General features: G+C 44.7%; 4 protein-coding genes across 13 annotated transcripts; 2 read left to right on the plus strand and 2 right to left on the minus strand.

Annotated features, from left to right (window-relative positions):
* Positions 1-30,987: 30,987 nt before the first annotated feature.
* Positions 30,988-53,321, minus strand: BUB1 (BUB1 mitotic checkpoint serine/threonine kinase). Its single transcript, XM_026086107.1, has 25 exons — positions 53,305-53,321; positions 53,096-53,155; positions 52,872-53,016; positions 51,421-51,617; positions 50,321-50,364; positions 49,303-49,409; positions 47,781-47,833; positions 47,491-47,681; positions 45,812-45,972; positions 45,131-45,465; positions 43,369-43,421; positions 41,511-41,648; positions 40,412-40,507; positions 39,337-39,427; positions 38,887-38,968; positions 38,028-38,208; positions 37,314-37,392; positions 35,568-35,764; positions 34,918-35,058; positions 34,189-34,304; positions 32,779-32,940; positions 32,412-32,569; positions 32,141-32,318; positions 31,784-31,890; positions 30,988-31,341 (listed from the first exon to the last, which is right to left on the minus strand). Exons 1-25 carry the CDS (start codon positions 53,319-53,321, stop codon positions 31,146-31,148), a joined length of 3,285 nt encoding a protein of 1,094 aa, XP_025941892.1. The 3' UTR covers positions 30,988-31,145.
* An 804-nt stretch (positions 53,322-54,125) lies between these two features.
* Positions 54,126-69,513, minus strand: LOC112975706 (two pore calcium channel protein 1-like). Of its 3 annotated transcripts, XM_026086119.1 has the most exons (20): positions 69,444-69,513; positions 69,186-69,268; positions 68,747-68,842; positions 67,275-67,389; positions 66,504-66,632; positions 66,130-66,246; positions 64,857-64,975; positions 64,578-64,679; positions 63,162-63,288; positions 62,043-62,244; positions 61,226-61,370; positions 58,922-59,107; positions 58,354-58,418; positions 57,991-58,078; positions 57,638-57,707; positions 56,826-57,045; positions 56,486-56,576; positions 56,022-56,135; positions 55,516-55,634; positions 54,126-54,681 (listed from the first exon to the last, which is right to left on the minus strand). In XM_026086119.1, exons 1-20 carry the CDS (start codon positions 69,468-69,470, stop codon positions 54,536-54,538), a joined length of 2,361 nt encoding a protein of 786 aa, XP_025941904.1. In that variant the 5' UTR covers positions 69,471-69,513; the 3' UTR covers positions 54,126-54,535. The 3 variants fall into 3 exon arrangements, with proteins under 3 accessions (XP_025941904.1, XP_025941906.1, XP_025941907.1); XM_026086121.1 differs by lacking the exon at positions 68,747-68,842; XM_026086122.1 differs by lacking the exons at positions 68,747-68,842; positions 69,186-69,268; positions 69,444-69,513 and adding an exon at positions 68,025-68,053.
* A 2,585-nt stretch (positions 69,514-72,098) lies between these two features.
* Positions 72,099-98,095, plus strand: NPHP1 (nephrocystin 1). Of its 8 annotated transcripts, none has more exons than XM_026086108.1 (20): positions 72,099-72,200; positions 72,275-72,339; positions 75,484-75,544; positions 75,985-76,121; positions 77,063-77,267; positions 77,597-77,698; positions 78,588-78,679; positions 79,123-79,165; positions 79,692-79,776; positions 80,522-80,616; positions 81,352-81,480; positions 83,681-83,755; positions 84,861-84,971; positions 87,460-87,542; positions 89,340-89,416; positions 90,510-90,609; positions 91,243-91,355; positions 93,715-93,788; positions 94,789-94,833; positions 97,658-98,095. In XM_026086108.1, exons 1-20 carry the CDS (start codon positions 72,132-72,134, stop codon positions 97,934-97,936), a joined length of 2,040 nt encoding a protein of 679 aa, XP_025941893.1. In that variant the 5' UTR covers positions 72,099-72,131; the 3' UTR covers positions 97,937-98,095. The 8 variants fall into 8 exon arrangements, 5 of the variants coding, with proteins under 5 accessions (XP_025941893.1, XP_025941894.1, XP_025941895.1 ...); XM_026086111.1 differs by lacking the exon at positions 72,099-72,200 and adding an exon at positions 74,457-74,635 and having other exon boundaries at positions 72,298-72,339; XR_003256696.1 differs by lacking the exon at positions 97,658-98,095 and having other exon boundaries at positions 91,243-91,425; positions 94,789-94,830.
* Positions 98,096-99,132: 1,037 nt separating this feature from the next.
* On the plus strand, positions 99,133-104,854 carry MALL (mal, T cell differentiation protein like). Its single transcript, XM_026086118.1, has 4 exons — positions 99,133-99,240; positions 103,199-103,366; positions 103,987-104,115; positions 104,632-104,854. Exons 1-4 carry the CDS (start codon positions 99,133-99,135, stop codon positions 104,692-104,694), a joined length of 468 nt encoding a protein of 155 aa, XP_025941903.1. The 3' UTR covers positions 104,695-104,854.
* The last annotated feature ends 10,335 nt before the right edge of the window (positions 104,855-115,189 follow it).

Genomic DNA, 115,189 nt, shown 5'->3' on the forward strand with positions numbered 1-115,189 from the left:
TCCGGCCGGCGGGCGGCCCCTGCAGTGCCCCGCGGCCCGGCCCCCTCCCGGCGCCAACAGGGGCCCGGAGGGTGTCGCCAGCCCCCCTGGCCTGTCCCTCCCCTGGGGACGCAGCCCCGGGGCAGGCTTCGTTCCCCGCGCTGTGCTGCGCTGCGCTGCGCTGCGCTGCGCTGCGCTGCGGCGGGGGAATCGCACCTTCCTCTGGCGGGACAGAGATGAATAACCCCAGAAATCAGTGTGGCTTTGCAGTGCTTAATTTGACCGTGAAACAACAAAAAAAAATCATTTACGATACGTTTTGCATGAACAATCACAATATTATTTTGTGGTGACTAACTCAAAACTGCACCTTTGGCAGCCGATAACTGGAGACCACAGTTTCCTCTGCAGCGCGGTCCGGCCCCTGCTTTTCGCAGCCGGGTAGAGGGAAGCAAGCTCAAATGAGCCCACTCAGAACTGGAGGAGATTGCCAAAGCTGGAGGATAAACTCCCGCACCTCCGCTCCGCGCCACATAGGATGGCTGGCACCGGCGCCCCGAGCACCGGCATGCCTTTCTCCCTTCCCCAAGGGCTGGGAGGCGTCATCCTGAAGCAGTCAGGACCTGGAGGTATCAACCTGCTGCCTAGGAACTAGGAAATACAGCTCAGCTCTTGGGTGAAATGATGAGCAAATTTCAGATCGTGCTTTTATTTCCTCTGCCCAACTCCCAGGCAGCTCTTAGTCTGATTTATTAACTTCAGAGAGCTGAGAGGAGGGGAGAAAAAGGAAGCCAAGGGTGATTTGGTGACTGAAGTCTGGCACTGGTGGAGGGGGGGTTGGAAAGGGGAGATTTGGAGAAACCACTGCCTGTGAACGTGGCTAAGGGCTCTGCCTTGTGCCGCCCCCAGAGATGGTCCCTGCAGCTGGACTGCCAGAGAAAGCCAGCCCGGAGCACGTTTCCTGGGGGAATATGGGAGGGAGGAAGTACCTGGGGAGAGCAGCACCCAGGGGAATCGGAGGCTGGAAGCCCCTGAATCCTTCAGAGGACCCAGCCTTGCATTGCTTCATCTCCGTCATGACTCAGCTGTGGCGTGTTTAATACTGAAACTGCGCTCTCAGGGAGGGTCAGCCGAAACACCGCCTCTCATTTCCAACATCCCCTATTCCTGCCTAATCCCCTGAAAAACCCTGGGCCCTCCCCGGGCTGGATTCTGCCTCCTCTCAGTGGGACACCCCCAAATCAGAAGGGTGCAAGTGTCAGGGTGCGTCTCCCTCAAGAGCGCCGATTGCGGGAGCTGGTCTGGGTCACTGCGAGGGCTGAGTACCAGTTTAATTTCTTGCTGCCATAAGGGCTTTTCTTCTGTGGTTTTGCTGCTGATGATTCATGGTGCAGGATGGAGGTGGAGGCTCAGAGCAAAGTCGCCCATCACCCCAGCAGAGACCGTGGGATCACTGGCGCCTTGCAGCACGGGTCCCGCTACGAGGCGAAAGGCACGTTCACATGTCAGTCCACATTCCCCGCACAGGCTTTTTGCACAAGCCGCATCATCTCTGGGACTTCCCTTGCCCTTCACACACCCCCTTCCTCAGAGAGGTTTTTCCTCGTGTATTTACCATGGCTCATAGAGTTGTTCTCCTCCTGCTCTGCTTAAGATGCTCTTAAGATGCTCAGGGCACAACAGGGGCAAGTCCTGCTTCTGTCTTTATACAGGACTCATGGCAGTGAAGGTCGCTGACTGTACCCACACAAACATCTTGTTCCTGTTGATGGACTATCTGCTCCTTCCATATTTTCCTCTCTGTTCTGCCTCTGTAAAGACCCAGTCTCATCCTTGCATCATGGAGAGTACAGAACCCCTGGTGAGACTCCCACTGATTGCCTCAGGAAATCCTTTATTTAATAAGTAAAGATATTAAGTACTTTGGAAATTAAATATATAGATTTGGAGACACTCATTTCCAACACAGCTATTCACTTAATTTTGCTCTTGATATATTGCTTTCCCCCACCCTCCCCCTCCCCCCCCCACTGAGCCTTCACTTTCCTCAGCCTCCTGTCCTTCAACGCACTGAACATCCCCGTGACACCAAGGGCGTTTTTTGCTTCAGTGGGGCATTGCCAGCATTCACCACTCTGCACTCAGCAGCCTGTAGGATCGAGCACCTGCGGATCAGAGCTGCTGTGTTGCCTTCAGACACAGCCATCACTGTGTGTAGGGACATGGAGCAATGACTCATCCCTACACTTCTTGGTTCTCATGAAGTCAGGAGTCACTTCTGGTGCTACAACTGAAAGGAGAAGAGGGGCGCTGAACAACAGCAGCGTGATGGCAAAGGGCTGGAGGTACACTGAGAAATTCCTGCACGCATGCCTATACTGCTTTGTTTTCCTGGCCCCCGGGAGAGCCGGGGATTTATGACACCAGCCCCCGAGGCCCCTACGAAACAGCCTCTGCTCAGTTTGCAGCTTTCTCGTAGGTCTCCTGGGATAGCAGGGCAAAGTCCCTGCAGAAAACCGCTAGGTCAGCAAGATCTGAGAGAGACATGGACATTGTCAGGTATTGTCGAGGAGATAACAAGAGGAGACAGGCTCTTTTACATGAGAACAGGGGAATCCGTGCTTCTTAACCAAAATGGGGACTGGAGGAGAAGGCATAAGCTACCAGGAATGTGTCCCCAAGGAGTTCCTTGGTTCACTCCACTGCACAAAGGCACGAGGTGACGTGGGCTTATTTCAGCACTATTAGGGATTCACTGATAAAGATCAATCAGGACAGACAGGAAAAGGATTAGGCACACACAGATGCTCGGCGGTGAGGTTTGCCTATAGCGGTTTGAAAGGAAGAGCTGCCATTGCAATCAATTACCAAGTCACACAGGTAGAAAGCAAGACAAGCCATCCTCTTCTTTAACCCCTGGACGGATGTCCCACAGAAACGAGGTCAGGTTGGTAATTAACGTGAACCGGTGTGAGAGGGTCCAGCCAGATCAGAACCGTGTTTGTTGGACAAACACATCCAAGGAGCCCAGCTGGGCTCCCTAGCGCAAGGACTCAGTAACAGCAGGGAGTTTGATGGGGTTAGCCGAGGAGACCGAAATTCCAGCATAGGGTTCACGTACTCATCCATCCAAGGAAGAATTCATCCTGAGATGATCACTGCTAAGCTGCATTCCCATGGAAATAAAGCCAAACACCTGGATGGATATGCTTCTCTTTGGGCAGCAAGCAATCAGAGTACTTATTTAAAAAGTAGAGTCACGTCACTGCGCCTTACAGCTTCTTTTCCACTTCCTCCAGCCTGACTGAACTAGCAACAGGTCTGCAAACAAACAGGAATGCAGAGAAAGACGCCCAATATTTAACAAGCCTAAAAATGGGGGACTCTTATCTCTGGCTAACAACTTGCTTTCAACACCTCGCCGTGAACTACTGTGCAAATGTTGACTCGTGCATGAAACCTGAGGACAGCACTGGCATATTCTCTACTTCTGGGTCCGCTTTTACATCCAACTCTTACATAAGTAAATAAACATCCTTATGAAAACACAGATGTTAAACACTTCTGTTAACTCCAGTAGTGGACAGTGGCTTGCTCGTGCGGTCTGCTTTGCCTTAACTTCAAAAGCTGGATAAGACTTGGGAATTTTATTGGGGAAATTAAAAAAACAAAAACAAACAGCCAACAAAATACAAAGGARCCCCTAGTAAAATGGTTCAGCTTCCGGAGGGTGAGTTTTGCTGCTTGATAGTCCCCACTAGGAACTGTCTGCAATGGCAGTTTTGAAAATAAATGCCAAAATAGCTCACACAGGGAAGCTCACACAGGCAATGGATTAGCAAAGTGTCTACATGCAGGCTTATCTGCCCAGCAGCACCAAGCAGGTGCAGGCAGCAGTGATGTCCAAAACAGTTTGAATTTGTCTCACCTTTAAGGAGAACCACCACTGGACACCTCCTTTAATGGTGATCAGCCTGGTGAAGGTGAATGGTGAAGAGCAGCTGCGCTTCGGCACCTGGTCTGACTCTGGACAACTTATAACCATTATTCATAACGCAAGCCGACGCCAGCCTTGTTTTCTGCAGCACCAGGCTTTGCGTGGACAGTCACGGGTGCCAGGAGATGTTTGGTGGGCAGAGGGGTGGCTTGTCCGCAGCCCCTTCGGGCTGGGTTCCCACATCCTATATGGGTGGGGGGGCACTGCTGGGGAAGTCTTTGCTCTCCGCTTCCAACTTGCAGCTGGGATGGGACAACTCGCTCTTGCAGCCTTTCCTCCCAACTTTAATTTAACCAAAAGGTTTTGAACCCTTACATTCTAGGTGGTTGCAGGTGGAGGACAAGGCTGGTGCGTGTCTATGGCTCCTGAACTCCTTGTCCTGGGAAGGATAAGCAAAGTGAAGTTTGCCTTCCTGCCCTCTCCCAGTGACTCTGCTCTTGCACTGGCTGCTTTGCTCTTCTCACCCACAACCTCCTTCACAGCTAGGTTTGCGAAGAGCCACGCGCCTCTCAAAGGATTTGCTCTCTGCCTTGCCAGACACTCGGGTGAAGCACCAAGGCGATCTTGAAAAACACCCCATTGTGCGGTGGGACATCTTGTCCCCCAGCTGCCACCGCGAGGGTGTGCCTTTATCTGCCGAGCACGGGGCTTGTGCCTTCCTGCAGCGCCTATCCCCAAGCCCAGCTGCGCTCCCTGCCAGGGCGGGTGCTGCTCGTGGCCCTGGAGAGGCTGTTCAGAGCCAGTGGAGGATGTACAGAGGGTAACGCCAGGGCTCGCAGCCCAGCACTGAAGGCGTCTGCCCTTGTGGACTGTGAGCCCATCTGTGAGCCCACATGTCCTGGACAGCAGGACAGCTTCTCCCTACAGCACAGGAGAAAAGCAGCATCCCACCACGCAGCACAGCCCAAGAGCAGGGAAGAACATCACAAGGACAAAACTTCTTCTCCAGCCAGTGACCGGGGAAAAGTTTCTGAAGTGTAGCCCATCCCATGAGCTGGTTTTCCAGCTAGCTCTGCTCTGCATGATGATGCTGAGATACTGCAAAGAGTGGGTATTTGGGATAATCATACAAGGTACTCCCACACTTCTAAGCCCACTTTGGCTACCTTGGAAGAAGACCAGGCTCCAGAGACACCTGGCTAAACCTTCCCCTTGTCTCAGGTCTACACTGATCAGTGGGGCAGGGAGCTGCTGTGGACATGGAGCCACTTTCTCTCCTGCTTCTTCCCCATCTTGACCTCCTGCCTTGGCTTCCAAATGGCATCTTGCCAATGTTGGTTCACCCCTCGGAGGCCTTGCACATGCATGTGAGCTATGTCCAACACAGCATGCACACAGGGTTCATTCTGCAGCTCCTTTCCTCCCCACTGCAATCCTCAGCCTCCTCGGCCTGCTCTTGGGGACCAGACCGTGAACTCAGGCTACCTGCTGCACAGCCCTGTGCTCCCCAGAAACACCTTGGAGCATTCTACCAAGGAGATGAAGGGGACACCCTGAATGTGCCTTCCTGCCCAAGCACTYGTCCTGACACCAGAGGCCCCCTTGGAGAGCAAAACCCATGTGCAATAAGGTCTAGGGAATACCTGGGACTTCAAGACCTCTCAGAGTTCAACCAGGGAAAAAAACAGGTGGCCTTGCTGGTCATTAGCTCCCAGCACGTGATGTTGGGTGCAGCACAGCAAAGGGCAGTCAGTGGTCTGGTCATGGTACACAGCTCCCACCCCCAGCATCACATGTCAGCGTGCAAGGAGCAGGGTCTGTGTCTAAAATAGGCTCTGGGGTGGCAGGAGGGCCGTTGCAGCTGTGTGAAAGAGCGGCACTAAGGTGGGCAAAGTTAGATAGAGCCTGATGCTAAGCTGTTCGCACAAAACCCACTGTCTAGATTTAGTTTTGACCTTTCTTTGCATGATTACTAATTCTTCCTAACCACCCTCCCCCAAAGCAGTAACAAGGTGGTGCAAAGAGGTTTTAAAAGACACAGTCAAGGATTTAGCCAGGAGACCTAAACCCCTTCGCTGAGCAGTGAGCTGTGCTCACAACGGTTGTCCCCCTGGCGTTGGACATGGGACACATTCAGAATGCAACCTGCAACTACAGATGTCCCACGTCATAGATGCAGCAAGCTTGGCTATACCTCGTCTGGCCAGCTAGTGTATTGGTAGGGTGTGGAAGATGTTAATGAGACATACTGCAGTATTTTCCAGCCCGATCTGAGGTCACTTCTGCCCTTGCTGCTGTTGGGATGGGTACGGATGCAGGTGTGCATCCCTCAGACTCTGCCTCTGGGCTACACAAGAGTTTCAATCAAATCGACTGAGATCTTTTGAGAATTAACTCAATCCCCTGCTAGTGCCTGACACCCACTTTCCTGTCGCGCTTGCGATCTCAAGACAGTGGTTGTGTTCATTAGCCCAAACCCCTCCTACACACAGAYGAGAAGACTGCGCCACAAAAACACACGGATGATAAATGGGCTCCCTGCTTTCAGAGGTAACCCTACCCTCGGAGCTATCTGCAAGTCCTGCAGGTTCTGCTTGGTTTGGAGCAAGTCTTGATTAATGCTGCTTGGTTTTCTGGCGCTGGCAGCTCTCTGCCACCAATGAGACAGTCTCAAAAGATCCAGGAGAGTGTTGTAATTTATCTAGACCGAGTCAGCTGCGGAGCTCAGGCCATAGATCATGGTAATAGGTTTGGAGAAAGACGAGAAGGCAGTCCCAGCTCCAGAGAGTTTACAATCAGGTTATGGAAGATTTCCCTTACAGGCGCTAGAAAAGTACTTTAATTAGAATGCAGCTTTGTCCACATTTCTCCTTCCCTGCTACACATCCCCTATTTGCAGGCCCTGTGTCCCTATCTCGTGTACAAAAGCTGTTGCTATTTGCACACCCTGTGTCGTGCATCTGTCCATGTCCTGTTCCTCTCTGGGATATTTCTGAATGAAATTGCTTATCTAACTCCGGCGCAAGCACATGCACCACTGCTGATATCACCAGACCTGAAGGCAGCTCTGTGTGTTGCTTGTTATCAAATAAATGAGAGACCAAGACTATTCAACGAGCTGATTTATTTTACCTGTTGCCTGGGGGTTCCCTGGCCACTCTCCCAACAACCACCGCAGTTTCAAAAGCTGTTTTCCCATCCCCGTTGCATCACTCCGAAGCAATCAGAAGCAAAAGAACATGGAGTATCTCCCTACGTGCCTTTTAGCAGTGCCTCCAGATAGTCACGTGAAATGAAAAATCATAAGGGAAAAAACAGAACTAAGTAACCAGCAGGAGAAGGAAAAAATGGGATGCGAACACTGTTCAAATCACAGTTCACACTGGCAATGCCGAGGAAGTGTGCCCACTTGCATGGTGTGACTACAGAAGGTCAAGGTTTTCCATCAGGTAAGGTCTCAGCTATCCAGGCACTCAAGCAGAGGCTTGGCCTGAGGACAATGTTTAAACCTGTAGCGTTCTGCCTACTGGTCAATGTTTTGTTCAACGGGGATGAACTTTAAAAAGGTTTTGACTTAATGCTGGTGTCTTTTTTGACTTTYGGTGTAATGCCCTTTCTGAGCAGGCTCTGACCAAAAAATGGGCGTTTCTGATACCAACATGAGTCTTTGAAGAACAACTCATTTCATGACAGGATGCTTTCATGCCTAATTCCTTACTTCCCTTCATCCCAGATATAGTCAGGCCCCCTCRTTCTCCAGGGCTGTTCAGCCACAGACATGCTGCAGAACTGCCCTGAGTCAGAGGAGTATTTTACACCCTCCAAGTCCTTCTTTTGCTGAAAAGGGATTGTAGGGAGAGCCTTGGTATTACATGTCCCATGCACAGCACCCATTGTGCTTTTAATGTTGGTTTCATTATTTTGTCYCTTGGTGTTTTCACATAACTTCTGGCTGATCCAAAAAGAACAGGTAACAGAGAAATGCAGTGCAGGTTTTAATGCAGTCCTATCAGATCGTAGTGGCTGGTCCTTGTTCTCTGTTTCCTGATAGCTCCTATTTATTCCAGCGCCCTGAGGAACACTTGTGTCTAGGGTGACCACAGACTTCCCCACAGGATTTTGTGTGCTGTTTGCCAGCACCTTCGAAGGTTCACCAAAAGATCTTAAAGATATTTAGGCAGAGTCCGGCAAACCTCAAGACATCTTGCCTTAGAACTGCGAGCCAGACTGCTGTCTGCAGAAAGGGCATACGTCAGGGCCATAAAGACTTGGAAACAGAGCTTTATCTGGGAGTAGCATAACTGTGTTTATGTGCCCATGTGCTACACTAATAGGGTTCAGTTCGGCTCCCATTGAAGTCCATGGGAGTTTTGCCATTGTCTTTGAGGGAGCAGACACAAGGCTATAATCAGTTGCCTCCAATAATCCTTTTCATTCACTACACATGGAAGTTATCAGGATACATGTGCACCCATGTCTGCAATAAGTGCTCATTTACTCTGACCTATGTAGCCTTCTCCATAAAAAGGCACACAACTCATAATCACGTCATAAAAGCTCGGGTTCACCCCGTACAGATCTGGGCCACACTTCTTCATGCTGATTCATACGGGCTGGCTTTGATCGGTCATGTGCAGCTCTTTTCCAATCTAAAGCCACTGCTTTATCCAGTGTTAGGAATATTAATGGCTTTCTTAAATCCCCAGATCTTTGAGTCCTGGGATCATGAAAATAGATGAATCCTAGCTACTGCAGTGGTGAAGAAAACTGTTCATGTTGACTAAAGGCTTGAGATTCAGAAAGTAAATGTGAAAAATTGTCCAAATTTTTCTTTAAACGGTTTTGGAGCCACTGTCATAGCTTACAGGTGGAGATGGAAGTAAAGTTCCCATTTGGTGGTACCATTACCTTTACATACTTAGGTGTCTCCAATGGGGCAATTCTTGTGTATAAAATGTAGCCTGTTTGTCCACAGATCCCATGAAATGCCTTTAAAAACAGAGCTGGAAAGTAGATTTCTGCCTCCTTTTTGGAACTTCCTGAAGTAGGTGCCTATGAAAAAGAAATGGCATGGCTCTGAAAGGAAAGAAACGCTTTCCCAATGCTTCCAGTTGGATCCAAAAGCCACCCAAAGTTTTGCATCCTCTAGAATTGACTTTTAAACTTCACAAATTAAACATGCAATTAGGCATTTTTAAATATTCAAGGCATTGTCAAAAAACAAGGAGGGGATTACTTAAAAATGAAAGAGGGTTGTTAAAAGGTATGGTTTTCAGCAGTCAGATGCTTTTTCTATTTTCTCCTTGTAGTTCATTTTGGTTTCTGTGTGGGTGGCTCATGTGAACAGAAAGGTTTTTGGGTAAATGTTTTGCAAGACAAGAACAGGCTGTCCTTTAACAAACTAAATTTAAGCCCGCATTTTAAGTGTACTTTTAGGGCTAAAATGTACCCACTTCTTAGAACTGCAAGAGAGCCCTGAGAGGGATACTCTGGGAGGTGTCGGCAAAGAGGGTCATGGTCCTGCGCAGCTGTGCGACAGCTCTGCCAGAGGTGGCCTGTCCTGGGAGCTCTTCCATGGCAAAGCAGTGTTTCATCTGCTCCTGGCTGCAGCTCTTCACCGTGCTCAGGGCCTGGGCATGGCAGGCAGGAGAAGCAGATACAGCTCTGCCAGCCGACGTGATTCCTACCTGATTCCTACCGAAAAGCTTTCCTGAGCTTAGAAAAATTCCTCTGCTTGTGTCCACTGTGCATCCGCTCTGCTCTGCAGAGCTGGACTCTTTGTCACCTGTCCTGAAGGGGCAGTGGAGAAGGCCAAACATCTCCTGTGCAATGGACCAGCACCCTGGCTGGCCACTGCTGGTGCCTGGGCAGCGTGTTGGCCAGGCAGGCTCCTTTTCCCCGGGGAACAATTTTGCTTCCTAGTGAGTGTTAAAAGCCATGACTGCAAGGCAATTCCAGCAGTTCATTCCCCGCATCTGCAGCGTATTGTAAAGAGCAATGATAATCGCCTGTTTAAACTTCTCTTTCTCTAATCGCATTCTTACCCTGTGAATCATAGCACTGGTTTCATGGAACAAATCTGTTTCGACTTTGTCCTCATTTCTATTGTTGTAAACTATTTCAGATATTAAGATATATTTACACTGAAGCCACATTTCAAAGGTCATCACATTTTAACCAGTTCGGCATGGCACTTGTCAATAAACATGACCAAAGAGAGGTTCCTGTGGCTCTCAGAGCATCAGACTACACTGCTAGTGCTGTGGATATGTTTGCTTAGTTCAGAGGGCAGTGTGGACTTATCATCCCCTGCTGTTGACTCATTCTGTGTCTCAAACATATGTCATATATTTATCACTGGGAGCGATGCCATTTTGAACTCAATATTTCCCTGCTTCTGTGTTCTGGGATCACATTGGTTCTTTCCAGCTACTTTATAGCACCAGGAATTTAGTTCGCTGGTTGTTGACTGTTATGCCAGGTCTGCCTCAATCGCTGCTTTCCAGATGTCCTGAAAATAGGGCCTACCTTGCTGGGTTTCACATGTATGACCCTGTGTAACTGGGTTAGATGTGTCTTGTTCAACAATGTTTGGCTTAGCAAGCAATGCAGTTCTTTCTCCACCTGTGACTAAGACACCTTCCAAGTTGCATCATCAGCAAACTTTAGTAGCAGGCATTTCCTATTTTCTGTAAGATCCCTGACAAAATATTCAAGATTTGGGGAAAACCCTCACCTGGAGAGGAGGCTATTTGTAACTTATGATTTGGAGGCCTCAAAATTGGTAGCCAGTTTTGATCCAATAAAGAAACACCGTCTGGATTCTCTGCCTGGCTCTTAGTTTAATCAGCAGGTATGTTGTACCCAAATGCTGCATGGGCCTCCACCAGAGACTTGGAGATTGAGCTCAACCGATCAGAATGGTTTTGCATAAGCTGTGCCCAAGCAGCCAGTCCAAGCCAGAGGATGACTCAGGTCATCAAAACAGAGCTGGAGTAATTTGGAAATTTAGCACAAAAGGGAAGTCACTTTACACTCAAGCAAAAGCCCTCTGTCACTCTTAAGTGAACACAAGAAGATCTGAAGCCCTGAGCCTTTGGGAACAATAGCATGGTGCCTGGCCTATTCCTAGGAGACAGAGAAAAGGGACCCAGTGCCACACACTGCAGGAGAACACAAAAAGCTCACATTAAAGCTACAGGAACTACAAACCCCTGCAGTGGTTTTCATGCTATTTTATCTGCGAGTTAGTTTCAGGAGGACATTATATGTCAAACCAAGTATGAGCCAGAGATGCAGATGTAAAACAGGGGGCTGGACAGGCAGCAAACGCTGCTCCTACATTAAAACAGAAAAGTCCCTGTGAGTATTTCAAAGACCTGAAAGCTGTGCAAGCACCACTGGCAAGTTGGTTGAGACAATGGTTAAAACTAGAGTAATAAAACACCTTCCAGATAATCATTTGCTGGGCACCTGCCAAGGTAGAGGCTATTGAGAAAGACCATGTCTCTTTCCTCCCACACTTCCTTGCAGAAGAGCTCTGCTGAGCGGCATCACCCATTTTGACTCCCAGACAGACCTGGACACCAGGGGCCTRTGGGGTACGGGCTCAGAGAACAACCAGTGGGGCAGAAAGCAAAGTGCAGGGTCAGGAGCATGAAGTATTTCACGCTGTAGCAGGAGAAATAAGCCAGTCCTGGATTTATAGCACTCTGAATGAACTGTATTGACTCCAGGAAGGAACATGGGGAGCAATGCGGACAGACCAAAGGAAATCTGTGCTCAGCCTGTGCTGCTTTCCATGCCTGGATGGGAGAAATATCACGGCTACTGCCCTCTGCCCTCAAGCAGTCACCCAGTGCAGGCCTGGGGGGATGCTGTGCAGTGCTGAGCACTCTTTCTGAAGGAGAAAGCTGTTGATGAAGAGGGGTTGAAAGACTGCAATTTCTTAACTGAGAGAGTAAATACAAGCGGGTGAAATAATGAACAGACTTGGCATGGTGATTTTGAAAAGACCCTGGACATTTATTTGGCTGTCAGTGTGCTTCCAGCTATCAGCCACACTCACAGCAAATATATTAATTCAAACCCTCCTGTTGCCACTGTGTTGGCTCTTTCTGGCTCAGTTCTCACGTGGACCTGACCTCCAGGAGAGCTGGAGAAGAGAGGAACCAATTTGCCTCATTGCCTGTTGGTGGAAAGCAACCCATCGTGTCATCCATTAAAGACGATTGGGGAGGGAGAGACGAGCCAGACACTCCAGGGACAGCCTTGCACTGCACATCATCCATCCCTTGAGTCCCTCCAGGATGCTGTGTCAGGGATGCCACATCACAGTCTCCTTCTTCACCTTGGGGGTCTGACCCATGGGGTCAGGCATGTGGCTCTGATGGAAGGAACCAGGACACATCCAAGGGCATGAGAGCAGGAGACACACACTAATAGCCAATTAGAAAATTTCTGTTTGGACATGGTGCTGCTTGTGTCACGTAAAATATGACGGGCTGCTCCGTAAGGAAGTTTCTTTCCTCCCAGCTGAAAATTACTGGGGAGGTTTGCAAGGCTTAGCAAAACCCAGTGGCAGGGTTAGCAGAGCTTCAAGAAAGGGATGTAAAGCTCAGGAAAGGAGGGACAGTAAATATTTCCACTCTCGCTCTCTCTCACACCCACACCCACAGCTACAAACACGGGAGGTGATGAGTGGCTAAAACCTGTGGTCAGCCTGAGTTCATGAGCCCTCTCTTGTACCCTGACCTGCTCTGTGTGTGTGTACAACCCTGTTCCAGGCAGACTGCACACACTGGCCCCAAACACCCCACGGCAACTTCCTCTTGCTGGGGAGGTTTTTGACTCCAGCCCCCAGCCCAAGTTTGGCCAGAATTCATTGCATGAAGTTCTTCACCCCCTTTCCTTGGTGCTTTTGGGTCTCCTATGATTGGTTTTCCACCCCTCACCTGCTCTGACCATCATTTCTGCACGGCATCTCCTAGCTCGGTTCACTGCCTTTTCCCTTTGTGTTGTTCTGGGATATAGCTAAGCTGTTTCTGTGGAGGCTTTAAAATTAGGGAGTGATTTGGAAGCAGGCAACCGGCACAAAGAAATCCTGCCTAACAGTTAGAGCTTCGAAACACCTGAGAACAAGGGCATTTCCAGGAGATGTCTGACCCACCACATGTGTGCTGTGGGAAAGGGATGAATAACAAGGCCACCCTCAAAGACTGCGGGCCGAAGAGCCAGACTGGACATCACAGCTAGAAAGAAAAGGCCCCACCGCATCCCACGAGCAGCAGTAGCATCTCCTGACCCACTGCGCAGCCCGCAGGGTGCTCCTGGCACCAGCCCTGTCTCCAGTCCACCTGATTGATTGGTCTCTGTGATTTGTCCCCTGCAGCCCGTTCTCCACCGTGGCCTTTGACTGTGAGCACCTGGAGAAGTGGAGCGATCAGCAAAGGGTTTCCCACCGCCTTTGGGGCAGGCCTGAGCTCAGCTGCTCCATCTACAGGAGGGCAGTTCCACCAAATGGTTACAGATTAACTGCTGCAGATCATTCATTTCAGCTACCTACACACTCTCATACCAGCCCTCCCTTTATGCTAACTCAACCCACAAAAAGCCCAACTATCTATACTCTGACTAACAAAAAACAAGTGTTTCCCTCCTTTAAAACCTCAAAGCTTTGGCTTCAGCTGTGTTATCTGTCACCAGATAAAACATTTGATAAATTTCAAAGAGACTGCCTATTCTCTACAGTGCATGCCTGCCATCATAATTTGGCATGATTTCTGCAGAGGTGACTGCGTGGGGCACCAGGAGCACCATGTTCAGCATCTGCAATGCTACAGCTGCCCCAGTGCTTCCTGGGCACTGTGCTTTGGTCCCAGGAGAGTAAGAGGAGCTAGCTTAGGAGATGAGGCAGTGGGCTGCCCTCTCTGCATGGAGCCTTCCACCTGGATCACTGGATTTCCAGAGGACACAGGAGAAGGAGAATGACAACATGATCTCCRTGCAGAGGCCTCCCTTGCCACAGGAGGCTGGGGGACACATTTTCATGGGTCTTTACTGCCCCAAAATGAAATCTTTCAGATGAGCATTGGAGGGTCCTACATCAGAATAGCTAGGTCTGGAGGTGCAAGTGCTTAGCTAATATTTAGAGCAGACCTTGGCCTGAAATGACTGCAACACTTGTTCTTCCCATGTTGCAGGGACATAACCAGTCACCACTCCAGCTCTGAAACAAAAAGCCATCCAAAAGCTGGGAAATCTTCAGCATGAAAGGAATAAACAAAAAAGGTACATTCCCATGCAGTGAGCTGGTCTAGACATTTCCAGCAACAGAAACATCACTGAAGCTTCCCAGCCTACTCTGGTTGCTTTCCTGCCTTGCTGGATGAACAAATGCTGAAGACTTTTCCCGTCCCTCACCAGGACAACATGGTATCTGCTTTTCTGGGGCCAGCTTAGCATCGCCCAGCTCTGTAGGCCACATTGAAGGCTGTCAAGAGGCTAAGCAGAGGAACTGGGAAGGGAGGAGGCCACCTGGCCAGCAAATATCAGACCCCTGGCAATAGTTTTTTTCCTGTAGTTACCCTTCATGGTCCCCTTAGAAGTAGCCAACAGACTGTCGCTGCTGCTGAAAACCACTACTCTACTGGACTGAACTGGGAGAAGCAAAGAAGGGATGCAAAGAAGATCCTACCAGGTTCGTGGGAGACTAAGGATTCTCTCACGGCCAGCGTGGACCCAACCTTTGCCACAAAGAGCTGKAAACCTGTAATACTAGAGGAAAAACAAACAAACCAACCCCCCCCCCCCCAAGCACTTTACAATCACCCACTTACCAAACTCAGTTTTAATTATACAACACTTAGGAATGGAAAAAAATGACTTCTGCTTCTCCAACCCATTGTGATAAATGTTATTTCACTCAAGACTCATAGATAAAATCAGTTTAAGCCACATGTCTTAAATACGAGACTTTATCTGAATCAGTTTTGGAACCTGACCTTTATTGTAGTGCAGCAACGCAGCAAGGCAGTTTATGCTAAATACAGTAATTTTTCAGCATTCAGAATGTACAAACAAATACAGAACTGTTCATGAATTAGCTGAAACACCTTAAAGATGTCACCAGAGCAAAAAAAAAAGGAGACCCTTATCTGAGAGGAGGTTATTTTTCTGAGGTGTTTAAAGACGAAATTGCTTTAGAAACTGAAGAAAGGCCTGAACCGTGTGTGTGTGTGTGTAGGGCTTCGCTTCCCCAGAGGGCTTGGATGAAGGCAGGTGTGCGTGCTGCTCCGCAGCCGTGGGGAGTAGGTCGTAGCAGGAAAAGCACAGAGTTAACATGCCTACCCACTGCATTTGGATGTTCTGGTTAAAAACATCCTCCACAGGAGCTCTCTGGTTAATACAGCCTTCACAGCTGAGCACAGATGTGGCTAACAGCACCCCGTGAAACACACACTAGGCTGCCGCCCTCCACCACAAGGCTCAGACACCTGCAGGTGACGTCACCAATATCGCCCGTGCACCAGGAGGTCATTAACATGCCGAACAGGTGCCACAAACCCCCGCGCTCTTCGAAAGCACACGGCACTGCCGCGCAACAACGCAGAGCACGCAGGCGATGGGATAACACGGGTCTGGCTTTCTCCAGCCGGGGGCTGCAGCAGCTTAGAGGCTCCGGAGAGAGGCTGATCTTCACTCGCTCGCGTCCCTCTGAGTAGACATGCACCTGCTGACAGATGGGACAGCTTCTCCTCTGCTCTGAGGGCAATAAACGTCATTTGTGCCCACAGTGAAGCTCTCGGAGCTGTGCACAGGCTCCTCGGTACGAGCCAGAACCAGACCTTCACCCGGACAGTGGGTAGGGGAGACAGCGGACGCAAACGTTTGGGTAGGATTGGGAAGGCAGGAAGGCAGGATTGGGTTCAGCCAAAATATGGGGCTTTTTTCAGTTTGTCTTTCACTTGAAATTCCCCCAGTTTTTTGAGACTGATTAAAATAAAGCCACAGAAGAGAGCAGTAAAATGCATTACATTGGCAGAGGAAAGAGCCCCACCTGCCCAGGAGGTTGGAGGAATGAGTGACACAAGTTCAAATCTTTCCTCTACCTTCGCTTAGGAGAGTGCCCGGGCCATGGATCTGTCCAGCCTGTCACAGTTGTCCCCTCTCTGGCCAAAAGGATAACTCAGCATCTATTAGGGTGATGAAGCACCATCTTCCCTATGCCTCAGACTAAGACATCCTCCCACAGACATGAGTGCAAATCCCCCGTCTAAAGGCAGGGACTGAATCTAGGTCTTCCACATCCTGGGTGAACAGCAAGCTACTGAATAAAAAAAAAAAAAAAATAGAGCCACTTACTCCTTCTCCATCAGCGTGGTGACCTCGTTGCTTGGTTTCTCTGTTATGAACAGGTGAAGGTTTTATATATATGTACGTGTGTGTGCATATATACATATTCGTTAAAAAAACATCTAACATATCTCTGTGTCAGATTTTGTTATTCTTTGCCTGTTTTCAGAGGAGACTGCCAGCTCCCACAGCCACTGATGGACAGTTTTGTAGCAGCAAGCTCTTCTGGAGTCAGGAGACACAGACCTTTTCTTTCAAACACAGACCTTCCCACCATCAGGTATCCCTCCAGCATGTCTAGAACAGACCATTGTAACTAATACCCTCCCTGGAGAGCACTAACACAGTCTTGCAAGGGTAGCACAGCCCTTCTTGGAGAACCTTGCTAGCATAAGAGCTGAACTTCAAGGACAGCCTGTATCTCTCTGGAGTGAGGTGGAGGCCCTGGTCCGGGACTAGCCCGCTGTGAACACAGTGTCTCTCCTGCTTCTTTGCTGACTAGACTGTGATCCCAGGTCACAGAGCACAGCCTGGGAGAGCAAAAGGATCCCTCAGATTCAGGCTATTGCTGAGAACTTTCCACTTATGACCCCTGTGGTCTTTGGAACAGGGTTAGCACATCACCTGGGTGGAGGAGGGCAGCAAGGGGTTTGCTGTTGCTTTGATTTACTGGTGGTTGAAGTTAATTTGTTACCTGTTTAATGAATATTTCACGCTGGGTGAAGTTATTTGTTGTCCCTAATAGGGCTGATTAACATAGCCTTCAGCAAAATTAATGTCTCACCTGTATGGGAATTCTGACTGCTGCAGGGTGCTCCTTGCTTCATTACTATGCATCTAATCAATTGGGTAAGGTGCCTGAAACTGTTAACAACTTTAAACTTTTTTTATTGCTTAAAAACTGCAGTTAAGAAATTTGGACCCCACTGGGCTGTGGCAAGGAGATTTTATTGGCAAGCATGTGCTTGGGCTGGGTAATTCATGATGGATCACTACCAGCAAATAGTAGAGAACATTAGAAAAACAAGTGCCAGACACTGGTTCCAGCACATCACCAAGGCACAGCACTATGGCAAAGAGTGAAAAGTGAGTAAACTTGGGTTTTATGAAGAAGAAAAAGCAAAGCCACCTACGCATCAGGAAATCTCTCCTCTCTGTGTAGGTGGTGGAGGCCCCAAGATGAGTTATCTCTAAAGGGCGACTCTGGGGATACCTAGAGATCTTCGTCAGCGTGGATTCAGCTCACGCAGAGGAGGAAATATCAACTTTGCCAGCTGGGGTTTTTGAGTTTTGTGTTTTTTGTTGTTGTTTTTTACAGCTTTTTTGGTAGTTCATTTTAAGATCAGTTAAAAAAAAMCCCCAAGATCTCCACCTCCCCAAATCATTTCTGTTGACCTGTTCCCACAGCTGTCATTTTACCAGACCCCTCTTGGGACAGGGCATGCTACAACAGGTGATTTTACACCCTTTATCCCCCCTGCTTCTTCATGAGTCGTACTCTAGCAACAGGACTGTGAAACTTCTGCAAATGAGACAGCCTGCTTTTGCTGTGAGCCCACCTGCCATCGCCCCCTCACGCTCAGCAGCGTTTGGGGCATGGTGGGTCAGGGTTAGCCTGTAGGGGGGCTCTGAAGGGCTACCCCATACTTTGCTGGCTAAAGCCACCTTTCACAGCATATCCAGCTGGAAGGCTGCTTTGTAATCTACCATGCTTACTGTTTGCGCCTGGTTTGTGAAAGGCAGAGGGTGCAAAGGCTCCTCCAGGGATCAGGCCTTTAACGGTCCATGTGTCACCGAGTAATCCACTCCTGCCTCCCATCCCCGCTCTACCGGTTGCGCCACGCTCCCTGAAGATCATCATCATGCCTGGGGGGTCTGCAGGGAGCACAGCTGCAGCAGCCTGGAGCTCAGCACAGCTGAACTGCAGAGCCTCGTGGGTGGGTTTTGCATCCTGCTTTGGGTTTGCGAGCTGGCCTGTTCCTGTTCGCCACGCCAGCATGCCCACACTGCTCCAGCGGCGTGGCGAGGCTGCAGAGCAGGCTCAGCTTGCAGTGCCTCGAGCACTGAGACAGGTCCTTAGCTGCTGGGCGTAGCTCAGCTTGTGAGTTTAGCTTCGGACAGGTCTGTTGGAGAGGCTGACCAGCAGAGCACCTGGCAGAGCACAAGGATTACATGCTTTTTCACTGCCCTTTTGTCTAGGGTTTTCTAATACATAAAACCCTGCTTCTTGCAGGTGCCTGTTAAGCCATGATCCATTGCAGGCCAACTCTTGGTTACCACAATATCAGTCTTTGTTTCTCCTACCATCTTTGCCATCCACATGCATTTTTCCCTGTCAAGAAAATGAAGAAAAGACAACAGGCTTTGAGGCTGGGAGCCCAAGAAAGTGCAGGGCCCACAGAGTCCAACAGACCTCTCTTGTTGGATGGTGGATCCAGCCACTTCTGCTTAACATGACACAAGATCTGCTGAACTCCCCTCTGGGGTACAATCATCTTACAGTTCCTATATCTGTGCCTTCATTTCCCAATGAAGAGATCTGACATCTAATGCAGGCAGTCAAATTTGTTAGCCCACACTTAGGTCTTGCTGCTTGCTAGAGCTTGAGCTCAGAACTGCTCAAGCAAAATAGCTGACTTCACCCACTCACAAGTGGGCAGAGGTCTCACCTATTCCTCCTTCAGACACATCTTCTGACAGGGACAAGCTTAGCTTTGAGCCATCCAGCTCTCTGTAAAGAGAGGTTTTTGCCTTGTGTGTGTAGTGTCCCATATTCAAAGTGGAAACAGTTCCCAGGATCCCAAATCGCAACTGTTTTGCTTGGCTTTCTCTGTCTCATCAGATTTCTGCAAATCCCCCCACTTCCTCTGACTCAGCTGCTATAATTACAAGCACTCCAGCTCTCCGTTTTCTGAGAAACAAAATGACTGCAGGTGATAGACTATGTTTTATTGGTGCCATCCTGTCATTTCAGCAGGGGAAAGTACAGCTTAAAAATCTGACTCTGCAGCTGTTGTTGGAAATAATGTTAAAACTTTAAAGCTGTTTCTCAGTGACCTTTTGAATGAAGGATACTGGGGACCAGCAGTCATAAATCTAAACCCATTCATGAACCTGGATAGAGAGCGTCCCTTCTGCTGTCATAGCCCTATCAGCTATTGCTGCCTCAAATGCTCTCCTCTACCAATACTTATCAGGGAGACATGACTACTGGCTTAGCCATAGTAATTTGTAGTAAAGCTATCTCAAGGAAGCAGGAATAAGAGCCCAGAATGATAAAAATCAAGGTGATTACAGACAGAAATCCCATATGCTGAGTCCTCACAGCTGTGCAGCTTCCTTAGGAATCCCTGCCTGCAGGACAGACAAGGCTGGAGTTTGTTTTTAGCTAACACATCACATACCTACACTGACCCAGRCTTTCCTAGATTTGTGCTCAGCTTTCATTCAAGTCATACATCTGAAAATGAGGAGAGTGAGCCTGTGTTTGCAGAGATACGGGAGGTTTGCCAAGCCCCTTCTGCAATTGCAAGGAAGGTTTAACAGTGAATTTTAGTTACCACCTATTGCCATATATAAAGATGTGAAACTATTACACCCACATGCTCAGGCAGAACCTCTTTCTCTACTTAAATGGTCTGACATTTGAGTTTTAGTGGCACTGGGTTACAGCTGTTGATCATAGGTGTACAGACTGCACCTGTACCCTCAGGGGAGTAGTGTGCAAATATTTGTGTACCTTAAAACATGGGGACCTTCACAGATCTTATAATCTCCTGAACTCTTCAGATTTGCATGGCATGACCTCTCAACATCTTTGCTTGCAACTTGCTAGTTTGAGCCTCAGTTTCCCAGCACAAATGACCACATCCTAGAATCTCCAAACCCCTCACCTCTCTCTCAAGGTATTTAAGTTAGTGCTGGTCTCCACCTTACCAAAATCTTATTTCTACTTTCTTAGCTTGAGCCCAGAAACCTTGGTTGTGTCCATAGCTACTTGACACCTTTGGTCCTGTTGGACCAGCTGAATTCTCTCAGCTCTTCCCCTTTGAGRTCTTTCCCATGTCCTGATAACCTCAGCATTTTCCTCAGTTGGTTTCTGTCCATGACCCTACCCCAGTAATGGTCATCTTTTCCCCAGGAACTATTGCAACATAGGAACGACTCTGCCTTTTTCCTCTATTTTCCACTTCCTTTTACAACATCTGGTTAAAAGCACCTCTTTTGTCTCTGTCTTGTTTCTCAGGAGACAGCACTCCACAAATGCCAGGCCAGTAGCACTGTTCCAGAACAACTCCTGAGTTTGCTGAACTTGATCAGTGTAACAGCTAACTCTGCCAGTGGCAGGAAGAAGGCAGCCTTCTCACTTTCTTCTTTCTCACAAGCATGCACAGCTTACAGTGCCAATGGAGAGAGCTGTTTCCATCTTTTTGAGTTGCCCTTGTTTCCCACAAGCTCTAACTCTGATGAGTTTTGAGCAATGCCTCCTGCACTCTGCTATTTTCTTTTTGCTCCTGGATTAGCATGGGGTCCAGGAATCACTCTGAGCCCAAGGAACACAAAAGAATTTCCCTGTATTTGCCTGATGTTTAAGCTCAGGCTGTTAAAACATGCATCTCCGCACCATCCCTCCCTTGACTTTCAGTGATTGGGAAGCAAAGCCATTTAAAAGGTGCACAACACATATTTGGGGACAAGTTCCTGAGGACAATATCATTTCAAGACCACAGTTACCTTTGCAAGTCACCTTTAGATGCTAAAACAAGTTGGAGTAAGCAAAAATTAAGGTGGAGTAAGCCAGCGTAGGTGGGTTTACTGTGGGACACTAGCAGCTCCACTGCCAGTTAATGAGATGACCCGCTATGCATAGGGTTAAACACACAGCATAAGACTTTGTCGCACTAAGGTCCTACTCTGTACTTTTCAGAATGTTATATGAAGTTGCATTATGAGCTGAGGAACTAAATATATTTGTATACACACACACACACACATATATATATATATGCTTGTGTGTATATAAAAACTTGAGCCTGGCAGAGATTTTTGCCTGGATGGGGAACAGCTGGCTTCAACTCAACTCATAAGAAAATTAAACTAAGGAGGAGAAAAAAACCATAGCATTTAATGTTTACTTTTCCACCAGCTACAAGTAGGCTTCTCCAGCTGATCTGCTTCATGGTGCAACTTGCTACAGCTGACTTGTTAACCAGCTGTTTCATATCAAATCTGAAAGCTTTCCACATGACACAGAAAGCCTAGACAACAGGCAAACCATACTACATTAAAGGGTAATCTGAGAGTAATTTGTCATAAAAACATCCAGAAGAGCACCAGCTGCAGTTAGATGCTTCCTACAGAATCGCAACACAGACTTCATGGTTCTTAAAGAAAACACCCTGCATGGCTGGTTACTGAATGACATGTAAAAAGCTCCCTGAAAGCGAGGAAGGAGTGGCATTACTTGACAGATGGATACACTGCTGCTCTGTTTACACGAGGCTTTGGAATCTGCTGGCTGGGTTTCCTGAAATGCCAGGCAGGCTGATAGTCAGCTATCGAGCCAAGACATATAGCACTACTTCCTATTGGAAGAAATTAATCTTGGGCAAGTTTGCTCTTAAACAGCAGACTCAGAGGGAGGACATCTTCTCAGAGGATAGAAAAGCTAACCATCACTACTGACAAGAAAGTAATACTCTAGTGAGACCCCTCACATGAATACCAGAGGAAAATATGAAGAGCTTGGCATTTCCTTTCCTCATCCATGGCTGGTTTCCCTCTGCAGACCCAACTTTATCAACCTGGAAAACATGACTTGCATGCTTCGAAAGGAGCAAAGTCACAGAGCAGCAGCCTAGAGACGGTCTTTACTTTTATCTTTGAAATCAGTAGCTGTTAAAGCTAGCATTCCTGACAGCTTAAAATCCTGAGACCTTCCAGGAGATGATTCACCAGGTTTCTTCAGTCTTTCAGATAAAGATGCACTGATTTGACAGAAAGCTTGGGAGAAGCAAGTGTTAGGATGAGGAAGAAACATTCTCAAGCTTTGTCTGCTTTAAATTTAGACAGAGATGAGACCAACTCAGCTATGCTTCATCTCTTGTTCTTTACAGAGGCAACAGGTAGAACCTTTCCTCCTCTATATCACCTCTCATGAGAGCAGCAAGGGAAAATTAGCAGCGCCGACAGGTGTGGTGCTGAGTTTCTGAAGAGAGACACTAAAATCACTGAAAAAATGTTCCATTTAAAAAGCAACAGCCCAAGAGGAGAAGAAGATAAACAAACAGTAAAGTACCAAGAATGACACATTTACTGTGGTCAACCCTCCCTTTTCTAGTGTAATTTGATTTATAAAAACAACATAACAAGCACTTCTCAGTATCTCCACATGCAAATCAGCTTACAATTTCAGCTTACTGTGGGGGTATTTTTCCTTCTGTGGTCCCCAGGCCAACACACTTTCTCAGAATAGCAAACCCTATGAAAAACAAACTATACATCCACGTTTGTGGTAAGTTTCAGCTCTTTAACCAAATATCGCATTTCTCAGCATCCAGGCTGTGTATCAAATAGCTTGTAAAGTATTCAGTTTACTTATCCAACTGCTAGACATTTTTTTAAGTTTAACAAGTTAAGTTAAGCAGAGGGTCTAACAAAATATACTTCTCAAACACAACAACAGGCAGAGATTTATGAAAATCTGTTGTTTGCCACCCTCTTGTGGATAGATGCACAATTAAAAGTAATGTCTATACCTTACCTGTTTTTTTCCACAGCTGATCTCAAAACCTTTTAGAAAGAACTTAGGAACTGAGTCACTGAGGCCATGGGACACATCCTAATGAACTGACCCTCAGTGGCATCAAGGGCCAGTGGGGTACAGGGTCAGGTGGATATATCACCACTCACAAGGTCTGTGCCCACGAGAACTGGGAGAGGTGGCAGAGAGGCCCTCAGCAAAGTAGTTGCTCCTATTTTAACACTTCCAAGTACAGCCAGCTGGAGATCTTCTGGAAAAGCTTTAGGTATCCAGTTTAAGACATCTCAGACAAAATGATCCTTTGCCTCTCCCTAGAAAGCCTTGTGTGGACAGTCAAACCCCATGGCTGGGACCTTGAAGCCTCCAACAGCCGCTCTCAGTCTTCTTGATGGTTTTGTCACTTCTGCAGCTATTTTCTGGGGAGCTTCTGTTTTTCTAGAAAGTGTTCTTAAAACATTGCTTCTGTTCCCATTCAAAACAAAACAAATCACAAAAACCACACACACAGGTGAGAAAGCTTCATTTCCAGGCAGCTCTGTGTCTTTGAGCTGTTGGGGCTGTCACAAGAAGATGAGTGAGGGCCCAAGCTGAGCCCTCGAGATAAGACACAGTCCACAAAGGACAAACCAGGACCCTTTCCCACCTGCAAATGCTGGAGTTCCTTCTTCCTGAGGGACTCCATCTTAGGCACTCTCCAGCAGCATCCGGCTTTCAATTCCTGGGTCACCAAGAGAAGCCTCCCAGTGCTAAAGAGACATAAGTCTGTGGCTTGTAGCTAACAGGCGAAGCCAAAATGCTACACACACCTGAACACTCAGAAACCATCCTGTGCAATTGCTGCTAAACTCTGGATAACTCAACTCTGAATTTCTGCACCCAGTCTTAGAGGACATTATTAGTGTTTTAAAAAAAGAAATGCAACTAAAAGTAGTTTGAGGTAGCTATATTTAAGCACTTGTGCTGTATGATTACCCCATTAAAAGGTAAATTCGGAGAAGAACCAGTAATGGGGAAATCACTTGCAAAAATGAAGAACAGCCCAAGAGAATCAAAGTCAAAATCTTTTGGAAATTAGGCACACTGAACAAAATCGTATCTGCAGTAAAGCTGATACCAGAAGCCTTTGATCAGCTGTGCCTGTATTTTGATAACATCCACAGCCAGTGTATCTCATTTTTTTTTACCTTGATTTTTTAACTGCTCCCTCTGCTTGTTGAGAGGGACACAGCTGTGGGATGCTGTGTAGAATATAGACAGATAACCAACTCTCAGCTCTTTCTTCACTTCCTTCCTGACAAAATTTTAGCCTTTCTTTTAGCTCTCGTCTCCCTTCTACAGTCTACCAGAACAGGGCACAGGCATGCAACAAAGCCGAAATGGTACTTTCCAGAGCAAACTGATGTATTAATTTTAATAAAAATTGAGTGTGTATTTCCTGTGCAACAATAGATGTGTGTGTATACATATACACATATATATGCATGTGCATGCATTTTTGTGTGTGTGCATGTACTTATCTTAATTTATAGTTTTCCTCAAGCTATTTTCATTTCCACCTGCAACAATAGTTACAGCCCTTTGATGTTGCTCCATTCATTCGATATGATGGTATGGTAGGTGTTTGGGTACTGCAAGATGATACCAACAGTTCAGACTTGACAAAGGGAAAGTTCAACCCACACTATTTTTTAGGGTTTGAGGCTGGGTAGTGATATTAATGTTCTTTTTACTACCACTTGTACATGTAGGATACAGAGCTGCTCCCATTTATCTGAAAGCTTTAAAATAGCTTCCTCCCTACTGATAAAACATCCTTTTTTTCTACTTTCTTTACAGGACTGACAGTCAGGACACCATATGAACATGATTATATAGCAATATCAGAATAACTGAGTCTCATTGCTCTGGTACTGTAGTAAACTCCACCTGAACTGACATTTCTGAGCCCCCCTGGGATACCCAAGTGGTCTGTTACAGACTGCAGTCTCAGAGGTGAGAATGAATATTGAGGCAACAAGACTTCGGGCAGAAAATGAGATCTCTATCCAAATTCTGCATAACAGGATTAGGTCCGCACATCGCTCATACGCAGCTTGAGTGAAAAGGAATTGGAGGCAACAAAATCATGCTAACAAAGTCTGAATGCCAGTAATTTCACATGCTGTGCACACGTGTGAGCACTAATTTCCCCAGAAGCTGGCATATAGTGCTATTGGTTCTTGTATTTCCCATACTTTATCATCCTTATGAATCACACCAGATACTGTAACTCCTGGTTACAGCTTCCCGTTTGAGCCATGCCCAGAAACAAGGCCCTAAGAGAAGCATCCCAGTGCCGGGGAGAGAAGGCCCAGGCGAGCCTCGCTTCTCAACAACAAGATGCACGTGATGCTACGAACAAGCCATCATTCACGGTTTGCAAGGCGTTAACACAAAGCGCTGCCAGCTGTCTGCATACAAGGCACAAAGCCCCGTCAGTATTCATTCCTCARGATCAATCAACAGCTACAAAAACTTGAACGAATGCAGTAATAAGCTGTGGTGCGCCTTTTAGGCAACCAGCCAAATCAGCACCTGCCCTAAGCAGATGTGGCTCCTCCGGGCTCACTCCCGCACACAGCCATTACCAGCCTGCGAGGGCTCTCCTTGCAAGCCGCCAGGTGGTGCAGTCAATGCACCTTTGCCACTGAGTGGGAATCCCGAGAGGAGAGGGAAGGCAGGTCGGGACACTTGGACAGGCAAGAATCCAGCTAGCCAGCACTCAAAAGCGATGACAGTTTCTAGGCCCTAGAAAAAAGTCGCAGAGACTAGTTTTAGGTGCAAACCTCCGCTTAGCAATTCTGTGCGTGCCCCAGCAAAGGATGCAGAGTAACAGAAAGGAAGGCTGCTCAGTGGGAAGGGGAGCTCGCTCTCTCCGGAGAGAGATGCTGCCCATCTGCACCATCACAAGCTTCAGCCCATTTCTGCCTTAGCAGTGCCTGTAGACCTTGCTCACCCCCATTCATTCCTGGTGTCCTTTTATGTTTTTAACTGCCAGAACGAATACATCGAACAACTCTTTCTTTAGAGAAATGGCAAGCAGACGAAACCTCCACCTAAGACGTTTGCATAACATGCACAAATGCAGACACATTGATTCAAAAATTTGATGTCACTGCTCACCCAAGAGAGATTACACTCTTCACTCCTTGGTTAAGAAGGAAAACCCAACCCAGATGTTTCTGTGGAACTGGTGGGTTCCAGTTGCCCAATAGATTTGAGGGGAATTTATGCAATTCAGGCCATGACTAAGTTGGTTTAACATTTAGCATTTGACAAAATACCTCTAAAGTCAAGCTGACCTCATGCAAATGCGAATAACTGATTTATGTGGCCCATAATGATTCTGTATGTTAGTGCATTAGCCTCTGTAATTAAGGAAAATGTAGAAATGATAAAAAAAAAAAAAGCACACTTTTAAAGGATGCTTCCCTAGAGTTTTCCAGGGTGATGCACCTAGATATCATAACACAATATTCTGCAACATTAAAGGAAAACCTCATGATGAATGGAAAACAACCATTCAGTAAGGGGGGACACCTGCCTCTTGGTTTTGCCCATGTCTCTGTAATAATTTTGGTGTGACTGGTCAGAAGTGAATTTAGCAAAAGTGGCAAGTGTGACTTAAGTTCTATCTAATCTAAATCTAATCTGCTAACCTCATTTCTTTCAACTTAAAAGTTCCTGAGAAAAAGAGTAGAGCAGAAGGGTTTTGAATGTATATGAGCCACAAACCTCAAAGATTTGCAGTAACAGCACTCTGAGCAGCATTGCTCATCCGCACTTCTGTCTTGTGAATGAGTTCAAACAGCATTCCCCTCGTATATTCATTAGTTACCTGCAGGTGGCTTTGGTGGCTTTTTTGGGCAAACAGGGACTACAAGACCGTTCTGTGTGACACTCCAGATAGCTGACTTGGTTTGATCTTTAGCAGAATCATTGATGCAGCTTAAGTTCTAGTTGAATGCAAACAGTCAGCCAGCGTATGTAGAGGTGGCAAGCGTATTTTGGTGTTTTAGCCACCTAATCAAACAAGGGAAGGGAACACTCGGAGACAGATCCTGGACTTTAACCACAGGGGGAGGTGTATACACATTAGTAGGTACTGTGAATGGGAAGGAACAAAGAAATCCCTACTGTTGCAATGATGAAAGTATTCACTGCTAATGCAATCCCTCCTGAAAATTAAAGATGGTACTCAGTTTTTTTTAGTCCAGATGAGTCACTATTCTCCTTTCTGCATTAGGGCTAGGAGAGGGAAGGAAAAATAAATAAATCCCCCAAACCCAACAAGACACACTACCATAAAACATCTTTCATCCAATAAGGGTGTTAATAAACCTCATAGGTCCTGGGGCAGAGCTTTCTACCAAGGGGTATATTCCAAATAAATAAATTTAAAATTTTAAAAGCAGGTGGAGAAGGTCGTAGAGATTAGTGACAACTCGTGTGGTCTCAAAATAACAAATCTAGCAGCCTCAGAAATCCATCTGAGGCAACCACAGATTGGGAGCTTCTTCCTTGTGTTAAAAATATTAATGCTATTCATACAAGGTCCTGGACAACCCCATGCAGAACAGTAGGGCAGGTAATTTGTATACATTCAGGAAAGATCTGTTACACATAAAGAACAGAGAAGGCTGTGATGATGAGCAGAATAAACTGCCCCCCCTTAGAGTATAAATAAGTCTGGAATGTAACGACTCTGGAAAGTATGCAATTTCTCCAGTCCCTGAGGCCATCTAGTTCTTCCCCCACAATATCCCAGCTCTTCTTTGCACTAGAAATAGTGCTTAGCTTTGATGATAGCATTTTCTGATAGCACACAGCATTTTCAGTGGAGGCCTAGCCCCTAAATATTAAGAAATCAAGCCCTGCACAGATCCTAGCAGCTTCCTTCTAGCCCCAAACTTCCACCCCTAGTTTCAGGGAATTCTTCTTGCAGGGCAAGGGTGGAGAAAGGTCCCCTTTGCTCTTCATACATACCACCAATGCTTAGCCTCCATCATCTTCTGCAGTGATGGTAGAGTACCAGTAAGGCAAGCACTGCTAGTGACAACAGTTTGCTGAAACACATCAGCCATGTTCTCCCAAGCTCTAGCRCTCTTAAGCTCGCTCTGCATTTAATATCTTTGTGGCTCTCCAAGCCCTGCAGGATTTGCCTCCTTTTTCTGCCCTAGGGGCAGGAGAGCTGCTTTCAGGGAATTAGATAGTCATAGTAGCCCACCCAGTAAAATCACAACTCTTTCTCCACTTTGACCTTTGGCAGATAAACTTTACTGTGTTTATCAGTAATGGTTTAACTGTTCTAGATTTTAACAGAGTGTTAGAGCAAAATCCAGTACATGAAAACCCTCCACATCAAATTATTTTGATACCACAAAAGCCAGGATTACAGTGGCTGAGTTACAAGTACCAAAGAGATCTTTTTGTGGTGAAAGAGCCAGACTGGCTGACTCCAGTACAACACAGACTCCAATATTAGCAGAAGTGCAGGCGTCAACCAGATACCTCTGATGTACATGGCAGGGTCAAGCTGTAGGAACTGAGGCATCAGCCCTATSCAAGTTCTCCTCTCTGATGCTCCTGCAATCCTTTGGAGTCTGCAACACTAGAGTTATAACAGTGGTGCTTTCCAGGTTGGAATTTGCATCATTTTTCACTGAAAAAAGCACTCATGTTAATCAGACATCTGCAACATCAACAAACTGAAGTGCAAGAATCCACTCAGAGCACGAATATAACAGCCTCCTATTCATCCTGTATAACTATTTTACTCACTATTAAGCTCTTCATATCACAGAATCCACCCTGTTTTATTCAACTGCTGCTTTAATGAAAGCTGAACAGTTTTACTTGAAGCACACCTTCCCAAAAGGCATCCAGCCTTGCTCTGAAACAAATAACTTGATCCATTATTGTACCTTGTTCCAATAGCTAGGTCATCCGAAATGTCTGGCTTTAGTTTCCAGGTACTGGTTTATATTGTGTCCTTCACTAGATTAGGGAACAAGCAACTGCCTAGCATTATAAATGCACAGCAAGATCATGGACAAGTCAAAAAAAAAAAAAAAAAAAAAAAAAAAAAAAAAAAAAAAAGAATATCAGCCACCTAAACAGACACATTTCAGAGTCCAGGCTGTCCAGACTACAAAGCAAGTCTTGTTGTGGGGGCAAGGAAGCGAAAAAAAGCACACGAGGCCTTGTCGGTCTACAGCACTTAAAATTGTTTGAGAATTGGAGAACTTTTCTTCTTTTCCAGCTTTAAGTTCATACCTGGATCTCTCATAGTAGTACTATCACTCATGCTGTTAAAATATCTACTCTCACTTGTTAAAATATCTACATCCTTATGCTTGACATCAATCCTTTCTGCCATGGAAATGAGCAAAAGCTAATGCTGAGTACCTGATTTGGCAAGACCCTGCTAAAATTTACTCACAGTCCTTTTTCTCCACCATACAAATCCTTCTCTCTGGTTTTGATCTAGATTCTTCATCACATGGTTTTGGGATAAGCAGAATGCCAAGCATGCTATATAATTCGGATTGCTCAGTAATGCCAACGTTTTTGCCCAGGCTTTCATACATAATATTGCCGGGGTTGGGGGAGGAGGAGTGCGGAAAAGAAAAAAAAACAAAACCCTATGCTGGCCTTAGAAGTGATCTGTGGTAAAGTTCCTTTTAAGAGAAAAAACAAACAAAGAACCAGTCATTAATTCCCTCACCAGAGTGTAACCGTATCCAGTTCTTAACTCCTCTCGTGCACTTTTCAACACGTGCAAGTTTTTTCTTTTTAATTACTGTGGCACAAGCAGCTTAAAGACGACAAATCATTTAGCTAGCTATAACCAAAAGAAGTGAATGAGCTTTGTACTACATGACTTTTTTTCCACCAAGTCATGCAGGTTAACAAAATGACATTGTAATCCAATAACGATTTTACTATTTGTTGAATGGACTAACTCGACTGCAATTATGCCAGTCTCTCCAAGAACAAGAAATGCTGACTCAGCCTTTTGGTAGTTCCCGGCATGCCAGGATAAATTCAATATAGTAACAGTTTTTCATCCAAATCTTCAACAGTCTAAGTTCTTCTTTAAATCAGCCTGCTGATTTAAAGTATGGAACATCCTCCATTACAGATGTAACTAGTAAGTCTGCCTGCTTCTTTCCTAATAAAAAATAGTTATTAAATATATCACTATTATTTTTACTGTTCTGTGTTTGAATTTCTCTTGGTCCTYACAGAAAACCCAACTTCCCTATGCCTATCAACCATAGTTTTTTTTCCTGATGAAGTCCAGAAAACTACCCGTTCACTTTCTCTTAGCCTGTATTACACACCATTTTACTTCCATTTGCTGTTTTATTTGCTCTCTTAAAACAGATTCTAGAGTCTTTCATGATAGTAGGATTTCAATTTGCTAGGAACTTTTGGAATCACATTCAAGTTTCCAATACTTGCTCCTCCCAGAGGGCTCTGTTCATTATTCTTCATCTTTGGAAAAATGTATCCTGAACACCTTATGTGTCAAAGAGCAGCCTGCTCTTCACTTGACTGGGTTACATTTATACCTATATGTTTGCTAGCGTCTATACAAGAAGCAAGTATTGTCAACATATTTGGTCTGAACTCAGTATTGATCTTGTTTTGAGCAGRAGGTTGGACTAGATGACTTCCGGAGGTCCCTTCAACCTGAATGCTTCTATGAATTTTTTTTAGATCACAGAGGAGGTTGAAAGCAGTTACTTTATATGTACAATACTTTTCACCTTTTTTTATTATTTCTAAGAATATGCAACAATTACAACTATAGAAAATCTCTGAAATGCCTCTGCCTCCCCCTAATTTCACTTGCCTGAAGCTGGGCAAGTTAAATTAACACTTTATCTAGTTTTCATAAAGTTGCATTACTTGTTTTTATGTAATTCTCTTCATGAAAGTATAGAAAGACTCAAGTTATTAGTCCTGAAGTTGACCCTAAGAACATTTATTTTTAAAACAAGTTATTACAAGAAAAGTTTCACATACACAAAATTCCACTTCTCAGCAGCACAGTGAACTAAATGCTTATTTTCGTGACCGTTTGTGTTCTATGAGCAACACAACAAGTCTGTTCCTAAGGAATTTTATTTCCTTTGCATATGACTTGCAAAATAAGTCCTTCAGCTTTTTGCGCAAAGCTCCCAAAGAAGGCAGGCTATGGCAGTTTGGTATGTTTAGAATGCTGTCAAAGAACTCTTTCCACAGTTCAGCATTGGCAACCCTGCAAAGCAACAAAAATAAATCAAAACCAAATAACTAAATTCAAATTGTTAAAACACTTTCCTCCATTTACCCGGTTACCTCCCAAGTTACAGATTGGAGGAACTGCAGACCACACACTAGAACAAAATGCAGTTTCTTCTGTGGCATGCTGCTTAGTGAGCCAGCCCAGTTTTTCCTCACTAGCTGTAGTTTCCTCCTTTCAGCCACCAGGAAAATGGGGAGGCCGTGCAATTCACCATATCCACTGCTGAAATGCTTGCTGTACTTATATCAGTGAAGTTTATGAAGCTGTTAACGTGAATTAAACCTACCGTTTTTAGAGCATCAAAAAGGCAAGTCAAGCAATACTAAAATCTATGACAGAAACTAACCTCAAACTTGAAATTAATGATGTATCTTTCTATTAAAGGGAAGTTTCTGAAGAGATTTTTGACACCAACCTTCTGAAGGCTCCCTCAGGCTTCCAGATACCATTTTCATTCTTCACTTTCATATAGGTACCAAAGAGCATGCAGTAGACAGTTGCTGCAATGCCGAAGTAGTCTGTCTAAACAAAGCATGCACAAGGTTCACATTAAAAATATGCACCCAGACCACTAAAAGTTACCTGAAAAAATCTTCGAGCTAAAAGGGCAAGCTCCACAAAAGGTTCAAGATCACATCTTTAGAGCAAAGAGCATCAAGAGCTGAATGTGCCACACTAGTGCAAAAGTCTAATATTTCTATACTCCATCTATTCATGTCAGACGCACGCTTTTCAAGCTCCAAATATTCAGACTGTCTATACAGTCACATACCTGGTAGTTCCACGGTTTCTGTGTCAGCATTTCAATACATTGAAATCCAGAGGTTTCACACCTTGCAGTAAATGCAGTTCCTTCGGGAAAGAGTTTCATGTCTATGCTCTGTCCCAAATCAATGAGTGTCAAGCCATGAGAGAGACCATCTATATCACATGTATCATTGTCCAGAAACCTGCAACCAAGACAACAAGCAGTGAACACATAAGTATTGAGATTGTGATACAATGATATGCTGGCAGCTCAGGTAGTAAAGGGAAGTACTTGCTTTTCTCCAAGGATGAAATTATCAGGTTTAATGTCACCATGAATGATCCTGCAGTTGTGGAGCTCTTCTACCATGCAAAGAATTTTTACAGCAAAATAGATTACAAGTGCTTGAGGCATCACTTTTTCAGGAAGCTTTCTGTAAATGTTTATGGCATTCTGTGAACAAAAGGGAGATAGGGAAGAACTGTCAGCTACACGGAAACAACTTAATATGGATTGCAGGTCCATGTTGCTAAGCACAAAATGCGTTCACAGTAAAGTTATATAAAGCTGGCTGTAGAAGAGACTTCTGAATATTGTAATATATAACAACAGTCTAAGAAGTAAGAACGCAGATATTCAGAGCAAAAGCTGAGCACACTTACCAGCAATGTTCCATAGTTGTAGAGTTCACCAATCAAAATGCTTCCATTTTGAAAGAAATGAGCAGAATAAAAGTGGATGTACAGATGGTGAATACTTGGATTAAGTCTTTCTACCAGTTGTGTTGCTATATAGAACTCCCAACGACTGGCAGGTTTTTGGACCTGTAACCAAAAGGTTGATTTACTAGGTAAATCTATTGGCATTAAAGCAGAAGATCATCTCAGTGTTTTAATGACAGACTCAAGTACCTAGGCACTTCTCCTTTTAATCTAGTAGAATACTTATGTCTACTGTAATCAACCTCAGAACAATACAGTGCACTCAGTGACCAATCCTCTTGAAACAAGATTTCAGCCAAGGGCCACAATTCCCTTGTAGCTTATACATTTCTTCCTGGTAAAGTGTCCATTTTTTTGCAACACTGATGTCTCAGCTGCCTGCTGGCAACATTATTTTGTTTAAGAGAGACCGTTTCTGACAATGAGTTCAAAACAGGAAAGCCTTTCTGATTCCTCGTATTTCCCCCCTGTTACATTAAATATCGAATGTTCAAAAGGAAACATCTTAAAACAACCAGCTTTACATGCTGGAAAACTCCCAGTTAAGGTGTTTTACTCAAACGATTTCTTTGTTGAAAGATTTAACTGTGACAGAAGAGATCCACAAAAAGATTCCAAAGGTAGGAAAAAAGACTTGATGTGGAGAGTGTGAGGGGGTCATTCAGTCATACAACCACATTTCAACCAAGCTATAGTAGCTGTACGATCTAGCATAACCCTCTTGAACTAAGCTGACTTCGCAATTACATACACTTTCCTTTCAGCACTGGTCCTGGTTTAAACACATCCTATCATCAGTTGCTCATTCCTGCACTGAGAAGCAGCCTGGAAGACAAGGCAGAGCAGAGGTGGGAGCTGCTCAGCCTAGAACTGGCAGGTGTGCTGCCATCAACAGGGCTGTCAAAGTGCAAAAAAGCCAGTGGAAAGGTAGCAGGCACTTATCTGCAAGAAGCACTGGCCCCTTCAGAGCAAGCTAATCATTTGAACAACTTCATTGTCAATCCACACAAATTTTCATTTGCTGTGGACTAAGAGCATGCATGCAAATAACTGCCTTCGTTCAGGTGAAAAAGAGCCTTGCTGTAATTCGTAGGATTTAGGATACTTACAACTACTTTTAAAGAGAAGATGAATAGGTAAGTTGAGTCTGGTGGTTAAATAACTTCCTAGGTAGAAAATGTATCGGATATCAAAGCACTCAAATGGAACAAGGCTTTGAGGACAGACCAAGATGCCTTACTTCATATTTATAAACAAGGAAACTCAGCAGAATCCATCCAAGGTGTCAGAAGGTGTCAGATTACATTAAGACTCCAGAATTTTTCGTTTTTCTGAATCAACACTACTTACCTTCAATATCACTTTCTGATTGTTTTTAGGATTACTTGCATCCAGGATGGAAGCCTGATAGACTTGAGCAAAAGCTCCTTCTCCAAGCAAGCAGTCCACATGGAATGAGTTGGAACCTTTCGTGGGGGGAAGAGATAAACGTCATGAAGTCCTGCTTGCAAACTTCACAGAAGATGTTACTGCTCAGCAAATTAAAGCAGTAACTTTTATGCTGGCCTTTCACTGCAGGTCTCCTTGCTAGCCATCCCCTTCCATAAAAGGGGGCCCATAACCATTCTTGAGATTAAGAGTTCTGTGAAACGTCATTTACTGAAAACCACAGTGTTTAGAGTCTGACTGCCCGGAAGTAATGAAATTCCAAAGTGAATTCCTTAAAAAGTAAACACTAACGTTTAAGTCATGMAAGTATGTTGCAACTACCATCATACAGATTTTGTTGAAACAGGACTGCTGCTGTTCTATACAAAGCTTGGGGCTGTGTCACATAACTATGAAAAAGTTTCTTTGTTCCCTTTTCAGAATAGCTAATCAAAAATTGTTATGCTTCAACCACAGAAGAGAAATAAAAACAGGTCTAACTTCAAAGCTGAAGCTAAGATAATCTGGAAGCTATTTCTTGAGCACACTGTGAATATATGCATAAGTAAACTGGATTAGAAAAGTACTTTAAAGGTCCCCGGAAGAACTGCAACAAATGCTTCAAAGTGAAATGTTTGAAGTAGCTCTTACCCAGTGGGAGTTCAGCCTTCAGTCTGATGGATGGAAGAACAGAATTCCATTCAAAATAGTTGGCATAGGTACCGAGTGGTTTAGGAAGCTTTGATAAGAATTTGCAAATCAATTCCTCATCCCAAGGGTTCTCAACAAGCACTTCATGGAAAGAAGAAAGATATTTAAGCTATAAGCAAAATGTCATTTAAAAGAGGTAACACAAGCTTATACTTGAACAAGTGTCACCGATGAAAGATCAAAGAGGGATAAGTTATGTAGGCATTGATTTTGATAATCAATTTTTTTTAAATAAGCAGGGAAGGTGTAGGTATAAATTTGTTCAAAATTTTTTTTAAATCAGAAGCTGAAAACATATTTCTCAAGTAAAGTCTTTGAGCCTGAACTAGCAAAGAATCCTTAGGTATTCCTGAATACTCCTGCACTTCAGAGTATCATTGGCATCATGTAATGCAGGTATTGCCCACACTTGTCCTTCCACATGAAATTACATCATTGTGCATAAACAGCTGTCTCCTTGCAGGAGCCAGAAGAGAGTTTGCTCACTCCAGCGACCACCTTTGTGTCGGATCAAACCACTGCTCCAAAAACATGACACTGCTTTCCAGTCTCTGATTTGGCAGAAGAAAACTGTAGCCAATGCTCTATACCTGAATTTCTAATGCTCCTGTCTGTCCTGTCCTGCCGAGTTCCAGACAGCTCTTCATGGGAAATTTTGTCTACCCCAGCAGACAAGGAATATTCAGTTCTATTAGTTGCAGTTTGCTCATGTAGTCTTTGAGAAACAGTTGTAGAGAAAGCATTTCCTTGAAGCTCTCCTTGTTCTGCAATGCATTCAAGAGCAGGGCTACACATTTAAAACAAAATATTGTTAATTGACAGTACTGCCATGGCATTTTTTGCATCTTTAGTAAGCCAAAAGTATGTTAAAACTCCCTGCTTGCAACCTTTGCCATAAAAGAAATCAAAATGAACATAGAGGACATTTCTTAAGAAAATAAGATTTGGTCATATCTTGCTACTCGTAGTCTAATAAATTTTCAGTTCATTGGCCAACAATTTTAGCCAAAATCGAACAGTTTCACACAATGATCCACTAAAACATTTTGGACAGTTAATATTAAATTAAAACTGACCACTGCTGCTTCATAATTTTCTAAGATATGAAGCACAATAAATTTAACATCAGAAAAGCTTTCATTAGGATTAAGGTACACCACACACGGGATACACTCTCCCCTTTTAGAACAATGCTCAAATCTATCAGCATTGTGAACCTGGAGAACACAACCCTACTGTACATTCTTCACAATATCAAACTTTTTTTTTTTTTGAACAGAAAAAAACTGAGCATGGTTATTCATAAATAAAAAAAGCAAACCACTAAAAATAAGAACAGAAAAAAAAAACACCCAAACCCCCACACAACCAAAACACTCTGTATCTATCTACATCTTCTTTTACTTCAAATAGTGAATCAGTCTGTACAAAGCCAGAACCTACCAGACTAATCTTAATCAGCAATTCATGTTTGCTCCGAGGATTCCTTTACGCATTAAATTCATTAACTCCTCACTGATACCCACAGACTGTTTTCCACAAAAGCTTCTGCACCCAGAGCATCCAAGATCTCCACACTGAAGCTACATCTCTTCGCGTACCTAATAGCGGTTTGGCTGAGCTGCTCCAACTAACCTCTGTACATCAGTAATATACTGGATAACACAACTCATGAGAGTGAAGAATGCTGACAGAACAGACAAGGTGAAGTCTGCCTTCAAATTCACATAGCATGTTCTCAGTTTGATCATGTCTCTACCAAATCATTCGAAACAGCTCTTCTTCCACTTGGGCATGAACTGTGCATTACAGAAAAGACACTGATTGAACCTCTCAGAGAAGCTTTTACGAAGGGTGCTGCAAGCAGGTTCAAATTCAAACTTACACTCAGATTCACTAACTGTAGCCATCCAATTATTGCAAGTCAGACATTTGCTGAACCTCTCAGTTTCATCCACACCTTTCTGTAAACATTGCTTCCTCAAATGCAGCAGCGGTACTGTCAACTAGCTCTTATCACCACTTCCCCCCTACATGCAATTCATGTTTAGAGAATCAGTACAATTGTTTGAGTCCTTGATGTTTGTACAAGGTGTCAGGCAATTTAAACTGTAAGAGCATTTTTAATGGCATTATGCCCATACCCAGATTCATTTAACTCCACAAAGTGCTGTGATATGTGCTGAGCAGAGACAATCCGATGAAAATGTGCATCAGTTCTGGATTACTGGGAAAATTTGCACCAGCCACAGCATAACAGACCTGACTACTCTGCCATAATTCCAAATTCGCATAGCAATCTAAAGTCTTGAAAATCTTAGCAAGTAGTGCCGCACCTTAGCTTCTTAGTTTTTGCCTGCTTGTTTGGTGCTTCAGAAGGCTCCAAATCCATTTGCAGCAAGTCATCCCCACAGGCTGTACAAAGAGAGTAACAATAATAATACATGCATATTTTTTCAAAAGACAAGTGCATCATCAAGTGCTTATTTAGAGTATTTTTACCAATACAAGAAGGCTAAACCAAAAACAAACAAGCAAAAAACCACACTGCAGCTGTGAAACTTGCTAAGGTACCACAAGAACTATAACTGAACAAGCCTATGTTAAAATATACAAGGAAAGACAATAGATTGATTTATTTGGGGAGAGTATTCCAAGCCTAAAGAAAGGCACACAAGCACAAAGGTCCTCATAGAAGGTGGCGCTGGGACCTAAGTCAATTGTTTGACTACTCATAGACTTCTGAGAACCTTCTGGAACAGTTCAGAACAACAGTTCCAACAGCACCATCAACAGCTTTCTTGTCTCTTGTCACCTTCTCTTTTCCTCCCCAATTATTAATTCCTAGAAAGCTTACATGTTGGGCAAGCACTTGCTCCCACCTGCTCTTCTGCAAGGAATTTGGACTCAGAGGTGGCAACACTGGTAGCCACACCTATGAAGTATTTAGCAAGCCCTGGGAAGTAACCAGGGCACAGAAATGGAGTTACACTGTATTTAATTAGATACACTGAACCTCAARTATTCATTATTTTACTGTGGCCTTTTACCTTTTTCCTCCAAAGCTTGTCGTGAATGTGCCGATAAGTAATTGAATGGCGTTGATACAAGCTGGGCAGCTCGTGCAAAGTCTCTTGTGCTGTTTGGACTCGAAGCCAAGGTTTTATTACTATACGGTGCATACCACACTGTATAATCATCCTTCAGGAACTCCGATGTCTGTGTTTCTTCCTAGACAGGAAAATAAATATATAGGCTTAAAACTAAGCAATCAAAACCATCCTGTCAGACCTGCACTGTAACCTAGCAGCAGCCTCTACAGTCAGTCTCAACACAGACTCTGCACGTATCAACTTATAGTACTAGAGAAATAATAATAAAAGGTGACCCAAACCCCAGGTTTACACAGTTTGGTATCACACCTGTGTGTTGGCAACCATCAGTTTCACAGCAAAATGGCAGAGAGCAAAAAATTGCCACGGGAGTCTGGAAAAGCCTAACTCATTACTTAGTGATCACTTATATCCAAGCAGCATATAGTTTTATATATCTCCTTGGCTATGAAAACTATTAGGTGGTTAGAAAAGCATTGTCTCTTGCTCCCTGCCCTTCCTCCCTCAAGCAGCTGCCAAATCCACTCCTCTACTGCAGCCAGATTTGTCTAGGAATAGAGGTCTCCACTATTAAGCTGCTTGTAATTTTATGAAAATTAACAAATGAAAATGTTCATCCCCTTGGCAGGGAAGGGTACCTAGACTTCAGCTAGATAYGGTTTAAAAGAATGTTGCAGGACTGGGATAGAATGAAGATCGTTGCAGGATATTGCTGAACACAACTACCTCCAATACCCCCTTGTAAATACATAGCCCATTTCCAAGGCTAATTCTTATGGTAAAACCAAGCACTCACTTCTGTATGTGCTGTACAGTCAGTCAAGGGACGTTCTCCAGTAGTTCTGGGCTCTTCTGGCTTGTTTCTATGCTGTGCGATCCTGACAAAACAAGCAGTTTAGAATGGCTTTTCTCCAGAATCTTTCCAAGGCAGACTGATCATAACTAAGAATTTTTAACCTCATCTGCTGAAAGTTAGAGAAATTTCAGTAGCTCAAAGACAACAAGCTATCCACAGTTATCCAGAAGATTAAGCATCTTAATCACACTGTCCAAACAGGAAAGCTGTGCAGTTCCAGAAAAAAAGCAACTAAAGCTTTCTCATGGCACCTTCCCACAGTTCCTAGTCGTTTTATTCAAGCCAATCCCAATACTGCAAATGCAGTTACAGCAAAATTATATGGCATAGAATCAACCCTATATGTAATTCTTAATAAACAGAACCCATTTTGTTACTTGCTTCTCTTACCTGCTGTTCTCTTTTTCATTCTCATCTTCAAAGATAGAAAACACAGGCACAACAGGGGCAGGCTCATTAACTTTCAGACTTCCATCAGGCTCTTAAAATAAGAGATCAGTGATATTATCTTCACCCAATGAAGATCATACAAAACAGCCATGTTTTTACCCCAACCAAACAGCTGATAGGCTTGAAGTTGTAGCTTTTCTTTTAGGAAACTGCATGCTTATTTTCTATATAGGGCATAGACATGTTGCAAACATTTTCTTTCCTTTTGAAGCTTATATAGAAACCTAACAAAATTGACCAAGAGAAGCAGACAGACTAGACAGACATGAAAATGCTTGACCCAGAGCGAGGAGGGGCAGGATAGGATAGACGTGTCCTCAGAATTGCCACTCAACTTGTCTTTGCTATAAGCTCCTGAAAGCGGGGAAGATTTTTCCACCTCAGAACCAAGAGCAGCCAGGAGTACAGAAATCTCCCTGTTGGCCTGCATCTGATCAGCTGTAACTGAGATCTATCTGTGCACACTGTAGTAAGCCAGTGCTACTGCCTGACTTTCAGACGATCTTAAATGTTACTGAAAAGCTTGCAATTTAGACACTAACACCCAATCTGCAAGTGACCTGCTCTAGTCTGCCTTTATATTCTCCTTTCTTGGCTCATGCTGCTTGTGATGCTCAAGATTTACAAAGGGTGGAGACAAGTGTTTTAGGAAAAAAAAACAACAAAAAACCCCACCATTACTCATTCAAAAGTATACCCATATCAGCTCTGTCCTTCTCAAACTTAGGTTTTAAATGCCAGAGAATTGTCTACAGAGAAGCAACTTGTTTAATATACACATTAATAGGCTTGCTAACAGTAAAGTGCTTCTGCCTTTTTTAGGCTGGGCATCAGAATTTAGAACTTATCAGTAAATTAAATTCATTATCAGGAAAGATGCTGCTTCTTCATTCCACACCTACTCAAACAACGACTTGTCTCAAAATTATACAGGGACTGGTTGGGGAAGTAAGAGGGAAATAAAGTGAAGTGTTACAGACTGACATATTACGGACTGAAAAATAACAGTACATACCACTTTTTCTGCAAAAGGCTTCAAATTGTTCCTCACTTTCCTCAAGAGGAGATGGTTCAGGCAAGATGGGCGTTTGAAACATATCCATTAGAAATCCTTTAAAAACAAACAAAAAAATTCTCAGATTTCTCACCATGTAGGAGTTACTGGTAAGACAAATCAAGTGTCAGCCATTATGTTATTCCTTGACTTCACATTTAAGCACTCCAGATAACTGAGTAAACGCAGGAAGGTCAGAGACTTAATGAACATATACCTGTTGGTGCCATGACCTTGTTTTCATTTTCTTTTTGAAAAATGAGATTTTGCTATGCAGTCAGGCACTTCTACATTTAAAAAAAACCTCCTTTATCTTTTGTAGATAGTTGCAAAACTAATGAACACCACAAGATTTCTTTCTATTTTCTTTTTGCAGATCTATGTTCAGCTGCGGGAGTTTGCTACGTGGTAGTGGTTAACAAGCTTAACACCAAAACAGAAGGACGGGTGGTAAAGCATATAGAAGGGATAAAATAGTATCTGAAAATTATCTCTTCATGTCTGACATCAGAAATACAAGTGCTATTTTCCTTTCTTTTAGTATTTTGAAAAAGCAATGCTTAGAACTGAGAAAGACCTTTAGCATAAGTCACCCTTGCTTCAGCTTTGGGGAAAGCTCAACGTCAACCAAAGCTGAGTTACTAACTTCCTATCATTCTGCCACATTAGCCTGTTGTGGTCATCGTCTCAGGAACAAGAATCACTAAGTGACAGTGCAGACAAGAGCAGCTCAGAGAACATGCTGCCCAAAGAAGCCTAGCAGTAACATCAGTGACTTATCCAGGAGTTTCCAGTATGTGGCTGCCAGGATGTTAGCTTAAGAAATAGATGCTCTGCTAAATTTTACTCCCACTATATTCAAAGAACACAATCAAAGTTTTGGGTCATCCGATTAACTGCAAAAGAGGAGTGCCAGTACCATTAATTTTATTTCCCTCTTTCAGTAAATTGTGCATACGCACATCACTAGGTAGCCTCAGTGAACATTCAGCTCCACTAAAATTACCAGGCAAGATCCTGTTAACTCCAGCAATACTATAACTTCATTCCAGATGCTTACCCAATGCTTCCTTTGTATGAACTGTAGGTGAGGGTTGCACTTTGAATGGTGTTGCTTGCATCGGTCCTCCCAGCGAAGTGTTTGGTGTAGCTTGAGAAGCATTTCCAGAAGCAAAGGAAGAATTTCCAATTCTAGATGCTAGAAAAGAGAACAGTACATTGACTTCTAAAGCTTCTTCAAGTAGCCTGGGGATGTTTATGAATCTTTCAGTAGTTAGTGAAAAGTTACTGAGAGAAGTAAACAAGATGAGTAGCAGAATGACAACCCTGAATTTCAGGAGAGCAGATTTTGACTTGGTCAGGGACCTGCTTGTCAGGTTTCCAAGGGAGACTGCCCTGAAGAGCAAAGGGGCCTCAGACAGCTGAGTGGTCTTTGAGGACACCCTCCTCGGTGCACAAGAACGTCCTGCTCTGACACATAGGAAGTCAAGCAAAGGGGCAGGCAGGAAGCCAGCACGGACGAACAGGGAACTCTTGACTGAGCTCAAAGACCAAAAGGAAGTGCACAGAAGGTGGCAAGAGGGATGGACTATACAGGAGGAATATAGAGTCCAGGCATGTAGGGATGGAGTTAGGAACGTCAAAAAGCTCAGATAGGGCTGGAACTAAGGGACACGAAGGGAAAAAAGAAGGGCTTCTTTAAGTACAGAAAACCAAGAAAACTAAGGTGTCTCTGGGCACGCTGCTTAGTGGGGCAGGGGACCTAGTAATAGATGATGTGAAAAGGGTGTTTTACTTTTGTTCTTACTTTAAGTTTTGCCCCCAGGTCCCTGAGGCTTGCAGCAAAAACTAAGGGAGAGAAGCATTACCTCAGAGGCCCCAAGAGTTCACTGCCAACCTAGATTAGTTCACAATTCTAGTGAAATACAAACAGTCTGTAAGGGCTAATGGTTTAGAACTGAAAGGGATTAGCAGATCACATTGCCCATCTCTCTCTGGATAGGTCACTGTTTCAGCCAGGTTACTCCTATATTAAGTTTCAATATTTTGGTCTTATTTGTTCTGCCACATTACCTCTACAAGTAAGTACAGGAAGACAAAACATGCTCCCAGTAACTTTGCTAGCTTAACCTGAGGAAAATTCCCTTCCAAGGGCAAATCAAGTCATCATTAAACCACTCAAAAAATACTATCCCCCCAAAAAATCTGCAAAAGGGTGAACTTTCCTGGAGAGCACAGGTCCATCAAAACCATTGTCTACTGGTGGTAATTGGTTGCAATTACTAATGCCTGAGGAAAAGGTGAAAGAGCCTGCAGAATATTTAATTAGTTATGTACTAAAACTCCTACAGAAATTTTTCTGAATTTGAGAACATAAAATGTCATCTTGGTCATCTTAATGCAGAAGTAGCATGCTGTAATGGAAGTTCAAGAAACCATATGATCCACTCTTTGCCCTTAGATCATATATACTCTATGTAATCTCAGACATTTATTTTCTGGAAAACACATGTCATTTTCTGGAAAAAAACTAACGAAGATCCTGTAATACCTCTAGCCTACAGAATTTCTACTAGAGACCAGATTAGGGGATCTCGGCTTAGAAAGTTTCTATTGTTTGTACAATTCATTTGGGAAGGAGTTTCAATAGTTAAGCAACCTTTGTAGCTATGAGAAAAGTGAGTCCTATTTAGGATGGAATGGAAATAAAAATACTTGAAGTGTGCTATTCCATGCATTTTATACCAGGCTTCAGGTGTAAGTTAGAGAGCTACATGGTAAAGCCCTCTACGTATTTATGCTGAATTTTAAGCACGATATTCTAGATCCACCAATATCAAAAGATCACATGCTATTCATCCCCAGCCAGTAAAAGTCACAGCAATAGCATCGGTCTTTGTCAAAATTTGGTTTATTACCTTCTTTCATGTCCACAGCAGTAGTTAGTCCAGTAGATCTCTTGTTAGAGTGTCTTCAAAGGAAAGATAAAGAACATGAACTTGAAATCAAAGCCATTTCTTAAATTCCAGCTTCAGTTCAAGACTTAACAGTAATGCACTTCAAAGAGTAAGGAGGTCTTTCCCAGTCTAGAACACAGGAAACATCCCAGGGAGATAGCAGCTAATGATCCTATTTTTTTTTCCCCATGCAGGACTACCTTTTTTACTGCAGTTTATTTTAAAAATGGAATAAGGCTACCCTACCCATGACAGGAGTGTGACACAAGGAGTACACATGAACAAGACTGAGACTTTACAGTGCTACAGCACCTGAGCAGCCCGCACTCCAAAAGTAGAACTAAAATCTGGTTCACAAGATAGCACTCCAAGCCAGAGCAAGCCATTAATCTCAGGCTGTGGCTCACTGTCACATGAAACCAATCAAAAAGGAACTCAGCAAAAACCCCCAAACTGATCTTCTGCTTGGTTATGACTCACACAGGGGTCTGACAAGCTCCAGAGCTGTAGTACAAGACTGGCCGTACTGCATGGGCACAAATGAAACATTCTTCCAGTGCACAGCTGTCAGATTAACTCAGATGCTTGTGAATTTGTACTCTTACTGTCCCTAAGCACTACTATAAACAGAAATATTTACAGTGTGAGCAGTTGCAAAGCACTAGGCTCCCATTTCCTGGTAGTTCTTTGCTTATATATGCCATGAAATTTGGTCAGTTTAAAAGCCATTACAGTATTTGAACTACTCTTTATCTTACCATCATGCCTGTATTATTTATTCATACAGATTAAGTCAAAGATCCTTTAGAATGTTACTAGAAAATGCCCAAGTTTCTCACACAGTTACCAATAGGCACAAATCCTGAAAGGCAGGAAACAGTCCTTTAAAAAGGATAAAATGCAGAGATTAAATATTCTGCTTGGATTCAGTTTGCCTCCAACTAACTCTATAACAGAAGCGAATGACAACTGTTTCTTTCCTCCAGTTGGCCAAGCCTACTCCGCCATGCTTATTTTGCCAGCCTAGTTTATCCATCCCCTCCTCCCAATTCTATGCCCTGTATTAGCTCAGTCACACAAGCCAAAGTACACCTAAGTAGAATTTTTTCTCCTCCATGGACCTTCACAGCCAAGATGCAACATACAGGATTACCATGAACTGAGCATATCCCTTTGATTCCCCTGATATGCCTAAAATAAACAATGCTGAATAATCCCTTTAATGACACACTGAATTTGCCCTAATACTTTAACTCTGTGTTTAAGTTGTAATAACTGAGATTAAAGGAATTCAAAAATCCAAATTAGGACTGTCAGTTATAGAAGTTTGATCTGTGCCTGAATATTGTAATTTTGTAATTAAATTTTGTTCTCATGGAGTACTTTAAAGTATTGAGATTTGGAAAGTCTTTACTCACAAGACCCTTAATATCATCATATTGGTCTTAAAACACAAGAATTGTCTCTTGGTCAGGATGAGAGACAGAAAGCTTGGGCTGCGAGATAGGCCAGTTACATTCCTGGACACTTTCCTTAGAAAGTCTAGCACAACCTCCTGTTGTGCTAATTTGTACAAAGACTGTCATTATTTTCCACGAGCTACTTCAGATTTCTTTTAGAAGAGGAAAAAAAAAGTATGCCTTTTTTAGTTAATTCTCAACTAGAGCGTAGATACTGAAGACTGCACACTTTGCAGAACAAGAATTAGCCTGGTTATACATACTGTTCTCCAGTGCTCTGATTATGAGTCAAGTCTAGATGTGCCTGTTCCCGAGTCGAAACATTACTGAATGGAGGGTGCAACAAACTGTTCTCGAGTCCTCCAAGCTCTGACTGAGTTTTGATTGCGTCCTTCTTATATATTGCTTCTAACAAGGAAGCTGATGTCATCTGGTGGCCAACTGGTTCAATAGACTGCGGTGTAAGAACAGTAGATGATAAAAGACTTGACTGAGGCTGGTGTGGCACCAGACTCTGAGGGGTTTGCAGATCTGAGCTTTGACAGGATGTCATCCAGTTCTGCCGCAGAGCTGCACCAGGTGTCACATGTGGATGTACCTTTAGAGATAAGAAACATACTTTCTTTTACACCCCCAAACCGCACAAACAGGTATAATTATTGCTGTTTTACCTTTTGTTTCTGGGTAACTAGAACAGTTTATCATGCATAAGAGACAACTTTCACATGTAGGTATAACTGAATTGCAGAGGAGCAAAAACAAAGTGCTTTTGGAATTAACAATTAAAATGTATTTCATTATGTATTTAAAATTATGCTAGGTATCTATACTAGTTAGACATTGCAGTCTTTACTTCCAGATTTGGTTAACACACTGTTCGGGTTACAGTGTAAAGCATGGTTAAATTTTATGAGGTTATGAGGGTCCTGCTAGCACATGCTTACCACTGTCTTATTTGGCTCAGCTGACACTGCAGATGACTGTTCCAGTCTAGTTTCCTCCAAGCTTTTGGTGAGCTGAGTGAGCTGTTCCAGCCTCTGCTGCAGGGCTTGCAGTTCAAGGAGAGCTGATTCTTTCCTCCTTATGGAGTCTCTCTCTTCTTCTTCTAAGGATAAAACCATGATATTAAGTAAAACAGGTAATCACTATCCTACTGAGTTTCTCAGCACTCAAGACATTAGCACTCAGACATTACAAGCTGCTTGAATTTAAAATTTGACATATAGTCTATACAATCACAGGAGAAACACACTCAGCTCAGGTGGGATAAAGTTGGGAGAAGCTGAAATTCCCCCAGGACTCACTATGTTTAACCTCTCAGTCCTGCTTCCTCAAGGAAGAGCTACACAATACCATCTCAACACTAGCCTGGCAAACAGTAGTGGCCCTAGTGCTTTTTAGCAGGYGGGGACTGCCACAAGCTTCGGAGAATTAACAAGTCAGTATACCACCAGGCTGGTGCGTACTTCCTCTGGTGCCAAGGTCAGTCCTGCTGCAAGCATGCTAGCGGTATCCCTCTTAGACAACAGAAAACTAACTCTGAAAGATTCTATCAAAGGGACCCCTTGGTAAAGCCTGGGCAGGAACAGACCTTGCTGTCCTAGCAGAAGAGCTTCCCCTGCTGGGAATTATCATACATAACTACTGTATTTAAAAAAAAAAAAAAAAAAAAAAAAAAAATCCAGTTTCAGAAAAACTTCGTCTTCCCTCTCACCACTGAAACTTTCCCTATTCCACTGACTACAATTTATCCATTTTTCTCCTTTGTCAAATTATATAATTACTACTTTTTTATTCCAGCAACATCCCCGCTATACTAAGGATAGTGACTCCCTTTTCTTTCCCCCCCCCATCCCCATCCCTTCTTAAATGGTCAGATACGTGACTGACTCACTTCTGAGTGGCTGGTCTTTATTTGCCTCTTTGAGACTCAAAGCAGAATTTTTCTATCTGAAAGCCTATCTACTTTGCCTCTAAACTGTAATCACGCAACAAACAAAAGGCACTATCTCTACAAGCTTTGCCTTGGCTGTGCATTCAAACCATTCCAGCTACAAGCATGCCAATGCTGAATATACAAGGGGCATCACACAGTTACATTTGCTAAGGCTAAGTAGTGGAAAAAAAAAAAAAAAAAATCAGATTACACAGTGAGAACTTACATCAGGGTCACTAGTACTACTAAGAGTTGTTCGCACTTGCCTCCAGTTTCCTCAAAAAGGACAACACTATTTATGAAAATCTAGCTTTGAGAAGAAAAATTCAAGGGACCACCTTAAACACTAAGTATCAATGTCCAGCCAGTTTTGGTTTTCAATCCTTGTAGAGACTGAAGGTAAATGACGCCATTATAAAGTAGTCATCTGACATGTTACCTGATGCTTCCAAGCTCATCCCACCCAGTTTTGGTACAAAGATGCTAACTCGGGCTTTTGGAAAGTTTTCAGGCAACAAACAAAAGGTACTATCTCTACAAGCTTTGCCTTGTCTGTGTGTTCAGACCATTCCAGCTACAAGCATGCCAGCGCTGAATATACAAGGGGCAAGACTTCAATATAAAGGCTGCAAAGAAATTAATACAACCCAATTTCTGAAGTAGCTAGATGGAAATAAAGAAGAATACCCCATTCCTTCTGTCTTTTGAGGCGCTCATATTTCTTGAAGTATCTCTTGGCTCTTAGCTCCTCAAATGAAAGTTCAGAGCCTTCACAGATGAGCAGGCTTTTATCATACATTGCAACCTGCTCACATTCAATGACAGTTGAAGACGACTTAGGAACAACTTCAGATTTGGAGATGTATGTAACATACTTTCTGTAAGGAAAAGTAAAAATGTTCTATTTAAGTTCATTATGAAAAATTAGCATGCTCCAAGAATAAATCTAATGTGACTATATCCCCCCCCCCACTTACACTTCTGCTGTTCCACCAGAAGAGCAGGACTGAGTACCAGCAGAATCAGGACCCTACAGCAGGGAAAGAAAAAAAAAAGAATTCTGATATTATAGTTCACTACCCATTTTGACCAGACCAACAATCTGAAAGCCCACAATATTTAATTCTAATTAAAGGGATAACAATTTAGGCCACAAGCATGGCAAGAACAGATCAAAAAGAGGGGTATGCAAGTCATCAGAGCCTTAGAAAGTTCACCCTGAAGAATTAGCCGTAGAACAGTTTGCTAGCATCTCTGAGAACTTTTGGAAGACAGGCAAAATCCCAAAGAACTAAAGACAGACAGACATAGTTCTGGACAACCTCAGCTCTCAGAAGGATTCTGGAACTAGTTTAACAACTAGTTTCTACTCCAAAAAGACAGGAGTGTAAGTTACAGGACACACAGGTTTGTTAAGAACAGACTGTATGGCTTTCTTTTAYGAGCTGCCCAGCTTCAGGCTAAAGAGCAGGTAGCAGATGCGATAAGGTTTAAGCTCTATTCTATCATCCAAGACGTACTTCAATATTTGCAGGTGATATCAAACTGAAAGATTTGCAACCACTTTAGAAGACAGAACAAAGTAGAGAAGAGAAAGGTTACATCAATTTCCTGTCCATAGTCTTTAATTTCACCCTCCCATCCACCTTTCATTTATTGCATCAGGATGGCTGTGAGGAATTGTAACTAGCTTTACCAAACCTCAGAGGAATAAGAGTGCTGCATTCTGGTATTTATTATCTAAGATGAGTTACAAAGAGCACTTTTTTTTTTYCYTTTTTTTTTTTTTTTAATTATAGGGAAGGGGATGAAGGAAGACTATAGGGTGACAGGATTTGGACTCCACAGGGTGTGTAGATAGAACTTCAACTGGAACTTTTTGCAGACTGACCTGGCAAACTACAGAGTGCTCTACCAATATTCCCTTACAGGGTGGCTCATCAACTGTGATAAAGTCATCTCCTAATGATTTACCAGATCAACAGATTGACTTCTATAGCAGCCACTAACCCACTGAAAGTCTGAAAATGTCTCTTCTTCCTCTGGGATTATCTTGTATTTGTCCTTAAGAAGCTATTTAAAAACTAAACTTGAATTTCATGAAAATCTAGTGCAGGCAATTTCCAGGTAGCATAACTGACACACAATAGTATTCCTCCAAGGAACGCTAACTAGCTGGATGCATCACTCTTTGCCTACGATACGATTCTGGACATGTGTTGAGTGACTAATAACTGTCTCCCAACCCTTTTCAACTGAGATATATCTATGCAGATGTGATGCTTAGAGCATAAAAACATCAGTAACATTTTTTGGAGATGGCAGACACCATTAGAATATTCTATCTTTTTTCCTTAGTCAATCAAGCTCATCAATCTATACTTTATGTGAGAGTTGCAGAGAATAAGAGATGATATTTCTCCCTCAAAAAAGAAAATCACCTGACAAGGAGACATGGAGAAAACTGTCTGGGCAAGTCATTCATTAAGAGTCAGTTACCTGATTTTTGCAAACACATGCCGGATCRTTAAGGTTTGGAACATCTTTTCGAGGAGTCATTTGATTTTCAGCATGGGAATTTTGAAGTGGCTTTATAACMGCAGCAACTGGGACAGAAAAACAAAGGTTTACATTAATAAATGGGAAAAGGATTCCTACTCATTAATTTCTGTGAATAACTTCAGACATAGGAAAACTAATACCTCATTCTGAAAACATTCACTAAGAATTCTAAAGATATCCAGAAAAAAAATAATTTTCAGTTCCTATAGCCAATTCCTTACACTTCATAGTCACTAAACCAACTCTGGAATTCAATTAAAGCTCTCAGTTGAGTCTTCTAGAGTGCACATTATTACATGTTTGAAGGAAAGTGGTGCTATAATTTCAGTAGCAATGATATAAGACATGAGTTCAGCTATCAGGTAAATCTAGCAAGGGGCACATGCTGGTCACAAAACCAAATTTTAAGTTTTCCTATTAAAATACTATTGCTCAAATTTCAGACTTCCATTCAGTTCCAGGGTCACTTCAGAACYGTGACTCAGCTTCTTCCTCGTTTTCATTGTTTATATTCCCAGCTATAAGAATGGGCCTTTTCTGTACATTTGTACAGTAATATTCTTATATTGAAGAGATCTCAATCTTCAAGTGCTTTACTGAAATAAACCTCTGATAGATGCCTTAACATTTTGGCTAGAGTAGAATCAACACAACAGGTTTCCYGTACAAAGTTCTGTTAACTGAAGATCTGAGGGAAAGGAATTATGAAACAGTTTTCTTCACKGTAGCAAAACTGACTGATGAATAATACACACCATTAGAGCTAGGCAGAAAAGGAAAACAAGTAGCTAACAGAATCATGCATGGGCAACTTGTTTAGTAATCTTAAATAGAAAATACACCTCCACTTCAGTTTTCTTTGAAAACTATCTAGCAATTTACTCMGATCTACAATTAAGATAGATGATTCATTTAACTAAGCTACAGCTCACAGGAAGATTATCTTTAGCCTCACCTTGCATCAGAGGAGGATTCTGAGGCTCATAATTCTGCAGCCAGCTAAGTTGAAAGAAATGTCAGTTACTATCAAGTCTGTTGTCTGTTCTTTCCACTTCCCCAACCCCACCCCAAGAAACTATGGTTTCCTTAAACAGTGATCATGCCTAGAAAATTAACATTAAAATACTCAGGTTAGTTACAGGACGCTTATTATGGCATGTGGACATACCCAGTTTCCTTTGCATACCACCAACAGTCAACTCTGTAATGGGTGGCAAGAGATGAAAATCAGRTTCCTGTTCTATCATCACTGGAGGGAATACATCTGATTACAAGCACCAACCTTAGTGCTTCCAATAGCTAAATCCTGAACTCCAACAGATACCCACTCTCAGATAAGTACTATGTGACATGCACCACAAGAAACTGGACATATGTATTATTGTCAGCATAACTCCCAAAACCCACAACCCCACATTTCCTTAAAAATCCATCTCACAAAATCAGGAATTGACATGTGATTTCACTGTAGTTCCAGTTATGGTTATAAACCAAAGGCAGAGAGTCCAGCTGTAGCTGAACTACACATTCAGCTGGCAKTAACAGTAGAAGCACATGTAACTACAGGGGTTAAGTGATATCCTGACACCGCAGCCAATTCATACACTGTGGAAAGCATACAGACATCACTAATTGGGAAAGCCAGCAACCATTAGCATGGCTAACTGCTTGAGTTTCCAAGTAATGAAGCTCACACATAGCATTTCCAAGACAGCATTTCCCACAGAAAGTGGGCTAGGCTATGTACCTTTATAATTTAGATCTACTTAAAAGAGAATACGCTGGAAATGAATTAACTAGTTGAGGGATTTTCTTTCTGGGTCCTACTTCACTGAAGACACTGTGGTTCAGGATTTTCAATACATCCTCTGTAGCAGCCCACAAGTGAAGACATTTTGAACAGTGAGGAAGCATCAATGTTAAGCTTGTACATAACCTTCACAGAAATAATCATTAGTCTACCTCTGCTATAGCACAGGGCATATGTAGGCAAGAACAAAATTTAACTGAACACTATCCGAATAGCTCAACAAGTGAAAGACATGTCAAAATTACCAATACAGCTGTTGCAAGTTCTCTCTTGGTTGTGCCTGGTTGCGAAGTCCTTTCTGAAGGACAGCTCTAGCACACTGCACATTGCCTTCATTTACAAGCTGCTGAGCCCAAGCAACATAGAAAGTAGATGTCCTGGCACCAATTCCCTGTCCATACAGGTAGTCAAAATATTGGCAAGGAGAAGTGATGAACTCTCCCTGCATAAGATAAAGACACAGAACCCATTAGCACTTTCAAAAACCATCCAAGAAAGTTACAGAAAAAAAAAAAGTCTCTAGAAGAGCACTATTTTTTCTAAACTTAAAAACAGTTGGTAGATAAGATACCTCTCATAAGCTAAATAGTTTAAAAAAAACCCCAAAAATACTAAAAAAAACCCAAAGAAATCAACCTTGTTATTAAAAATTCACTACCCCTTAGCAAGACTGAAAAAGCTCTCAGATTTCCTGAAAAGAGTAACATATCTGAATTCTGTGCTACAGCCTGGAGTGCTCCCCTTCCGCCCACAGCCTTGTCTAGACTTGGTCACTTACAGGTCAACCTACATTAGACAAGAGGGGTGTGGGGGGGAGGGGGCGGAGGGAAGCCAGTAAAACTGTTCTTATTAAATTCTGTTGGAGCCTGGCTACCTTAACTAGTTCAGAGGTAGCTGTAAATTTTTGTCTAGACAAAGATTTAAGAGAAAAGCATATGTTACTCTACTCATCATTTAAAGGCACTGTGCCCCGCTCCCTGTTTTAAAAAAGGAAAATCTCCATTCTTCCCAGTTAGGCACAAAGCCAGGGTACCCACCAAACCGGAACACAGATGTTGCTTGCCGGGGGCTTGAATTCGGGACACTGTGGAGGAATAGCAAAGGCTCACCAAACCCTTGAACTCTTGTCCATTATTGCTCATGCATGCAGGCACCAACTACTCTGCTAAGGGAGAGCTTGGACAACTAAGTGCCGCTATAGAGCTTGGGGTGGAGGGCAGGAGAATCCAGGTGTTCTCCACCTTGCAGGTGAAGGGAAAAGGCTCAGGAAAAAGCACCATGTGAGTTAACACCCAGCTATGAGGATAGTATCATAGGCAGAGCTTGACCACAGAATCCTTTCTGAGGATCAAGAGCTCCTAGGGAAAGATGGGATCCATTTGCTACACCATGGCAAGAGCACCTTTGCTAACAGGCTTGCCAACCTGGTGAGGAAGATTTTAAACTAAATGYATTGAGGAATGGCAATCACAGCCCACAGTTAAGTGAGGCAACAGAGGACAGGGTGGGAAGTTTGTGGGACAGGACAAGGGGGGCAGGAGAAGTCTAGGAAAGGGGACCCACCTCAAGCATCTATACACAAAAATGCACAGCTTAGCAAACAGAGTAAAACTCATTTGCAGTCACAGAACTAAAGAATGGTGGGACAGCTTTAATTTTTCAGGACAGCTTAATTCCCAAACACATATATACCTACCAGTTTAATACAGTAGTTAACAAATCTTGGATCCTGGTGGTACCTCTTGTCACTGAGGAACGTCTTCACAAGATGCTCCAGGAGATCTGGCAGGCGGTTTTGCTTTTCTTGGCTGGGAAGACATCCTTCCACCCACTGCACGTACCTGAAACACGAGCGAGCGAGATACACGCCTGCCTGATACCAGAAGGCATACTGGCGCCCGAGCCGGGAGGGGCACTGACCTGTCCCACGGATCCAGCGGGTCGCTGCCTTGGTAGTTGTGTATCCGAGCCTCGTAGCTCCTACAGGACAAGCAGCAGGTCGGGCTGGGCTCAGGAGGCCCGTGTCCCCTCATGGCACCTCTCCCCCCCGCCACGACGCGTCCCCAGGGCCCCCTCGCAGACGCCGCCCCCCCCCCAAGCTCCCGGGGAAGGGCCGGGGCGCCACTCACCGCGCGGCCGCCTCCATCCCCCGGCCCAGCCCGGCGTCGCCCGTCCGCCCGCACCAACCGCTGCCGCCGATTCAAACCCGCCGCGCAAGCGCGCCGCGCCCCCGCGCCGCCTCCCCATTGGCTGCGCCGTTCCACCAATCCCGGCCGCCGCCGGGAGGCCCCGCCCCTCCGCCCTGCTCACCGCCCCCCCGCAGAGGTGGGCGTGGCCTCCGCGCTCCGCGACCACGTGCCCAGCCCGAGGGGGCGCCCGCGGCGCGGCGGCAGCACCGCGCCGAGCTGTGGGGCTGCTCCCTCCGCACTCCCCCAGCACCGGAGAGCTGCCCTTGGCCCGCCCTTACATCAGCACCAGGTTTCCCCCCCACCACCACCCCCAACAGCCCAGCTCCTTTAGCTTTAATTCCCAGGGGGAATTAAACATGACAGTTTATTTATTTATTTTTTTAAAGCAAGGCATAAGGTCAGGTATGGACAACACCAGTCACTGCACCTTTGTCTTGATAAGCAAGAATTACCCTCCATGTCACTCAGACCCCCTTCCTCAGGAGTCTTCCCCCCCTGCCATAAATGTACAGGTTACAAGGCCACCACAGTTTCCCCTACTATCCTCAGGGCAATGCCCCCCCACCTTTCTTTCCCCAGGTTCAACTGTACTTAACAACATCTCTTTAAAACGTGCAGCCCAGGGAAGCGCTGCAGGACTTTGTRCCTGTTAAAAAGTCGAGAGGGTCACACTATGACTTCCCACCATTAATGCTGTAAGAACTGTTCATTTTTAGAGACCACCAAGTTTAACATGAAACATGTCACACTGTGCTGCAACAGCTGTTTATTTCAAATTATGCTTGTCCATATGTGCATATAAAAAGTGACTAATAGAAAATTCCAGTTACAAGAATTAAGATATTTCATAACATAGTGTATGCTATGCTGTTTTGAGTAGTAGTGTCTTACTATGCGAGTTAGGTAGGATACACCCATCCACTAACTCTCCACCCACCTTCCCTTTACAGTATTTCTAGTTTCAACATTTAAATGAGACTTTACATTAGATAAAGCTCATGCCACTATGACTCCAGCATTTCCAGCATCTGCTGCCCCTTCCGCTGTTTGCTCTGGCCCCTAGGCACATGACTGCAGTGGCAGACTGACCAAAGGCAGCCAGAGAACACTCTTGAGACTTGGGACAGCTGAGAATTAGCTCTTCCTTGTTGATTGCTGTGGATTTCCCACATTATGCAGCAGCCTCAAAAGTGACATTGCTTGGTACAGCATCAGTAGGGGACAGGTTTAAGATCTCTTCAAATGAAGGGCCTTCATCCTCCGGAGGTATTTCTGCCTCAAACATACGCTGAAGCAGAGCATCAACTGTTCTGTACCCTGAAGGGGAGGGGAAAAAAAAAAGTCACTCTAAACCTCTATTCCTATTTCTCAGTAAAGGTTAAGTAATGTCTCCCTTAACAAATCTCCTATTCAATTCTCGTTTCCATTGTTTCACAAAAAGCAGAAAACAAGCAAACCCACAACCTCCACAAATGGCAATTGCCTTCTCCTAGCATTATCTTATCTACTTTTAAGCATCCTGAACACTTGAGAATAAAAGTGTTTAACTCTTAAAATAAAGATCTTATCCTTTACAAGTGTTCCTCAAATGGATGTGTGATCATATCAGCTGTCATAAGGAGAAACATGGGCTTAAAGAGGATCTGTCTACAGGACAGCAAGAAGGTACAGCAATGAAGCCAGTGGAAGAAGAGTGTGTATTAAACTAGGGGAATGCAGCATGTAGTTACCTAGTGATCCAAGCCAGGAAGAAAGCAAAGTGCATACAGGGAGGAGAGATGAGTAGAGAACAGGCTTCTTAACAGCAGGACCTGAGCCACCAAGACAGTGTCTCTATGGAGCTGACAAGCCTGCACCGAAGCATGTAGGTAGGAGAGTAGAAGAACATTGCTACAGAAGTAAAAAGACACAGCAGACAACATTACAGACTACCCAGGGTTCACTGAATGCCTCCAGCTGGGTTTTGGCTGCTTTTGTAGCTCAAACTCACAGCCAGCCTTCTGCCTAGAAAGCAGAAGTGCTCTGGGAGCTTCCCCAGAGACAGGACTACTATCAGGCACAGTTCAGAGCTCTGGCCTCTTTTAAAGCAACTGTTGGGCAGACCAGCAGCAGAGTTACCACCTCCAAGAGAGTTTGTAGGGCCACACTTACGTTTGGAGGCAATTTTAAACACCAGCCCTTTAGCTGGTGGCTTTGTTCCACCTTCTCCCTCAAGGTCATGCTCAGCACTCTCCATATTATCAAGGAGTTTTTCATCCTGGAGCTCCTCCCTACACAAGAAGAAAGGCCAGAAGTTATTCCAAGGTAGGGCCACATGTACACAGCAGCAGTTGATTCTCTTGGACAGGGCAAGCACTGTGGTCACCCTGTAGGTCTCCAGCATCTCTCCTGTCCCCTGGGCAACAGCCCTGGCCTGGAAGAGCTCACCAAGGCAGGCTCTGTACTGAACTTCCACCTGCAATAACAAGATAAGTCACTTTCTGCTACTGTCTAGACCAAGCCTCCATGGTTATGACAGATTAAAAAGAATTTTGTGGCAAGGAAGAGAAGTCCCAGATGAAACCTGGGAACAGAAGAAGGTATTTTCCTGCCATCACGCAGCCCTCATCTGACATGCCAAGCCAGCCATATCCATCATCACTCTTCGGGGAACTTACTCTTGGATTCCCATCCCCAGTTCCTGGATTTTCTGTTCAATAGCTGTTTCCACTTCACTCTTCTCTACCGAGTACTCCACAAAGAAAGCCTCCAAAATGAAGGACACAAAGATACTGAAAGAAATGATAAGCAGGATTACATAGCAGCAGTTCATCACTAGCATCCCCCATGCTTGTGGGCACAAACCATTATCTCAATATTCCCACGCTCATGTCCCAGCACTGGGTAGCCAGGGCTCGTGGTAATGTCTGCTGAAGATGGGGAGCTGTAAGTCAGAGCACCAAAGCAGCACTCACTGGAGAAAAGAACAGCTTCCATAACAAGCTTCCATACAATAAATATCTTGCTTTTCTCCAAGAACTGCCCCATGCATGACCCCTGGAATCATCAATGCTACCCTGGCAGGGGGCAGAGCCCCTTCTCCTTCACTCCAAAATAGAGATGAGAACAAACCAAAACTTACTTGACAATAATTATAACCATCACAATGTGGAAGGCAATGAAGTACAGCTTTGCAGGCTGAACAGTCACATTGGCAAATCCATTGGCAAAGAGTATAACAGAGGAGTTAAGGGCTAGAGTGCTAAGGGAGGAGAACATTTTGCTGTAGAGTAGCACTAAGGGAGGAACCAGATAAAATTGCCTAGCAATGATCTTCCGAAAAAGCATTCTGCAGGGATTATTTCTGTTGTGTGGCACTGTATACACACATGGGTACACACAAGATGGGGGGAGGGGCAGGAGGCAGGGGAAGAGTATGGTACCATGGAGCTCTAGCTTGGACCCTCCCCCACAAAGGATATCATGCCACTGATTGACTACAGTGAGCTCCAACAGGACTATGAAGGAAGAAGCAAAGTTATTGAAGTTGTTCTTGCAGTATTTTGCACGGGCAAACATAGAATCCTTGAGAGCTGGGTTTCCACACTCCAGGGCGTGAGGCGCATTCGAGTTTGCAGGGAAGAACTGGATTTTCCCCTGGAATAACTCCATGCCAATGATAGCAAATACATAGTACACAACCTGGAAAGAGAAACTCCATCCATCATCTGTTTCTCTAGTAAGCAGCAAGACTCATAGCAAGTTTATGAGTTCCAGCAGAAGTGTTTTTTTTTTTTTTTTTTTTTTTTTTTTTTTTTTNAGCCACTGCAAGCAGCTGAGGAGTAGACAGAGACAAAGAGACACAACCCACTCAAGAGCAATTCCCACCCAGGAATAAAAAAATGTCATAAACCAGAGCCCAAGGACATGGAAATGTGAGTTCTCAAACTATAAAAGAGCCTATTTTTAGAAAATGATTTGAGAAATAGGCTTCTCATTCAGCTTTTTGCCCAAATCGTAGTTTGATTCTTTACAGTGTCTGAAGCCCAGACTGTGCAGAGCATTTTCACTGCCCCATGGAGCAGAAAGCATCCTGATCTCTGAACTGGTGACCAACAGGAACCCAATCTCTTTACACACATTTACATGTGCAATAATCAAGAATTGAATCAACACTTACAGTTTAAATGGCCCTCCATCCAGAGCTTTCCACTTATCCTCTTGGAAAGAGCAGGCTTTAAACACATTCCTGCAAAACTGGAGTGCTTCAAGCTAAGATACTAGGATTTCTTACCAGAGTCAGCCCACCAAATGTCAGCATTGTCGGTACGATGTTTATCAGTGTGTTCATGATGACCCGGAACCTACAGCAAATGATTCATGACACACCTTCCATGAGGAGGCTCTGTTAAAGCCCATGCTTGCTTATCTTCACATCCCATCCAGCAGGGGCTCCCCACATGTACTCATTTCTTAAGAAAGTCTTCAGAGAGACTGCAGCACCTGGGCTCATCCCAGGCACATGCAGACAAGGTCTTGGATGCCTGGAGTAAGCAGCCCTGCAGGGCAACTCAAAGAACTGTCTCTCAGCCAGTCTCCAAGAAGGCCTACCCCACAAATTTATCCCTTTCCCATTCTTTTCATTACCTTTGAATGCTGTCAACAATCCTTATGAGCCTGAGGACCCTTAATATGAAGACAATGTCCAGGATTTGTTGGCTGTTGTACTCTGTGGCTGAGAAAGGAAAAAAGATTGTTTTTCAGAAAAATAAGCACTGTGGACTTAAAGCACATTGTTAAGCACTGTCTATTCATAACAGGTAGCAATAAACCAAAAAACTCCCTCGCCCTCCCCCCAAAAAACTCCAAAGCCTAGGTTAGTTCTTAGAAACCCTATAGGAAATTCCTTGACCTTTCCAAAAGCTTCCCAAGCCCAAGATGATTGCAAAAGAGGACTCTTAAGACCACCAGGTTTCCCAAATGCATGCAGGTTGTTTAAACTGCACTTACTCGATTTTAGAGTGGTGTTGAGTATTGTTGCAGTCAAGGCAGCAAAGATGATCAGGGTATCAAACCTAGCACAAGGGAAGGGTAGTGCTGTTGGATTTGTGGGCAACACAGAATGGACTTTTAGCTGCCACACGACAGACAAGTAGTGACCCCTCTCCCTATATCTGCACAGGACACAGTCTTGCTTCATCTCAGATTTGCAGGGCAGGGAGATGGGAAAGTTTTTGTTTAGCAAAACACTTTCCCCTTGCCCAGCAGGGGGAAGCGTCCTTCACACACCACAAAGCCATCCTTGCTAAGATAGCAGATCCAGGCCTTTTTTGCCTAGGGCTCAGAGACAACAAGGGAAAGCTCTGAGCTAGCAGAGGGAACAGAAGATGTAAGTCCCCATTAGAGCCAGGAAAGAGCACATTATCATCTTGTGCTCATAATCATTTCAACTACACCCTAGCATGAATTCTCTCAGTCAGCCARTCTTCCTCAAAAGACTTTCAGTTCTTGAGAAGTAGAACCCAAAGATCTCTTCACACTTGGCACTACCTTCACAGCAGCCATCCATCCCACTCACCAGTTCCAGAATTGGTTTTTGCCAAAGAATGTCCTTGGTTCGTAAGTATACACTTTCAGGAGTATTTCAATTATATACAGTGCAAGGAAGACCCACTCTGCATAGGAAATATAGGGGCTTTCCTCATCCAGAGCAATGAATACAGCATTTATTAGAATGATGACATCGTAAGTCCAAACAAATCCCCTGCAAGAAGAGAAAGAAAAAGCAATTAGTTTGCCACTCCGTAACGSTGTGCTCCTTTCCCCCCCACTGATGTGCTCTCTCCCCCTCAACCTGACCTCCCTGTAAACAGCACGTACGTAGGGGCTAGTTGAGCATGTGCCAACTAAGGCCCATCTAGCATGCAAATACGACTATGAGTCAGTCATCTCCCCCCCATAAAGAGGGGGCAGCCCAGAGTCCATTGAGCTCTCCTGCAYGGCAGCGGGCTGCACTGCAGAACCTCCCCTTGAGCAGGGACGCCTCTCAAGGTTACTCCTCGAGGTTGAGAGATTCCTTACCTGTGACAGATCCTCGGTAAGTGATTAATAGCATGCTGAACTTTTGCAAACTTCACAAAACTTTGTTGAGTTATATCTCTGACTAATTGTGCACATAATCCCTTAGACATGAACCGYTGACCAAGTCTGAGACTAGGACTGGATCCAGCCACACCTAGGCTCCTCTTCGAAGGAGTTTAGAAAGCAATGGGGTCCAGTCTGAACCTCGTGACTCAACGAGAGGGCCTCTGTTGCACATGCATCTGACCCTGTCCTTCATGCAGTAAATAACTGAGTGAACCTTGCCAATCAAACCTCATTAAATCATTCTTATTTACGATTGAACTTTGTTAAGTCGCTGTCTTACTGCAATAAACAGTGCTGCTTCCCTCTTACGAATGAAGTGCATCACTCCTTTCGCGACACACTCCCAAGAAGGTCAAAGTTACAGTTACTTCAAAGTTCTCTTTGCTTCCTTCCCCAGGCAATGCCATTTAGAAAACTATCGTTACCAGTCTATTCTTCCTAAACCTGAGAGTTTAGGAGAGTTGCTCTGGAGTTTAGCTTTGCTCTTGACATCCAACACTAAAAACAGCACATCTTCAAGGTATGCCACTGTGTTTTCTCAGTGTTAAACACAAACTCTTAGATACTGACTGCGAGTGAATTTCCACCAAGTCAAGCAGCATTTTTCAAGCAGAAAGACTGGACAAGCAAAACAGAAGACTACACAAAATTGGGAGGAGTGGTTGATACACCAGATGTAAGTGTTGCCACTCAGAGACCCCAACATGCTGGGGAAATGGGTAGACAGGAATCTCCCGAGTTCAACAAAGAGAAATGCAAAGTCCTGCACCTGGGGAAGAATAACCTCATGCACCAGTACAGGCTGAGGGCCAACTGTCTGGAAAGCAGCTCAGAGAAGGTCCTGGGAGTCCTGGTGGACAAGTTAAACACGAGCCAGCAATGCACCCTTGTGGCAAAGGCAGCCAACAGCATYCTGGGCTGCATTAGGAAGAGCATTGCCAGCAGGACAAGGGAGGCAGTCCTTCTCATCTACTCAGCACTAAGGAGACCATATCTGGACACTGACATACTGAAGCGAATGCAGCAAAGGACCACAAAGATCATTAAGGCATTGGAGCATCTGACACATGAGATGCCAGGAAACTTGGGATTGTTCAGCCTGGAAAAAGAGCAGGCTTAGGGGGCATCTTATTTGTGTGTATAACCTGCTGTGAGGAAGTAAAGATGGAGCCAGACTCCTATCAGTGGTATCCAGTGAAAGCACAAGAGGCAATGGGCACAAATTGAAATGCAGGAAGTTCCATATAAACAAGAGGGTTTTTTTTGTTAAAAAAAAAAACAAAAAAAAAACCCACAAAAGAAAAAACTGTGAGGGTAGTCAAATGTTGCAGAGGTTGAAGTCTCCATCATTGTAGATACTCAAAACCCAAGCAGACACAGGATCAACTAGATTAGGTTATTCAGGGCTGCTTTGAGCAAGGGAGTTACATTAGATGATCTAGCACTTCTATAGATGCAGCATTTAGTAGGAGTTACTGGAATCAAGAAGAGCTGAACAAGTGGGACTGAAAGAGGTATGGACTCGCAAATAGCTTAGTCTAGTWTCTGCACACCAGCAAAGGTAGACTAGGAGCAGTTGGTCCAAAGAATGTTTTTGAAAACAGGATCCCTAATATTTGCCTGCATGGAGTCTGTAGTTTCCAACATGTCACCCAGAAGAGCATTTGCTTGCCATACCACTGCTCTGCAGCCCTTTGAATATTAAGAGCTACTTGCTCCAACAGCACAGACTTACCTGTGTCTAACCATGCCACGCAGGAACTGGCTTGCTGCTGAGTTGTAGATATGAGGCAGCCATCGCCCCAGCGGATGCCTGCGTATCTTCAGGGTAATCACCTGGATGTTGAGGAGATCTGCCAGGCGTACAAAGGACTTTTTGTCTGCAGGAGGGAAGAGCACCGCACATCAGTCTGCTGTCATAACAAAAGTTACAGTGTCCTGCAAATGCAAACCTGCCTGCACATGAATTGCAGCAATTTAGACTCAAAACCTGTGCACTGCAGCAGGCAAAGCACATGCCACCACAGACTGAACTCAATACTAGGCAGCTCCTCTGCCCTACTCCTGGCAGACTGGCGCAAGCCAGAGCCCAATAGCCCACACAAACCTTTCATGACCAGGATGAGCAGGATCTAGCATCGGGAGACTGGCCCATCTCTCCTGATATCCTGTCTCCATCAGGAGCAGAGGAAGAGGCTCTAGAGGAATGTGTGGGACACCACATTGCTCAGAGAAATCTGCTAATAAGGGAGGCTTCCCCTGGCTTGTGCTGAGAATGGGAGCTGCCACACTCCATGGTCAAGCTTGCCATGCGAAGAGTTGCCCACAGCACACAGGACACTGTCTACAGCACAGTTGGTGTGAGGAAGCACAGGCAGAAAGAACAACCTTTCAGGACTTGAGCAATCTGGACAGGGAAGCAGGGTCCCTCTGGGTCCATTACAGACCACAGGTCCCTTTGCCAGAACCCTTGAAGCATCAGGCTCCCAACCCCAGGCTCCTCCCCAGCCTCCTTCCCATTGCCTTGAGCACAGCAGGCCCCTGCTGCTCACCTATGAAGCCCTTCTGTTCATCATCTGATATGTGTAGCAGCAGCTCTCGGTGGGAGTTGCTGATATCAGGAGCCACCAGTTTGACAAGCTGCTTCCACTGGGCTTCTCTAACCACAAATTCTGCTCCCTCCTCTTCCTTCAGGAGGTTGAAGGCCTCTACCATCTTGCGGCGCTTCATGTAAGCAAGCTTGCGGATCTCATTCTAGAAAGAATTTCAGGATTCAGACAGCTTCAGTCCCTCTTCCCCCTCCTTTGCTTTTCATCTTGTTTCCATGCACAGCAATGCAAGAGGAGGCTCAAAGGAACACTTTTGGAGTGATATTAGACACCAAGTACAGCATAATCAATGGGATGTGGGAAATGCTATTTAACTGGCAACCAGAGGCACTCTGGAGATCACTAGATCTTTTGCTGCTGGACAACGCATTGAAAACTGGAAGAAAATTGGAAGAAAAGATGCAAAGGATGGTGTCTAGCAAAAAGGAGATATGGGGGAATATCTTTCGGGGGGGGGGGGGGGGAATCACAGGAACTGCACAACCTCAGGTCACAGAAGCAAAGATGTTGCATCCACATATACTACCCATCTGTAAGCAAATACTGGGAATTCCAGCTTTAAGCCTTTGGTCACAAGTACTGAACTGCACTCGCTCAAGGTTGAAGAAGTGAATTCTGATTTATTCAGACCTCCCTTTACACTTCCTTTCCTTTAATGGCATGCTCAGTGGCAGAGGAGTGCTGTGCGCTTACAGCCAGCTGAAAACAGTCTTCTGCATAGAGACACAGAGTGTTTCTGAGCAAGGACTAAACCTCCGAAGGACATAATGTACAAAGACAGGATTGCCATCTTTTGCAATTTCTTGGGAGCACACCAGCATAGAATCTTTAACTGTTAAGTGCTAAAAGCGGAACTCACAGCAACCCCCATGATACAGAGCGGATGTGCGCTTGTTATTTGCAGAACCCCAGCAGAGGCCAGAAACTGAACATCTATTCAAGAGAAGCTGTTCCACATTTTTCAGAGGCAGAGGTTTTCYAAGATAAAGCCAGATGCCTCCATACAAAGTTATACAAAAAAGAAGGCAGTTGCCGGCAGCTATTCACCCCTCCACACATTACCTTCAGGTGTTTTCTGTAGTTGTTGTACACAACAGCCAGGAAGACAGACATGAAGATATAGGTGTTGATGATGACATAGGTAATGAAGAATAGGGCATACCACCAGCTGAAGTCAAATGCTGGCATCCTAGAGTGGGGGAAGAGATTATTACTTGTAGAGCAAACAGACAGGGAAATAAAAGTCACTTCATGAAAACTGTCTTCCAACTGGATTTCAAAGTAATCTTTTGAATAGCCAGATAATACCCCACCTTTGGATGGAAGAATCTGTTAAATGAGTTAGAGAAGAGTTTTCTTCCACAAGTTCTTCATCCTGTATTCATTAGTCCCCTTTTGAGGGGATGGAGAAGAGAAAGCAGAGACACTAAACCTAGCCTGACAGAAGTTTAAGTGCAGAGTCAAAGTGAGGTCTTAGCCACAAGCTGGTGAGTTATTGGCTTTGCAGACCCTCTCTGCAGTGTTCCACTCAGACCTCCACTTCCACCTACTCCAGGGGGACCAGCTGTGTGTCTCACCCCAAGGTGCCTGGAACACCCCCAGTTCTGTTCAGCACATCTCCAACACACAAATGAGTGAGTTTTTGCTATTTTTGAGGGTTCCTTCACAGTACAAACTGAAATGGGAACCAAGTTAGAACAAATAAGGATGGAAGGCTCAGGCCTTACATAAATTGAACCTAATTGTGCAATTTAAAAAATCTGCACATGAACTCTTGCAAATATTACAAGACAAAAGGCATATAGTCACTAGAACACACCCTTCCTTAAAATAAAAACAAAAACTTTTAATCAAAGTTTTGGCAGGGGTGTTGTCCCTCATGTTTGAGCCTTCATTAGCTATTGGGTCATTTGGAAATCAGTATTTTCAGCACGTCTTTTCTAAATGTCTTCCTAACCTCAGTTTCTGGTTCAGATTCCACCTACAGAGCAGAAAGCTGACAATTCAAGAAGCCACTACAGGCAGAGGGGAACCATACACATGCGCGCRCACACACACACACACACACATTGCCAGTCCAAAAGAGGTTGCCATGCCAAACAGTTGTTCTAACCAGAGACCCTGCCAGGATGCACAAGAGCCATGCACAATGCTCTGGTTGCTAACCAAGCAATGCAAATGCTCAGGTTTATCTGTGGCATCAAGAGATCTCTGCCCAGGTTACCTTGCGCCAAGCGAGCAGAAAGCAGAGAACAGTCTGACAAAACAGGCAGAGTTACACATTTCATAGGCAGTCAGTGTTAGAAGATTCTCCCTCCTCCCCCTGCCTTTTTTTTAAAAAGTGCATACTAAGTGATGTCAGCTGCTGCAGACGTTAAACAGCTCTGTGGTACTCTGCATACAGGGTCACAATTTCTCCACCCCTAGGGGCAGGAGATCAGCATTCACACACAAAGGCTGCAAGCTCAGAAAACATACATGACATCYGGGCTGTTTGCCGTTGTCACCAGCACATACAGATCAAATACAATTTCCAGGTAGTTTGTAAAATATGGCAAGCCTTCTGCTGTCTGGAGATTCCTAGGAGGAAATGGACAGCCTCAAGTTAAGCAGAGAGACCACATATCCCATCCCACAACTGCAGGAATCAGCAGTGTTCATATTCACCAGTACAGGTTGGAGTTGCCAGATTCCCTCCTGCCCAAGAGCATCACACCCATTCTTCCCAACCCACTCTGAGCAGAAAAGCATTCATACCTCTCACCAAACAGCTTCAAGGCCATGAGGGAGAACATGAGAACACTGAACATGAAGAGCAAGAAGACATAGGTGATCTCCGGGAACGTGTTGCGGATACTGCGGAATGCTCTTCGAATCTGCCGGGGGCAATAGAAGTGTTTAGAGGCAAGGCAGTACCTGCTTTTCCCTCCCCAGCCCATCAGGGTGAAACACCTACGCAGGGACAGGCAGGCAAATTGGGACACAGGAACTCTTCTGTTGCCTGGCAGGAGAAATTCTGACCTGGACATGCCAGTTCTGTTCTTCAAAAGCCTGTAGAAGAGTACTAAGCCTTTCCTCCTCATCCCCTGGAGGAGAGGATGGAAAGAGAAACTCAATCCACATACCACTGGGAACTCAGCTAGCCAAAGGACAAAAAGGGCCTGGYGCCACTGCAGAGATGCTCATGCTCCAGGGGACAGGACAGAGACAAGAACCTCCAGGCCACCAAACTCAAGTTCAGAACATGAGAGTTCAGCTGTTCCCTCCTCCAGGCCTCCACACCACGGTAATTTATTCATTGCAAGTCAGGACCAAAATGGCCTTGAGCAGCAGGGCAAAGATCTCCCCATGACAAGAGGAATCAAAGTCCAGACAGTCTGTCTGGACTAGGAATTCAGTTTCTGAGCACAGCATTACACTTGTGCTTGTYTGCCTAGGAGACTTCCAGAAATTAGTAACCTGGCCCCTGACCATGGCAGGTTAAAGAGGCCGCATTCACCCTGCGCATCCTAGAGAGCCACTGGAGAAACAGTTTTCTTGTCCACATTGCTGCTCATGTTCACTCATCTCAAGGACAGGATCTAACTCTGCTTGCAAATGGAGGCTGCTCTTCTACACAGACTGGACAGGAAACAYCCTTCCTTACAGGAAACATGTTTCCTTCTCTACGCATTGTTATGCTTCATTAAGCATGACCTTACCTAAATCGTCACAGCAGCATGTTTGGCAAGAGGCTTCAGTTCCAGCCTCAAGCATGGGGCTCTGGACAACAGTAACTCAGCCCATGAGTACAGGAGAAGCCTTGTGCTACTTTGCACAGAGGCCCAAGCAGCACCAATGTGAATGCACACAGCCCTTTTCTCCACCTCGAAGTTTTGCTCCAGGCTACCTCAGAGAAACTCAGAGGAACCTAAATTCTGCCATTTCTGCCTAAAAGCCATTTTACTAAGCCTCCTGGATCTCAGAATGTAGTGGGCTGTCTAAAAATACAGCCCTGAACCGTGTATTTCCTACTAGAAGTGTTCCTTACCTGGCGACTCTCCGCAAAGTTGATCAGGAAGATGGGCCTCACTATTCTTGACCATCGAACGCTCCTCACATTGTATATCCTGAGGGTCCCATAGACAGCCAAGTCTGTTAGAGACATCTGTAGTAGAAAGAAGAATAAAATTCCCAGGAGCTATTCTAGAAATGTATCTAAATGAAGACAGCAGGGTTAGCTGATACAAGACATATACACACATGACAGGGTTGTACAAACAGGCTGAGTTGCAGGTTGAATTGGCTGTGGCTCTTGAAGAGTCCTTGTGGATCAGACCCACATTACCAGGAAAGCAACAGGAAGAAAAAAGGCACCTCTATACTGGCCACTTCAACTTTGGTGGATACCCAGGCCTAACTCACCAGGATTGCAACCATGACGCAGATGTTCTTGGTATCCTTCCAAAATATGTTACGAGGGGTGACTTTTGCAAAATGCATAAGCCGGACAGAGAACACCAGAAGGCACAACACCTCAATCAGAGAGGTGGCCTGCAGAGAGAGAGAAAGAAGGATGTCTGAGTCAGGACAACTGAGTGCAGTGCTAGCCCTCTTCACACAGATGAGGATGCTCAGGCTGGCATACAGGCAGAGAAAAACAGGTAGAGTCTCTAGAAAAGTTTTTCCAGTGGGATTTTCTGTTTTTTGTTTTACAGGCTCACAAATCTGGCACCGAACAACAGTTTCAGGCTTTCTTTTGTGAAATTGCCTGCTAAGGACAGCTTAGAGCTGGTAGATTTGTACATGTCTAGGATTCAGGGTGTACATCTGTCACAAGCACAATACAAATAAAGGCTGCAGAAAACCAGTCCTAAGGGCAATACACCACTTCTGTTTTGAGACACAAGAACTAGACTTGCATCATACAGAAGGCTGGTGCTGTTTTCCAAGACAAAGAAAAGCAATGTGACTTCATTCMTGGTCACATCCACCACTGCTGATGCCAGTAATGGCAGCCATAGTCCCTACCTGGTTACTATGCCCATTTTTCCCCCCATTCCAGTAGATCAAAGCTATCAATGGGAAAAACAGCATCAATTATCTCTTGACACCTCTGAGAAAAACCCTTAAACTGCTCCAACATGCAACGTGGCAGTAGTTGTGTTCCCGCTTCTACGCTGCCTGGAGACTTACCAAGAAGGGGAGCGGATACACAGCAGGTTCTTCAAACACTGCAAGGGAAAGGTTGAGAAAGATGAAGAAGTAGGTGGCTGCTTGTATCATCCAATGGTTATAGAGATAGTAAAGCCTGTGGAAAGAAGGCAGTGGCACCATAAGCCAGGGCTTCAATGCACATACCCAGGGGCTTGGAAAATGAATCTCGGAAGAATATCTCAAATAGTCATGGAGGGAGAAGGGTACCAGTGCTGCAAGCAGAGCAGGGGCGTGTTTGCAAATTTTTGCCAGCCAAGAACTACCGGGGGGAACCTTCACACTGTGCCTGCACAACCTCAGATTGACTGGACAGGTTTCCCAGATCTCAGCCAGGGCTGGGGCCCACTGTCCGGCCCAATTAGCTTGTTTTTTCCTGGTCCTTCCTTCCACTCTCATAGCTGACAGTCCCTATACTCCCTTTCAGGGAGGAAAAAGGTCAGAAAGAAGAAACACAGGTGTTTTGCAGTTGAGTTTAAGACCTGAAACATGTAGATTTGTTAGAGTTACTTTTTTGTAATTATCTTGTTCCTTAATTTGAGTGCAAACTTCTGCCAAGGTCAGATAGCCAAACGATACACAAACTAAGTCTGTTTAAATATCTAACCTCCTTTCTTTGCAGGTTAAGGAGCAAAGAGACAAGACAAGCCACCAGAGAGAAGCACAGAGTTGCAGAGTAAGCTATTTTAATACACAAGTCAAGAGGTATTCAATTCCCTAAGGCAACAAAACCTCCAATGAATGCTCGCATTAACCATGAACACATCTAGTTTCAAACTCCCCACAGACGTCACACTATGGCATGCAACAGCGGCTCCTTTCATTTGTGGAACAGTCCTATGGAGAGAGCATATAGTTTCCCTGCTGATATAAAGGCCACCAACATTGCCAAATAATCATCTCATCTTCCCAATAGCCACCTCAAATAAAGGCTATAGAGCAGGTGATTATATGGATAACATGACATTCTGCCCTTGACAATACCATCATGATAATGCCATTCAGAAAACAACTAATTTCTGTGATTAATAGTTAACATACTCAGACAGAACAAGACTACAGGTGCACAGTCTGTGCTTGCTAGAAGCAGCCAGGCATTACAGCTACAGAATAGCATCTACCTGCTCAGTRCCTTTATAACAACAAACATACTCAGAACTATTGTGTCTCCAAGACACCCTACAGATCCAGAAGCTTTATTAGTCAAGAGAAGGGAATTAAGTAAAAGGGAAGTTTTTTGGGTTTTTTTGTGAGGGTGGGGGGAAGGAGGGGAGAAGTAGGACTACAGGGGTCATTAATGCTTACACACTGCTTTGCTAGCAGTCTTTTGCATCATCTTTCCCTTCCAAACTAGCCACCTTGCCTTAAGTACTACACATAGAAATGGCTCGCCTAAAGCAGTCCAAGCCTTAAGGAAAAGTCACCTCTTTGGTTAAAGTTGCTTGGCCCCTTACCAGCAGCTGGAGGGGAGAAGAGCCACATTCCCACATCCCCTCCTGGACAGATGAGGGCTGGCCAAGCTTCCCATGTTCTCCTGTCTCCACAGAGCACTGATGCCAGAGGTTCGTTGTTGAAAGATTTTTTTCTTTCTTTCTCTTCAGCAGCAAGAAGCTTTTGTTTCTTTTCCCATCCTTAACATATAYGCAAGCTGAGCCTCGGTCGACAAACACCTTTCAGCTTGAACCCCGCTCCTTGCATCGCGCCCAGCCACTCCTCCCCAGGCCTTCGCTAGGGGGTCGGGAGCCCTGAGCCTTCCCCGCGGGCAAGGCGCTGCGGGCAGCGCTGCGGCTGGCTCCCCCGGCCCGGCACGCCGCCTCCGAGGGCGGCGGGCCCCTGCGCAGACACAGCGGCGGCGGCGGCCGCCGTGGGGGCCCCGCCGCGCCGCCTCCTTACCTGACCGCCTCCGGGGAGGTCTCGAAGGGGATGTTCCTGTTGTACTGCGCGTCCGAGACGAACGCTGCTGCCAGCAGGAGACCCTGGGGAAAGGGAGGGAGGTCGGTCACCAGCGCCGGCGGCTCCGATGGCGGCGACCGAGGGGCACCTGCCCCCCTCCCCTCCACGAGCGCCAACCGCCGCCTGCCCCCGCAGCGGGCCGACACCTCGCGGCGCCCCCCTCCCCGGGCAGGGCCGGGCCGAGTCCCCCTCCGCTACCTGCGGGGCGGCCGCCGCCTCAGCCATGGCCTCAGGGCGCGGGGGACGGACTGACCCCCCCCCCACCGGCCCCGCCGGATTTAACCCGGCCCGGCCCCGCCGGCGGAAGCGGGGGGGCGCGGGGACGAGGGTCCTGCCGCGCCGCGCCGCGCCGCGCCGGGCGGCCCCCCCCCGAGGGCGGGGCGTTGGGGGCGTCTCGTACCAAGCCTCACCCGGGGGAGGGGGGCTGCGGAGCTGACGAGCACACGGCGGGGCACGGGGACCCCGTGTCCATCCGGCCCGGGGCCGCGCGGGCTGTGCCGCTTTGGGAGCCCCCCTCCGTCTGCCCGCGGAGCTGCTGGGGCCAACGCGGAGCCGACGAGCGCCCCCTCCCCCAACATCCCCCCCCGCGGCCGCCACATGGTCTCGCCGGGGGGGGGAGAGCTTTTGTCCCCCGCGCACCGCCGTAGGCGGGCGTTTTCCCGCCGCCGTTGTCATGGCGCTGGAGGTGCTGCGGCCGCGYGGCGTGCGCCTGGCGCTGCTGGCGGCCTTCGCGGCGGGCGTGCTGGTGGGCTGGCAGGCCGGGCGCGCTCGCCGCCGCTTCCTCCAGTGGCGCAAGCGGCGGCTCCAGCAGCGCCTGGCCGCCGCGCAAGAGCAGCTCGAGCTGGCCTGAGCGCGGTGAGCGGGCCGGGGCCTGGGCCTGGGCCTGGAGGGGGGCCGGGGCCTGGGAGCGCCTGGGGGCTTCTTCTTTCCATCGTCATGTTCTTAGAAAAGCATTGCGAATTTGAAAAACTTGTCTAAACCTGAAATTATGCTGTTTTCGGGTTAATTCTGTTCTAAGAAGGCCCCTGTTAAGCGTATGCCGAGTTTGAGAGGCTCAGGCATGCGTTGCGGTGTTTCTAGGAGCTGTCTTTTCCTGACCGCAAGGTTTCTGTGGGACTGCCTCTTCGTTTTGAAGAAGCAGTGAATGCTAATGTTAAACTTGGACTGAGAAGTGCAGTGCTATACATCTCAGTGCTTTCAGCCTGGAAAAACACACTCCTTCCTCTGCTTAGTGAATGTCGTTCTTCTTTGGTTTCCCTATTGCTGCTGACTTCCGTGGCTTGATAGGTTTTTATTGTCTTTGCAGCTTATTTTAAAAGGTAAATGCAATTCTTTGTTTTGTTTCCTTTAACAGCCTTGTGTTGATGGGAGTGGACAGTGAATGAACATAATGGATTCCTCTTGCACCTCTATCTAAATGGATTTAAAAAGAACTCTTTTAAAAATCATGTTACAGTGCTGTTGGAAAAGGAAAGCATCTTGTAGAATGACAGGACCTATCTTTTACAAACTGTTGTCAGAAAAAAGATCTTCACCTACGTCAGACTAACCCATCTAGCAAAATGTTGAGAGACAAGTTAATTTTGAACAACACCAAATATTTTTCCTTATTTGGAAGGACTATCTCTACTTAATCTTGCTTTGTCATCCCTAAGACTGAGGTATAKTGTTCTGCTCTTGCCAAGAAGTACTGCTGGTACATTAAACTAGTAAAAAGCTTATGTGGTGTATCCTAGGTATGTTTATTATTCTGATAAGTGAAAGTATAGCCTAAGGATATTCATAATGAGGGATAAATCTCATTATGAAAATACGCAAATGAAAAAAGCCCATGGGAACAATTAAGTGATGATACACCAGCATGCAATGGTAGGATGAGCTAGTATATTAAATTAATGATGGTTGTGCTTTGGACATTGAATTTCAAGGAACATAAGGTACTGGATTATATATCCTATCATGTAGTCATTGCAAAGACTACACTGGTTCTTTAGGCTTACTATTTTATATCACAGCCACTTCCAGCAAATGGACATCATGACCTAAAATTCTTGATGGTTTTCCCTTGGACTTGTGCCTCATACTGCAGATAGCAGTAGTTTGTTCCTTTTGCGCTTCCAAGAGTATTTCCTTGAGTCKGAGAGAAGGTGGTGCTCCTGGTTTGTGTCAGAGTATTGCAAGCTGTGCAGACTGCTGATCTTAAAGTTCATAATCTAAGTTGAATTATACCCCTGCCTTTTCTCCAGGTTTGTGGATTTGTTTTTTTTTGTTTAGTTGGTTGCTTTTTTTTTAGCTTTGGTGTGTTTGCATAGCGGAAGTCTAACTCTTGTGGCTTGGGCACACCTATTTCTGATGTGGTGTAATGTACTGCGCTTGCCTTAAGAGAGAATTTTGAGGATTTAATTTAACAGCTCCCATTGGCATACTAGTACCCCCCCCCAAAAAAATTAAAACAAACAAACAAACAAACAACCCTGTTCTGTGCCCTTTAATGTCATGAAATGTTGATTTGTAACTGAATAAAGTAGTCTGTGGATAGAAACAGGTTTTGGTCCTTTTAAAGTTGCATTGATATAAATGCCTGGGTGTGCTTTACCAAATGGAGCTGAGATCCTGTGTTGAACAGAGATGCCGTTCACCGGAGCGTATGGCTCAAGCCACGTGTGCTCAGTTCAGTTTGTACCTATTTTAGCAATGGCGTGCTGGTACTTTTTTAGCGGTGACCCTGGAGAGGGCCTCGCCGAGGTCCCCCGGGGCCTACAACTCCCAGCATGCCTGTCGCCCAGCGTGGCCTCCTCTCGGGTAGGAGCGCGCAGGCGCGCAGAGCGCGTCGCCCCCGGGCGTGACGCCATCTCCTCGCGCCGCGGCGCTCGTTGCCTAGCGACCATGGCGGGGCGGCGGGCCCGGGGCCCGCTGCAGCGGGTGCAGTGGCGGAGCCGGGAGCTGCAGGAGCAGGTACGGCGGGGCGGCGGCGCCGGGCGGGAAGGCGGGCTGCGGCGGCGGCTGACGGCGGCTGTGGTGTGTTGCAGGTGGCGGCGCTGCGGGCGGAGAGCGCGGCCCTGGCCCCCGGGCAGCAGAAGGCCCTGTCGCAGAGGTGAGGCGGCGCCCCGGGCCCGGGAGGTCCCTGCCCTCCGGGGCTGCGGACGCCCCGGCGACCCGGCATCGCTCCCCTGTTCCCGTGGGGAACACAACGGACGCAGCCCGTGCGGGAGGGGGTGGAGGCTGTGTCCCGTCCTCAGCCTTTTGCTCCACTTTTAACCCGTGTGAATTCAGTTATTAGAGCTGTCAGCCCAAATCCCGCTTGTCAGGGCCTTCGAGGGCTTTCATTGCTCTGCCCTCTCCCTTCTGCGCTTGCTGGGTGTGGCCCCCACCCACGCCAGCATCCCGAGGAGAAGAGCCGAGCTGGCTGCCTCCCACTGCCTCTGCTTTGATGCCCACATAAACCTGTCTCTAAACACCATGTTGGGAAGAGGCTTTGGTGCTAGTTTATTTTTTTTGCCCATAAAAGAGTCCCCAGTTCCTAACTCTGACTCGATGGTGCATGGGTTCATGTAATCAGGCATCTTGCTCTCTGTGTCTGTAGGCAGGTGTGCATGCTGTTCAGCTGCCCCATGTCTGTGCTGTAAAAAATCATCTGCTTATTTATATGTGGCACAGCTGGGAGCTGTTTTTTGTGCAGAGTGTGAGCCTGGCTCAGTTGTTCCTGTGGATTCATAGTGATGTATTTCTGCAGTCCTGACTAGACGGATCATGCTTACATCAGTACGACATGAAATGACTGTAAAGCCAAATATGTCCCTGAATGTTTGCAGGATCAGATACTTAATGACCTAGCCACTGCTCCTGTGTTGACTATGAGAATACACATAACAGTCCTACCTACATGACTGTGGTATATTTTGCATCTTACAGAACCCATCCATTTGGTCTCTTGCATTTTAGCAAGAGAAGACAAGGAATGGATTTTTAAACAGTAGATGCTACCCTGGCAGTTGAAGGCTAGTCCTTGGCCCATCAGCTACTAGGCATCAATTTTCTGTGTTGCTGCAATATTGACATGACCTAGAGGGGTGCGACATGAACCTACCCCAGTGTCTGTTGAGGTTGGGCCCCTCTGAATAACAAAGCCCTTTAATGTGTCAAGTAGTATGGGTAGCTGTAAGAAGTTCACCTAGGAACCATTCTTTATTTATTTAGATGTGTGTAAATGAGCAGATTACACTAGCAAGTTTCGTTTTCACTTTTAAAAAGAGTGTTCAGTGATGTCACCATGATGCTGTACTGTCACTTTTTAGAGCTGAATTCTGCATATATGGAGAAAGCAACTTGTGCTGCTAGGCGCTACCTACTGCTCTACCCTAATGCTGCTTAGAGCTCGGCAAAGCCTTCAGTTGTGCACACGTTAGCCATTTTTTTGCTTTCTCATAACTGTGCTCTTGAAAAACAAATTAAACATTCTACATCAGCATGGCATTACTGGAAATTGCTCAAGCGGGCAGCTGAAGATCTGAGATCAGCCCCCTGGAAAGGAATGGGCTGGAAAAAGCACGTGATGATCAATTTCTTCCATATTCCCTGGGAAGGAAAAAAAAGTATCTTGTAATCGTTAACTGGAGAACTTATCACTACAGGCACATTTTAAATCCACCGTGTTTTAGTACTGCTAAACAAATATTTCTGGCAGGTCTATAAAGTGCAAAATTAAAAAAAACTTAGAGGAGGAAGCATGGTAATGTCCGTTTCCAAGTAAAGCCAGTGTGGTTGCTAATAGGGTTGCTAGCCTTGCCACATTGTATAGCCCAGCCTTATGCAGATGATTTTGACCAGTTAAGTGAGGGGGGAAAAAAAGCACAGAGCTGTAGCAGCGTGTTGCAGGTGTGTTTAGGGAAAGAGAAGCTTAAGTAAGTGCAAGTTTTATGTGCACTGCACACTTTTGGTGGGATTTGTTTGTTTTCCTCCCTTCTATGAAGCTGTAGTTTGTTGAAGTTTCTCCAGCAAAAGAACTGGTCAACCTGGCTGGCATTGTGTGGCGTGAAAGGCAAGTGGAGCACAGGCCTCTGGTCTCTTTCGGAAAGGATTTTTTAGTTTTGTTTTGCTTTTAAAATCTGTAGTCTTTTCTGCTGTCGGTGTTGGGTTTAACAAGAGGAGTCACCAGAATCTGTTGGTAGGCTTCTATTTACCTAGTGTTACCAAAACTGTGGATCATTTCAGAAAAACACAGCTCCCACCCTGAGGAACTGCAATCTACTGTGCTACTCCTGCGTTAACCCCAGCACCTTTCCTTAGAGTCGGTGCTGGACAAGTGCAACCATAATGGGCTAGGTCAGCAGTCGGCCTAGTACAGAGTTTGGTGTGTGACAGCATATGCCTGTGAAATAATGTATGTACAGGTAAGTGTGTACGCAAACATCATAGAGGTACAGCATACTGGTAAATACCTCCTGAATGTTCTCCCTGTGTCTCATCGTCTCAGGTGTGGCCTCAGTCATGCCACTGCACTCAGACATCCTGGTTGTGTTTAGTATCTGTTGATTTATCTTTTTCTATGAATTTGTCTAATCCTTTCATGAAGTCACATTCTTAGTAGTGCCTCCTGGCAAGGAGTTGCAGGGTTTAACTACATCTTATGGAAAGAACCACCTCCTGGTTGTTTTGAGTCTAGCCCCTGTAGATTAACTCCATGTCCTCTCATCCTTACATTGGAAGAAGAAGCCGACAACAGTTCCCCATCTGCCTTCTCCATTTTTCTCATAGTTGTACAGATCTCTGTCCTGCCCTTTCTCACTTATCTTTTTTTCAGGCTGAAGCAACACGCTAGCTGCTTTCCAGTCCTCAGAGGTAGAAGTAGTTTTAAGTGAGCATTTGCACATTACGGATAATAAACAGTTTAGCTATTTCATCTTTCAGTTYCTCAAGGATTCTTGTGTGGTTGTCTGATTGTCACCAAAAAATTTTGAGGGCCAGATGACAATTTCATTTTATTTCTCTGTTCTACATCTTTTACTGATGCTTCGATTTTAAATAGTTTTGTTAATATACCTCTTGTAAAGGAGCACTAAATTCTTGGCTTATGAGCTGCCATTTGGGCAAGTATTGGTACTTGTGAAGCTGTATGTGCGCACAGTTGTGTGAAGGTCCAGGTATCTAAATCTACAAATTTCAGTGATTATGCATGATTTGGGTTACGTGTTTATCAGAGATAAGAAAGCACAGTCTATCTGTCTTGCTTTCAATACAGATGTATGCAGCTGAAGAAATCTGTAGAGGAGAATACAAATGTACTTCAGAATTTGAAAAAGGTAAGTATGTAGAGAAATATGTTAGTGGTTTTTCTCAAAATGCATCACACTGAATGTTCAGAGAACACCAATGTCCTTAGATTTTAGGTGCCTCAGGACAAGAGCAATGCCTAGCACTGTATAACCCCTGATTGTGGACTCTGAGAAACATTTAATACAAATATTACATAAAAGCATATTTTTATGCTTCATTATGTGCAAATTCTGGGCTTAAAATGTTTGTCAACCAGATGTGTTATACTGGGAGTGGAGAATGCAGATTTGAAATTTAACGTGAAATTTCACGTTGGCAGAGTAAGAGGGCAAGACAGGTGTCACTGAACAGGCGATGACAGCAGCCCAGGAGGGTAAAACCTGTTGAGACATGTCTGGAAAAGTAACTTTTGGGGGGAATTTTAGCTTTGATTTTTTAAGCAATTTATTATATTCTTCTTTCTCAGGCTGATGAGCCTGCACCTATAGGGAATTATAATCAGAGGAAAGAAGAAGAAGAGAAACTATTGCAAAAACTCTCTCAGCAGCTGCAGAAACTTGCTCTGATCTTGGATCAGGATAATGTGACTATGAGTTACACTGTGTAAGTAGCTTAAATAATTATAATCTGCACTTTCATAGAATTGTACATGCAGGGCTGGAAAGGACCCTGAAATGTTGTTAGTACATCTCCTTTGTTATCTTAATGTGTAGTTAAAAAATGATGGACAAGATGTTTTCTGTGTGTGGCCWTGCAAGATGTGTGTATACTTACTGGTGCACTAACACCAGGCACTGCCTGCTTTGAGAGAAATTAAGCTAAGGTCCTCCCACATACTAAAGTAAGACCTAATGCTTGTCTGTTTCTTGTGGAAAACTTTCTCCTCTTGATGCGTTTCTCTTTTTTTATTTGGTGTTACCCATATTTTCTCATAGCTGGATGGCAGAGAGAACTTTGCAGGATGAAAAACATAGAAGCACCAGCAGCGCGATGAGAGGTGCTACACCTGAAATATGTGCCACAAAAGTGAGCTTTCACTAAGATCTTTGGAGGCCRGAGCCATTTTGCCACTGAGGAGAAAGATGAAGAGAAAGAGTAGTAGGGTTATAAAAGCAAGATATGCAAAATGAGACCTTCTCAAAAGACTGGGGGAGACAGAATAGAGTATTCCATAAATAACAGTGCATGTGACTGTTCAAGAGCAAAAGTGCTGAAGAGCTGGTTCATGTGGGGCTTGCTTTGTTGGTGCAGTCAAGAATGACTTGCTGGATGTTTCTAAGGATGGTGGTTAATGACTGGAAAAAAAAAATGTGGCCTGAGAGGAGTGAATGCACTGTGGTGTCTACCTTTAGGGATGAAACACCTTTGGGATTTTRGAGTTTCTTCAGATTGGCCTGGAGAGTAAAATGCAGGCATGAAAATTCTATATCTGGATAATAAACTTGTGGAGAAGCCTGTATTGCAAGCTTTTTAGAGAAATTTTGAGAAGTTCTGTAAAAATAAAAATTGTAATAATTTGATGTATTTTTTTTTATTTTGGGTAGGGATGAGGGGCATCAGAAGGATGCCCAAACAGAAGATGAAGATGAAGAGGATGATGGTGATGAAGATGAAGAAAGTAGTGAGGAGGAAGACAGTGATGAAGCAGATGATGAAGATGAAGATAAATTGTTGGATGATCCAGATGTTAAAGAATGTATTGCAGTGGGAAACTTCAACGCACAGCAAGAAGGGGACCTCACATTTAAAGTAAATATGTCTATAAAAGTCTCTTTCACTGTTCTGTTACTGCAGATAATCCTGTACTAAGCAGTAACTATAATTAAATCCTATACTTCTGGGATTCAGCCATTTGCTTGCAGAATTTGGGGAGAAATGGCTTTTCCCAGTATACAGTTGGCCTAGTGGAGTCCAGTGTCCTTTTGCCATCTTCTGTAGTGGCAGAATTTGTAGTGGTAGTCTCTGATCCCTGTTATGGGAAGAATTTGAATAGCAATCACGTCTGGGACCTTTTTGAAATACTTGGGTTTAAACCTATTGGTTGTGTTTTGTCTCTCTCTCTCCTTCGGATGGTGAAGAAAGGTGAAGTCCTGCTTATACATGACAAGAAGGCCGATGGCTGGTGGGTAGCTGAAAATTCAAAAGGGGAGAGAGGCCTTGTTCCTAAAACCTATCTTGCGGTTAGTGTGCTGTCACCTTATTCCATTAGAGAATAATCTCTGTTATCTTATATATATGTTATGATCAATTTTATATAGCTGTTTTATCAATAATGCTTACATGGTTACACAATGCTATTTTGCCAGTTATTTTCAAATAACACCATGTATGTATGTGTATGGAGGTAGTTAGCAAAAACAAGTATTTTTGTGCCTTGGGAGAATGTGACGTGATTTTTGATGTGACGTGGTTTTTGCAGAGAAGCTTCTTAAATATGAAAATGATAATCTTTGTCACTAAAGGTCAACTCTGAAGGCCCCAGCCTGCTATGGAATAACTCATACTTTTCATGACTCATGTGAAATGTGAAATTCGTATGGAAGGCAGAGTATTTTGTAATTTAACACAAAACAGCCTTTTCAAAAATAATTTTGAAGTTCTGTAACTTTTTATTATTGAGAGCAGCTTACACACATTGGTGTGTGTACCGTGCATGTACATCCAGTATGCAGTTGTGGCAAACATTTACATGTGGGCACACAGTTTGGATCGATTGAGTCCTGCTAGTCTGACCGTTACATCATGGGACAGAGCGTTTCAGAATGTAACTAAAGACTGGGTTGGGTAGCTAACTTTGTACTTCATGATGCTGATGCATTTTTCTCTTTAAAGAATGTGCCTTGTAAATGCATTCTCCTGTTCAACATGCCCTTGCAAGAATACTCTGGTCCCTTACTGTAGCTGCGGAACTAAGGGGTCTGTTCTACAGTTACAGTGCTCGGGAGTGATAGGTCATTGCAGACAGGAAAAACTCCTCTTCTGAACTATGAAGGCATGCTATGGTGGGAGAAAGCTTTTTTTAAAACAGAACTGTGACAAAAGCAAACACCTTCCGTATCTGAATTGCAGGTCTATAATAAAGATGAAGAAAGCCAAGAGGAAAGTGAAGAGCAGATAGAGGTGGTAGATGAAACAGCAGATGGAACCAAAATTAAAAAAAGGTAAATGTAGTGATGCAAAAGCAAATGTGTGTATAATTACTCTCCCTGTCTCCTTAAATATGGCAGTACATTACTTACAGTTAGAATACCTCATCAGTGTGTTTGGTTCTTTGTGTTTTCAGTGAAGCTTGGATTTTTCTCTATTCTATCAATTTCAATTTGGAGACATAATTTCCTAGATTTTGGGGAAAATTTTGTTTTGGCTTGCTTTTTTGTCTCATATAATGAAAGAATGACTGGGTTATGTATTGGGTCRTGTTACAGCTCATGAGCCACTCTACTATTTAGTATTGGTAGCTGGAAATATGTCATTATTAATAACCGTATCTATCTGAGATACTAAGCTTCTGGTATTTGAAGACAAACACATGGATTCCATTTAAAAATTTTTGTCCGCATGGGGGTGATGCATTTATAAAAGAATAATATTATTTCTTTTCCAGGACAGATTCTCACTGGAGTGCTGTAAGAAAAGCTGTCACAGAGGTAGGTATATTTCTTATATAGTAACTTAAGTTACCATAATATTAATTATTATGCAGAGTAAGCTTGGTATTTTACTAAATGCTTTATCTTATAGTACAGATGAGTGTTTTTAATGAGCATTTCTAGCTTGTTTTCTCTAGCAAGAAAAGTTAAGGTTCTCTAATGCTTTAGAAATAGGCTGCAGCCCAGCCTGTGTGTCTCAATGAAGACACAAATGAGATGTCTTCTGTTGTTTTGCCATAGTAGTGCTTCACCAGTTCTTGTTTCAAGGGTGTGGTTTTGTTCTGTAACTGGCTGCTATGGTGCTTCTCTGAAATGGAAGTGGGATTTAGCAAAGTGGGAATCTGCCTAGGGTCATACAGAAAACAAAATAAAAGATGTTTCTGGGAATGGGCTAAACTAGCTTCAAATTAGAAGACCTGACTGATGCCCCAGGCCTTTCATATTGGCTGCCTGAGAGCTGTAAATTGGAATAGAATTAACTATTTAATAGCAGGAATGCCAATATCAAAATTTCTTTGAGCAGAATGACACAGTAGAGATATTGGCAACCATGGGAGCCGTTCCTGCAGGATTCCGCCTATCCACACTTTTCCAGCTCTTAGAAGAAGGTAAGATTTTCTCTTAATAATCGCAGTGCAGGATTCTTAAGCATCTGTGGTGAGTTTCTTTTGCCATTACTTTTGGTTAAGTAATCTGAAAACACTTCCCCTCCCCGCCCCCTCCAATTCAGTCTTTATTTATCTGGGTGAGATCCTGGCCACACAAAGACAATAACAAATTTCTTAGTGACTTCCAGGATTTTCCTCTTTGGAGGAGGCTTCCTATTGACACTGCAGAAATAGATTTTTTTTTTTATATATATATATATATATATATATATAGTTTTCCTCCCTTCTTTTCTGGAGCTCTTTGAAGTCTCTTCACAGAATTTATTGCACATCTCATGTCTTTTTTCTATTAATTTAAAACTGTCTCAAAAATAGCTCTTTTTCTTGATTTATTTATTTATTTTTATTACTGTGCTTCTGGAATGAAACACTGCAGAAAGCGTACAGACTGTTTTGCACGTTCTAAAGGGCAGTTTTAGAAGATGCCTCCAAAGTTCTTTTTGGATCAGTCAAATATTCTAATGGACTTTAGCTACATTTGAATTGTGGGCATTGTTCATTTTGTGACAGTAAAATTTATAGAAATTTTAAGAATTTTTAAAGTTCCTTTTGTTGTGAGAAGTATGTTGGGATAGATAAAATGTTGTCTGTTCCTTTGTGGCAAAATTTAAAAATCGAATCCCTTCAGGATGAAGGAATTGGGGAGGGAGTGCAAATAACAGAATAAAATGTTGTTTTCTTGTAGGTAATCAGTTTCGAGCAAGTTACTTTATACAGCCTGAACTTACTCCCTCCCAACTGGCTTTCAAAGACTTGGTGTGGAACTCTGAAAAAGATACTGTGAGTATTACTAGTGAGAGAGCTATGATAATGTTGTGTTAAGAGGGAAATAACAGAATCTCTAAGTGTGAATTACTAGCAACCTAAAAAAACCATGTCGTGTTAGTGGGTAGATATTGCTGTGAAACAGATGCTAGATTTCTTTGATGTCAGTATAGACTCCTTAAGCAGTAGATGTTATCATACTCTACTAATAGGCAAAAAATCAAGAGAAGTTGTCATGTTGAGTCTTACGTAAGAGTTTCATCTTGAGCTTCTGGATTTCTTTCCTGTCTGGGGTGAAACAGATCTGCATGGCTGACAAGTCTGAGTTCCTAAAGCCTGAACTTCTGTAAGTCACTGTGAAATCACTCATTTCATTTGGCTGCTTTCATTCTGACCCATAATTACATCTTATTTTGCACCATTGTTAAACTATTTACAAAATAATTCTGGAAAAACAACAGCTCAGAAATTGTAATTGCCAATAAGTCCTGAAATACTTAGGGAAGAAACTCATGACAATATTYCCTTCCGTTCTTATCTGCTGCACTAAAGATATTTAGTAATGTCCTTAGAAGAGAGCTGAAGAAGACTTATGAAGAAGTTTTGCTGCTAGTGCTTCACCAGTGGGTAGAAGAATCCAATCTAGTGAACCCTACACTTAATCTTCTTAATAAACAAACACAAAAATGATACTACATACAGGAAGAGCCTGTATGAAAGATTTAATCCTTCTTGTTGTCTGTATTTCAGATCCATCGAAGAGCAACTCGAGTATCCATGATTGTAACTTTATGGAGCTGTAAAATGATTCCTCTCCCAGGAGTCAGCATACAGGTTCTCAGYAGACATGTTCGACTTTGTCTATTTGATGGCAATCGGGTAAGTTGCTTGGCTATCAAAAAAAGTCTTGCTCAGGTGTAATGCTTTAGGATCTTTCAGGAGTTCCTTAGGAACTGTAGTCTCAATAAAAGTGAAAGATCCCTAAGTTCCTTAGCTGCTTTTGAAAATACTATGAATGTGCTGATAACCCAATCTAGTCAGTAAGGCTGTGGTGTTTTTCAGCTCATTTCTTGGAGTGTAATAATTTAAACTTTCTTCTTTTTTTAAGAAACATAATGTTCACGTATTGTTCATAACTATGTAAAATCCAAACAGCTTTTTTGAAAATGTGTGGCATATGGTAAAGAAATTAACAATATAAATTAATGATATTTGTGTAAATCATTGGAGACGCACACACCTCAATAGATGTAAATTTAGGAAAAATTAATTTCTTTAAATTCAGAAAGATAGAACTTTGAATTTTTGTTGATATTTTTAACTGTTAGGGGTTGCTGAATCTGGTAGCCTAATGGAGGCTAGGCTGCCACAGCTCCATGCCCCCCAAGTCGGTGAATAGCGAGGCCGAGCATGTATGTCCAATAGGCACCCACACAAACACTTGTATACACATATATATACACACAGGCCAGCCACAAAGATCAGCACAGACAGAAACACTCAGCTCATACACAAACACGATTAGCACTAGCAACCTGCTCCTGTCTCTGGCTGATCAAGATAAAGGTCTGTTAGTGGGAATTATATAGACATATGCAGTGTGGATCCCTCCAGTAGGCTGGGCTTAGACACACAGTCTATCCTGTAGCTTGCCTCTGGATCCCCAGTATCCCCAGTAGCTGGTACCTGGATGTATGAGCCCCCAAGGCCTGCAGTCCCACTCCAGCTGCTGGTACAGATCYCTTCACCCATGCACATGAACACATGTGCATCCCAGCCAGGCACACTGTGGGTAGCTGGCCCCTGAATCCTTCCTTCCCCCAGTTGCCTTCTTCAGAGACACACACATGTGGGTCTCAGTTGACCCTCATGCCCCACAGTCTCTCCAGCAGTTGTCCTAAACCCTCTGGTCCCTCTAGTAGCCAACTCTCCTGTGGACTCCGACATCTCTAGAGACGCACACGTGTGCACACCTGGCTCTCAAGGCCCACTCACTGGCTAGTCTGGCTTGATATTTGTTTGTGATCATGTCACCGACCTTTGGTAACAATCACACAAACACACATATCCTCACTCGCTCTGGTTGCTGGCACTCCAGACACGCAGGACTCTGTGACTCATGGTCTGACTCCAGTTGCTGGCACTTAGGCCTTCATACACACACATGCACACAGAATAGAGAGTCCCCCACCCAGGAAAATAATTAGAAATGGAGTTTAATGAGAGGACAGGACAGACTACTGATCAGGCTCAGGGTATGGCCAGACAACGTACTGACCAGTACCTGTTTACAGGCAACTGGCCCCTTTTATCATCTTCTCTGTCTATTTTCCCACCCTTGTTCCTCCCTGAACCACCTGATCCCTCTCTTTTCCCACCTTTGGTTACTCCCATAAAGATTCCGTAGTAAGTCTTGTGCAATCCCCAAATGCTCTTCCCCTGCATGCCACAATGTGTCCCTTACCCTTAGGCCCCTTAACCTCTTCTGGTCTGCGAGGTGATCAGGGGAGCCTTTCCCATTGACTCACTATGGTGCGTGTCACACCCAGCCCATAGGACTGATGGTTCTTCTGTGACTGCCCCAGCAGGCTCCATTTCTCTGAGTGTGTAATTGGGGTTCCCGGGCCTGCCATTGTGCCTCTGTGTTTGTAGAGAAGAGCCTGGGAGTAGCTGGGTCAGAGTATTATTCAGATTTCCTCCCTGCTATTGTTCCTCTGTGCTCCTTTGTGTGCGTGCGGAGATGAGCTTTTTATCGTGTAACCTACCACTAACAATCTGGCAGTTTAGCTGTTCTGTTCCATTGAATGCTCCTGGGGGAAAAGAGACTATATTACTGGACTTTATGAAGCAGGAATCCTTGGAAAGTACTCTGCTGGTGATTCTGTGCGTGGCTTCAGAGAATACTTTCTCTGTAGTCCTTTAAATTGAAACTATCTGATGAAGTTGAAGAGCAAGTGTAATTTTATCTTTGTTGCATGCAGATGGTTGGATTARTCTTGGATAATACTGCATTTTCTTAAAGCTGCATAGCTTTCTAGGAAAACTTGTCTTAGTAGTCTTCCCTGCTCTCATGTTTTAGGTGCTCAGTAACATTCATACAGTGAGAGCTACATGGCAACCTAAAAATCCCCAAACATGGACCTTTTCTCCAAGGGTAGGTATCTAGCTCAGGAAATGACATAGCCAGTAACTATCTATTTACAGGTTCTTTTTGCAGATATCTATTACTTCCTGCATTCTTGCTGAAATAAAATGTATTACAAGGAATTCTCAGTGGGTTAATACTGTACCTGAGCATTTGGCTTTCAATAGCTAATTGTCTTTCCGTGACTACGCTGTCTTAGCCTCTGAGTAACTGTGGAGAGCAGATGCAAAAAACCCAATGCATGGTGCTGTTTGCTTGTCCCTAAAACAGGACCTTTCTTGACTTGATTAATGCAGTAGTTGTTTCTCTCCTGAGTCAAGGGATTCTGGGGGAAGAAACTGCTGACATACCTACAACTGGTCAGCTCTAGATCTCAAGCCTGTTAATCAAGGGGCTAAACACTGTTGTTTTTCCCAGAACCGAAATGAACATCTAGAAGAGAAAACACTTGCTGAAGTATGTGAATTCAGACTAACTGAAATAACACTTAGGATAACTGAAGTGCTAGTGCCTTCCTTGGCCTGTAGCCATGACGCCTTGAACAATGGTTGAACAGACTTTTTTTCCAAACAAACACTTTGGAGAAAAGGAGTAGGTAGAAGAAAAAGCAGCAGGAGGACTTGATGATCCAGCAGACAGCACTGGTTAAGTATGAATTGATATTAGGCCCACACTAGATGGTGTTCATGGAGAAGGGAAGAGACTGGCAATTTCACATGAGCTTTTGCTTTGATTTCATAAATAAAGCATGCACTCCTTCCTACAGCTAGGTGTTGTGTAAGGTCACAGTCACACCTGTAAGAGTTATCATGTTTTACCCCAGTTGTAGCTGTGTTTTTGGAGGGAATTAAATGCTTTCTGACATCTAAAGTTCTTTGATGGCTTGTCACCGCCAACAACAAAAATAGTACTTTGCTAGCATAGCTATGCTGCTTGGCAAGATAAAGAATGAGGGGAGCAGGGGGTTCAACTGAAATTGGTTCTATACTCATCACTTTTTTATATATCATGGAATCGGGTCTAAGATCTGATGTGAATGTCTAATGTCTTCAGTGGCCTTTAAAAATCAGAATTTTTTAAAYATGTGCATTCACTTTTTTCCCTCCTGTATTAGGTAACAGGCATTCTACCCAGTTTGCTGGATGGTGACTGTTTTGTCAGGTCCAGTTCTTCATCTTCAGACATTGGCATATTATTTGAACTTGGCATCACTTATATTCGCAATGTAAGTGTGTAAAGCTGCAGAATAAATCATTGCAAGTACATGTTTATAAAGTGAATCTGCTGTCCTAAATTCTACCTTAAGCTGCAGCATCTCAATACTGAACTGTGAGATCCAAATGGAAGTGTAACTGAATGTAGCTTACTACAAGATTGTCTTTGTTTTGGCTTTTGGGAAAGAGAGGAGAGATGTTGGTTTCTGAAGAGTTTAAGTTCTAGTCAATGTCGGGAAATCAAAAGATTTTCTGATTAGTGGGCMTGCATGTATTTTTACTTACATCGACGTAATTTCTGTTAGTCTGTCAAAGATCTCATGTAGTGTGATCACAAAGGACCAATTTTCTCATCGTTCCCTCATTGCTTTTTCTGTTTCTTTGTTCCAACTGAATGGCTTACAATGTGATTCATTTCAGACTGCTCTGCTATATAGTTTGGAAACTAAAATTCGAACTGTTTAAATAGTATGGACATTGGTTTCTAGCTGCAGTTGATACAGATATATCCTTCTATCCATCTAGGGTCTGCTTCTGAAAAGTACAATGGTTAGTGATTTGATGGATAGTGAAGTACCTTTTCCTGTAAGAATTAATATAATGGATAGAGGATATATGCAAGAGCATAAGAAATATTAATATCTGGAGGAGAAGCTGTCTTTTTAGTGGCTGACCTTTCAGAACAGATCGCTCTTCTGAAACATCTCAACTATTTCATTTACAAGACTGACTGGAGTGTTCTTGCAGTCTGTTTCCGAGCACTCAAGTTTTCATTATTGTCCTCATCTTCCTCAGGTAAACCTTGCCAGTCAAGTCAATCATGGGTGAAGGATGGAAAATGGGGTAATGAGGTTAGCAAGCAGGGTATTAAATGGTGGGCAGTGGAATTCTGAAAAGACAGAAGTTGCAAATAAGGGAGTATTGATATATTATCTCTTTTCATTCATACCTGTAGTTAAGGATGAGGAATAGAAGTTGATGTGTAGAGAGCCAGTGGCAATACTGAGAAGCTTAGAGCTCAAGAGCAGTGCAGGCAGGCAGGGCTTCTAGTCACCACAGAAGGCTTCCCTCCTGCCTCTGGTCTACAGGGGTGGTGGCATAGCTCAGTGGGGAGTTCCAGTCCCTTGTCCTTGTCCCCTTTCTGACCACTGCTCTCTGGGTGGGAGGCAGAGTGCAGAGCTTAACAGCACAAGGAGAGAGAGAGAAAGCTCTAAATAACTTTGGAAGGTAAGGTCTAATTTCAGCCAAACGAGATAAAATGTTAGAGGTTTCAAAGATGCAGAGGTCACACTTGAAAATCAGTGGCTGGGCAGAGGGGAAGCTTCAATGAAGGTTTAGTAATGGTTTGTTCTTTGATCTGCTACATGTTCTGATCTGCCTGCCTGCTTGGAACCAGCTGTAACTTCTGCTCTTGTCTGCCTTCTGGGTAGGGGGTATGGGAAGGAGCTGGGGTTACTGTGGGGTAGTTAATGAGCTTTGGGGAAATGGAAGGAAAGGGGAGCACACAAACCAGGCATAGAGAGAACCTGAAGGTGCAAGAGTGCAGTGCTGGTCACAATGTGGAATAGAGACATGCTGATAGTGTGGTGGAGGTGTGGGATTGTTGCAGAGGGGGATAAATCAAATGTAAATCTGTAGGAAACAGGGCTGTTTAAGTCCTGCTGATGAACAACATGTCAGTAACTGATGATTCACAGAGACCTAATGGGGCATAATGGTCCTTCTCTGCTAATCTGAGTAGTCACAATTATGTAAAGTTGTCTCCTCTGTTTACAGAATGAGGTCAAATGAAGGCTGGAGGGTGTACACATTCCTAGCTGTTAGTAGTGCTTCTGGGTCTTAATCTCTCTGCTTGGTCCAGCAGGTTGCCTTAAAAAGAACTGAACAATCTTTACCCCCGCTTTATATGTATTGAAGCTGGGGTCCTGAAAGGTGAAGTGGCAACTCTCAGGGTCATGCAGCAGACCTGTTAGAGGCTGGAGATGGAGTTGATCCTGTGTACCAGCCCATCCATTTCCCAGGCACTGTCTCTCTGGTACTGTGAGTAAAGCTCTCTGATGTGCAGGGTCACTGACTGGGAAACTGTTAGCCCTGGAATCAAATGGTTAACTCATTTGTTTTTTATGTTTGTTTGTTTGTTTTCCTTCCTTCCTTTCTCTCTTTAGAACATCATTGCAGGTTTGGGGAGTTCACCTTTATATATGTGGATTTCTTTATTTTCAGGAGCTTGATATACTTATGATTTTCTTAAGTGTGTACTTCATGTCTTTATAAATCCCGGTCTCTTAAATATATTTATTAAGGATCAACTTCAGCATAACTGTTTGGTAAAATATCTTCAGATGCCTGCGAATGTGATATTGTCAGTGTTTGCTTACCGTGAATCTGGGTCTTACCATTTTAAGGGAAATTCTTTATGGGATATTCTAAATAGTTATTTGTGGTTCAGTCATTCATTCCAGTTTAGCTGCTTGAGTTAGTTGCTCTTTTATTTTCTAGTCAACAGGTGAAAGAGGAGAGTTAAGCTGTGGCTGGGCATTCCTGAAGCTTTTTACTTCTGATGGAGTGCCTGTTCCTTCCAAGTAAGTTGGTTTTGATTTTTTCCCCTCTTGCTCGCCCTCATTCCACGCCTCTCTCTATATATTGCTTTCTTGCTTATTTTTAATATAAATACTTGTTAGCCTAGGAGTAAAGTTCATATTTCAAATTTTGCCCATTGATATGGGCAGGTATAATAATCCAGTCTAATATGCAGGTTGTGCTGAATCTCCCAGCGAGAATGCTGGTTCTTCAACTGTTACCAAAAGGCCCCAGACAAGAAAGAGGCTCAAAGGGGGGGAGTGGGGGAACTGTTACCAGCTCGGACAAGGAGGAGTCTCAACAGGAGCCTCAGACAAACATACCCAAGGACACAGGTGCAGCTGGGACTGATACATCCTGAGAAAGTACAGATAAACCAGCAGAAGCCAGTTGGAGCCCAGATTAGGACCAAGACAGCTTTTCTCCAACAAGGAAGTAAGCCAAGTTGAGACCATGTACGGAAAAGTAGAGCAAAGTTCATGGCAAGATGCTGAGTGACACCTCTTCTGACACCACTAGGGACCACCAGAGACCGATTTCGGTGACACTTCCACACACAATGCATGTTCAAACAAACTAAGTTTGTGTGGGGAAAAGTGCTCCCTGGAACCAACATTCAGGTCTGAAATGCTGCAAGTTAATATTTGTTTAAAAATAGTCCTCAATAGAATTTTAAAGCTATGGAAATGTCTGAGTTAGTAGGAAGTTCTTAAGAACTTTGTTTATATAAAATCAAAACATTAAGTAAAGCTGAAGATGAGTGTCCTTTTTAATTCTGCTCTTTCTTTTTATCTACCTGACCTATGTGTGTGTGATTTCTGTAGGTTTCTTTTGCCATTCAGAGAATGGTAAATAAAGGAGAGATGCAATATTTAATATAGGAGATGCTGTTTGCACTGATGATGTGAACTTAATTTGCCCCCCTCTTTTCTATCCATAGGGTACGATATAGCTTTTATTTAGATCATTTCAGTGTTTTCCATTGAACTTGTTTAATCTCTGCACATGGCTTTTAAATATTCTCCACTCTTCTTTGCAGCAGGGATACTCTTACTGCTATTCAATCTCTGTACTAAGGCTGCTAGCTGACCCCACCTTACTGTCTTGCTCTCTAGATTATCTCTGCAATCAATACAAAGAGATAAAGACCACCAGGAAGACTGTAATGAAAACTGTGCTGTCCAACTAACCACGCTAGAGCGTGGTTTTGTTTTTTAACTATATGCCCTTATAGTTCCACAGACAGTTCTTCCAAACTGGAAGAAGAAAACTAGATTAGACCTTCATTTCACAGTACATCAACCACTGGAATAGCTGCACCATCTCTAATCTGCTCTTTTATCTAGGTGTGAAATATATGAAATTAACATTAAAAATATTCCACTCTTCAAGACAAATTAATATTAAAAATGCTCCATACTTCCAAACTAAGATTGGCTAGCTTTCTCACCTTGTAAAATACATTTCAGTGTCTAAAAGTTCCATCCTTAAGTGTGCAGTAACCATTAGTTCCTAGGACTTAAACTAGGCAAAAAGGTTGTGCTTGTAACATTAGCATCTCTTGTCCACCTGCTTTTCCAGAATGGTATGAATATAAAGTTAATTTCAGATTTATCATTTGAATTTTGGTTACTTAGTAATTGGGCTTAGTCAGTTCATATAAAATATTAGTAATAACCACAAGCACCTTGTCTGTTTTCCTTATTTGAGATAGCAGGTTGGTTTCTTTCTCAGAGAACAGCGTGGTGCATTTCTCACACATATTTTTTTAGTTTAATTATGCTGCTCTTCTTTCACAGGACGTATGAGCTGCTACTAAATGGTGGTACTCCCTATGAGAGAGGTGTTGAGGTTGACCCATCAATATCAAGACGAGGTGTGGTTTCTCCTAAACATTTCATAAATGAAGTGATACAACAAATGTTTTACCTATTTTACAGCATGCAATACTCAGCTGGGGCTCTCATTAGCAGGTCTTTACTACAGCCTGGTTTTGTGTTATGTGTTGCCATTTTGTCAGTTTGCCTAGGAGATAACTGATTGTTAGGGCTGGTGGGTGTCAGAACTGTCTGTCAGTGCCAATATTTCTGTAATTTCTGGTGTTTGTAGGTTGAGGATTACTTCTGATACATGTGTTCAATTCTTTCTTTAATCACACTTAACAATTCTTGCCTATTGGATGATGGTGCAAGGTTTAGCAATAACATTGGTCTATAGAGTTCCCAAGCCAGACCAGCTTGTTTCTATCCCTGTTGTACAGCGCCTGGCATGATGGGGGACAGACATAACAGGTTATGGGCTATGCTGTGAACTGTAGCAGGGAACTGAGCTACATGGAAAGAGCTCGCCAAAAAGTGAGAAGGAGCTTGCCTGAAGAAGTGATGATTGCAGCATGGAGTCTGAAAAAGCAAGCAGGAAGGGACTCCTTAGCTCTGCATTGCTGCTCAAGCCCCATATCATCAACTGAGTGGATGTGTATTTTCCACATGTGCATAAAAATGCTACAGAGCTTTTGCACTAGTTCTTCCCTGTTGGGTTGAATGAAACTTTGCTAAGAGTTCTTTCAGATGATAGATCATTTGTGTTACTACACAGGAGGTGCCATGGCTTTTCTCTGGAAGCTGTAATAACATCCATTTGCCAGTGACACATGTTGCGGCAAGTTATAGAGGTCCTTTGCCTTTCAGATAAAGACACCTACCTCCACTTTACTCCATGTATATTATAATGAATCCACTCTTTCCAGAGAGAGGTAATAGCTTATGTTAGACCAAATGTTGATATAACTGGAAAATGCAGAAAAGTTTTCAGGCGCTCTATTCCTCTTTCAGGTCTTTAGCCCATCCTTAAACCAATAATATAGTTTCAGCAAAACATTTCTTACCAAATGTAAGTGTCCATTCTTGTTATATAATTCTTAATGTTCKTTCAAAATGACTGATTTTATGCTTTGCTGTTTATTTCTCAAGCAAGTGGTAGTGTTTTTCATCAAATTATAACATTCAAAAAGCAACCTGCACTTCTTGTGAAACTGAGGTCATTAAGCATGCAGTCGAAAGACATCCTGAAGTAAGTATTTGTTTATGCTGCAACAAAATGAAAAAGTACTTCAGATAATTTAGAATGGTCCCAGAGATCCCTGGAACACTGGCTATGGATGACTCTGAGGTTTTTGTCACCTTCACGTTGTACTCAAGATCTGTTTGAGGCTTAGAGCTATTTTGTTGGGGGGGAAAAAAAGCCCCCAAGAGTGAAGGAGAAAGCTTTAAAGAAAAGGGGAGGGGAAGGGAGAAAAGGTGGAAAACTGCAGCAGCAGAAGTCTGGCCCAGGCTCTGGAAATCAGGAAAATGCTTTCAGTGCTTTCATGTTAAGTTTGTGTGTATGTGTTTAAATGAAACCTTCAGAGAATTATTATAAACCTCAGAACTTAAATGGAAGTGGGCATATATAGCTCTGTAAGTGAATTTACAGTTTACAAATTGATCCTGATCTGTTACAATCTTTTTGTGTTCCCTAAAACTTAATATTATAGCTGTATCTATGTATGTCTTCAAAAGTTGTGATAGATTCGTGAAGATGCCAGTATGAGCTAATACAGGTATCTTCATAAATCTGTTGTTACTCAAGTTTTGGAGAACAATGTTTTGCAGGAACAGTTTTGAATAAAAATCTCAACTTCATATCCTTCTTTTCCCCCAATAGTTTGCTACCAGAAACATTAATTGGTAGTATGTGCTACATCCATCTCTTGATATTTTATCGACAAATACTTGGTGATGCACTCCTGAAAGACAGAATAAGCATGCAAAGTGCTGGTAAGAATTACTGTTGTGGAGAAGAACTTCAGCATGGAGAACATGTCGACTTCAGTGGGAGAAAGATCAGGTTTTTAAAGAGAATTATTCTCTCCAAAGTTTCCCCTTCATAAAATTAGACAGGGGCCTGCAGGGGAAACTCTCACTGATATGGGGTACTCTTAGAGTTGTGTCCCCTAGTAGTGCTGGCATTGAGGTCTGACCATCTCACATGGTTAGGTAGTCACACTCTCTGCATAGAGGGTCTCGGTATTATAACTTTCAGTCTGCAGGTGGGGACAAAATGAAACCTTTGTCCCTGTTGATAAAAAAAAAAACAACCTCTCACTGTGGCTACCATCAGTGTGTTTGCATTTCAAACTAGTAATATTTTAACTTGCATCTAATGAGTTGCTCTGACTTCAGTTCCCACAGCAGAATGCAAAAACTGCAAGAATAGTTTTGTTTGCTGTGAAGTATGAATGAAGTGTTTTCAATGAAACTTGCATCAACCCCCCCCCCCCACACTCCTATGTGGATAGATAAGGGATTATTTGGAAATGTTTCCTTTTCACTACCCATACAATGAGAGATTAGACATTCACAAAGGCTTACTCATTCATTTCTAGCGTATGTTTGTTCTTGTGAGTTGTGGAAGAGATCAGGCAAACTTTTCTGTCATTAGGGCCAACTCCTGATTTTTTTCAATGGAACAGGAAGAGGCAGGAGAGGTGGAATAGCTCTGATTTAGAACTCTGCATCTTTTTCCTTCCACCTTTTTCTTTCAATAAAAGTATAATAGTTTATATTCTTCTCTATTTTAAAATCATATTTGAAATAGAGCAAATTTACATTTCTTAACTGTGCCATGGGTGAATTATATCAATACTGCGAAGCAATTCTTTCATGTGTTTTCTCTTCTGTCTTGTCTCCAGACTGAATTATGTATCAACTATTCCCGAGGCAAAAAAATTTACATATGCACATGCTAACTTTTTAAACCTACAATCTCTAGCAGTATTCAGGTATCAAAATTATAGGTTCATCTTTCAAAGGTACTCAGAAGTTAACTCCCATCCTGATTTTAACGAACTTTAATATACATCCTGAGCGCTCAGTGTCTGAAACATCAGACCCTTTAATAAATAAATGTTTTATTTAATAAACTAATCACAGAGAAACTGAAAATGCTTAGTTTTTAAAAGGTTGGTTGAGAACCACCATGCTTACTTTATTTGATCATTATAATGCAGGCTAATAAATAAAGATGATGACCTCTGGAGTTATGTTGCATCCATTTTGATTCGGTCTTGATTTGAAATGGTGGAAGCTTTATCCCAGGACTTCAGAAGTTGTTCCAATAGCTCACTGTCATCGCTATTTTCTACTTTTTTTCTGATGTAACGAAAGATTGCTCCTGTTATTTAAAAGTCAACTAAAACTTTGGAGATAGGCAATTTAAAGTCACTGTTATATTCTGCAGAAAGCAGTTGGTTCTGGCTTACTTCCTTGAAATGTTTTGTTATTAGTAAATATGTATTGTTTACTTTTGATCAACATGAAGAAACAAGTGTACCTTAAATAGTTAAAATCACAAGAGAAAGAAAGCATTTTGACCAAAGTTCCTCTATATGTCACCTGTAGTACTATTATAATCTTATCCACAGTCTCATTGACTTAAATATGACAGTCCCCCACAGCCACTGAGGTTTAAGCATGCATTCCTGTGTCTTGCTTTGTAACAGAGCACCTTGCTGATTCCTGCCACTCACAGGGAGACAGGTCTGCCCTTCCTGATTTTGATACAGCCTGCTKCTTAAGCTGAAATGGGACCCATCTATGACCCTATGGATAGTCTGGAGGGCATGCAGGAGACCTACACAGTTTGTTGATGTGCCCATTTGGTAAATTTATCATGCCAGTTGTTATCTGGTTATCATAAAATCACACACAACACAAGCCAGATTAAGGTAAAATGGAAGAGTGTTTATTCATAACATCCAAAACAGGCAGCACAATGTCAGATGTTTATAAAAAAGACAGGTGCAGAAATGAGGGGGAAAAAGATCATAAACTACCCTTAGATTAAATCAGTGAGGTCTTTTGCTCACCGGCGTCTCCTCATAAACTGGCAATGAGCTTCTGTGTGCATCTTCTCTCTCAGGTTGTAGCTATTAGACAGTTTGCCACAGAAAGCTCTCATTAGAGAATGCAGCTCTTAGAGAGCTCTTCTACCTTCCCTGTTGCTGTGGAGTATTGTTATAGCTAATTTTCCCTCTGAAGTCTTCTAGGGAGGCGGTGACTAGGGAGAGCTAGTCTTCTGTCTTGAAATGCATTCTTTTTCTTCCTCATCCTTGAATGTGCTTGTTTTGTGTTTCAGATTTAATYTGTAATCCTATTTTAGCAACTTTCCCCCAAATCATGGATCAACCAGACCTGATGGATGCACTTCGGGTATGTTGTCTACATAAGGTTCAATACATCCGACACATCAGGGCTTCAAGGTAGCTTGCAAAATTTGAGCTTTTTTATCCTGTGAAGAGATAGATGGAAAAGCCACACACAGGAAAAGTTATGTATTGAAATATGTGCAGATCTCTTGTGCCTTAGCACCTTCAAAATCACAACAGAATGTGTGAATACATTTAGAAGGGATGCAAAGACATGAATTAGTTACCTTGAGCACTGCTAGCCATGTAACTGCAGCAACACGTTGCTCAGGTAGATTAGCTGTCTGAGTGTTTGTCCAGCCTCTAAGACAGTACTGCATTCATGACAGGTAAGAGCTGACTTAACTTCTGACTGGCAGTTGCAGAACAGTGCTCACCGTATTTACACTGCAGTCCCTTTCAGGTGTCAGTACTAGACAACAGCAGCTGAGTTATTTCTGCTTAAAGGACACTGCTGTTAAAACTTGTCAATATTTGGAGTTAGGCTGTATTTTTTTCTCTAAAAGTATTTCATCAAGGTAGTTTATCTGTCATGCATGAAACCACATGTTGTTTGATAACACTTAGTTATTTCCTATTCTTTTTGGATAGCAATCAAACAAAGGTTTTAAAGTTCTACACAGGTTTTGATGATTTGCATTTGTTTTTTTCCACGTTGCATTGCATTCAGAAGGTCGGATGATTTAAAAAATAATACGTGCTTATAGGGTAGAGAAAGTCAACCAGGGTTATGATTGATTGTTCTAAATAGCAGATCCCCTTCATTTCATTTATATGGCTCTGATAGTTGAAAATTCTTGCATCTGTAAAATCAGGTGAAATGGCTGTTTGCTTAAATCACCTAAAATGACACAAGGGAGGAATGAGGAATGCAAGGAAAATGGGACTGCAACAGCAGCTTATACTGTTATGGGACTGCAGTAAGAGAGGTTTTTGCAGCTAAGAATGGAACTTCTCTAAATCTCCACAGTCTGTCTGATGTAACATTTTACATTGCATTTTAGAGCGCTTGGGTGGATAAAGAAAGAACTTTGAAGAGATCCGAGAAGGTAATGTATTACAGGTGGTTCTTTGACATATGTTAGATCTAATTCAAACTAGAAGCTCTCTGTCAGTGTTATTGCTAGTTAACTATCCCTCTCACCATAGATATATTTAGTAAATATAGATATGCTAAATGCAGTTCTTCACATTTCTTACCCATATTTATAATAGCAAGCTAAAAAAGAAGGAAAATGAAATTAACTTATAACTTTTTGTCTCAGTGTTTATATATGTTTGTTAATGGGGAAGCTATGATAGGTCCATATCCAAAACATGGCTCTGTTTCATGATGCGCTTCCAAGAGTTGGCTGGTGAAAGCTTTCCACTCGTACAAAAGGACCTATGCATGCCCACAAAACAATCTTTCCTCCTCCCACGTCTGAGCCCCAGTTCCCCCACATTCTGGTGGGAGAAAGGCTCCCAAATTTTGTAATCTCCCTACTGCAAACAGTTGTCCCATTTTGGCAGGTAGGTAGCTGCAGAAGAACTGAATTGGCCATGTCACCAGGGTTACCTGTATCTTGTCCTATCTCCTATCTGCTGAACAAAGAGAAGCCATACATATGAGAAAGGCGTTGGCTGTTGATCCTAGACATTTCACTTCTTGGGAGCAAGAGAAGAATATTTCATTCATTGTGCGTGCTAGTGAATAGATACACAAGGAGAGTTCTCCATTTATGCAAAAATATGAAACAAAAAGCCCTTGCCTCAGAACAGCTTTTTCAAAACCATTCATCTGAAATGAAAGCTGATCTGCTCAAAGAATTAGTAGCTCCTCAGGATCCCGGAACCATCCAGTTTTACCTGATTTGTGATGTGCCACTCCCATGACAGGATTGCTGCCTGGCATGACAGCTAGTTCTTTTTCCTCCTTGCCTACTTATAWGACGCACAGCTGCTAAATCACCTGCTGAGACATGAACCATTCATCCTCCCAGGGGTAGGAAAGAGATGTCAATGTCAGTCTCATTGCTCACGCTTCTGGAACATTTCTAGAAGAGTCTCAGTGGACAATGAGTTTTCCAGGAGGTAGCGCTTTGTGTGTGTCCTTCTTGCATGGAAGAGAGTTTTCTAGTGTGTTTGGAAAACAAGGCATGCAAATTGTGTTTGTTTAAAGTAAATCAGTCAAGGATGTTTCAGTGTTTATTACTTGTCGGCTGATTCTTAGTCTCTAGGTTTTACAAACTGGTCATTACCTGGGAGGGTATCGTTCTCCCCAGATACTGAATGACCTGTCAAAATGTGAAATAACATTACTTACAGCGTGGCCTTATTTCCTGCTAAGAGCCATGCTGCTGTGAGAAGCCTGGGATTGTTGCAACTCTCTGCCTAGGGCAGTAGAGAAGCAAGTGGAGTTTGAGCTTCCAAGGCAGGGAGCATGTGTGCGCTTGCCCTGGGACCCCTGCAAACACAGTCTCAACAACTTGTGCATGCAGAGGATATGGGAAGAAGCCCATGTACACTAATATTTGATGAAGAAATATACATACACCCTGAGCAAAGGGCTCTCAGTAACCATTGTACAGATTGCTATTTTATGGTAACATTGGCAACACAAGCCACTTAATGCAAAGCAGCTAAAAAGTGCAAAGATCTCCTTTAGATTTGCAAAGGCTTGAACAAAAATAAATTTGAAAGCAGGGAAGTTTTGAGGTGAATTTGATGCATCAGAGGCCTCAGGTTTTCCATAGTAATAAATCTTCCTCCAACAAAATTATTTCCAGAACAAAAATATAACTAGGGAGGAATGAGGGAACTGTCATTAAGACTACTCTCATTAATCCTAAAATATTAAATATTTAAACATTAATAAAAGAAGAAAAGGGCATTCACACTTACTTTTTCTCTACCATTCCAACATTCCAGTGTGCTGTTTCCTCCATTCACCCAGCCTAAATTAAGAGTCTTTTACAAGGGGCTTATTTGGATGAAGATAGGTTTAGTCAAATGATTGCTTTGTAAAAGATAACTGGCACTGTAGGGTGTGAAAACATCAAGGCTGACCATTTGTGGTGCACCTAAGCCAAGCTTAAGTACAGTTCAGAAACAATTTCTCTTAGTGTAGCTGAGTTATGTCATTAGGTAACCAGAGAGGATATTAAATGTTGTGTCTTGGAGTTTAAYGGGGTATTGAAGCAGAAGGATGTTACAGGTAGTTAGCCCCTGTGGGCCAAGGAGGAGTCTGGTAGTTAAGACCTCTTGAACATAGACAGATCATCAKGATGGAGAGAGAGGAGGGCTATAGAAGGTTGCAAAGCTGAGATTTCTCTTAAGTCAAAATTTTTAATATCAGACTACACAGCAATGCTGCCTTGGGCAAATTTCAGTGAGAGATTATATCTGAAAATCAGGTATGAGGATGGCGAAGGGAACTTTTGCATACTGTGAAGCTTGTGTTCCGTTTGGGTGGTTTATTCAGAGGTGCAATGTGGTTCCCTGGAGAAACTCCCCATGTGTGAAAGCCTTTGTGACTGACAAGGTAAGCGGCGTTAAGTTTCCTCTTGAGCAGATGTGGCATCTGAAGATTTGGCTGTATATCGCTCTTTGGTGTTTGGAAAAGTGGATTGGAGGGTAGATTTGTTAATCTGCAGGCTTTATATAGTTCCAGRGGTGAGTTTCAGGCTTGTCTGGGCTAACTGACATTTGTTTAGCAAGGCTGAATCTCCCATTGCTATCCTGAGAATTGAGGGTTAGCTGAATGCTTTTTTGGATTTTGGTGGGTTTGTTTGTTTGTTTGTTTGTTTTTTACTGTGTACATACGAATCTCTGCAGAAGTGCTTGAAAGCACTGCATATTTGCACTATTTTTAAATATTTTTCTTCTTCACAGAGAGACCAAGAATTTCTGAAGTCTCTGTTTGTCCTGGTGTACCATGACTCTGTCTTTCCTGTCCTCCAGTCCACTTTCCTCCCCAGTCACAAGTGGGCTGAAGAAGAGTCTGAAGCGTCTCGCTGGAAGGTGATTGCTGACTTCTTGAAAAAGAGCCGGGAGAATGATGGTGCGCTTCAGTCTTTGCTGGCATCAGAAAACACTCACAAAGCCTTTGATATCTCAGAGTTGACTTATGATTTTTTAGGAGAAACTAGAAAAAACAATCCTGTAGTATGAATGGATTACAGAAGAACAATACAGGGTATAAAAGAATCAAATAATAATATAAATGAATTTTTAACGCAGAGAAACTGTGCCTGTGTAAAACAGATTTTGTAAGKTTTTTTAATGTACTATCTGCATTGTAATAAATATTTTAACATATGTTAACACTAACGTTTAGAGAGAGTCTAAAAATATTTTATCACTTTAGGTAATGGAAACTATATTTTAAATTTTCCACTTGGAAGTGTTAGACAAGGCTATGGTTGTCAGTTACTACACGTGCCTGGTGTAGCCAAGTTGGGTGTTGCAGTGCACCTAAGCTGAACTAATGCTAAGGCAGCACTTTTCTCATGCAACTTCAAATTAATTTCCAATTAAATTTTAGTCAGTGTGAGTCCTGAACAAAAGACTCTGTCACAGCACCCAAGTAGACTGGTAGTAGTTAGGCAAGGAAAATAGCAGTGATTTTTAGGAATGCTGTTGAGCAAGGTCATCCAGTGAGTAAAAAATTCATCTCTTGTCCAATCAATGGACAGCAGGTTGCTCTTTATTTAGACTGTTTGTACTGTTTTCCTTTCCCACTCAGAAAAGGTTGGGTTATTCATAGGAATGTACTTGACCCACCTAATAAAAATAAAAGTTGGTGGGAATTCAGGGCATGCTGCTTCCCTTGTGCATAGCAATGCCACGCGTCCAGTGGGTGTTTATGTGGGGGGGAGACAGGGGGGATGCTTATGGGAGCATGAAGAAGTCTGAACACAAAGGGGRGGAGGCAAGAGGAATGGAAGGAAAATATTCGGGGCTTGAAAGAATGAGAGGGACAAAATTTGATTGCAGGGAATGTTCCTGCCCCAGCATGGTGTGGAATTGGCCATGGAAGGTGTCTTTTTTTTTTTTTTTCCTCCCTCATTTAAGACCTCTGAATTRATCGTGTGTGGCTCATGCTATCTCTCTATGGCAGTGTTGGCACAGCTCAGATCCCTGCTGCCTTCTTGACCCTATGTCAGTGCCAAGGAATGTAACGCAGGTCAAGATAACTGGAGGGTTACTGAGGACCCCTTCAGCTCAAGGAAGTAGTGTCATGCCAGGCTGGGCTAGTCTCTGTGATTATGTCTGTGTGGGTGTGTCGGTTTAAACCTAGCGTGGGAGTGGTGTGGCACAAATACAAGTGTAACAGTCAGATCGACTGTAGCGTCAGCTGAGAAGAAATGGCATCAGCAGGTCCCACTCCAACCACCGCCTCAGCACAGCCCACCCTGCCTTCTGGACCAGCCGTGTTTAAAACAGTCCCCTATGTGTTCATGCTACCTGAGATAGTGAGTATGCTGAGCTTTGCTTTGTTTTAACACCCAACTAATGGTGCTAGCAAATCATGGGGCTAAAAACCTGGGAGTAGCCCCGAAAGATCCTAAACAGCGGTATGGGAAATAACATCTTTTCTTTTAGCTTATATTGAACTCATAAAGGTGGTCTTGGGGCTCGTGGCAACATGAGGATGAGATGAGCTCCAGCACCATCCCCGAGCCTGCACAGAGCAGTCACAGAGCTGACAAGAGCTAGGAAAACCTGAAGAGAGCTGTCTGCTCCTTTGTAGAGTCGAAGCAGTTCTAGTTATGAAATAGAAATTGGAAACTACTTGCAAATTGAGGAAAATTTGTTCTCTGTATGAAAGTCTCCCAAGGGCTAAGAGGATGTAGACAGGTGGGCTTTTGGTTATGTGTGAGATTTCGTAATTTTTTTTAAACATTTCTGAGTCCAGAGGGCATCCCATGTGACCAGTTAAGATAATTGCTGTTGTACTTTGATATGTAGTTCATAGCCACAACCCCGATGATAGCTGGCAGCATGCACTACCCACGCTTTCTTGGGTGCATTCACTGCAGCTATTTGGAAATCACATTGTTAAATTGCCTAAGCTGTTGCAATGACGAATTTAGATTCACTATATGTATCTATCTAGAAGGGCAGGGTGGTTGAAGGAAAGTTCAGCCTGAAGGAAAGTTTTTTTCCAAAGACACTCTAAGGCCATGTATCCTGGCTTAGAGATGTCACTCTTTTACCCCTGCTCTGTGGGCTCGGTGGTGGTGCCTTTGTTGTCTTCCAATTTCATGTGTTGGAGCCAAGGTTCCCCTTTAGCAGCATCTCCCAACTGGGCCATGGGAGAGAGGTTTTTGTCATAGTCCCGTCGTTGGACTTTCTTGCAGGCCTGTTCCTCTGTGCTGCCCAGGGCCAGGAGTGACTTGGTTGATGACAGCAGGCTCAGTTCTCCCAGCAGCAGCGTATATTGGGAGGAGTTTCATCTGCAGGAGATGGAGCTGCACAGGGCAGAGGGAGCTTATCCAGATAACCCTCTGTGTATTATTTATGCACAGTAAATAGTTTAGGTGGATCCAGAACAGAGACTCATTCTGGACTGCACATTGAGTTAGGTGATAACTTCGTTGTGCTGTGATTTCAAACTCAGGAGAGCTAATGCACAAGCAGGGCTGGGCTGACATTGACAGTTAAAGTTGCCTAATACATTCCCAGATAAAACTACAGTTTCTGTGTTCTTTGCCAAAGTCCTCAAATTGAGATTTTCCTTCTGTCAAACAYGGGAGGAATTATTTTGTTTTCTTAAGAAACGTATTAAGTCATTTCCCAAGGAAAATATTCAGGGGAAATAGTTTCAGCTCATGTTAAAAAAGCAGTGCTGTTTTGTCATGCTCTGGGAGGGTGGAGAGCAATGGATAATTTTACTTTTGTGTATCATCCACTTTTTAAATAGTCTACAAATCCTCCCCCCCTCCACCCAAAGGAGGAAATCTCTGTGACTGTCATTTTACAGATGTGAGCTTGGATATAAAAGGGATCAAAGGGCTTGCTACTGGGTTGGAATTGATGCCCAATTGGGAGAACAGCTGATATGCTAGAGATCAGAGGTACTATTGAGAGAGGCTGTGGGGTCTCCATCCTGAGAGATATTCAAATCACACCTGGACAAAGTTGCCTTGAGCAGCCTGATCTAGCTTTGAGTCAGCCCTGCTTTGAGTGAACACCTAGGCTAGAGACCTCCAAAGGTCCCAGCCCACCTTCACCCTTCTACAAATCTCCATATTTTCCACCCAGACCCCCACACTGCTATGTTAAAAGAGCAGCAGTGATGTACTGAGAGGGAAACCCGCAGCGTTTGTCTGTCATGCCATTGTCCTGATCAGACAGGCACCGAGAGTGCTCAGAGCAGGGCAGACGCACCATCTCCGGTGAGCGGGTGTCTGTCAAGCTTGGTGCTGTGTGGGTCCTGCTACACCATGTCCCTGTGAATCCCCTGTCGTGCCTGTGCCCTTGGCCTGGAGGAAGAGGAGATGTGGGGTGCTGCCGCCTTTGGGCGGAGAGTTGAGCCAGAGCTTGCTTGTTTATAGCTGTGGGCAGGTCTGGCAGCACCCCTGGCAGGTATGGCTCTCCTTTATGCTACTGACCTCCGTGGTTTCCATATGTGCAAACAAATACCCAAGGGCTGCAATGTTTCCAGTGCTGAGCAGCCAAAACTGCTCTGAGCACTGGCTGCCAAGCGCTGGGAGGAGACACAGGTGTCTGATGCAGTCTGGCACCACTCCAGAGCTGAAATCCTCCTTTTGCTTCATGTCAGGGCCATCCCCACCCCAGGCTGTAAGGGATCAGGTCTCCCTCGGACATGCCCAGGGCCTGGGCCACGCTTGCTCCTTGCCTTCAGGCAGAAATGTGGCCAGGGGCTTTGTGAGGAAGCCACCAATGGAGGGAGAAGCTCAGACCAATCTGATCGCTGTCCGTTGCTGCGGCAGGGCTTGGTGTCTGGGTGCACATTAGAGCTGATGGAGGGTTTGACCTGTTTTTGTCCCCCAGTCAGGCACAGTGAGGGGATGGTGGGAGCTTGGGCATGGCTGGGCACGGGGGCTGAGTGCGAGCTCAGGTTTCGCGGGATGTTGCTGCCATATCAACACCTTCCTGTTCCCTTGCGCATCCCAGGGGGAAATGCAGATCCCCTGAATTCCTGGGTCGAGAGGCAGGTTTTAGGCTCGTATATGGCAGCTCTTCAGGCTGGGTCTGATCTTCCCAGCAAGTTCCCCTCAGTTCAGGTTTTGTGGCTCCAGTCTCCAGTCCAGGTATTGGGCTAGCATCGGACATTCGCGGGAGACTGTTGGCTGCGGGTGAATCCTGTTTGTGTTCACTCAGCAGCCCAAGGAGCGTTACCAGCCCGTGCTGTACTGGCCTTCATCCCATGCTGCTCGGCAAGAGCCAGCAGAGCACGGCACAAGCAGTTTGGTGGTGCTGGGTGGCATAAGGTGCAGGATGGGTGGTGGTAGGCACAGCTGGGAGAGGTCTGATGCTGGGTTATTCAGTAGTAGACAACTCAGGTGTGGCATCTCTTTGCAGCTCATAAATACCTCCACACAGATAGCACAGCCCAAAGACAAAGGTCACATGTTTTATCAGCATTCAAGATTGTCTTCCTAGAATTGCCTGTCATAAAGACGTTCCCGGTCCCTCTTCTATGTATGAGAGCAGCTGAGATTGGAGCTGGGCCCTTACATGGCTCCTGTGGGCTTGTCCTGCCTGTGCTTGTATAGCACCTGCGTCCTTGCCACAGCCACGCATGGCACCTCTTGGAGAGGAGCCCTTTGAAAACACCTGCCATCCAGGCATCTGCCCAGTCAGGATCAGCTCTGGCAGGCTGTCAGCTCATGGAGGTGTCAGGATGGCTTGGCAGGGAGCCTGACTGCTGGTCGGGAAGGAGACGCAAGCTGCTGGGAGGCCACCAGACTGGCTCAAAGAGCATCCCTGCCCGTGGGCTGTCAGCCAGCGATTGTCCTGAGTGTTCAACAGTCCCTGGTAGGTGTTGCCATCAGCTTTGGGGAACATCGTCCAAAAGAATAATGCTCCTGCTTGGTGCTTAGCATGCTCCCATGAGCACAGACCACCCCAACACCATTGCTACATGGCAGAGTGAATTGCAGCCTGGTCTTGCCTGAGCTGGCAGAGCTCCTACTCCAAGGGAAGTGTCTGTAAGGACCCAGCAGTGCTTGGAGCAGGGCTGTGACACTCATCCAGCCCCGTCCGCGTTGGCTTTGCACCACCTGCTGTTAGTTAGCCACCATCAACAGGCATTGTGGGACGGGCAGAGTTCAGCRTGGGCTGTGGCTGAGTCAGGGCTGCAGGGGAAGTGAAGGAAGGAGGGAGATGAGAATGGATTCACAGCGGGCAATTGGCTCTCCCCAACCAACGTTCACTGGAGATGCATGTTTTTGTCCCTGGCAGGTCTGTGGGGCCTGGGTCTGGATCCTTGTTGCTGCTACCTCCGTCTCTTTCCCACTGCTGCAGGGATGGGTTATGTACGTGTCCCTAACCTCCTGCCTCCTCTCCCTGCTGCTCCTTTTAAGTTACCTCTTTGGATTTCACAGAAACAGCGAGAATTGGAGAGTGCTGGTAAGGATGGGCTTGGAAACTGGGCAGAAGTTGGCAGCAGCAGCTAGTAACAGCAGAGCCATCACAAAGCTGCTGTGGTTTGAGTTGTGCTGGTTCTCAGCTGGTTCCCAGCCACTGAGCAGAGGGATGTCCCTTCCCTCAATGGAGGCACAGTCAGGCCTTGGCTAGAAATGCTTGGGGCGGGGGGGCGAAGTTGTGCCATGCCATTGCCTGGGCACCTGGCTGAGTTCTTTTGAGGGGGCAGGACAAAAGGGAAGGGCTCAGGGAGCAACAGGAGCAGTCCCTACCTCTGTCCCAGTCAACTCGCAAGCCCTTGGCCAGGCCCTGTGTTCCCCACCTGGAAACAGGTTCCTGAGACTCTGCGTTGTCTGGGAGTGAGAGGATTTGACATCGAGGCTGAGAGTAATGCCTGGCCTCAGTCCCTGCCATTGCATGGTGCTGCTCTCCAAATGGCATGTGGTTTCTGAACATTTCCCCATGGACTCAGTCCAGGTGTCTGTGCCCCATTCCAACACCCATGACTGCAGAGGATGAACCGTGGCATCTCTTGTCCTTAGGGTGAATTGGAGAAGGGTGACCCTGGGGTAAGTTTTAATCCATGCCACTCTCTTGTTTTGCAGGACAGTTTGTACCACGGTGCCACAGCCATTTTGTATATGAGTGCTGCTGTCTTGCAAGCCAATGCAACCATCCTCTCTGAGTCAGGCCCAAAATCACCACTGTACTACCAGCTCAACAGTGCTGCATCGGTGAGTCAGGCACTTCCAGTCCAGAGCAGTTTTCCACCCATGCACACACTGTCATGCTCCATGGGGCTCCAGTGGGGCAGCAGAAAACCCCAAGCAGGTCAAAACATCACCAATTTCTGCCTGAGGAGCAGCAGGAGCAAATGTTCAAGCTCCATTAGGGCCAGCAAGAATGAAGCCTTGTCCAGCCCAGCAGTGTGTCACACTTTGCAACCAGACATTACGCTGCGTGTCATGAGCTCTGGACGTGCTTCTAAGGTTTGACCCCTCTTCTCCATCACCTTAGGCAGCTAGAATGGATTTCTCTGGGACAAGCAGCTCAGGGACAGCCTTGCATGGCTTCTTCCTGGGAAACATTGAGGCGTTGCTTCTTCTTTTGAGGCTGGAAAGAGAGCTCTAGTCTGGGAGTTTTCCTMAAGACATGAGCACTGAGAGAAGATGGGGTTACTCAAAGAGAGAAAATCCTCTGAGCCATGCAGCATTCTAACTCCAGCTTTTACTCTCCTTTCTCTCTTGCAGTTCTTTGCCTTCATCACGACCTTCCTGTACATCCTTCATGCCTTCAGCATCTACTACCACTGAGCCTGGAGGAGACAACAGGCTTTGCAACTGCAAAATGACAGCTTTCCCAGAGCGAGAAAAATACCTGTTTTCAGCAAGGATTTCCCTGCCCTGACACTGTATTGTACCTCATGGAGATGATGGTTGTTCTTGTCACTGCATTGAAGGAGGGATTTTTGTATGGTGGTATCACGTCAGTGTGGTTATGGGGGGCAATTCTCATCGGGCCTGTGCACTCTGCTTCCCTGCAAGGGGAGATGTTCAGATGCTCATGGCATTGCTGGTACCCTCTCTGATGGCTGCTGCCCTTCCCTGGCCTAGAGGAGCTGTGAGACCAGCCCTGATGCACAGTGCTGGTCATGCAGGATGCCAGACACCATGGCTGGATAAGGGGACTTGGGTGTGGGCCCTGAGCCAGCCGCTGTCCCCGGTGACCCACTGAGCCTAGCAAAGGCCATGGACCCCCTGGAGATGACTTCTTGGTGCTGGGCCAAGCTCCCACTCTGATTCCAGGCCAGAATTAGGGCAGAGCATGCCCCATGTGCCCACAGGGGCAGCACTGAGCTTCCCCACTCTATCTTGGTCCAGGTCCCTGTGCCTGTGGGGGCTCCCCATGGCCCTGCTCCACATCCCAGGTGCTGCTGGCAGCAAACCTTCCTCCCAGGCACCAGAGCAACCCTGGGCAGGATCCTGGCAGATGCAGAGCTGAGAACTGCATTGCTGCAGCAAACCTGACAGCCTGCCAGTGCTAATGCTATGTGCAGAGCAAGTAAGCATCATGTCCCAGAGCAGCATTTATTTAACCTCTCTAACAAGCGCAGCCCTGCTGACATCCAGGGGTCTGTGCGTTGGCCTTATAGTGGCTTGGAGGGCTTAACGCAGGCCTCTCTGAGCACCCTTGGGGCCTTTCTGGCACATCCCACTGAGGCTGTAGGGGTCTTGGGTCTGTTCCTAGACCCTGCAATGATTCTAGTGCATCCCAGCAATGCTCGTTGTTCAGACGGGTTTGGTCCTCCAAACTGTGTGGGCTCAGGCGTGGGCCGGAGGATCCCTTCTCCTTCAGGTCACATACTTTTGGGCATTATATAAAATAAGGCACAGATGGTACGGGTCCAGCCACCTCTGCCCCAAAGTAGGGGCTGTCTCTCACCTACTGTGCTCATGAGAAAGGTTTGTCTGACCCTTCTGACCCTACAGCCTTCCCAAGAAATCTGCCCCACTGCTTCCTCCAAAAGAAAAAAATTTTTTTCCCCACTGTGTTCCTTTCTTGCACTTGATGCCCCAAATCTCTCCACGTCCCTTGAGGACAGGACAGCTATTTATTCCCTACAGCACCCTCCCTGGTTCCTCCTGCCTGCCAGCCTGCTGCAAAACTCATCCATCATGCTCCCAGCCCAAGGGATCTGCATCCAACCCCCAAACAGCTCTGTTATGTCAATGCTGCTGGCTTGTATCACCTTGCCATCACATCTGGTGCTGCCCAGGGTGCTTCGTCCCTGTCCTGGAGCTGGGGCACTGGTTGTGGGGAGTAGAGCAGCGAGAAGGCTGGTGGGAGGCTCTTGGTGAGAGCTGATGGGGTCAGTGCCCATTATCAGAGCTGCACGTGCTGGGCATGTAGGACCAGGGAGGAGGCAGCTGCATCATCTGCTCCCAACACTGGGGCCAAGTCCTCAGCCTGAGGGCAGCTGTGGGGTGGGAAGTGCTATATGTAGGGCCTGGCCAAAATGGATGCTTCTTCCAGGGAGTCACTGGCGTGCAGGGAGTTAATGTGTGCTTCTCATCTCTGGCCGTCAGAGCCAGAGTCCTGTGACTTCACTGGCCATCTGAGTGAGTTTCTTAGAAAAAAATGAGTGTTCCATATTATGAAAAAGCAAAATGACTCCCATGGGCTCCAGGCTAGAAAAGCAAATAAAAGAAAATGAAATGGCTTGGGAAATATCATTATTTTAGGCCATTTTTGTTATCCTGATGTATCTGATCTCTTTCCAAGATGCTAGTGATGAACGGCCGTGAAATTTGACTGCCTCTGTTTGTCTTGGGATGTGTTTTCCTCTGCAAGAAATTTCCCAGCCCCACCGCTTGCCAGTAGCCAGCACATCCTGGCTTGCAGAAGCTGCTAGTTGCCCTCATGCCCATTACTGTGGCCAGCTGGTGCAGGCGGGTACATGCTGATGTACTGTGCAGATAAAGGGGATGAGAGGCTGCCCAGCAGGATTGGTATAGCTCACCCAAATTGCCCTCAGGTGTAAATCAGTGCTGCCCACTGCCACCCCAGGACTTGGCTCTGCACGCTGAATGCCTGCAGGGATGACTCTGCTTAAAGTCCCTCAGGGCTGCCCATATACCCCCAAAACCTCTCACGTGGCCCCATCTGCCCCCTCCTGTGGAGACTCTGAAGCCACCAAGAAATCCCTGGTCACAGGGTTTGGCCATATCAGCGACGTTTGTGGCTGCCTTCACCTGCTGGCAGGAAGGAGGATGGGAAGGAATGAGKGAGGTTGCATTTGGCAGCCACCTGCCCCCTGCAACTCCCTCCACGGCACAGCTCTTATTTCCTTTCAGCTGGTAAAAACTCCTGCTAGCAGTGTCCTTTTTCTCCTTCTCTGACTGCTTTCTTCTCCTTCACAGCTGCTTCCCTCTCCCCAGCTTGCTCTTCCCTTTGTTTTAACCAGAGTCCTGCCAGCACAAGCCCAGCTCATTACAGCAATGTATTCCATGGTCCTGGACCCTCCCTAACCATTTCCATTTGAGGTACGGCAGACAGCATGTCCCCAGGGAAGGGCAGAAGGAAATCCAGCAGCTGGAAAGACTGGGGCGACCCTACAGCGACTAGGACATCTCTGCACATCTCCGGGCTGCAAATCACTCCCTGCATCCCACGATCTTGGGGTTTAGGACTTGAAGCCCTCTACCGCCCTCTACCACCTTCAGTGATAGGAATGCTCTCGTTGTCATCCCTGCCTGGCACCTGCAGCTACGTGCTCACTCGGGTCCCTGTGCTGTGGGCTTATCGCCTGGGGCCTGCCCAGGCCGTCCTGCTACAGCTCCCACGGTGCAGTGTGTGCTGCAAGGAAAATAAACTGTGCAGCTTCATTTCCCACATCCTGCTTCGGTGCCTCTCCTTCTGCCCTCGCTCTGGCCCCTAGTCCGCAGTTGTTACTTGGGCATGTCTGGGTCACCAGAGGAAAGGGAAAATCTGGACTATGGTGGAGTCGATGAGCCAGGATGTAGTGCAGAGGGGATATAATGCCATGGGGCAAAATGCAATGGGGATAGTATACTGGAATACAGCAAATGTATAGTTATAATAATTTCACTGAAGTCTGAGTTATACAACAGATGTGTAAGAGAGTTCAGTTTACAGTAGAGTAAGTGTATAATTCAATAAGTATGTAACCATGCAGTTTACAACACAACGCCTAAATAAATCTGTGTGAGGTTGTCCACAGGGAGCTGCATGAGGCTGCCAGTGAGGCCCTGGGCAGGGAGGTCTTGTGTCATCTGGGCCCTCGGGCCCCCCAGACCCAGCCAGGGCCTCCCCTGCCCTGGCCCTGCCTGCCCTGGGTTGGTCCCTCCCTGGATTTCCTTTGGGCCATCCAGTCCCTCCCAGTACTCCAGGCCCCCCCAGGGCTCTGATGACACTGGGAGATCTGCAGAAGGGGCTCCAGACGCTGCCAGCACCTCCCTAGGTCAGGTTGAACCCCCGGCCCCTTGGTGCTCCTGTGGTTGAGCCCCCAGGCCCTCGGTGCACCTTCCAGTGAGAGCATTCAGTAGCTTTTCTGGGTGYGGGCCAGGGGCCTCGGAGCACCCTTCGGTGCAGGCCTGGGGCCTCCGGGTGCATTTTGGTGCGGGACCGGGGCTCCGATTGCTTCTCAGTTTTCCCCGGGGCCTCTGAATGCCTTTTGGTGTGGGATAGGGGTCTCCAAGTGTCTTTCTGTGCTGAGCCCGGGGCTGACGGGTGCCTTTCCCTGTCAGCCAGGGGTCTCGGACTGCTTCTCCGTGCAGGCTGGGAGTTTCCGAATGCCTTTTGGTGTAGAATAGGTTTCTCTGAGCGCCTTTCCACCTGGGCCAGGGGCCACTGAGTGACTTTCAGTGCAGGTTAAGAGGCTCCACGTGCCTTTCTGCGTGGGCCTGGGACCTCTGTGTACATTCTGGTGCAAGGCCATTTGACTCCAAGTGCCTTCCACGCGGGCTAAAGGCTTCCGAGTGCCTTTTGGTGCTGGCCGGAATTGTCCAAGTGCCTTTTTTATTGYGGCCAGGGATAGTTATTCCGTTTCTCAGTGTGGACCAGGGCCAAGTGAGCACTCTGTGGTGCAGGCCAGGGGCCTCCGAATGCCTCCCAGTGCCTTTTGGTGAATTGGACGATACTTTCTGTGTCCTTTGTTGCCGGGCACGGACCTTGATGGGCCTTGCAGTGCAGGCCAAGACTTTCTGAGTGCTTTCTGGTATGAGCCAGAGGTTTCCAGGGGCCTGCGAGTGCCTTTTGATGCCGGCCAGGGGCCTCCACTCCTTGCAATCTGGCTGCAATTAGGGTAGTGGCTGCAGCTGTGCAGGGAGCACCAGCAGCTGCTGCTGCTGCTCCCAGCCCCAGCTGTATCCTTCCTCCTCCCTCAGCAATGTCACCGTTGCCCCCCAGACTCCTCCAGCACCTCCCAGCCTTTGGGCACTTTCTGCTGCTGATTTTTGGATAATAGAACCAGTCCAGACCCAAGCAAAAATGCTGCAATTTAAACCCCAGGGAGGGAAGGTAGAAGACAAACATTGTTGATTTGGGGATATGGTCGAGCACCAAAGGTCCTGTGTGGCTGGTACACATACTCTCTCTGCTTTCCTGCAGTCACGTGCACTTGGACCACAGGTACACTTTCCTTTACAGAAACCAGCTTGATTGCATTAAGTAGCAACATCAGTTTTCATTGATTACTTCAGCTTTTGTTATGTCATTTATCATCCATATTTAGGCAGGGCCATAGTTAGAAAAATAGGATTCACCTCAATATATAGTGCTTAGGCAAGAAATAAATATCTGACCTCACAGACGGTAATTCATATTTTAAATGTCCTAACATTTGGGGTGCCTAGCTGTGGCTGATGTCCTGGATTTGCTCTTGGAGCTGATTCTACCTTTACTTTCCCCTTTCCTCTTCCCTCCTCCTGCTTCATAAGGTGCCTCCAGCAGCAAGAAGGGGAGGGAGGTTGGTGGGGCATTTCATGTCTTTGCAGTGGGACAAGGCACTGCTGATTCTCTAAACTTTTCCTTCATGGAGGTAGGCCTGAACCTCTCTCTCAGTGGGCTGGAAATGTTAATTAGCCCCACTAAGCCCTTCAAAGTTCAGTAGCCTAGCTTTTAGCAAAATTAATCAGGAATTATTTTAGTACCCTTAAAATAAAAACATATCCTTTATTTGTAGTTTGTTTCACCTCCTTTCCCAATTTGTAAGAAGCCTGTCTAGCCACACTGTTCTACCAAACTGTTACCTGTAACACATATCTGCCAAACTGTCATGAAATCACCTCTTTAAAATCAGTAAGGAGAAGACTATTTTCTTTGTGACAATTGGTAAGACAGTCTGCTTTTGCTCCAATATTTTCCTCAGGGCTGTTCTACGCTTGAYGGTAAATGGGACTGCGTACAATGCTATCATGTGCATGCAGCTATTTCTATTTCTTTTTTTCACATCTTTTTTCTCTCGATGCCTTAAGAAAGATCTCATGAACAAACGACAATAATGGAGGCAAAAAAACCTTCTTAGTTTTCTCTATCTCCTATTTAAGCCACTGAAGAAACACCACCATTAGTGTGATGTTTGTCTGCTCTTCCTGCAGTTGGGTTAATCCTCAAAATTGAAAGAAGGAAGATGGAACCTTTTTGGACCTGGCTCATATTTATAAGGACCATTAATCTTGAAGATGACATCTAATAGTTAATTGCACACTTGGTATCTCAAAGAACTTCCAAAGAATATGTCTATGGAAATAGAGATTAAAAACTGAGAAAAATAAGAATGTGGAAACTTTCCAGAGTTATTCAGGGATTACTACAAGGAGCTGAAGCAGAGTCTGCACATCAGTGGAATTACTGAGTGATATTTTGCCCATGTGAGTGTTTAAATGACTTAGATTTCTTATTACAGGAGTGATACATTTAGCTTTTGTATTGTGATCAGCAGATCTCAAAGCACTTGAGATTTTTCTGCACATTATTTTCTGCCTGTGCTAAACCCAAGTGGTGTCTGGACAAGGGAAAAATAGATTTCAGTTCTCCTCTCAACTATGTCATTTTTATGAATTTATTCCTCTGGGCTGTGTTTTGTTGAAGACTTGTAGGATTTCATAAATGGATGAAGCAAAACTTCTGTGCTAGAATTCTACAAGAAGCTGAATTCTTTTCCTAATTGAAGACTGTCTGAAGGCAGTGCTGATTTTTCCCACCTTATTTTTCTGTCTGGAGTTATTCAACATCATGCCATGGCTTTGCTGATTGTCACACAGAAGCTCATCACAGGGCTTCACTGAATTTTGCCCTTCTTTGCAGTGCTACGAGGATGACAGTGTCCTCCTGGTCAAGGTAGGTCAAAGGAGAGGAGGAATGTATTGACATGGTGCCTCCTACAAGCTGTTTTTCTTTCCAGTGCTGTTTCTTCCAGTTTGCATGTCCTTTACCTTCCTTTGGCTTGGGCTGTGAAGAGCGGGAAACTATTCTCTCAAGTTTTTTTGACCTCTTAATGGACTGCTTTTAATAAAATATTCCCCCCAGAGAACAGATGACATAAAATTAAACATCCCATCAGCTGGGCTGCCACGTTGGGAGGGAACCCAAGCCTCCCTGGCCCAGCTGCGGGCAGGGCTAGGGCGCGTGCAGGAGGGGTGGCACTCCTGTGATGAGCCGTGTGCGGCCTCAGCCCTCTGCGCTGGGCTGCTTGCTGCCGCCCAGGGGTTGTGCTGGGGAGGGCAGCGCTGGGCGGCTGGGCCTGCAGCCCGTTGGGGCAGGTGCTGCCGTCGCCTAGCAACGGGGCTGCTGGGCGCTTCCCATTGGCTATGCTGAGGGGCGCTGAGGCCTCCGGCCCAGCAGGTGGCGCCTCAGGGTATTGTGTCGTTGTAATGGTGTAGCAGGCCTGGGGCGGGCACTGCTGTTGCCTAGCAACAGGACAGCTAGTCACTTCCTATTGGCTACGCTGAGGGATGCTCAGGCCCCCAGCCAATCAGCTGGTGCCTCAGGGTATTGCGTCGTCATAATGGAGTAGCGGTTTGCTGTGGGTTGGCTTTGGTGTCAGCTTTGTGCCAGGTTGCTCCTGGCCTGGCGAAAGGGAAAAGCCTCTTGCTGAGGCTTGTCTGGCCTCCCTGCGGGCAGGTGAGGCCTGGGTGGCCTCCGCGTGCCGTGAGAGCATGGGGCTCGCGCAAACATTGTAACTTGCACTGGCGGCGTCCATGGCAGAGCCCAGTCAGGTTTGCCCTAGGAGCTTGGCAGCTTCAGTGATGGTGCCGGGATGGAGATCAGAGAGCGAGTCTGGAGGCTGTGCTTAGTCCTGGCCTGAAACCACTGAGGAACAGGCATCAAGAGGTAGGTGAGGAGAAGGCCATGCGTCGTGTTTGCTGCTGTTCCTCCTTAACCTGAATGAAGGTTAACCCTGGACTAGTCAGTCTGCAACTCCCAGGTTAAGGCTGGGCTTCCCAGGAGGAGGCTTAGCAAGGGCACAAGTGTCCTCATAAAGAGGGCATGGAGGCCTGCTAAGCAATGGGGTTTACAGAGAATGAGACCTGTCAAAGTACTTGCAGGGGGTATTTTGATTTAGGCAGGATTTTTCTTGTGTCCCCCTCCCCCCCCCCGGCTTGTTCCCTACATGTTGTCAGTGGGGCTGTTTTTAATATTTACTTGGGTAAGTTTTTACTTAGGCAGCTTTTTACCCTCTCTCTGCTTCCATAACAGTTTTAAGTGAGGTGTTTGAGGTTTCTGAAGGTTTTTTTTTTTTTAGCAAGCTTTAGTGCTTTGCTCTTGGTTGCTTGAGGGTTTGTTTGTTTGCTCTTGTCCTTTCTGTCCCCTCCCCCCCCCCTTTTGGCAAGGTTTTCTGTGGCTGTCTTAGGGGTTTTAACAGTCTTCAAGCAGCTTTTGTGGAGTTATCTTCTTGTACTCTATATATTTAGGCAGGGTTTAGGGCCAGTTTGGGTTGTTGTGGGCTGCTTTTTCTTACCTTTCTCTAGCAGTCAGGTGGTGAGAAGAGACCCCCTCTTCTCTTCATGCGGGTGGGTTTTCTTGTTCCTCTTTAATCTCCCACAGCAGTAGTTTGTGAGGGCTGGTTGCTGCTGTAAGCTGGGGCAGGTAACATCCATGGCAGGGGTAACCTATCACTTTTAACCTAGCAGAGCCCTAATACCTAGAAGACCACTTCAGAGCCATGGTCCTTGGCCTTTGCCAGCCTTTAGACAAAACCTCCTCCCCTCTGCTGACAAGGAATTATATCACATGTGCTGAGGCAGAACCAGCTGTGTATATGCCCTGGTGACAACCACATGCGTTTCTTAACTCAACAAGTGTGCAAAAGGTCCTTTAGCATGCATGCAGGGACATGGACTAGGTCAGACTTGTGCAAATGCTCTTGAAGATGTGGATTTCTATTATTAAAGGGCCTGAGGCTGTTAAATATGATCCTCAACATATCTGAAGATGCGACTCAGGCTTTGCTTTAGAGTCTCCATTAGACAAGCAGGCTGCAGAATGCAGTGCTCTGAATTCTCCTTGCTTTGGGACTTGTGGGTCTTGTCTAGTAGCCAGGGATCCAATCACCAGCTGAATGATGGGCTTAGATCAGCTGATTATGGTGCTTATATAAGAAGATTGGTGGGGTGAGGGAGGAGCATGTGAGGACAAGTCATCACAGTATTTGGGAGAAGGAGAAGAGAAAAAMAAATCAAGATCAGTGAAAGCTTTCCTCACTCTCCTCCTAGTGAGGAAAAAATGAAAAGCTTGCATCTCAATGGGAGTAGAAGAAAGATCAGTAAGTTGTTTTTGCTTATAAATGCAGACCTAATTCTAACTTTTCCTAATTACAGTGTGTTCATTTAGGTGTTATTTTCACTGATGATCTTGCAAGCTAATGTGTGCTCAGACCACAACAATCTGAATTTTACATGTACAGTCTTAGGAGTTCACTGTGGCTGTGATTATAGAGTGGGCTGGCATAGGAAGGTTTTTAGGTTCCTAAAGTAGAGATTTGTTTGACTTATTGGAATGGAGTTCACAGCAAATACATTGTGTCACATCACCGTTGAGAAAAGCTTTGTGAGACCTAGCATAGGTGGTCTATTCAAGCTGTTAATCACACTCCTACTTCATATATGCTGTGGGCTTCCTTCCTCTGTGCAGTTACAATAGCACTTGGTAAGTTTACATAGGTATAATACCGCTCCAACATCAGACTTGTAGGATTTCATAAATGGATGAAGCAAAACTTCTGTGCTAGAATTCTACAAGAAGCTGAATTCTTTCCCTAACTGCAGACTGTCTGAAGGCAGTGCTGACTTTTCCCACCTTATTTTTCTGTCTGGAGTTATTCAATAAATGGTATAAGCAAAGCTAGTTCAGCTGAAGAACAACTTCAGCTGCTGTAAATTAAAGGATTTGTTGTTTCCAATGGGCAATTGTCACAAGATTGTTTTTCCTCTAGCAGAAGGCTTCCAAAAGCTACAAAGACTCAGAGTGAGCATGTTTGTAGCCAGTAGCAGGGACTGCAGATAGAGCAGTGTCCCATGTTCAGCCTATTTGTTATGTCTCGTTGTCAAAGATTTCAGTTTGCAGTTGGCTTACAAGTATGTGTAAATCCTTTATTTACTCAGCTGGTAAGTGTCTGGAAGTGATTATACCTGACTCGCTAGTTTCTTAGTCCATAATAATCACTGAATTCAGATTATTTTTTTTCTTCTTTTCTGCTTGCAAGTCTGTACCTGTGGCATAACAATGCTGAAAAATCAAGTCACTCTTCTACAATGGCATTAAGTCAGTATTCCAGTATTTCATTCTTTGTCACCAGTACAAGGTTGGGATTGTAGACCATTCAAGTTCGTATGAATACCTGACTAAAAATTGGCTGCTTCAGAAACAAATTGAGCAGAAGTTCAAGCACCAAAAGAAAGTGAAACAAAAATAAAAAGCTTCTTCCCTGAAAGTTTTCAAGTTATAAAAATGAGCTAACACTTAATTTGCTCAGGAGTATTATAGCCTGTACCTAATGAGGTGGAGAAGGACGATAATGCAGAAGATATTTGGTGCATGCTCTTGAAGGAGAAGCAGGGGGAGCCGATATTGGCGCTGTTGTGGAGGAGGAGGTGTTTTGCATGCCAGCCTGCAGGAGGAGGAGGAAGAAGTGGAGGAGGAGGAGGAGTGGCTTGGCGAGAGGGCCAGGTGGAGGAGGAGGGGCCGTTTGGTGCACTGTAGCAGAGGAGGAAGAGGAGCAGTTTGTCACTCCTGCCAAGAGAATGCGGAGCAGAATGAGGAGAAGGAGGAGGCCTTAGCCATGCAGGC

The sequence above is a fragment of the Apteryx rowi genome, unplaced genomic scaffold, assembly GCF_003343035.1.
Source record: "Apteryx rowi isolate R43461 unplaced genomic scaffold, aptRow1 scaffold_681, whole genome shotgun sequence".
Lineage (NCBI taxonomy): Eukaryota > Metazoa > Chordata > Aves > Apterygiformes > Apterygidae > Apteryx > Apteryx rowi.

Bases quoted from the DNA above. Each gene is read 5' to 3' on its own strand.
- MALL (XM_026086118.1), top strand. From the start codon at position 99,133: ATGGCATCAGCAGGTCCCACTCCAACCACCGCCTCAGCACAGCCCACC. The intron at 99,241-103,198 runs GTGAGTATGCTG...TGTCCCTGGCAG, and splicing joins TGTTCATGCTACCTGAGATA to GTCTGTGGGGCCTGGGTCTG. The intron at 104,116-104,631 runs GTGAGTCAGGCA...TCTCTCTTGCAG, and splicing joins AGCTCAACAGTGCTGCATCG to TTCTTTGCCTTCATCACGAC.